This window comes from Phoxinus phoxinus (genome assembly GCF_949152265.1).
Source record: "Phoxinus phoxinus genome assembly, chromosome: 24".
In the NCBI taxonomy this organism is placed as follows: domain Eukaryota; kingdom Metazoa; phylum Chordata; class Actinopteri; order Cypriniformes; family Leuciscidae; genus Phoxinus; species Phoxinus phoxinus.
This window is the reverse complement of record NC_136899.1, coordinates 17826470-17970648: the sequence shown is the minus strand read 5'-3', so window position 1 is coordinate 17970648 and position 144179 is coordinate 17826470. Positions and strand designations below refer to the sequence as shown.

The window sequence follows — 144179 nt, the reverse complement described above, 5'->3', positions numbered from 1 at the left end:
AAAAAGTGGAGCTCTTTACAGCAAATGCTCTCGTTCTCGCTTGGCATGGGCAAGCAGTAGCCGCACAGACACCATCTGTTTCGCCCTACTCTCGCTTCCTCAACTCTCTGATAATCTTGAGAGGGCCTATCGTCTTCCGCGTTATTCTCCTGATTTAAGCCTATGGTGCGCTCGGGTTCAAACTGAAAAGGCTGAACGGCAGACGTGTTCATCTCGCTACCTGTCAAAACGTAGCTAGCTAGCCGGTACGTTGGAAAACAAATAACCGAAGCTGCTAGAGCAGCTAGGCTACAACCAGGCAACAACCGGCAACAACCTATACACGTCATTACCCAGAATGCATTGTGACGTAAATAAATATGGCGGCCTACGGGTGAACGGATTTTCTGCTTTTTTTAATAAAAACAAAAACATTTGGAGTTTTTTTGTATCACCTTTTTACAGCTGACGGCCAATTTAATCTTATAAGGCCAACATGCTGCACTAATCGGGGTACCCTTTAAGAAATCCTGCTCAATTACCAGGACAGAGATGATGGGCCAGCTTTGCAATTTAAAGAAGAAGGAAAAAAACATATCACCCTGCATTGTCAAAAAATAATTAATAGCTGCATTCTGTTTCAATAATCACCATGATGATTAGTGGCCCTTTGGCAAAGAATTTAATTTTTCTTAACTTGTACTATAATAAAGTGTAATTTAGCTGAACTTTATGGCTGTGTCAGGATTATAGTTACCTAGTTGTCTTTTTGGCTACGCTCAGACTGTCCAAATCCAATTTTGTGCATAGGCTATCCGCTATTCACATGAAATAGGCTATTCACATGAAATGTGAAAACAAAAATCGTTTTCGAGCATCCATATGTGGTTTGAAATCCTATTCAAATCCCATTTCTGGAAACCTCGCTAGACGTTACGCACTACGCGGTTGTCCACGTCTGTCACCATGGTTACTATGGCAGAACGAGCGGAAACCAGGGATAACGCGGATATTACGTCAGTGACAGGCGACAAGTGAACAGGGATTCCGGGACGGCCAATTATTTCAAATTGGAATTTCTCTGAAATTAAAAATCTTTGGGAACTTTTGGGAAATTGTAAGTACACAACTGCAGGAAATATATCACACTGTGCAAGTGATATTTGGATATTTTATTACAAAATTCTTACATATTGTACCTTTAATAGAACCTCATGAAAAAAATGTAAAACCCATATTTTTTTCTGAAAAACAAAATTATATTATTAATATTTTAACTATTTTGGGAAAGTTTTATATTCATACGACAAAAATAACTAAAAAGAAACCCTCATATATTCCCTTTTATAACACTGATCTGATCTCACAATATACTTTGAAACTCTTTTAAACATAAGATCACAAAACACAAAGCTTAGGCCTATAAAAACAATAAAAATGGTAAAGCTTTTCAATATTTTTTTATTGTTAGTTTTATTTTAAATTGTTACATAGGCTACATGTTAATTTTATATTTTAGTTGTTGTTGTTGTTGTTATTCTTTGTTTTACACACTCAGTTCACTCTCCATTCAGACGCAGGCCGTGATGATACTGTACCTCTGGTCTCTGACTTCTTGAAAAGCCACACATCATCACTTAACTAGGCTGAATACTCGTTGTGTTAAATGTGTATTTGATAGTACGTTTATGATAAATAATGAGATGAATTTGGTAAGTAGTTAACAATGAATGAATTATGATTGGGCCCTCTCAAAGTCATGACAAAATAATGCATTAACAAGCCATCAGTTGATGTTAATGTGTGGGTAGTTAATAATGAGTTAATAATGATGGACCCTCTCAAGTTAAGTCATTAAAAATGAAGACATTTACAAGTCATTAAATAATATGATTAAACATGCACTAGTAGAATATTTTTATTGCTTTACATAACCAGTACAAACAAACTAAAAATATTTATAAAGGTTTATATATATAGGCTACACATGCGCGTGCACGCAACTAATGAGTGTTCCACCAGAAACAAACCTACATACTGTAGTCCCAGAAAGAAAAGTAGGTATGACTAAACATTTATGAACAATAAAAATCAGAAAACAGTTTAGATCAAATTCAGTTTATTAGTGGTAGCTATTAGTCTATTTTCCACGCTTAATTAGACTATGGGCCTATGTAATTAATGACAAAATAACCATGCACCATTCTAATTATTTGTCAGGAAGCTGCAGATGGCATTATGATATGATGACACTATATTCACGTTTAATTTTAAGTCAGAGTCCTAATTATTTATTCTTATAGAGACTGTTTGATTTAGTTTACCCCAAATGTTAATGAACATTAAATATCAATAAAGTAAAGTCACCTTTATTTTTGTATAGTGCGTTATACAATGCAGCTAGTCTCAAAGCTGATTTACAGCAGAATTAAACTGTTTGGATCATTGAATCATTTTTAGGAAAAGGTTACTCTGAATTAATGTGAATAATAATAATAATAATAAAAAGCCTAAAACTTAACACGTTGGCCTAATAGCCGAGGCATGTGCATGACGTCACCGCTTATACAGATTCGCGTTTTTGTAGTTTACACGGAGATGATAAGGGTGTTGTTTTCCAAAACTTGCACTTTGAAACACGTTTTCAAAAGTTGGCCAAAATCCATAAAAAGTGTAAAAGGCCCCTAAGTTTCTTCTGTTCATTGTTTCGTGTCATCTTTGTGGTTGTGTTACAGTATAGCCTAAGCTCTATTCCTGGTGATCTGTGTGTTTGGTGTTTGGATTTATTATTAAAGACTTTTCTGTTTATGCTCCTTCTGTACGTTGTGTGCTTCATTACAGCCACTCGTGACAGTCTGACACTTGGCCTCATCATAACTTCAGTGTAGACTATATACTATACAATATGTGGCACTGTTTTAATAAATAATAGATTTATTTATACATATTTTTTTATTAAATAATATGATCTTCTGTAAGATATTAAGGGTTAGGTTTGCGATACCATTACAGTAGGCTTAGATTTATTTGACTAGTAGAAAACACACAACTGCACAATTTATTTTTATTACAGTTATTACCTAGTTCTGGCATGAAACTAGATGGCGGAGGCTGATCAGTCTTTTGAATCATTTGGTAGTGATCACATCATTATCTACAAGGCACAGCTGATTGGTTGCTGTTGCATCAGCGTCCAATGAGCTGAGGCTCAACATTCAAACAAATACTGGCGTGTTGCTGATAGCAGTATATGCAGCGCGCTTTCAGAAACCCTCCACCTTCCCCAGCTCCACCCGTATAGATTTGCTACGGGGTTAAATCATGTATGTTACATGTGGAGCAGCAGCAGTATCTTACATGCTCACAGCAATGTCTGTGAATGTATTGGCAGTAAGTCTCTGTACTTGCTCTGCAGCAGCAGCATAGCAGATCTATTCTGCCAAGACCAAATTAACATTGTCATAACCATGCCAATCTTATTATTATTATTATTATATATTATTGTCATCCATGTTATAAAAGCAATAAGTCACATGAGTATGTTAAATTCACTTTTCCAGGGTTAAGGGGGTTTTAAGCATAACAAGAATGAAAAAAAAATGGAAAAAAAAATGAAAAAAAAACACCCCTTACCGGTAGTAAAGCCAGTACTGTACAGGCTCTTAGAGCAATAATCTATGCCAATCATTTTAATAAAAATTAATTCAGGAAATACATTTTCAAAAGTTTTGCATTGCATGTGACATTATCTAATATATTATACTTTTCGAAAATGTGCATTAGTGTACATGAAACAGTTTGATCTTCAAAGATAAGGTAGAGTTCATCTTATACTGTAGCAGGTCAAGGGCACGACAGGACACAATCCTAGGTCACCTCTATTTGCCACTGAACCTGCAACCACTGTGTCCACATTCCTAACCACGGGGCTACCACCACCACATCATACATCCTGTGGAGAAACGGGCTCAAAACACAGCCTTGTGGTGCTACCTCTTTATTTATGAGGGCAGTTACCTGCATAATAACAAAATCATGCAATGGGCAAAATTACACTGTCAATACTGCCTCTTTGTTGGTACACGATATATTTAATCTCAGCAAGTAAACAGGCCAAAGGGTTAATTTTCAAAAGCCTAATATTCAGCCTTGTCCCACATTTTTCTCCTTTCACTAATCGTTTGCTGTAAAATGAAATAAATAATTTAGACCCATTCAAAATATCTTAAAGATGTTCTCAAAATATAATTTATTGTTTATCTATTTATCATCTTGTTTTTTTATTTATTTTTATTAACCATTTTAACACCGTTCCCAGCAGCATAGAGATCATTGCACACTGGAAGAGTATGCGCATGAAGTGATATGCTCAGAAATGTTTACTTATGCATGAGTCGCTGATGCCGAACTGTTCAGGTTAGACTCACTGAAATGTCTTTAATCTTCCCGACAAAGCCGAAAACCATGGCCAGTTCACTCTCATGATCTCTGATCTGCACGTAGACATTACTGACGCTTATGGGCCAAATGCCAATATGCAGCCAAGAAAGCTCCTGTTCATGCAGGTAGCTTTGATAAAGTATCAGCATTTCCACATCATCTAAACAAGAAAGCATGTTTTGTGAATCATTGATGTCTGGAGATTGCAAAGAATGTAATTGTATACAAAGACCAGACACATAAACTAAGAAGGCTTAAAATGTGATGGCAGCCATTTTGCTCATCTTTGTGAAGCTGCTCATAATTTTGCATTGTATGCCTCAACAGATGTTCTAAGCATTGTGCTCTATCTGTTCATCTGGGATTGGGTTACAAAGAGACTGGTGCGATGTTTTGCCACAATTTTCAGGTCGGCTTGCTGTCTGTCTGGAATGCAGCCAGTTTCTTCTGTTGTTCAATGCTGATGACAAAAGTAATACCTAAGACGGTGCAAGTTACCAAGAATGATTAATATGTCGGCACTAAAGCATGTCAGAATTGGCATTGTGCAATCCACCAAAGAGTAAACAAGCCCACTCTGTCAACGTAGCAGGACTTCTTTCTAGTTTACATATTTGAATGAATTGTCTTGTATCATGTCACATGTCTGGTGGATACCATCCCTCGATTTTTATCCCTGCTTTCAATCTCAGAGTTCACCCACAGGTCTCCAAGCATCTGTTAAAAAAATCAAACATTTCCTGTGAACATTTTATCTGATATTTTCAAAGGCAGCAATAAAAATAGATTCAAACAACAGACAATAACAGACCGTCTTATTTAAGTAAATCAGATCGGTAACGCTTTAGATTACAGCCCGGAAAGTACTGCGTAATTACAATGAAATTACAGTGTAACTTTCGGTAATTACAGTGTACCTATAAAGTACTTATGTGTAAGTATAGGGGAACAATATGTAAAGTCTTGGGAATAAAGGGGTAACAACCAGGAAAATACTGCGTAATTAAAACTAAATTACAGTGTAACTTTTTGGTAATTACAGTGTACCTATAAAGTATGTACGTGTAAGTATAGGGGGACATAATGTAAAGTTTTGGAATAAAGGGGTAACAACCAGTTGTTTTTCAAATAAAGTTTTCCAAGTGATATCAGATTGTATGTTTACATGTGTTTTTATTGTACTTACCCTGTAACTACATGAAACAAGAGGGTAAGAAGCACCACTTTAATTTACGGCCCGCAATGTCATACTTACCCTGTAACTACAAGAAACAAGAGGGTAAGAAGCACCACTTTAATTTACGGCCCGCAATGTCATACTTACCCTGTAACTACAAGAAACAAGAGGGTAAGAAGCACCACTTTAATTTACGGCCCGCAATGTCATACTTACCCTGTAACTACATGAAACAAGAGGGTAAGAAGCACCACTTTAATTTACGGCCCGCAATGTCATACTTACCCTGTAACTACAAGAAACAAGAGGGTAAGAAGCACCACTTTAATTTACGGCCCGCAATGTCATACTTACCCTGTAACTACAAGAAACAAGAGTATATTTCCCCAGCATTTAAAAAAAAAAAAAAGTTGTAGTTTTACTTGCCTTGAAACAACTTAATCAGTGCACCTTTGCAATAAAAACAAATTAGCCTACTTTGTAAATGCACTGATATATAGGCTACCCCGTAATTTGAAAAAACCCTTTATGTATTACACTATTATTACAAAAAGGTGTATGTAGCCTACTCGCTAAATTGCTCCCAAAAGTAAGATTGTATTATAGTATAAGTACCCCGTAGTTCTAAAATACTTACAGTATAAATAATTTGCCTAAATACATTTTTTTTTTCCTGGTTGTTACCCCTTTATTCCAAAACTTTACATTGTTCCCCTATATAATTACACGTACGTACTTTATAGGTACACTGTAATTACCGAAAGTTACACTGTAATTTAGTTTTAATTACGCAGTATTTTCCTGGTTGTTACCCCTTTATTCCCAAGACTTTACATATTGTTCCCCTATACTTACACGTACATACTTTATAGGTACACTGTAATTACCGAAAGTTACACTGTAATTTCATTGTAATTACGCAGTACTTTCCGGGCTGTAATCTAAAGCGTTACCATCAGGAAAAACTTTATTTTACACTATCCCTGTTACACATAAATATACTTCCTATTGTACAAGCAACTAACCCTGAACCAAACACTAACCTTTTAGTAAGTAGGATAATATTACTCAGTACTTATTGGTGTAACAAGAACACCTTCAAATTGAAGCTTTAATTCCAAGCAATAAGAGGCATCTGAGTTTTTCTCCTAACCAGCCATTAAGTGTGGATAGACCAATTGCTTGCTGCTGGAATCCTGTCAAATCAGACCTAGTTAGGACAGACTTCTGCAGTATTTTTATCTTCAAGCAGTGATCCTACTAGTTTTAACTAGCTAATACAAGCTAATACTAATACCTCGCAAAGGTAAAAACAAATTGAGTCATTCTGGTTGGTTTTGAACCCCACTGGAAAACTTATCAGAATTATTTTCCCCCCCGTAATAGCTCTTTGATGATTTCAGCCCAAACGTCGCCTAAAAGGTGATGTTTGATTCAGATATGGAGATTAAAAGCAGAATGTTTGTGGTTCAAAGGCAAGGTTGTGCAAACTTTTCTTGGGCAGAGTAAGAATGCATGCATGCATGAAGATTGCTTTTCAGTTATCAGCTACACCTATGCATGGATGACATTAGGAGATACCTTTCTGACGGTTATTATTTTTTGATTATGAATACTGTGGCATTCAATATACCATCGGACCGATTACAGTCTGAAAAAAAAATGAAAGCATGAATTGATTGTCCACTGTATTATGGTGATTATTTTTCTCTCATATTTTAATTATTATTTATAATCAGGTGTTAGGTTGATTATTGACACTAAGTTGATATCTGCCTGTGACTTGTGTTGATGGTGTATTTCTGCAAAATGTGGTGGTTAGTTTGGTGCAGGTATGGGGATATAGCGATGTGGACTTCTGCCCGCTGGAGCAGTGCTCATTAGTATTTGAAGCCATGTTCTCTTGACTGTTCCTTGGGTGTTGCACAGAAAGACAAAGATACATTCTGATCCACATTGCAGCTTATTCTGGCCATTAACCACCCCCATACACATATCCTAACCAGGCGCAATGTGCTGATTAATATTTATTCTGCACTTCAGCAACACACAAACAATAACATATCTCCCTGCATGAGAAGACTCTTTACCATAGAACAAATTTTAAGGCTGGACGATATGTCGATAAAGCGATGATATGAGTGATCCTCCGGATTTAGGTCTAGCTACTGTATATTGTATTTATAGTGTTGTATAGCACATACATCAGTGCCACAGTGACTCAGGTACACGACTGAGCATTCAAAGGATATTAAGTGTTGTCACTATCTCAAAGAGACACTGTTTTTTCCACCCCCTTTCCAAAACTCATTTGTTTGACCTTCCTAAGACCGACGTTTATCTGTGTGCTGCACATTTTAAGCAAGTCTGTGTCGGAGGTGGTGTGACAACTGACCAGGGGGGAGCCAGTGGGACGAGGGAACCCGGTGAAGCTGTAAGGCAGAGGGTGTCTGGTGGAGCCGAAGATGGGAGGAGCCCAGGTGGAACCAACAGGTCGACGGGTCGAGTTAGAGTGAGACGATCTGAGGCCAGAGGTGGAGCCAATGGCTTTATCCGCTCAGGTGCTGATGGTGGTTGTAGGACCTGAGGCTCGACTTGAGTTCTTGGCATTACATGGGATGGTGAAGGGCTGCAAACCTCCAACAGAGGTAGGGCTTGAGGACTGGCTGAGCAGGGTCGGTGACAGAGGCAGATGAAGGCTAGACAGGGTTAAAAGTAATAATATATTGTTTCTTGCAGGTGTCCGGGCTTCATCGAAAACGACACATTCGACCTAGACTGGGAAGAGAGGTGGCAATCTTACATAGTGTGGTTATAGCAGATAAAGGACCGCAAAGCAGACACACAAAGTGCCTTTCACCCTGTTACGACTTGATGAACAAGTTGGTCATCGTTGAAAAGTTTAAAGTTATTAGCAGTTATAACAATTGAGAAATATAGGTTATGGCTTTCATTTCAATTAGTAACGTCTATAATTTCAGGCTATAATTTCAATTACTATAACGTGATGCCATTTTATGATTATAACGTATAATGTGTTAAACATTTTGGCTGAAAATGACTATACTGTGGTTAAGACTTTGTCATATCGGCCATCTCTAGTTTAAATAGGCAGTTGCTAAAAAAGTAGTGTTAATTTCATCAAAGAAATCTATGACAAATTTTTTTCGATAACTAATGCCCCGTATACATTGTACGACTTTGGGCTGTCCCAATTGTGGCGATTTCTGTGGTAGCGGACTCTTTGCAAAGTTTGTATCTAGTTATGATTGTTTCATATGTTGTTTAAAAACAAACATCTAATTCTGTATAAGCAACACTGGACAATTTGATTGATTCATATTATTTCTCACCTATTCGTGAATATGACTGATATTATTAAATATTTTCTTTTACCTGTATCTTTTCTTGGGTATCTCTCTGGTGAAACACTGTCTCTGGGATAGTGATGGGTCGCTCATGAACGGTTTGTTTATTGTGCTGGTCATAATGTATCTTTGGCTGCAATATAATGGCTTCCTACTAAGAAATATGATCAAAGATTGCATATGTGGATGTGTTAAGAGAAAATATCCATCCATCCATCCATCTTCTTCCGCTTATACGGGGCCGGGTCGTGGGGGCAGCAGTCTAAGCAGAGATGCCCAGACTTCCCTCTCCCTAGCCACTTCCTCTAGCTCTTCCGGGGGGACACCGAGGCGTTCCCAGGCCAGCCGGGAGACATAGTCTCTCCAGCGTGTCCTAGGTCTTCCCCGGGGTCTTCCCGGGAAGGCGTCCAGGAGGCATCCGGAACAAATGCCAGAGCTACCTCAGCTGACCCCTCTCGATTTGGAGGAGCAGCGGCTCTACTCTTAGCTCCTCCCGAGTGACCGAGCTTCTCACCCTATCTCTTAGGGATCGCCCAGCCACCCTGCGGAGAAAGCTCATTTCGGCCGCCTGTATCCAGGATCTTGTCCTTTCGGTCATGACCCAAAGCTCATGACCATAGGTGAGAGTAGGAACGTAGATTGACCGGTAAATCGAAAGCTTCGCCTTGCGGCTCAGTTCTTTCTTCACCACGACAGACCGGTACATCGACCACATTACTGCAGAAGCTGCACCGATCCGTCTGTCAATCTCCCGTTCCATCCTTCCCTCACTCGTAAACAAAACCCCAAGATACTTAAACTCCTCCACTTGAGACAGGAACTCTCCACCAACCTGAAGTAGACAAGCCACCTTTTTCTGACTGAGGACCATGGCCTCGGATTTGGAGGTGCTGATTCTCATCCCAGCCGCTTCACACTCGGCTGCAAACTGTTCTAGTGCATGCTGAACTTCCTGGTCTGAAGGAGCCAACACGACAACATCATCTGCAAAGAGCAGAGATGAAATCGTGTTGTTCCCAAGAGAAAAAAAGTTAATGAACATTTTTATTTTAACACCTCTCAAATTAACGAAATTCAAAGTCAGTAAAATTATCTGATCTATCATTCTGCTGCATATGGGTAAAGTTACATACAACACAACTTGTATAAAGAGAGCTAATTCATAATCAAGTGTGTAGCAACAATTCGTTTTATTTTTTACAACTCTTTGAGCGAACGGAGACAGAGTGACAAATCATTTATGAACGGCCATCACTACTACTCTCGCACTGCAGCCTCTTCATGCGGTGTTGCTTCTCTGGATTGGTCATCAAGTAGTTTCTTCTTCGCAGAGATTAAAAGGTTATGGCGCAATAAATTACTCTTTTCATCACTACCACCACATCAAAAACTGCACATTGCACTCAGTTTCAGAAAAAGTTTGGTGCAATATAATTCCTAAATTAACCGGACCAGAGTGGGGGAGCTTGGGGGAGTGCAAATGGAACTTGAGGCAGGGTGTTGGGTGTGGTGGGGGGTGTTGGGAGGCAGGGGGGCCAGAGCTCACGTGTAAACATGTAAACACAGCCAGTAGCTAACACTAATGCTAACTGGCACTCAAGGTCGAGCAGAAATCGGCACTCAGCTCAGAGCGCAGCCAAGCACAGGACCCTGATAGTGGGTGACTCCATCAACAGAAACATTAGCAGCAGGGATACAACTACTTGCTGCCTTCCACAAGCAAACAACTTCTGATGTCAACAGGGAACTTCGGAACATTCTGATGAAACATAAGACTGCAAATCAACTCATCATTAATGTGGGGAATGATATTCATTATCCATTATCCACAAACAGGTGTACATGGTTGCTTGGCCTTAATACATGGCTGCAAAAAACCTGCAATATAAAAGGAGTGAACTCCATTGACAACTTCAATCTTTTCTGGAGTCAGAGGCAACTGTTTCAACAGGATGGCCACCAAACTTGATTCAAGAATGCTAAAGGACAATATATACTTCTTCCCTCAATCATCCTTCTGCAGTGTGTGCCAATCCACTCAACCTGAATGGCACACACACACCTGGGCACAGTACGAATTACCAGAGGACTTCACTTTAGCACCTAAATGGGCATGCGGTTGACAAATCACACAAGGACAATGATAACACCACTCAGCCACAACAACCTCTGCTCACGGACACAATCTCAGCTGAGCCCTGCCAATAGAGCTCACCACACACTAGATGTTGCATTAAAGACATTTGTTCAAATGAACTACCGTAGCCAAGGCGGCATCTAGTGTATACATCTATGCACCAGTCTGCGCACACGTCACACAGAAGGAAGCGCCCGCGCCCTCAGATCACTTGGTCGTGGCTGTGTTACAAGAGGTAAAAATGATATAAATACCGTTAGTTTTCTCACACAAACCGCTCGTTTCGTGTCTTAGGCCATCAATGTGTACTTACGATGGGGAATTGTTTAATTTGGACGATGGGGAATTGCTTTAATTTGGACTCTGTGCATGCTCTTTGAGACCGTGACCATAGACCTGCATGATATGACTGTCAGACAAAAACGGTTTGACCTAAAAATATCAAAATTGAAACTACTGCGGGAAAAAAGACACCTACATCTTGGATGCCCTTGAGGTAAGCTAAAACATACCAAAATTTCAAAGTGAACTATCCCTTTAACACAGAGTTCTCAAACCGGTTCCACGGAGGGCCTAGTGTATGGAGGTTTTTGGTCTTTCCCTTCAATTAGTGCCCAATTAAGACCTAGACTACCAGGTGAGGGGAGATCTTAACCAATTAGTGACCTACTCAATCAGTTTGGTTCAAGGTAAAAGAGAAAACCTGCATACACTAGGCCCTCCGTGGAACCGGTTTGAGACAACTGCTTTAACACCAATCATATCTGCCGACTCTGTTGATTTTCTCCTTGATTCTTTTAACTCAAAAGTTAAAAGTCTAATGGATGATATTGCTCCTGTGAAAGTTAGGAGGAAGAGTGGCAGACAAAAAGCACCTTGGAGAAACTCAACAGCAGTGCAAAATATGAAAAGACAATGCAGAAAAGCAAAGCGCATGTGGCGAAAGACGAAAATTTACCCCTCAAATAAAACAGTGTAAACATAAAAAAATAAAATAAAGTAAATAAAAAAGATAAACATAAAGCCTTCAGAGAGAAGAATTGGGCTAACCTGAAACTGGCAACCCGCAATATCAATAATGAAATATTCAGAGCAAAACTGAAATACAAGGACAAACTGGAAAATGAGTTTTCCAATATGAACACAAAACAGGCGTTTCAGACAGTCCGGACAATAACAGGATGTGAACCCAAAAACATCTCATGTGCAAACACTGTAGTCGACCAAGCACTATTTGTAAGAGAACTTAAAGCTTTCTATGCTCGATTTGACAAACAGGATTTTTCAACTGAATGTGAAATTCTATTGAGATCCTTAACTCCTCCAGACCCTGATGAATTGCCACCATTCAGTGTGGAGGAAGTGAGAAGTCAGCTCAGCAGATGTAAGCTGGGCAAGGCCCCAGGTCCCGACAACATCTCGGCGCAGGTGCTGAAGAACTGCGCTCAGGAGCTCTCATCTATTTTCCACTCACTTTTCAGTGAGGCTTATCTCACTGCTACCATACATTTCATATGGAAAAAGTCCATTATAATTCCGGTCCCCAAGAGGCCACGGCCCAGTGAGCTCAACCAATACCGACCTGTTGCCCTCACATCTATAATTATGAAATGCCTGGAAAAGTTGCTGCTGAAAACCATCTTGCCAGCTGTTAACCCACAACTGGAACCCCTTCAGTTTGCCTATAAGGCTAAAAGGGGCACCGAGGATGCTGTAGCCTGTCTGCTGCATCTCCTCCTTCAGCACCTGGACTCTCCAGGCAATTTTGACCGGATACTTTTTGTAGACTTCAGCTCTGACTTTAATTCCATCCAAAGACATAAATTCAGAAATTAAATATTCAGATGACACATTCATGAATGCATACCTTCACTCTAGGGGCCAAACAACTAAAAATCAAGTCAGGAATCTTGATGTGTCTCTAGAGTCTGACCTTAGTTTCAGTAGTCATGTCAAAGAAATAACTAAATCAGCATACTATCATCTGAAAAATATTGCAATAATTAGATGCTTTGTTTCCAGTCAAGACTTAGAGAAACTTGTGCATGCTTTCATCACCAGCAGGGTGGATTATTGTAATGGACTCCTCACTGGCCTTCTCAAAAAGAACATAAGACAGTTGCAGCTCGTACAGAACGCTGCTGCCAGCAGAACCAGAAAAAATGAACATATCACACCAGTCCTCAGGTCTTTACACTGGCTCCCAGTTACATTTATGATTGATTTTAACCCTTTAGAACCGAATGTGTTGTCGCCGACACAGATCAGCAAGCTGTATTCATTGTACCGTAACTCTTCAACCCTTTGCACTATCAAAACCATTCAAATTGCCCCTGACAGTAAACAACATGCACTTTTCGGCAATATACAGCTTATTACGGTAATTTCATGCTTTCCGTCAGCAAATGACAGGGGGCTTTCTGGCAGAGCGGGAAGGAAGGATTTGAACCGAGAGATATACAAAGCGCGGCAGGTTAGAGTGTTTTGGATTGCATAAATTGCCTTGCCTATGGCAATCACCATTAATAATAGACATGAACAAATACATGGTGAAAGAAGTGGTAGACAGCAAAAGAGGGGATTGGGATGATTTTTAATGAGACTTGGGAGGTGGATGGCCATTACTTTTTTACCTGCCTCGCTGTGACTGCTGCTGCTGTGAGTTTGTTTGCTGCGTCTAAGCCTCGTATTAGCTTCGTGTTTCTTTCTGTTTTGAACCATCATTTATTATAAATTCTAGCTGTTTATACTACTAAATACAGCTTACTCAACATCTCAGATTAACCTGACATTGCTAGCTTCCGTTATTGTCAGCACAACACGCTAACTCGCTAGCCTTTTAACGCACCACCCGTGCCCTCAGTTATTTATTTTTAAATAACGCGCCTTTGAGTTCATAAAAGCCCAGGTGAGTAAGAATCAGTCAACAAACACGGTGAGTAATGTCTTCTCCTGTTATTGTCACCTGCACTTCATGTCACATGTTTACTGTCACAGGTCGAGGTGGGCCAAGCCAGACTGCACCCACCCCTAGACCAGGATCACCCTGAGGAGCGTGTCAAAGGAGGAGGCAGGAGGCAGGAATAAAAAGAATGACAGGCTTTATTAAATATAAAAACAATTTGAAAATCCTAATCTAAAATTCCTCTTCCTTCCTCTTCCCAGGAATCCAAGGCAAGTGGGGGGTCAGGCTCACTTCCTTCTGGCGCTGGTGCCAACTCGCAGTGGTAGGTACTGAACAGGTGGGTATCGCAGGTGAGTAATTGAGTCAAGCTTACTTCCTTCTGGCGCTGGTGCCAACTCACAGTGGTAGATACTGAACAGGTGGGTATCACAGGTGAGTGGGGGGTCAGGCTTACTTCCTTCTGGCACTGGTGCCAACTCCCAGTGGTAGGTACTAAACAGGTGGGTATCGCAGGTAAGTAAATGAGTCAGGCTTACTTCATTCTGGCTCTGGTGCCAACTCACTGAACAGGTGAGTATCACAGGTGAGTATCGCAGGGGAGTAGGTGGATCAGGGCTCACAGGAGTTGTAAAGGGTGGGCACTTCGCACCATACAGGTGGGTTTCAGGGCTACAGCAGACTCAAGTCGCAAGCGGAGCGGGGCTTTGGCTGGCACAGACAGAATCAACACTTCAAATAGAGGTGAATAGCTCTCACATGGGTGGCAGGAGACAGAGTCAATAGCTGAACAGGGCTTTCACTGGGACAGACAGCATTCAAACTTCAAGCAAAGGTAAACAGTTCTCACGTGTGTTGCAGGGGACAAAGTCACAAGCTGAGCGGGCGTTCACTGGAACAGACGGAGTCAACGCTTCAAATAGAGGTGAACAGCTCTCACGTTGGTGGTAGGAGACAGAGTCATAAGCTGAGCAGGGCTTTCACTGGGGCAGACAGCACACAAACTTCAAGCAGAGGTAAACAGTCCTCACGTGTGTTGCAGGGGACAAAGTCACAAGCTGAGCGACGTTCGCTGGAACAGACGGAATCAACACTTCAAATAGAGGTGAACAGCTCTCACATTGGTGGTAGGAGACAGAGTCATAAGCTGAGCAGGGCTTTCACTGGAGCAGACAGCACACAAACTTCAAGCAGAGGTAAACAGTTCTCACGTGTGTTGCAGGGGACAAAGTCACAAGCTGAGCGACGTTCACTGGAACAGACGGAATCAACACTTCGAATAGAGGTGAACAGCTCTCACAGGGGTGGCAGGAGACAAAGTCATAAGCTGAGCAGGGCTCTCACTGGGACAGACAGCATAAACTTCAAGCAGAGGTAAACAGTTCTCACGTGTGTTGCAGGGGACAGAGTCACAAGCTGAGCGACGTTCACTGGAACAGACGGAATCAACACTTCGAATAGAGGTGAACAGCTCTCACAGGGGTGGCAGGAGACAAAGTCATAAGCTGAGCAGGGCTCTCACTGGGACAGACAGCATAAACTTCAAGCAGAGGTAAACAGTTCTCACGTGTGTTGCAGGGGACAGAGTCACAAGCTGAGCCGGGCTTTCACTGGGACAGACAGCATACAAACTTCAAGCAGAGGTAACCAGTTCTCACGTGTAGTGTGCACACGGGGGCTTTTCCTTCTGACATCCAACAGGTGACTGCAATCGATCTTGCTAGACTCTTATGATGGACGGTAGACCAGCATAACACATGGGGAGTGCACGGCGATAAAAGGTAAATCTTCCACACACACACGACAGTCCAATTCCAAACATGCAACGTGATGGGAAACGTCAATTTCAGCACTACAAATCCACTCTTCACTCAGTGCAATGTATACAACGTGATCCAAGCACTTCAAACCAGTATCCAATTTAGTGTAGAAAACATGCGTTTATGAGATTCAATTTGTCAATCACTCATCTCACTCTTTCCCAGTCCAGACGACGAATTCCACTCTTCAAAACTGCCCTCGGATCCCACAAGCAACACTCCGCTTCTTTCACGATGGTCCTTCAGCTGCAACACTCCACAAACATTTCCCAACAGGAGAGAACCACACCAGATCGCCGGGGGAAGACAAAGAAACAACCACACAACGCGGAGGGAGAACACCCAGCCTTCTCTTTCTCTTGTGTTTTATCCTCTCCAAACACTGGCGCCACCTCAATCAGGCACTCAAAGTGAAGTCCCCGCACCTGTTGCCAATCTGCCATTTAGTTGTCATGACGACAGACACACACACAAGCCCGGGGACAGTGTTACACTAAAAGTGTCCCGGCGGGAACACTTCTCTGATGGGATTAGTTCCGGGGATTATTTGTCACCCCGTGACATTTACCATAGCCTTCTCTGTCGGCAATATAGGATTTATATGTGATAAATGCAAGGAGACAGTCAGGCTGACGGAGAAGATTTCAGAACTAGAGACATTTTGGATCCGCCTAGCTTAGTTCATTCTTTACATGAGTCGGTTCCGGCTGAAGTAGAGCCCGTGCAGCAGGGCAGATGGGTGACAGTGAGAGATCGCTCTAGTCGCGGATCAAAAAAACACTTTTCCGTTCCGATAACAAATCGATTTGCCCCGCTCAGTGAAACACCCACTGAGAATTATTCTGATTGTGCCCTAGTTATTGGCGATTCTATTACACGGAACAAGAAAATAGAGACACCAACCACCATAGTCACATGTTTGCCGGGAGCCAGAGCGCCTGATATCAAAGCAAATTTGAAAGTGCTGGCTAATGCTAAACGTAAATTCTCTAAGATTATTATTCACGTCGGCACTAATGATGTTCGACTCCGCCAGTCGGAGATCACCAAAATTAATATTAAAGAGGTGTGTGAACTTGTAAGTACGATGTCAAGCACTGTAATTTGCTCTGGCCCCCTTCCTGTTCCCCGGAGTGATGAGATAGTTAGTAGATTGTGTTCACTCAATGGCTGGCTGTCTGGGTGGTGTCCAAAGGAGGAGGTGTTGCTGTAATTTATAGTAATATTTTCAAAACCACTAAGAGTTGTAAATATAATTCTTTTGAAGTGTTGGTGCTTAATGTAAAAATATATAGTGTAAACGATAAATCACTTTTGAAAATTATGCTGGCTACTGTATACAGGCCACCAGGGTACCATACAGACTTTATCAAAGAATTTGCTGACTTTCTATCTGAATTAATATTAGCTGCAGATAAAGTACTAATTGTTGGTGATTTTAATATACACATAGATAATGAAAAAGATGCATTGGGATTGGCATTTAAAGACATTGTAAACTCAATTGGAGTTAGACAACACGTGTCAGGACCTACTCATTGCCGTAATCATACTCTAGATCTAATTCTATCACATGGAATAGATGTTGATGCCGTTGAAATACTGCAGCAGAGCGATGACATCCCAGATCATTATCTAGTCTCGTGTAAATTACATTTAGCCAAGGCTGCAAAGCCGACTCCGTGTTATAAATATGTTAGACCTATCACTTCTGCCACTAAATATTGCTTTATCAATAATCTTCCTAATCAGTTTCATCATCTCAGCATCCCGGATAGATTAGAAGAACTTGATATTGCAACAGAAACTTTTAACTCTCTCTTTTCCAGCACTTTAGACACAGTTGCTCCGTTGCGCTTAAAGAAGATTAAAGAACATAGTCCAACGCCGTGGCACAACGAGCACACTCAGGCCCTTAAGAGAGCAGCCAGAAAAATGGAGCGCAACTGGAAGAAAACAAAACTAGAGGTGTTTCGGATTTCATGGAAGGAGAGCTCAATTGCTTACAGAGAGGCTTTTAAAGCTGCTAGATCTGCTTATTTTTCAACCCTATTAGAAGAAAATAAACATAATCCTAGGTATTTATTTGAAACAGTGGCTAAACTAACGAAAAAGAAAGCTTCAAGCCCAGAAGTTTCCAAGAAACACAGCAGTAATGACTTTATGAACTTCTTCACTTATAAGATCGATAATATCAGGGACAAAATTATAACTATGCAACCGTCTAATACAGTATCGCATCAGGAAGTGCATTGTAGTCTCTCTGAGGGAAAATTTGATTAATTCGTTGCTATAGGAGAGGAAGAATTTTGCAAACTCGTCAAATCATCTAAATCGACAACGTGTATGTTAGACCCTATACCGACTAAGCTGCTAAAAGAGATGCTTCCAGATGTCATAGATCCTCTTCTTTTTTTTTTTTTTTTTTTTTTTTTTTTTTTTTTTTAACATCCATAAAAATGAATAAAGAAAAATTATACAAATATACAGAACACTCTAAACTCTACCCAACCCAACCCAAAACATCCCACAAAATAAATAAATAAATAAAAAGGGAGAGAAAAAAAAAAAAAAAAAACTCAAATCTCCAATGAAGGTACAGTCTCAACAAAGGAAATAATAGGATTCCACGTTTTATAAAATAAGTTAACAGAGTCCCTGATGGAGTGTTTAATTTTTTCCAGGTGTAGAAAGGACATTAGGTCTTTCAGCCAAGAGAAATTAGAAGGGGGGCATGAGGATTTCCAGTGCAACAGTATTCGTCTTCTGGCTACCAATGAAGCAAAAGCAATAATATCAGCATGACGCTTGTTGTACAAGCCATCAACAGGTGTTATTCCAAAAATTGCAATTATTGGGCAGGGTGTCACAGAGACATTGAGAGCCTTTGACAGCGTAGCAAAAAATGAAGACCAGAATGAATACAATTTAGGACAGGTATAAAATGTATGAGTATGATCTGCTGGGGAGAGCGAACATCTATTGCACCTATCATCTTCTGTTAAAGAGAGTTTCTTCAATTTTGCTTTGGTGAAATGAATTCTGTGAACAACTTTAAACTGAATAAGGTTCAAGCGAGAGCAGATGCAGACAGAGTTAATTTTAGCTAGAGCGTTATTCCACAGCTCCTCTTCAAGCTCCAGTCCTAGCTCTTTTTCCCAGGTTCCCTTGAGTGCAAAAAGAGGAGGGAGCTGGGAAGATCGTAACAGGCCATAAATTGAGGAAATATGGCTATGTGATTTCGGGAGTGACATTATATCTTCAATTAAAGTTTTCATTGGTTGGTGAGGGAAGGTAGCAAAATGTGCTTTAGCAAAGTCACGCAATTGAAAATAGCGGAATAAATTGGATTTAGGAATTTTGAATCTACTCATCAAATCATTGAATGACGCAAATACATGATCATCAAGAAACAAATCATGAAACAGTACTAGGCCCTTCTCTCTGAGCTGTGCATAAGTTAAATCCAAAGTAGAAGGCACAAAAAGATGGTTACCGCAAATAGGCATTAAGGTGGACAGTGTGTTTAATTTAAAATGATGACAAAACTGTTTCCAAATTTTGAGCGATGAAAGCACAATCGGGTTGGTGGTGTATCTAGAGGGGCGTCTCAAATTGGGATCAAAAACTAATGCCGATAACGAGGATGATAGGCAGGAGTTAGCTTCTATCATACACCAATCAATATTCTGAGAATTACACCATGCATATATTTTCTGAATATTAGCTGCCCAATAATAGAAAAGGAGATTTGGAAGAGAGAGACCCCCATCTTGTTTGGTTCTTTGAAGAGTTGACTTGTGTACACGCGGAGGCTTACCAGCCCAAATATATGAGGATATAATGGTGTCGAATGATTTAAAAAAAGATTTAGGAAGAAAAATAGGAATAGTCTGAAATAAAAAAAGTATTCGTGGTAGAATATTCATTTTAATTGATTCAATCCTACCTACTAAAGAAAGTGGAAGATTGCTCCAACGCTGGAGATCTACTTTAATGCGGTCCATTAATTTTGTAAAATTTTCTTTGTGCAATGACTTGAATGAGTTTGAAATATGAACCCCTAGGTAACGGAAACCTGTAGGGGACATGTGGAAAGGGAGCATAGCTGGAGAAATTTGTTTTGCCAATTCATCTATGGGAAAACACTCACTTTTAGCAAAATTCAACTTATATCCTGAGATAAATCCGAACTCATTTAACAGGTGCATTATATTATCTATGCATTTAAGAGGGTCTGAGACATATAACAGGAGATCGTCTGCATACAATGAGACACGATGCTCCCTTCCTCCTCTATAAATACCTGAAAACACTGAAGATGATTTTAATGCTATAGAGAGAGGCTCTATAGCTAAAGCAAAGAGGAGAGGCGAAAGTGGGCAACCCTGACGGGTGCCACGAGAAAGAGAGAAATAAGGTGACGTTTCAGAGTTTGTTTTCACACAAGCCGATGGAGTGGAATATAGAAGACGAATCCATGATATTATTTTAGGTCCAAATCCAAATTTTTGTAAGACCGTGAATAAATAATCCCACTCCACCCGGTCAAAAGCTTTCTCTGCATCTAGCGAGATAACCATTTCTGGCCTTGATGACTTCGATGGAGTAAAGATTACATTTAGGAGTCTACGTATATTGGAAGACAACTGACGACCAAGTATAAAGCCAGTTTGATCATCTGATATAATGGACTGGAGATGAGCCTCTAAGCGTTTGGCCAATACTTTAGCTAGTAATTTAATGTCATTATTAATTAGGCTAATAGGTCTGTAGCTGCCACAAAATTTAGCATCTTTGTCTTTCTTTAATATTAAGGAAATCAAAGCTTGGTTTAAGGATGACGATAGGAAGCCTTGATCTAGGGAGTGATTGTACAGTTCTAATAATAAGGGGGATAACTGAGTGGAAAACTTTTTAAGAAATTCGGCAGGGAAGCCGTCAGGACCAGGAGCTTTGTTATTTTTCATGGTTAGGATACAGGAGGTTATCTCTTCCAAGCTAATAGGCTCATCAAGGCTGCTGGCTATATCAGGACTTATCTTAGGTATTTCTAAAAGAGAAAGGAAAGACTCAATATCAGTAATGTCCACACTAGCTTCTGATTTGTAAAGATTAGAGTAGAAAGAAGAGAACTCGGTGTTTATTTTAACTGGATCGGTAATAAGGTTATTTGAGGAGTCATACACCTGTGAGATTAACTGAGAAGCAGTTTGATGTCTGAGCTGAGATGCTAACAGACGACCAGCTCTATCTCCATGCTCATAGTAGGTTGCTCTTGTGCGTTTTAGCAGAAACTCCGCCTTGTTGGTTGTCAATAAGTCGAATTCAGTTTGTAGTTTTAGCCGTTGTGTCTCCAAAACAGGGTTTGGTGACCTGGCATTTAGCCTATCTACCTCTAGAATTTTGTCAACGAGTTCCTGCTGTTTTAATTTCCTAGCTTTAGTCCAATATGCATTAAAAGAAATAATCCTTCCACGTATAAAAGCTTTAAATGTTTCCCATAGAAGAGATGGCGAAACCAAATCTGATTTGTTGGTTTCCAAAAAAAAATCAATGTTCTTAGAAATATAATCGCAAAATTCTTTATCAGCCAACAACCCAGTATTGAGCTTCCAGCCTCCAGCATGTCTACACAAGTTTTGTGGGAAAGAGAGGTCTAAAATGTGTGGGGCATGGTCTGAGATAATTATCGCTGAATATTCTGTGGATTTAACCTGAGATAGAAGAGCCTTGTCAATAAAAAAATAATCAATACGTGAATAAACACGATGGACATTTGAAAAAAAAGAAAATTCTTTTGAAGTTGGATTAAGAAAGCGCCAAGGGTCTACACACCCCGTCTGATCTGCTAGAGATGAGAAGGATCTGGACATTGACGTAGGAGCTGATGACTTGGGCTGTGAGCGGTCCAAACTTGGGTTGACTGTGCAATTAAGATCCCCACCTAAAATAAGGTGATGGGTATCCAAATTTGGAAGATGGGAAAAGAGCGAGGTCATAAAAGCAGGGTTATCAAAGTTAGGGGCATAAACGCTAACTAATATAACAGGTGTTTGGTACAAAATTCCAGATACTATTACGTAACGTCCATCAGGATCAGATATTACGTCATGTGGGACAAACTTTATACGTTTGTGTATTGCAATTGCAGTGCCTCTAGATTTACTATTAAAGTTTGAATGAAAAACTTGACCAATCCATGGCTTACGTAGTCTTACATGATCACTAACCCTGAGGTGAGTCTCCTGTAAAAAAACAATATCCGTAGACAGGCTCTTTAAGTGCGAGAACACTCTTGATCTTTTAATTTGACCACCTAGACCCCTCACATTCCAAGTAACAAATTTGACAGTATGACCAGCCAACCCCTCTGTGTTCACTTTAGGACTAATAATTTGTTATCGTGAGGATAAAAGTCTGAGACGAATAAATTAAAAGGTGTGGAAAAAGGGGGGAGAGAGAAAGAGAAAAAAAAAAAAAAAAAAAAAAAAAAAAAGGGGGGGGGGGGGAAAGAAACCTATACTTACAACTCTGATGCTCGTCTTTTGAACATGACGAGTAGCCAGAACAACGACTCACACAACCGATTAACCACGTATAACGGTCAACTCCTAAAAGTTAAATATACACCTAAAGCAGCTATCAAGGCTTAGATGTGCCGATAAACTATGAGAAGGAAGAAAAAAAAAACTAGTAACATTAGATAATAAGAAAGCATTAAACAAAACAAAAAAAAATAGTTAAAGTTGGCAAACTATATTAAGCGATCCGCCACAAGACGGCACTGCCAACATGGATCAGGTGGTATGACATTTAAAATTATCAACCGGATAACTTATGTGCAGTCTATAAAATATATAATATGGGGATGCGTGAATAACATCCAAATAAAGCAGACAGATGCACTCGTAGTGTGACAGATTAATTTTCCTCAATGCCAATCATAAGTAACGTGAGAGCTTAATACTGTCCTTACATTATTTACAGCAGCTTGTACCTGTTGAATTTACCATCCCAATTCGGACACGAGTATTAGTCCACGACTTAGGTAGGAAAGTTTTGATGGTAAAACGTCTCCGCTGCCTCAGGGGAATCAAAGATCCGTTCCACGCCGTTACGACTCACTCGGAGGCGAGCAGGGTACAGCATTCCAAAACGCACTCCTTGCTGGTAAAATAGGCTCTTGATCTTATTGAAAGCCGCTCGTTTCCTCGCCACCTCGGTGCTGAAGTCCTCGTACATCTTGATTTTGTGGCCCTTGTAAGACATGTCCTTGTGGGATTTAGCCCAGCTCATGACAGTTTCCTTAGCGATGTATCGGTGAAATCTGATAATAAGCGGACGTGGAGATTCCTCTGCGCGAGGTCTGGGCCTCAGGCTACGGTGGGCGCGATCCAGCTCAGGTGGTTCTGTAAGGGAGTCTCCGAGGAGTTCAGAAAGCAGGTTAGTCATGAACTCCCTTGCGTTTTTTCCCTCAAGGCCCTCAGGAAGGCCTACCACTCGTATGTTATGGCGCTTCGAGCGAGAAATCAGATCTTCTACATTAGCTTTGAGCGCCGTGTTTTCCTTTTCCATTGTCGTCAGTTTTGATTGAACAGCATTTACATCATGCTCGAGCTGAGTTATTCGGTCGCTATGATCTGAGAGACCCGATTCCATCTCGCTTATGGTCACTGCCTGTGTTGTCAGGGTCGCACCAATCGATTCAATTGAAGATCGTATTGGTTCCAGAGAACTATTTAGAAGTGTAACGAACTCACCAGTCATGTCTTTTCTGAATTTTTCGAGCTCTTTAACTAGAGATTCGATTGTGAGCTGTGCAGATACGGACTCGTTTTCCGCCATTTTGCTGCTTTCTTGAACTTGAGACTGTTGTTTCCTCGTAGACTTGCTCATTTTAAGTGAAAGATTCCGAAGGCGGAATGTTTCAAACATACAAAAAGGATTCAATGAATACGATGTGCTGGTAAAATAGGGTGTATACTGAAGAGATTACATGAAATAATGCGGAGCTTCGACACCATGCGTCTCAACACCACATTACCAAACCGGAAGTCCATAGATCCTCTTCTTAATATCATTAATTCATCTTTGTCTCTAGGATACGTACCAAAAACCTTTAAGCTAGCTATGATTAAACCGCTTGTTAAAAAAAACAGCAACTTGATCCTACAAAACTAGTCAATTACAGGCCGATCTCTAATCTGCCTTTTCTGTCAAAGCTATTAGAAAAAGCAGTATCCTCACAACTGTGTTCTTTTCTTGAAAGAAATGATATCTGCGAGGATTTTCAGTCCGGATTTAGACCGTACCATAGTACCGAGACAGCTCTCGTTAGAGTCACAAATGATTTGCTCTTATCATCCAATCGTGGTTGTATCTCTCTATTAGTATTACTTGATCTTAGTGCTGCATTTGACACCATTGACCACAACATCCTTTTAAATAGACTCGAACATTATGTTGGCATTAGTGGAATTGCACTAGCATGGTTTAAATCATACTTATCTGACCGTTATCAGTTTGTAGCAGTAAATGAAGAGATGTCTTATCAATCACAAGTTCAGTATGGCGTACCACAAGGCTCAGTACTAGGACCGCTGCTGTTCACTCTGTACATGCTACCATTAGGAGATATCATTAGGAAACATGGAATTAGCTTTCACTGTTATGCCGACGAAACCTACCAATTCACAAAATTAACGGAATGCATAGCTGATATAAAAAATTGGATGACTAGTAATTTCCTACCACTAAATTCAGAAAAAACAGAGGTTCTAATTATTGGACAAAAAACTTCCACACGTAATAACCTAGAGTACTGTCTAACACTTGATGGCTGCTCTGTTAAGTCTTCGTCGTCGGTTAGGAACCTGGGTGTGCTCTTTGATACCAATCTTTCATTTGAAAGTCATGTGTCTAGTATCTGTAAAACCGCTTTCTTCCATCTTAAAAATATATCTAAATTACGTCATATGCTCTCAATGAATAATGCAGAACAATTAGTTCATGCGTTTATGACCTCAAGGCTAGATTATTGTAATGCTCTACTGGGTGGTTGCCCTGCACGCTTAATAAACAAACTACAGCTAGTTCAAAACGCAGCAGCTCGAGTTCTTACCAGAACCATGAAGTATGACCATATTAGCCCCGTTCTGTCAACACTGCATTGGCTGCCTATTAAACATCGTATAAATTTTAAAATATTGCTGATCACTTACAAAGCACTAAATGGTTTAGCTCCGCAGTACTTGAGCGGGCTCTTAACGCATTATAGTCCTTCACGTCTACTGCGATCTCAAAATTCCGGCCAGTTAATAATACCTAGAATATCAAAATCGACTGCTGGCGGTAGATCCTTTTCCTATTTAGCACCAAAACTTTGGAACAGTCTTCCTAACATTGTTCGGGAAGCAGACACACTCTGTCAGTTCAAATCTAGACTAAAAACACATCTCTTCGGCCTAGCATACACATAACACATTATAGACTTCTACAATTCAATGTTAGGCTGCATAGTTTAGAACAGCCGGGACCGGGAACACTTCCCGTAAATCCTGATGTACTTGGTACATCATAAGAAGGATGGCGTCTACGCTAATATTAGTCTCTCTGTCTATCCCGAGGTTTACCGCTGTCCACCGGAACCAGGCCGTATCCAGATCTGATGAAGGACCAGCGCCAGGACACGACGACGCCGCTGACCTGAAGTGTCAACCGGTCTCTCCTCCTCTCCACTGCGACTTCAACAAACAGGAACTGGACAAATACTCTGATTCATTCTGAACTTCTGACCTGTAATGCTCCTGAATCATAATCATACACTGTTCACTCATTGGCCAGAGGAGAACTGGCCCCCGACTGAGCCTGGGTTCTCCCAAGGTTTTTTTCTCCATTCTGTCAACTGATGGAGTTTTGGTTCCTTGCCGCTGTTGCCTTACCTTCTGGCTTGCTTAGTTGGGGACATTTCATTTTCAACAATATTATAGATCTGCCTTAAAGGTGGACGATGATGAAATTGTTTTTTGTATTATTTTCATGTTATCACTGTGAAGCTGCTTTGATACAATCTGTATTGTAAAAAGCGCTATATAAATAAAGGTGACTTGACTTGACTTGACTACGTATCTTTATATGTGGTGTATGCATGTGTATGTGTGCGTGCCTAATATGAATGGACGCATTTGTATTTGTGCGTGCATGAAAAAAAGTGTCCTAAATGAAAACTGTGCAACCCAATGTCACAAAAAAGACTTGTATAGTTGTATTATACTTAATTTTTCAACTTCAACGTGTTAGTTTCTTTCGTTCGGGATTTTTCATTTTTTTTCTAAATAAAAATTGTAAAATTTATTCTCCATTTAATTTAATTTAAATTCTATTTACAAACTCATCACACACAATAATGTTCAATAACTTTAGTTTGTTGAAAGCTAATCTTTTTTCTGAACATGAAGATCAAAAACAAAAAAGAACAAAAAATCTAAATATGTGAAAAACACCCATTTTAGCTTCAGGTTCTAAAGGGTTAAAGTATTATTACTGGTATATAAATCATTCAATGGGCTAGGACCTCAATACATTGCAGATATGCTTACTGAATATAAACAGATCACTCAGATCATTAGGATCACATCAGCTAGAAATACCAAGGGTTCATTTAGAAGAGTCTGCTTTTAGCTACTATGCCAGCCACAGCTGGAACCAGCTTCCAGAAGAGATCAGCTGTTCTCCTACAGTAGTCACATTCAAATCCAGACTCAAAACACATCTGTTTAGCTCTGCATTTAATGAATGAACACTGTGCCACTGTTCGTCCGTACTGTTTGTACTGTATTATTATTATTATTATAAACTGTTTTTATTATTCTTATTTATTTAGATTATTTTAAGTTATTCTATGTAAAGCACTTTGAATTACCATTGTGTATGAAATGTGCTATACTGTATAAATAAACTTGCCTTGCCTTGCCTTGCCTTGCCTAGTGCTACATATAGCAGCTGGACCACTCACGGGAACCACGGCTGGTTCTGCCAGAGTGGTGCCACGAGTAAGACTGAGTATCCGTCCACCCTGATTCGGGCCTGTCATTGGCCCTGAGGTGGCCCCCTCTGCCTTCACTCCGTTAGCACCGCACTCCCTCAGGTCATCAGCTGAATCAGGGAGGACAGATGCTTAATCTTACTCGTGGTACCGCTCTGGCCCACCGTCTGTGGTTCCCGGAAATGGTCCAGCTGCTATCTGCAGCACTATGGACAATCTCTTAGACGCATTGGCCCTCAGGTGGCCCCAAGAACATTGGTCAATGAGTGATCTCTTTCGATGCGAAGAGATACATTTCCGCTCGTTCCGGGACAGAATATCTGATCCCGTGTTCATGGAGCCCAGCACAAACCTCTTACTGATTGGTGATTATCCTGTGCCCACAGAAGGAGGAAGCGTGCCAGTCTGTTCAGTAGGTGGGATCTGAGACCCCTCTGGTGATTTATATGGGCTACCACTGTCATGTTGTCTGACTGGACCAGGTCATGGTGGCCCCTGAGCTCCTGCTGAAATTATCAGAAGGCAAGGAGCACTGTGTTCCTTTCCAGGCAGTTGATGTGCTTGCTCGACATTGGCTCAATCCAAGAGCCAAAGGCCGGCCTGCCGTCGCACAGTGCAACCCAAACTGTCACAACTACCTTCCTTCTGGAAACTGAGCCCAGTTCAATGCCCATTTGATACAGATTTCGATTTCCAGGGGGCCAGGGCTCTGGTACACCCGTGGTTCACCCTGAGAATAATGTGGCCCTCTTGCCACGCTCAAGGTGGGTCGTGGGCCTTTAACCACTTTAACAGGCCAAAGAGAACTAACTGAGGAGGCAGAGATAACAGCATTTTTTCAAAACATTTCAAGGTTTGCGTTCTCGAGCCACCAGGCACTGTTGTTGAGCGTGTTAAGGGTTTTCTGTCAGAATGTTAGCGGCCCCTAAGTTAATAACTAATGATCTTTGCAACGGTGAATCAAGTGAATCAATCAATAATAACTTTAGCTGGACAATCACTTTATTCTAGAGCCGCTGTAAAGCTAAAACAATCTCTGTTACTTTAATTTCCTATTATAACTGTAAAGCTGCTTTGAGACAACCTACAGTATATTGTTAAAAGCGCTATATAAATGGTGTGGCTTCTCAAGCTACACCAGAGGCCAGGCTTGAGAGACTGGTTCCCTTAGTAGATTTTTTGACGACCTAGCTTTATCCCCTCGCACTTTCACGAAGTGCGCGGATGCAGACTCCAGGCCATCTGCATACTAAGTATATTGACGATTGGTTTATTCTATCTTAATTGAGCATCTGGCCATTCGACATCGAGATGTCATTCTAGAGAATTGGTTCAAAGTTAGAGTTAGAAACGTCTTGAAATAAATAGTCTTTTCCACAAATTTTGTATGCATGCAAATTGTATAATATCCAAGGTAAACATTTCTAGTAATTGTGCAGTTAATTCTCACACTGTATTTTCATAAAGTTTTGGAATATTTATTCTCTCCCCAAATTTGTCACTAATAAAACACAATAATAAATAATTTAATGAGAAGGCTTATATTGACCTATTAAGATTTTGTTTACATCTACCTTTGTTTGTATTTTATTAAATAATTTTCACATGTAAATCAACAACAATTACAATTTTAACAATATTTCAAATGCAATCTTTCCTTGTAAAAAGCATATTGCATAACTTTGCATTTCAAATTTAAGGATTCATTAGTTTGAATTGGAACAAACAATGTAGTTGATAATTCAATATACCTACGTTATTGTTTACAAAACATCCCATACTATATATTTAACAGCCTATGAGCAGAAATTGGCGAACAAAAGCTTATTTTATGTGACAGTGGTCTATTTTACTGAAAAACTTTATAATATATCCAAAACTATTAAGGAAATCTTGTCTAAACATTCATATTTCATCTGTAACATATCGTTTTTATGACATAATTAATATAGGGCGTATACATGTTAATTTGCAGTTTAATAGCCTACGTTGCTTATACAAAATAAATTTTATTTCAACATATTTCAGTCGATTTTTACTCATCTCAATATAGCAATATAGTTTGGGAAAAGCTTAAAGGAACCGTATGTAAGATTATGGCCAAAACTGGTACTGCAATCACTTTCAAATGACTGTAGAGCGGTGTATCCCCTCCTCCTTTTGTTGTCCCCCTTTTGGTTTGTCGACCCCAGAGGGTTAATCAGGGGGTTTTCACATTTTCACAAATTTCACAAATGTACTATACAATACAGTACATGTTAAGAATTATTTTAAATCTTTTTTTATTATTATTCTGTTAATCATATAATAGGATTCCATAGAGTCATTGGAGCAATAGACTGCACACATGTTGCAATCTCCACTTCTCTAGGAGAACATGAGGCAGATTATGTTAATAGGAAGTCCTTTCACAGCCTTAATGTTCAGGTAGGCATACATGTGAGATGATTATTTTCTGTGGGATGAATCTTTAAATTAATAGTAACATTAACAGATAAAACAATGATACTAAACATTTCATCTGCAGATGACTTGTGATCATGAACGTATGATCACAAGTTTGGATGCCAAATGGCCTGGCTCCAGTGCATTTTCTGTGAGTCTGTGATGTGTCAGCACTTTGAGGAAAGCAAGTTCAATTCACAAGTTCAATTCAATTCATTCAAGCTCAAAACACTGTTAATTTGAATTGGAACAGCAAAACCTACACAATAACCCCCTATCATGACCCTCAGACCCGCTTCAATGTTGTAAAACCACTCAGTAAAACCAGAGTGAAGTTAGAGATGACCTTTGGCATCCTAAAGGCACGTTTCAACTGTCTTCTGCGCCTAAGAGTTACCAGAGCGGGGATCACAGATATGTGTCATTCTGCACAATATAGCCACCATTAGAAAGGAGCGAGAACCACCAGAAAGCTTCTCACTGATGAAACTGACCCAATCACATTTGACCACCCAGCTGGTGCAGATGTAGATGCAGTCCCCATACAATATTACACTTAATAAAAGCACATTGAAACTGCAGATAGTTCTCAAACTTTTTATTGTTTTTTTCTGGGATGGGAGGGAGAAAGAGAGCAAGAGAAAGTTGCATTAATAAATATTCATGCTAAAGTGTTACTTGGTTAAATAAGATCAAATACTGAGATCAGTTTAATCCAGCTGTTTGATCTCCAATTTCATTTTAATTTGGAGCCTCCTCAGCTCACATTCCGGCTCCTTTAGTGTGCAGTCTAGCTCTACAGGCTCCTTTTGTAAAGGGCCCTGACTGAGTCTGTTTCCACCTGAAACATAATTCCACTACAAACATGATCATTACAAGTTTTCTGGGGGCTAATCAAATCACAAAAGTTCCTTGACTGCCTACAAACACAGGACTGTAATTTATGTCAGGGTTTTAAATCCTTACCTTGTTCACATTTCTTCTGAAGCCTATTGAGGTAGAGGCTTCAGTTTCTGGGGCAGGTTGCGAAAAATCCTACAATAAAAGAGATGTGTAAGTGCCAGTCCCTTTTTTATGCCACACATTCAAATGTTTGCCATTATAAAAAGCTCAGTGCATTCACCTCAGCCACTGTCTCAGAACACAGACAGAGTGTCTTCATCATTTCCTCCACCCTAATAAATAAAAGTAGGCCAATATAAAGCATAACTGTTGTAAAGTATGTTTCTGGTGATCACACTCCATATTACACACATACATACATAATTTTACATGAATATAGAAGGTATTTGTTTAACTTACGCATTGAGGCAATCAGCAATCTTTCTCCAACAGTCTTCTCTTGCTTTGGCAGCAGAGACTATATTGCTTCGAGCTTGAAATACATGTTTAAATTCATCGTAATTCTGAATGATTATCTCTTGCTTCTCCGCGGAAAAATACATCGCTGGTTGTTCGGTGCCAACGTCACTTTGGTATGTACACGTGCTCATGGAGTAATCATAGCTTAAGGATCAAAGCCTGAGTTGACAGAGAAAGTTGATGAGCTGCATCATGGTACCAATAAAGCCTGATTGCATTGGTTTGGTTTTGTCAACTCAAACCTAATCCTGTAACCCAGAATTTGTTCAGCTACCTTCATGGTACAGGCCCCAGGTTGACTAAATAGTATAAAAACTAAAAAGTAGCCCATATTTGACACAGAACTAAAATTAAGACTAAATAAATAAATATTTATTACCCCAGTTAGCAAGAAGAACTGAGGTGATAGTGAAAGGAAACAAAAACTTAATTTTTTCAAAAACTGGACTTTATGTTGGTGTTTTTAATGTTTCTACGTGGCAGCCATCCAAGAGAGGCAGCCTCTTTACTTTTGTTTTGTTGTTTGTTTATTTTGATATTAGTTTATGTTGAACATTTGCACGATTCCCACCTCACTGAGCCTTAATGTTGCTACATTTGTACCGAAAAAAAAAAAAACCATGAGGAAGGAGGAACGTCCTGTCAAAGATTGTTTCAATCTTCATCAGAATAATGTCCAGACACCGCAGATGTCCACCTGTGAAAGAAGTCTTGATATCTTGAATAATGTTGTCATGGCAACGCGTCAACACAAACTCGACATACACATCATAGTTGTCATCCAGAAGACATGGGTGAAGCATGAGGGGATCTATAGCGCCACCTTTTGACAAAGGTTGGGAGTTAGTTTTACCTACAGTCACCAAACATTTTACATATAGGGCCCTATTTTTACGATCTAAGCGCATGGTCTAAAGCGCACAGCGCAAGTGCAGTTAGGGCGTGTCTGGATCCACTTTTGCTAGTTTAACGACAGGAAAAATGGTCGGAGTGCCAGGCACATGGTCTAAAAGGGTTGTCCCTAATATCTTAATGAGTAATGGGTGTGTTTTGGGCTTTACGTGCAATAAACCAATCAGAGTCTCATCTCCCATTCCCTTTAAATGCCAGTTGCGCTCACAATTTATGACATAATTTTATAGTGGAAAGACAAAATGTGTTGTAACGACTGTGACAAATCAGACACAATTATTTGTTATAGTTAACAAATAATATTTAAAACTCACTCTGGGATCTGTGGTCCCATCCCCCCAACAAGGGCAAGAAGGGTCTTTGGTTACCATAACTACAATCAGATAAGTTGGTTTTATTGCTGTTAAAAATGTGGTCAGGACCTCGGCCATAGGTCCTACAGACATTAAAACAGACTTTCCTGCATTCATTTATCGACGAACTGATCTATAAATTAGCATGCATCCCAGAACATTTTGTGAATGATTTACTGTCTTGTGTAATGTCTTTTAATACTATTATTTTGTTGATGCTGTGTATTTTACAAGAGAATTAATGTTTGGTCTCTATAAATTGGTACTTTGAAGATCGAAATGATGGTGTACATGATATGCCGATAGCTGCGCAACATATTAGTATTACAATAATATTTCTTAGTTTCCTTCATCAGAAACCAATCCAGCTGTACATGCAAATGAGCACACTTGAGAAAGCATCATAAATCCTCCCCACAGAGGAATCTCATGCTTAGAAATCCCCCCTTTCTATCCGCACACTCGCTGTTCAGAAATCCAACATGGCGGCTACGTGCAACTAGCCAATTCTGTCACCTTTAACCATCTAGCCATGTGTGTGTAATTGTTTGTATGTTAGTTATGTGTTCGTGACTTAGTTAATCAAACTTCTATGGCCATGAAAGATACCCTTTTATTAGAATAAATAAATAATCAAAAGAGTTTGTTGGACAAACTGATTAATTGATTGTAATATTAATTTAGCTACATCAAGTTAATCCAATTAACTGACCCAAATATTTATAATTAATCATAACAAGTTATGAGTTATTATTAATATTTCCCCTTTGAGCTGCTAAATGTTACAGCGACTCCAGAGCGCAATCGGATCTGCTCATGCGCAAGGTTAAAGCGCACGAGCAGACCATCTACGGGACAAGCCGGATTCCACCATATATATTTATGTACACAATAATAATCTTTTACATTATCATCCTTTTATTTTTGTGTGTTTAATAAGCAGCGTGTACGTGCGTTGTGGACCCGCCTATAGGCGCACATTACTAACTAAAATATAATATTACTAAATTACAAAAAATATATATATTCCGCCATTGACTTTATACCATGTTTCAGTTGGTCAATGGCACAGTCTATTTCAGTTGCCTCATAATAGCAATGCGCCATCAATGCGCCTGAACACACATCGTTTTCAGACCAGCACGCCCATGAGCGCACAGATGGGCGCAAATGCTTTTGCTATTTAAACAACGTGGCGCAGGACGTGAAAATTATAACTGCGTTGGGCTGAAACTAGCAAAAAGCACTAGCGTCGCGCCTGGCGCTGCATTGACAGGGCCAATATTGTTGTCATTGAGCTGGACAACTTTCTAATTTACAGTCATTAGCTCAGACCAACAGGAAGTCAGCTATTTGAATGTGGATTTTTTTAATCAAGCTCTGAACTACTGCTCCAAAGGCCGTCATACGATTCACACCAAACTTTCTCAACATGATGCCAATATATATATAAAAGATGCTAAATTGCGAACGGATATTGGATATCCTGTGTTGCCATGGCAAGAGATTTGAGTAAGGACAAAAAAGGGAAACAGGAAGTGTCTCATGTCTTATCTTGTAAAATCATTGTTTGATTTAAATTATATTAATATTGTATATTTTGTTATTGAACCTTAATGAATTTAAAATAAGTGTACAATATTTTAAATCAGTGGTTCTCAACCTCTCCTGCAGGGAACCCCTGACAGGCCATATTTCTGTTTTAACCCTGAAATGGCACACCTGATTCAATTAATTAAAGGCTTAATGAGTAGTTGACTAATTTATTAATTTATTAATTCCTACTCTTCTTACTCTATTAACTACTTAAGATTACAGATTAAGAGGAAGCAAACGCTGGACACAGCTGCATCACACACTGCCCCGCCGTCGTGGGTGGTGAGGGGGGAGGAGCCACTAGGACTGCTTCTGGCACTATACGGTGACGTACACGTCCTAGTAAGCTCCCCATGGGAACGAAAGGTACCTGGGCTGCGCACTGAGAACCAGCACGGCCCGCCCCGAGAAACCAATCATCCAATCGGGATGCCCGACGCAAGCCCGACCTTCTCGGCTTCCCGGGAAAGCATAGCCGCCCATTCTGGATCGTACTCCCTGATGGAGCTTCAGTCCTCTGGAGTTGAAGAAAATCTTCAACTCCAGAGGACTGAAGCTCCCCCTCCGATGCTGAGATCTGATCGTCAGGTGGAGCTCCAAAGGACACGGCTGGTCGTCCATGAGAAGGACCACCACGCTCTTTTGAAGGCTCCAAAGGCGGCAGGGTTTGAGAGGCGTGAGGGACCCAAGGCGATTGTCTCGGCGGGGAAGCCCTCACGGTGATCCTCAGATCACCCTTGCCATGCACAGAAGTAAGTCTATTCTGAGGTCCAGAATAGACACAAGATCGGGGCAGAGGTGAGGGGACTGCACCTCTCTTGAGGTAAGCGAGTCTTGGTCTAAGCGCTGCCATAGTCATATTTCTGCAATGGGAACATGAACTATTCACAAAGGCTGCCTCAGCATGCTGAATGCCCAAACACGAGAGGCAACTATTGTGGCCGTCTGCTGGCTCCAGGGAATGACCTCATCCAGAAAGGCGGAATGACATCCTGAAAAGGGACGCGGGGTCACGCTTGTGTTGCTCTTTTGTGAAGAAAAAAAATATATATGATTACGAAAAACTCTCACAGTGCTGAGGCACCCAGGGAATGGCCGCAGTGTACAGCAGCGCTGTAAAGACGATAGGGAAACGCCCACTGAAACCGACAGAAATATGCTTGCTGTGAAAACAGCAGTTGTGTGAGCTTAAACTCGCAGCCACTCGCTGATCACGCCGTCACACCAACACTGTATTTTGTTACGAGTATTTAGAGCACGATTGGATTAAGACAGTGTTGGGCAAGTTACTTTTAAAAAGTAATTAGTTACAGTTACTAGTTACTTCTTCCAAAAAGTAACTAAATTAGTTACTCCGTTACACATTTTAAAAGTAACTAGTTACTTAAGAAAGTAACTATTGCGTTACTTTCAAGTAAAATTAAATTTTAAATGCTCAAATGTGACCCCACCTCTACCTCTCTTTAACGGAACTTAAAATACATGTGCATGTTCAATTATTTATGGTAAATCTGAATATTATAATGAAATTGACACTTAATACAATACATTATTAACAGAAACATGAAACATTGTACACACATCTAAAAAAAAAAATGTTGCTGTGGGACAAAGTGAGACTAGCCTCCATTATTTGGGCTCGTCGCCATACCTGTCTCTTGTTGACTGACTGGCTTGTGTTGTTCCTTGTGTGTCCTGTCCTGTCCTGTTCGACTCGACTATGCGTTATGATGGGTCGTTCGCAATTCATGAGCGTTAGTGATGATGGGTCATTCGCGAATGAGCGTTAGTGATGATGGATCGACTCGCGAATCGCGAACGACCCATCAAAAGCTCATTCGCGATTCGCGAATGAGCCGACTCTAAGAGCCGGCTCTTTTAGGTGAACGTCGGGAGCTGGCTCGCATATCTGAAGAGCCGACTCTATTTTTACAAATTTAGCCTATAGAAATTAAATAATTATGTAATAAAAAATGTAATATTATAGTCAAAGTCATTTAAAGAGCCGTTTGTGAGCCAAAAGAGCCGGCTCTTTTCAGTGAGCTGAGTCAAAAGAGCCGAATGCCCATCACTACTATGCGTGCTTTCGAACACCCGCCCAACTCTACCTCTGATTGGCTTACAATTAAATTTTACTCTACCTCAGCCAATCGTCAGCATTTATGCGCTTGTCTCGTGCTCTGCCCACTAACCAAGGAAGAACAGTAAAAAAAAGTATTTGCCTCTCGCTCAGAGATCTAGTTGGTCTGATCATCTTCATCAGTTATAGTAACGCGCCGCATTTTTTGGCAGTAACGGTAACAGCGTTATTAAGATGAGAAGAGTAATCAATTAGATTACTCGTTACTGGAAAAGTAATGCCGTTATTCCCACTGGATTAAGAGAAGGTAATCAGTTATGTAACGATTGAGTCTTCCAGGCAGAACTTACGCTAAAGCTTTCATTTCTATTTTTGACACTCTTGCTGGTTTAGAGTTTAACCAATTAAGGTTTAGAGTTTAACCCATTAATTGTAACGGTCAGATAAGTACGATTTGAACTTTGGTTACGAGCCTCAATACTCTCGTCCCCCTCTGTTGCCAGACCCCTGTCAGAGCAGACCCCCATGGAACGCTGGTCCTTAGCTTTGCGATCGAGTCCCGAGGTGGGCATTGCAACTAGGCATGCTCCGAGTACCAGTTACTCCGACCTGCCATCAGACTTTCACCCCGTGGACGAACCTCAGCTTTCTACGGGCCGGAGTGCCCTTAGAACGAGTTTCCAGGCATGTTGTTGTCTCAACAGATGCCTCCACCACGGGCTGTGGTGCCATTTGCAATGGACATGCTGGCGCGGGCTCCTGGACTGGATCCCAGCACCTTTGGTATGTCAATTGCCTCGAGTTGCTGGCAGTACATCTCGCTCAAGAACCAGCACGTACTAGTCCAATTAGACAATACCACGACAGTAGCGTACATCTACCGACAAGGTGGTCTACGCTCCCGCCATATGTCGCAACTCACCCGCCACCTCCTCCTATGGAGTCAGAAGCATCTGAGGTAGTTTCGAGCCAATTATATCCCGGGAGACCTGAACTGTGCAGCCGACGAGCTCTCACGGCTTCAGCCTCTTCCTGGAGAATGGAGATTCCACGACTCTGCAGCGGGCCTGTTTACAGTAATAAAATCTCCAGCCGCCTGAGCTGAACAGGGAGCTGTGAGAAGTGTTGTGGGTCTTTTTGTGTTTTTGTGGGTCAGCGGCGCTTGTGTGGCGGCCGTGGAGATCTCGTGCAGGAGGAAAAGTTTGTCCGTGTTTATGTCCGTGTTTGTCTATCGTCCGATGCCATTATGAAAATTACCTACACCCGAGATGAACTACTAAACATCAGCGCATCATCATCCCTTAGTTACCACCCTGCTTTGCAGGGCCTTCATTCGGATATCCTCAGAAACTCCACGGATTGTAGCCCATACAAACACACGAGAGCTCGTCCATGGAGGCTACTCCCCCGCAGCAGAGCGAGGGGTAATCGAGCCGGCTGTCAACGCCGCTTGGAGAAGAAAGGGTTCCGTGCACCTTTACCTGGACTAGTACTGGCTAACGTGAGATCACTCAGCAACAAGCTGGATGAGCTCCAACTCAGGTTGGAGACGGACAAGGACTATTCCCATATTGCTGCGTTCTGTTTTACGGAAACGTGGCTTCACTCCAATATTCCTGACACAGCGGTGAACCTGCCAGCTATCAGCTCTTTAGAGCGGACCGTGATGCGACAGCCACCGGGAAAACAAAAGGCGGAGGTGTCGGCTTTTATGTGAGTAACGAGTGTTGCAGCGATTTAACAGTTGTTGCTGAATTTTGTTCCCCCGATCTGGAACTGCTGGCCATACACTGCAAACCTTTCTACTCGCCTAGGGAAATATCATCCATTATCCTTGCGTGTGTCTACGTTCAGCCACAGGCGCACGCCGACACAGCGCAGCAGCTTTTAGCTGATCATATCACGGAAATTGAGAATAAGTTCCCTAACTCCACTGTATATGTCATGGGTGATTTCAACCACACTGATCTGAGATCTGAACTTCTGAAATACCATCAGTTGGTGCGCTGTGCCAGCAGGGGTGAACGGACACTTGATCATTGCTATTCTTCCATCAAAGAGGCATATTGTGCTTGTGCGCGCGCACCACTAGGCAATGGCGATCATGCTGTGATTAAACTCATCCCCACATACCGGTTTCTACTCAAAAAACAAAAAATGTTCAAGAGGGTTGTACAGAAATGGTCACCCGCTGCAATTGAAACACTACAAGCCTGTTTTGACATTACAGACTGGGAAACTTTTAAATTGGTATGCAATAACTTTGATGAGTATGTAGACACATGCTCGTCCTACATCTACTTCTGTGAGGAACTTTGCATTCCCAGACAAAATATTGTCATTTGTGGGAATAGTAAGCCATGGTTCAATAAGGAAGTAAGGCTACGGAGGAGAGAGAAGGAGGTGGCCCACAGGAGCAGAGACAAGGCTGCCTACACCAGGGCCAAATACGCACTCAGCAAAGCCATCCAGCATGCTAAGAGGCTGTATAAGGCCAGGATTGAACAACAGGTCGGGGATAAGAACATCAGAGCTGTCTGGAAGGGCCTACAATCTGCCACGGGCTATAAAAAGACCCCCCCTCCCCCACCAGCCTCCACCGACCCAAATCTACCAGACAAGTTCAATGTGTTTTGCACTAGGTTCGAAGCACCGCGTGGGCCCCCCCAGTCCACCCCCCCCTGCTCTGGAGACCCTTCTGTCAAAACCATCAAATATGCGGACGACACCACCATAATAGGCCTCATCTCCAACAACAACGAGTCAGCCTACCGCAGAGAGGTCAGTCTCCTAGAGTCCTGGTGTGCAGTCAGTAACTTGGAGCTTAATATCAATAAAACGGTGGAGATGATAGTGGACTTCCGCAAAAAGCCCCCAATTCATCCTCCTCTGATCATTAACAATTCATCCGTGACTGGGGTAGAGCACTTTAAGTTCCTGGGCACAACCATCACCAACACACTCAAATGGGACAAAAACATCTGCAAAGGCCAGGCTACAAATAGTCGTCCGGGCAGCAGAGCAGATCATCGGCTGCCCCCTGCCCCCCATCATGGACCTGTACAGCTCCAGGTCCATTACCAGAGCTGTGAAGATTGCGGCCGACCCCTCTCATCCTGCCAATAGTTTGTTTAATCTTCTCCCCTCTGGAAAGCGGTACAGGGCCTTTCTGCCCAAAACATCACGCCACCGCCACAGTTTTTTCCCCAAAGCAATAGCCCTCTAGCCTGGGAAAACCCAGACCACTCTCAGTTGTAACTGAATAAGGGTCTGGCAAAGCTCCATAGACAATTCATTTCCACAGGGGCGTCACCAACGGACGTCGGAAAGATCTAAAACCAATCAGAGCGATGAATGACATGACGTATGCAGAGCGACGGAGAAACATCTCGAGACTCTCAGCAATTCTCTGTTTGTGTTAACGAAAATGACCATTTTAAATCGCTTGAAACAGACGCGATAGCTGATTCGAACGAGTGATGTTGTGATGTTCCACGGCGGCATCCATGTCTGTAATGTACAAAATCTGCGTCACCGTCTCTGCTCTGTCGTCATCGTGTAAAACGTTTCTGATTAGTGCCGCGATTTCGGCGGATTGGAAATGGGTTTCAATGGGCTCTTTGCCAGACCCACTTGCAGAGCAAATCTAAATTTGCCGGAAGTGGTCTGGGTTTTCCCAGGCTAATAGCCCTCCTGAATGACTCTTAAATCTGGAATTCATTGCACTTTATTTTTATTTAACACAACACTATCTACATTCATATTAACTTATTGCTCATAATTTCTCTGTTTGTCCTGTTTTGTGTTTTTGTCTTTGTTTTCTTTGTTTTTCTGTTTTACTGTGTGTTGCCTGCATGGAGAAGACCAATCCAAATTTCTAGTATCTGTATACATGGCGAAATAAAGTTGAATTGAATTGAATTGAATTGAGGGTGGTCCGGCTAGCGCGAGACACGAGCACCCTCTTTTTACCTTAGCAGGACTTCCGTGGGCCCTGGCACCGGGGCGGCGGGTTGCGCTTCGCTGGTCACGACTGGCGGCGGGTATCAGTCGCAGGGCGGGGCTGAGAGACCTGCTTCGCCGGTTTCGCTGTGTGAGGCAAAGGCGAGACCGACTTGTTTGAAGCGGAGCTGGAATGTTTCAGCAGGAAGTGTCGCATAGCTTGGGACGACTTCTGCGCTTCGGTGTACCTCTCGGAGAAGCCCTTCACCGCCGGGCCGAAGAGGCCGGAGCTGGATACAGGGGCATCGAGGAACTTCGTTCTGTCCGCGTCCTTGATGTCGATGAGGTTTAGCCAAAGGTGGCGCTCGAGCACGACCAAGCTACCCATATTCCTCCCGATAGCCTGCGCTATAGCCTTGGTAGGCCTCGGGGTCCGGGCCAGCCTCATAACTCGACTGGAGGAGTTTGGCCTGGAAAGCCTGCAACACAGACATCTTGTGCAGGGCCGAAGCAGCCTGACCAGAGTAAGCGCGTCTGGCGAGGGCTGAGGTGTTTCGACATGGCTTGGATGGATGAACCACTCTAGTTCGCCAGCTAGCAGCGGGGGTCGGGGAAAGATGAGCGGCCACAGCGGCCCCTTCGAGGGGCGGCAACCACTCATAACCCTCTTCCGCCCCGCCGTCCACGGAGGAGAGCGTTGCAGAAACTGAAGAACCCACACGTGCAGAGTAAGGGGCTCGCCACGCCTTAGTCAGCGTGGCATGCACCTCTGAAAAAAACGGCGCAGGTCTGTGACGAGGGGCCTGTGTGCGACCCGTCAAGAACCAGCCATCCAGTCGACTTCGAGGTGCCTCCTCAGGCGAGGCCCACTCGAGCTCGAGGTCCACGAAGGCCTTGGTCAGGAGCATCTCCGTCTCTGAGTTCATTCTCACCGAGACGCTGGCGGCCCATTGAGAAGCGGTGATGGGGTCATTAGCACCCGGCCATTCGTCCTCAGTTGCAGCGATGGAGAGGCTGTCGTCGTGTCCATCGACGGATCCGCCCGAAGGAGACAAGGCCCGCCACGCGGGTGGGGGGGTGCAGATCTCCCTCGAACAGGACCGGAGAGGGCGTTTGAGCAGAAGAAAGTGAGGCAAGTGGTGACGCGGCCGGTGTGCGCTCGCTAACTTCCCTGCTCTCAGGATGCCGTTGGCTGCGGCGCTTCTTCTTCCTCGGCCGAAGTAAAGCTGGGAAAGACAAAGCGGGGGAAGCAAAGGCAAAGCGGGGGAAGCAGCGTCGCCGTCTCTCAAGAGAGCAGCCCTTCAGAGAGTGCAGTCTCGGCGTGGTCGACTCCCAGGCATGAGATGCAGCTCATTTGTCCGTCGGCCTTGTGCAGGTTGGCACAGGAAGAACGAGGCATTTGAAACAACACTTCGCTCACTTAACAGACAAACACAGTAGAAAAAGGATATGCGTAGCCACAGGTGAACGGCGGCCGGAGAAGACGACTTCTGGAGAGAAGGAGTCGTCCGTTGATGCTGCTCGCTCAGGATGAAAGGGCTTGTTCAACGGCGAAGGCTTCAGAGGGTTTCAGAGATGTGAAAGTTGTTGCTGAAGGGGTAAGATCATCTAAAATGGCATTTTTCGTGGACTAATATAGGCTAAGACCACGCACCCCTTGGCGGGCTTTGACGTGGTTTGGCGCGATGTTAGCTCATTGGATGCGCTATTGGATGTGCAGTTGCCACAGCACAGCCAATGAGTGAGCCAGACACTCACTGTGCTAGCTGTGCAGCTGCAAAATGCGTTTTGCATTTTTAAGCTTCAGTAAATCGAAGAAAAGGAGTTTCCCCACTGCGTATAGCTACGCAATACGAAGTGACCGTTCGAAAGGGAACCTAATTTTCACAAATATAATAAAATACCCATGCACTGATTTAAAAAAAAAATATATATATATATATATATATATATATTCTCTATGCTACTAGGGGCCTCAAACAAAACAATATTTCAAAGATCTGATGCCTTTTGCTTATGCAAATCTAGTTATTTCTCATTGCATCAACTTGATATTTTGATTTTGGTTCCCTGTATGATTAAAAAAACTGCATGTTCTTGCTCCCAGAAGCCACATAAAGCAAGCAGATAAGATTCAGCACTTTTTGTGTAGAGTATGCATTAGACAGTCAGTAAACAACCTTCCTCAGATCCATCCCAACCCTTAGTACGGATGTATAGACCTCTTATTTAATTGTTATTTTATATTTTTTATTTATTTTTAAATACTAAGTGTAAGCTGAATATAAATGTGCTTACTTAACGACAAAGGATTTATCGGATAGTTTAATACATCCTAACAGACCACCAGTATTTTACAAATTCCAGTTAATGGGTTAACATGTGTGGGTCCTGCAAACTGAGGCGATAAGAATGGTGTTTCTGTATTACTCCATGAGCTCATGACTGCTGCTGATATAGGGATTACCTTGTACTGTTGTCATATCCCACTTAATACAAGTCTTTGCCGGCACGGCACCTCCTTCTAAAGGGGCATCAATTGTCCTTCCGCCCAACAAAGTTCATAGACTCATAGTCAAACACACACACTCATATACACATGCTCTTTCTGTCTCTCTGTCTGTGCGGCATACAGTCTCCTCACTCAAAGCCTCTTTCAGCACCTACGCAGCATTAAACTCAACATTACTGGGAAGCATAACAACTTCTCCTGTGCGTACATGTCCCCAAGATCTATGGTTGATTCTGAAGCTCAAATATATTGCATTTCTTCCATGTCCTTCTTACAATAATAAAAAGTACAATGGAATCGAAAAAAAAATTATTTTTCTTTTTAGGGTCAGTTGAAGTTAGTTTCCAATTGCAGAATCAAAGCTAAGAATGTGCGCTACAAGTAACAACTTGGGATGCTCGTATTTATTTGTTATTAATACCACTTACCACTTTCTAGTATGATAATAAAAATGTCATCAAAACTATGAAAAAAAAAGAAGAAAAAAAAAGCGTCAAGCATTTTAGATTAGTTTTTTTTTTTTTTTTTAAGATCATGGTAAGAAATATAAATTCGGTAAAGTTTGTCCAAGCTTTCAAATGGTGTCTTACTAAAATTTGACTGTATTGTTTTGGTAGTATCCTACCTTGTAAATGCATGCATTCTGTTTGTTGCATCTGTGGTGGATAAACGGTTTACTAAACCTTGACGTTTCTGAGCTGTTGCCTCTTGCTGTTGTGTCATATGTGTGAATATGATTTACGGCGCTTTCAAGTAAAGTACAGAAGTGCAGCTGTTTTCTTTGGATTGGTCTGCCCTTAGGAATGGGTGACTGAATATTGTATCAAAATACAATATTCATGTAAATATCAACTACACATGAGGAAGGAGCGTTGCACATCAACCATGCTTCCCGCATCAAAGATCAAGCAAAAGTGAGTAAAGTACGGGTCATTGCTTTACAAAAATCCGTTAACACTATGTTTTAATACAGAGACAAAACATGGCTAATGTACTTTGCTCTCTCTATGAACCAGGAAGCTACTATATATATGGCCTAAGAAATGATAAGAGCAATGGTGAGAAAGGGAGAGAGAACAGAAAAAAAACTCTAAACTTTAAGGGAGAGGCAAGTGTTTGAGAGGTGCCGTGACACACCTGCTTGGCTTCTCATTTTACCAAAGTGATGTCTGTAACCTGCTGACTTGGTAAGGTTCAGTTCTCTCAGGTGTCATGTACGAGTAATCACCATGTATGTGCTGAGAGAGTTGAAGTGCTGAAAAGTTACACAGGCTTCATACACTCATTCCAGCTTCTGCAGGAAGCAATTGTGATCAACTACAGTGGTCATAACAATTAGGTATACTTTCTAATTTAAGGAATACATGCAGGGATTTGTGTATTTCTCATATAAAAATGAATGAAAGTATGACACAATAGTAGCATGTGTTAAAACCAGCAACTAGAGATGTTTATTCACTGCAACAGCCCTGAATGTAACACTGGATCCAATGAAGACGAAGATGCAGATGATATGACATAAGATTTATTAAGAACTAATAACAAGCCAATGTACAAGAGTGTGTCTTAACAAAAACAACAACAACCGACAAATGAACAGCACAAAGGGAGGAACTTAAATACACAGTGATAATGAACTAAAATGACGAACAGCTGTGAAGAATAGTGTCCATGGTGGGAAGAACAAAGGAAGACATGAACTGAAGGAATGCAAACTAAAAGTCCTTGAACTGAACTAAACTGAACATAATGGTGACACTGTATATTGTAAACAAACAATAAAAAAAAACAGAATGCAATAAATTCATTAATCAATGTAAAAGTAAATCTTTGCTCAGAAATTTGTAGAACCAACCAATCAATCCAATCTGTCTGTGAGTTTGCCATCTGAGATGGAGACTAGGGTGACAGTATAAGATCACATGATAGTACAACTGAATGTCAGTTATTTGTGTTTTGTTGTTTAAATGTTCTGCAATTCATGCTGTATACTGCATATACAGTAATGCAGAAGTTCAGTTCCTGCTTAATTAACATATGATTCTTAATGTAATGATAACATTTGATAATTTTTATTTGTTGAATAAACATAAAAAATGCACACATTTCATTATTATTATGCTTTATCATGCTTAAAACTAATAATTCCTATTGACAGTATGATGGAGATTGCTGTATGCATGGGCTGTGTTACCAGAGCACCAAAACACAACTGTTATGAATTGTGAGCTTCACTCTATGCGGGTGATTCACCTGTGTGACATGACTGTAGCTACTGTAAACTATATATAAATATCAAAGGGCACAATTTAAAAAGCTCTCAACAGTAGTTTGACCTGGTTCAAGGACATCTAGGCAGAAATACATTTAGACAGAAGTTCTTATAGTAGCCCATTCTGGGGGTCATTTTACACAAAAATGTAGTTGTATAGCAGTAAAGTTGCATGAACGAAATAATATAAGCAAATAAGCAAATTAAGTGTTTATTCTTTAAAAGATTTTTGTCAAGACAGTGTTAATGTTCAGGGTGTAATCATGTAGCAAACTCTTCTATTGTTCTCCTCATCACATCACAAATAAGGAGAATAATAGAAGCAGTCAAGCCAACAAAAAGGCAACACTATGCAAGTGCTGTGACAAGTCTACACACACACATATATATATATATATATATAGTAAAGTATAGAAGTGCAGAATGTCAATTTCTTGAAAATAGCTGGTCAGGTTGAAAAATGTATTTAAAAAAATCATCACTTCCTTCTGTCTGAACTGTAGCTGATATGTTTTTGACAAAAAATCAAGGAGATTGATGGTAATTTATTTTACTTAGGTATTTATTAGAATTCATAAAATGTCAAATCAAACAAAAAATCTTTACAGGAATTCATTTGTAAAGTCAGAACAAGTACATTTCTCACTTTTTTTTCTTTCTTCTATACGGCAGCTATTGTCAGCAGAGGAAGCATTTCTGGTTCAGTGATAGCCAGTTATGTAGATGTGAACAAAGTTGACTTTTCTAGGAGATGTGTAAGACAGTTTTAGCTGTCAAAACCTGTTCAAAATTAGTCACTTCAGAATGGCTGATGGGGTGAAATATGCTTCAGTGTGTGTGGCTGCTGCTCTGAGTCATATCTCGCTTCCACAGTAATTATAGATCATACTGAAACTAGTGATACCATCTGATGACTGCTCTCTGCTACACACATGTAAAATCGAGGAGGTCATGTGTACTGTACCTGATGCTCAGATATGGAAAGACATTCCATCACGCCCTCATTCAAGAGCATTTTCTATTAAATGTATTTATTCTTTTATTTTAACCTAGGTTTGTTCTCTTATGGGCCATTTTATTGTCTCTATATAAGAAATGAACAATAACACTGGGAGAACATGCAAACTCCACAGAGAATGGCCTCCTGACAGTCGGACTCGACCCTGGGATTTTTTTTTAGCTGTGCCGTCCCAGCTCAAAAATGTATTTCATTTTCACATAGCTCCAAAAGCGACAAAGACATGTTACACATGTAAAGTGTGATGGTATTGTTCTTCTATTGTTATAAAATGCTGCAGACTTCTGCAGATGACATCAGGCATGAATGCTGATATATTTTTGGAATGTCAGCATCAGGTCCATTTGGTAAACACAGAATCTGAAACATTGGTGGGGATTAGGGATTAGTTTAGTCATTTGGAACTGAGGGTATTGTTTACATACCCTGTTACACTTCAGCCAGTATTTAGACTGACTTTGGCTACACTTGCGGGGGCTGAAGACCTGCCCTTCAAAGGTGTTTGAATTCATGCTATTTCTATTCTTTGTTTCTTTTCTTCTATATTATTTAATGAGAATCATTTAATTAGAAAATACCACTGCTGAGTTTTATTTCCCCACCTAAAACAAACAACATAGACAAGAGAAACACAAAAGGTATTAGATTGTTTTTTTTCTTTCTTTATCAACCATTACGGTGGAATAGTTGATTACAGGGGACATGCAAATTTGCTAAAATTACAACAAGATTTATAAAAACTAAAATTGATTTATTTCATGATTTGTTTTGCATTACACACCAAATAGAGTTATAGCTATCAAATAATGAGACTAGGTTTTGTATCTGTTTATTACTCAAGTCATGGGTTCACAAATTTAGAATGCAGTTCAACAAGGTTGTTTACACCGTACTCTCTCTTGTCTCATATATTAACTCGTTTTGGTGCATTAGTCTTTTTAATTACTTCAAAAATTCAACTTTGATTCGCACTCAGAATTCAGTGGGATTTTTTTGTTTTGTTTGTGTGTTTTTACTCCACACAAGCAGGAAACTACAAACATTTCTGTTCTCGGGCCTTTCAGGACTTTTTCACTCACTGAGCTGAAATGTTTGTACTTTTCCACTTGTGTAAAATAAATAAATAAACAACCAACAACAAAACACTGAATTCAGAGTGCGAATCAGCTGAAATTTTTTATTTTAAACAAATAAATAAAAAACATGTCTTCTGTTTATATGTAATGCTAATATGTAATCTATAAGGTATATCCTTAATACTTACATTTTGTCTCCTGAAACACAATTATATTTATATTATTTCTTATAAAATATATAGAATGTCAAATGTAGCACATATAAGAGAGGAGAGGTCAATTGTTGTCTTCCTGAGCTTTTAGTGCAGTGACCAGACTGGGTCAGAACTGTAATCTCTTTGTCATGAGTCACTCATCAGCCCTGTATATCCTGAACTCACAGTACTATTTGTACTTCATATTCTTATTTAAGCAAACCATGAAATCCTCTACACCAGGTATTGTGTGAGGTCCTTCTGTCTCAGATCCATTAAAGCATCATTTGCCGTTACATTGAAGCAGTGACCTCTTGTGTCTTTGTGCAGCGAGTGAAAACACCTCAGAAGTAAGACCTTTAGATTCTGCTGCTGTTAGCTGTGACATGGATGAGTCCCAGTGTGTAGAGGTGCTAATCTTCATGCAGGAGGTGTGTGTGTGTGTGTGTGTGTGTGTGTGTGTGTGTGTGTGTGTGTGTGTGTGTGTGTGTGTGTGTGTGTGTGTGTGTGTGTGTGTGTGTGTGTGTGTGTGTGTGTGTGTGTGTGTGTGTCTGTGTATGTGTGTGTGTGTCTGTGTGGGCGTGTGGGGGCTGGGGGGGGACACACAGTAAAACAGATTTAGTTATTTTTTTGAAAATGTAAAAATGCACAAAGTTTCCTGTGTTTAAAAGGATACTTCACCAATTAGCAGTAAGCTTTGTATCAGTACAAAACCTGTAGTATTTTTTTTAATTACCATGCTTCCCTGCCTCATGTCCCCCGGAGACAAGAGATTTATGTATTTTTTGTCAGGAAAACATCCTCCGATGATGCAAAAATTCATTGGAGCCTTTCGGCCAGATGCTAAAAACTACAGCCAGTAGTAGGAGCTAGTTTTGCATGTTTTCAACCCGCCCATAGTGGGTGGGATCTCACTCACAGAATGTACAAATAGTGTCAGCCATCTTTTTTTTTTAAGCTAAGCTAACAGGCTCTTGCTCTGTGGAGAAAACTGAGTAGTAGGGGTGACCATACGTCCTCTTTTTCCCGGACATGCCCGGTCGGGACTGCCCGGCTCTTCCTCCTGACCGCCAAGCAGGTCTTGCTCCTCTGCTGGAGCAGCTGCTCCGGCCGCCTCTTGTTCCTCCAACATCCGCAACTGTTCCTCGCTTGATTTTGAGATACTTTACTTTATTTTTTTATTACTTTATTTTTAGATCGCCCAAAATGTCCAGGATTCGGCTTTTGCTTTCTACAGTCGCCATTCCAACCACGATGGCGGAAGGTAGTTTTGAAGTTGAAGGGGATTTTGAAGATCTGGTGCAAGAATCCGATGCTCGTGGCTACCTGTACGAGCCGCAATACAGCGAGGAACAGTTGCGGATGTCCTTTTGCTGTCGCAAACTCGTCACGGAGACTCACGTTAAAACAGCTTCTTGTCAGTTTCGAGTCAACTAGTACTTCCGATACTGCCCTCTGTTACCTGGTAGGGGTGGCTTGGGAGTGGCCTCGAAGGGCAGTGAAAATACATTTTCTAGCTGTTATTAGTCTAAGGCACCAACATCTGAAATAATTTCACATTTCTACTACATAAATGACCTAATTTAAATACACATTCATCTTTCCAGCTGTGAAGTATCCCTTTAAGGGTAGGGTTAGTGTGAGGGGATAGAATATGCAGTTTGTACAGTAGTAAAACCATTAGTCAATGGAGAATCCCCACAAAGATAGTAAACCAGACGTGTGTAGGGGGTGGGGGTGGTTTGTGTGTAATGGCATTAAATGGGTTTCAGTGAATTACAGTGATGTGTTAACTTAACAGTATTATGTGTTTGTGATTTCAGTGTTGGGTGTGCAGATTTGAATGCTAAAATATAGGTTTATTATATTAACATTTATATTTATACCTCAATTAAACCCTGTCATTAGGGAGAAGGCATAGTAAGTCCTTCAGTTTTTACACTTTTACACAGTTTGTTTTTGGCACTTTAATGGTGTCTGGTGCGATGACATTGCTAGGTAAAGCTGCTATATGTGATACATGTGATTATTGCCAGTACATTAGTAATCTTTTTAACAGTTTTTAATTAGCATAGCATTCTCACAAATAGCACTGTTTTCTGAGAGTGACCCATTTGTGACGTTTCTTTTCTTCTTTTTTTTACCCTTTTATTAGGATCAAGTTTCATGTAGTTTTCTAATATAATGTGCTAAGAGGTGGAATAATGCTATATAATTTACACAGAGTAAAAGTGTGACTTTGGTGTCTTTGCACAGTGGCCTCAATCATATGGACATGATATTTCTGACCTTTGCGACAGTTACACTTGATTTATGTTGCGTCCCTTGTCTTCCAATCACACACATTCCAGCACCAATCAGTAGCCAATATCTCGTACTATGGAATAAAGACCAACCTGTTGTTATGCAGCCGTTCATAGCAATTAAACAGTTTTTTTTTTTTGGCTGGCATTCCATTTGCTAGCATTCCTTCTACGGTTCATGGCTGAGGACAAAACAACAGTATCCATCAGTGAGACAGCTTCCTCTGAAACTCGTGTGTCAGATCTGATGTGCGGTGTAAGAAATGTCACACGTCCTGTTTGTCCCATGTGATCCTCGAAATGACCGATTCTGGCGCAATGCATCAAGAGTTTTCTCAAGGTTCTGGCATTTGTAAAAGTTGTGAAACAAACACTATTTTTATAATGGGAAAGACATCACAATCCTTGCATTAATTTGTTGCCTGGAATAGTAAAACAAACATTTAAAGACAGGAACAGTTTTTCATTATATAGAGAATGCCAAAACAACACCTTTCAAAATGTTCTAGCATTTATGAGAAATGTTTCGATAACGAATTTTTAAGATCTTCCAAATAAACCCTTCCATGTGCATACTAAGTATTAGACAAAAGCTTTCCCTTTTAAATGTACTCTTAAGTTAGAAACTTGTGAAAAGGTTTTAAAACTCTTCACTTCACTGGGTCAAAGAGGCATGTGTGCACTTTCAAAGGGCTTCAGCACATAGTAGCACTCCAGCCGCTGACCTGATTGAGACAGAGAGGTTGAGACACAAAGAACAAAAAGAGTTGATGCATGCTCTCATGAGTTCGTGAGCACCAGACTGCAGGTGGAGAGTACGAGGAGCATAAGACCTAATGGCTGATATAAAGGAACAATGGAGACAGTAAGAGGTCATTACTCAGACTGTCATAGCACATACCACCTGCGCTCTCTCCTGCTAATGGACAGATAGATGAGAGAGAGAGAGAGAGAGAGAGAGAGAGAGAGAGAGAGAGAGAGAGAGAGAGAGAGAGAGAGAGAGAGAGAGAGAGAGAGAGAGAGAGAGAGAGAGAGAGAGGTTGTGACTGTCAGGCTTCATGTTAAATTGATAAGATATTGATAATTTATCTCAAAGTAATAAACTGTTAATTTTATAATAGGCGTAATGTTTAATTTAAATGTAAACGAGAACTAAGCACCATAAAATTATAAAAGAAAAGTTATTACATCGAACTGTTTTTTTTTTTTTTCATTAAAAAAAAAAAAAAAAAAATATATATATTGCTATATTTGGTGATATTTGACCATGAAACATAGGGCATCTGCCTGTAACAAATGTGATTGAAAATGCATATTTATTTCTACTTAACAATTGTTTTCAGATTTAAACAGAAGAATCTTCAACCATTATTGACAGGTCAGGATAATGAAATCTCTCAAGGGATTGCCACATATATTTTCAAAGAATAATTACATTATTGGTGGAAAACTATATAGTCCACCTAGTCTTTTTTATCTAAAGCAATATTAAAGTTGCACATTTAATGAGTATTTCCTGAGAATCAAACCCATGACTTTAACATGTTCAGCACCATGTTGAGTTGCATTTAAAACTCTTTTAAAGTCAGTGCTCTAAAGGTCCAGCTCCAGTCTGATTTTGGCTCTTAAGTTACAAACATTTACTGCAGTCTTGAATATCCAAAGATATGGGTGTCACATGCAGTGAAGTCCAAAGCCCAGCCTGTCTCTGATCACTCAGGGATGTGGTGCCACTCGTAAACGTATCTTTGAAGTTCTCTATGGTTCCAGAGATTATCATGCAGCTGCTTTGAGTCTGGCCTATCTCTCATGCACTATTTGTAAACATCCCCGCTTGAAGTTAGCAGCAGATCATGATGGCTAGAGCAGAAATATAGGGGTGACAAAGATGTAGTAACACCAACATTCATACATAGAGCGGCTATGGATTTTTCATTAATTTTATTAATGTTTAAACATTTGTTTTGCCTATTTGTGACAAAGAGGGCTAAACATTTTCATCATTTTCAGCATCATATGACAAGCTAATTTAGTGAAATGGCTCCTGTCACACAAACACAGAGACTCTTTTTTTCTTGTCTTTTTTTACAAATCTTTTCTCTCTTCAGATACAGCTGTAAAAGCCATTAGCTGGTTCATTCCTTGAAATGTTGTAAACACCGTTGGACTGTACACTCAAATATATATATTTCAGCCTGTTTTTAAGATTTACGAATTCCAATTGTATTTATAATCAAAATTTCTATCAAAATTAATTGAATAATCCATCCTTATATATTATTCATATTTTGGATTAAGAATTTTAAATGAGTTAAAAAAAACTTAAACTTTAATAAAATATTTTGTATAAGAGTTTAATAACACATTGTGGGTTAACACTTTACAGATTTAAGGTTCATTAGTTAATATTAGTTAACTACATTAGTTAACATTAACTAATAATGAACTGCTCTATACAGCATATTTTTATGTCAATTTCAACATTTACTAATACATTATTAAAATCAAAAGTTGTATTAGTTAACATTAGCACTGTGAACTAACATGAACAAACAATAAACATCTGTATTTTAAACAGCTGTAACATTAACAAAGATTAATAAATACAGTAACAAATGTATTGCTCGGTTAGTTAATGTTAGTAAATATATCAACTAATGTTAAATTAAACTTCCTGTAAAGTGTTACCACATTTTGTATAAACCTCGGGAACAAGGGAACGGACCATTTCAGTTTGAATTTGTATTTTATTTTATTTTTTATGAAAATGTGTTTAAAATTTATTAATACAATTATTCAATTCAATTTGGTGGAATTTGACTAAACAATTGAAATCCATAAAGCTTAGTTTTTGTTTTTTGTGTAGAAACACTTTAGGGTAACACTTTCTAATAAGATCTCATTTTTTAAACTTTAATAATGCATTAACAAACATGAACTAACAATAAACAATGTTTGGTAACACTTTACTTAAAGGGGTGTGCATAAGACTGACATGACACCTTCATAATCATGACACATGTCATGAATATTAAGGAGGTTTTATGCATGGTTATGACAACTGTCATTAAGTGTCATTTGCTCAATTTTGACATTTCTAATGCAAATATGACATTGTTTGAGATGTCTTTGTTATGACAAATTGACATAAACCATACATCATAACCTGTCAGTGTCTTGGTAATGACAACATGACATTACCAAGACAACATAAATTGACATAAATGTGTCATAAACAGTCATCAGATTAATATCAAACTTAAGAAACCACTTAGCTTTTGGGTTAACATTACATTAAACTGTCAAGTGGTTGGTTTTGACATTGGCTGTCATGAGGCCATTGTAACAGTGGTACAAATTGAATTTGTATCACTGTAGTTGAGGTCAAGAAAAGTATACGTGACACTGTTATAAAATAATTTGACAGAGTATTAACACTTAATGACATTTTAATGACAAATTCAATTTGTACCACTGTAGTTGAGGTCATGAAAAATAAGCATGACAGTTATAATGGCCTCATGACAGCCAATGTCAAAACCAACCGCATGATAGTTTAATGTAATGTTAACCCATAAAACTTTCTTAAGTTTGATCATTAATCTGCTATGTAATGTTTCTGACATATTTATGACAGGTTATGTTGTCTTGGTAATGTCAAGTTGTCACGACAAAGACACTGACAGGTTATAACGTATTGGTTTATGTCAAGTTTTCATAACAAAGACACTGACAGGTTATGATGTATTGGTTTATGTCAAGTTTTCATAACAAAGACATCTCAAACAATGTCACATTTGCATTAAAAATGTCATAATTGAGCGAATGACACTTAATGACAGTTGTCATAACCATGCATAAAAAACCTCCTTCATATCCATGACATGTGTCATGTCATGATTATGAAGGTGTCATGTCAATCTTATGCACACCCCTTCAAGTAAAGTGTAATTTAAACTGCATTTAACCTTTCTTAATGTTAGTTAATACAAATTATCATTGTTTATGTTATTTCACAGTGCATTTACTATTGTTGACAGATACAATGTTTGATTTTAAAATATATTAGTGAATGCTAAGATTAGCATTCATTAATATTAATAAATGCTGTAGAATTATTGTTGATTGTTAGTTCAAGATAACAAACGAATCCCAATTGCGTTTGGTGGAGCTCTGGAGAATAAAAAGAAAATATTTCCTATATAATAAGGAATAAAATATAAATAAAATATTTAAAGCAAATTAGTTTTAATTTTTTTATATTTAATCACAATATATTAAGTGAACATGGGGAGAGCTTTTACTATCAAAAGTGTTTTCTAGTATTTTTCAAGGAGTTTTGTAGATGTAATTTTCATAAAATGTATTTATCAGCTTTTAAAGTTGAATTTTCGTATTATTGTGTAAATAATCTGAGCTTGTCATATAGTATAGGCTATATCAAAGTCTGATATATCTTGGTATTGAAATACTTACTAATTGAAAACACAACAATATTATTTAAAAAAGTTACAGATTTCAAAAGTTGCAGCATGACAGGAATGACCCAGGTTACAGTTTATATGTATTTGACTTGAACTGCAAAATAATCATGGTGCAAAGATGCGAAATTAAAGTTTGTATTTTTTCTCAAGAACAATAACGATGTCTGACTAATGCTTCGTTTGTTTCATTTTTCCATTCAAGCTGACACACTAATCAAACACAATTATTCACAAACCAAATCACAACTGATGACTGGTATTACACTAATAAATACAGCATTTGCGCAGGCTAAATAGAACATCTGAAAACAGAGCTTAAGTGTGTGTTAGTTCATTCATGTGTGTTTGTCTATTACAAAGTGGCTGTGAGGAGAGATGCTGTCAGCAGCAGGTATTACAGCCTCTCTCGCCCGCTCGTATTGCCGGTTCACAGTCTCCTTGCCTTTATATATTTCTGTGTTGTCTTGTTGCTGGTCTGTTGTGCTGTCAGATATTTTATCTGTCTTTTTAATTGTATCTCTTTTTCCCTGTCTAATGGAGTATGGAGTGGTTGGAAGTCTGTAGCCTGTCAGTGCACCTCTCTCATTCATTCACTCGATTAATTGTTTATGATTATCCTTGATCCCTTTTTGACAGCGGAATATTCTTCGCTGGATTCTGTCGGCTTATGAAGAGTGTGTTCTCTTTCTCTCAGATGTCTTAAAATCTCTTAGTCACAAATCCCATAATTATATGCTTTTACATCATGTTTTGGAATTGACATGTTATAGAGACAAGCTGAACTTTGAGAAGTGGCCTCTGAGTCAAAGTTAAAAAGCTATTCGAATTTTTCTGTTTTTCTGAATTTTCCCAAATGATATTATGATTTTTTAAGTCTCCTCGTAACAAGATAAAGTGATAAGTGTCTTTCTCCTGTTGTAGATGTCAATTTGTCTGTTCTAGAATAAGTATCACACTGTGATGTCCTCAGTTTTGTTAAAGAGACAGCTTTAATGAACATCAAAAAACAAATTCAAAAATCCCTAAATTCTCATTTGACACATGGTTCTTTATTTCTTTTGAGGACAACAGCTAATAACCGATCATGGCTTTAAAACGCATTACCTGAATATATGGAAATGTACTCAACACTGATGTCAGTGTATTAAATCAATATGGGTCAAAAATGTACACAAAAATCCACCAATTATCTACAATCACTTTACAACTATAAAGACATTTAAACAGCTCAAATACTGAATATAAATAACAACACATTTCCATATACTTGCTCTGATTTTCTGGGGGGGATTTGCACCCTGTCTGTTTTTTGCAGTCCTTCAGTACTCCCCATTGTCATACCTGAAAGGATGTGACATTCGTTCAGGGTAACTGTTTGAGCTGTAGCTACTGTAGCGATAGCCCTCAAAGTTTTCAGACCTCTCAATTTTAGCTGGGAGCGTGTCCTGATAGGACAGAGCAGATTTGATCACTCCCGAATCCTCTGGAATCTTCAGATCTGAGTAAGAGTTGGGAGAGGACTCTTCCAAGACTGAATTACAGTTAGACAGGCCTTTCACGTCATAGATGTTCTCCCCATACTTGACAACAGATGGCTTGGGGCATGGCTGGTAGGACACTTTTGTGGTTGTGGTTATTATGGTCTGCAGTGCTGCTGGGGTAGCAGGGGCAGGTCCTGTGTACCTACATGGGTAGTCACTGTTGTAGTAGTGGTGGTTGGCGTTGGTTGGCAGTTGAGTGTAGTCTCCTCTCTCCCCATAGGCACCTTTACTAAGAATTTGCTTCCAGCCGTGATGCTTTCCGGTAGTTTCTGCGTAGCTTCTCTCGTGGCTGCCTAAAGGACTCGTGCCATGAGACACCCCACTCAGGCTAGGCCCCGACTTATTAGGATCGGTCTCAGTTTGTGGGCTAGAAGGATCCTTATAAAGTGTTGTTGGATAAGGCCCTGAGCCAAGGTATCCTGGGACTGCAAAGTCATACCCACAAGGAGGGCGAGTCATATACAGACGGTGGTTGGCAGGCTTCTGCAGTGAGCTCGGTGCATCCGCCATGGATGCTGTTGTGTCATAAGGGAACTTGTAGGGCTCTGGATTCTGGAACGAAGGATAGTGTTGGGTCTGTATTGGGAAATTGGACTCTGCAATGATGCTGAAGCGCTCCGGACCCTCCATGGTGAGCTGGTGGATATTTGGGTAGGCCATGTCGTGGTAACGTCCAGACTGGTGACATAAAATCAAATGTAAGTTTTCTGCAATTGGCCCTTCATATGGAGATCTTACAGAAAAAGTTTAACATCTCTATGCACCATATCCCCTAAAATTATAATTTACACTATAAAAAATGATGTATTAACAGAACAGTTTGGATCAAATCTCTCAAAAAGAGTTATGACAACTTGGAGTGAAATTATGTTCAACCAACAAACTACATTGAGTTAGAGGAACTTAAAAAATTAAGTCGCGCCAAATACTTGAGTTTAAGCCAATTAATCTTATCTATTTAAGATCAAATCCACAGCTAAAATATCACATGCTAAACATGTATGAGCAAGGCAAACTATCATTCATTGCTTATAGAGTCAATGTAGTGTACCTTGTATGTAATATTAAGAGTTAACTATTTTAAATGTCAAACATAACAGCAATAAACACTAACAGTTCTTTACTTTCACTTAAAAAATTAAATAATAATAAACAAAATAACACTCAATACTTCTATAATACATTATAATACTTACCTTCTTGTGGTTATAACTTAGCTATAATGTATTATAAGTAAGCTAGTTTAAGCTCACCGGTAACCCTCTTACAGTTGAAACAATGCAATATGGTTTTGTTGATATTTCAATAAAAATGTTCAAAGCAAATGTGTTATATAACTCATCCATGATATCATATGGCTGTTTGAAGAAAACTTAACTTATGTTATTTAAAGCAGATAACGTCCACTTATAAATACTATGATCATATTTTAAAGCCTTTTGGATGTTTACAAGATTTTGCATTTGTCACATTACAGTAAAAGAACACTAATAACATATAGTATGATAGATGATGCATATCTTAATGTCAATATATGATACTGCATTATATAGCAAATAATGCATAACTATGGTAACTATAATCCATTGCATCTTGCAATACAACTAATGTGTTTATCTATAAGTAGGCCTATATCTTCAGTCTTAACCTATACCTGGAATTTTGTGTATTTGGTATTAACTTTAAGTGTCACAGATTTTTTGAATATGTGTATTACCTCTGGCTCCACCAGTCTTCTTTTCTGTGAAAAGTGAGGTGAAGACATCCTTCTCTTCACTGCACTTCTTCTTGCCTCTGTTTCCGACTTACTCTCTGGTCTGGGGTGGTCATGTACTCCTTTAGCCTTAAAACAGACATAGAGGGAATTGAACATCTCATAATAATATTCATTAATCATAACTATTTAAATACTTAACTATATTTAAATATATAATACACAATTCTGTTGAACAGTGACATCAATCAATTCAATTAAAGCTGATGATTGTCATTTGAAAGTATAATCATTTGTAAACAGTAAAATTAGTTGTTTACTGTTACCTTATTTCTACCTGATCTGATTCTTCAAAAAACTTTTGTTAGTATACTATAAATGTTCAAGTTTATTCAGTCGTACGCGAATATATATTTTAACTTTTTAATAAGTTAAATTGGATGTCATTTCTACAATTTTATATTTTGTAAATTTAACAATTATTTTGTTAAAACAATTTATTGCTCTCTTTCAAGCATTTAAAGTTATCACTGGCATATTTTTTTCCAAAATACACCAAACCAATATCTAAACTATAATAAGAATAATAACAACAACAATAATAAGAATAATAATAAATGTCTTCACAGTCAAACTCACCTGGAAAAAAATGGCTTTCCCATCTACTCTCCAAAAATTAGTTACTGGATAGCCACTGTGACCTCGGCACGGAATCAACTCGAGAGCTGAGTTACAGTTCAGACAAAGCTTTTCTGCAAAGGTACATTACGAATACATAGTTTTACTGAGACTTTTACAAAAAGACCAACAACCCATTTTAATGAACTATGTTGAATAAATTCTCATGTGTAGCTTTATCTATTGGACATGATTCATAAGTCAGCGTAAACAAGAGGTTATTTGACACAGCCAAAGAGTCAATGTGATGAGTGAGAGGGTCAGGCTCTTAAACTATCAGAACAGGGTAATTCAGCTTGAAATGTGAGTCTAATGAAGTAATTAGACAAGTAAGGTCTATTAACAGAGGTCACTGCCCTAAAGGCTACACTAAATAAATGTTCCTAAAAAAGTTCAAAGCCTAATGCCATAAGAGAATATTTTTTGAGTTACAGTTGTTAGTCTGTAAACCATATACCAAAAAAACATATACCAAAAACAGAAAAAAAGAAAGAAAAAAAGATTATTGATAAGAATTGCTGATATTTCAAAGGTATTTCAAACTACGCGCTACAACAAGCCTGTTTTGAAAAATATGCCTGTTCTTTCTTATCAGATTCGGTCCTGACACGATTAACTCGTTTGGTAGATGCTGCTTGTTTGTGGGGGGAAAAAAAGTTCATGAACATACTCTGCTGTTTCTGCCGTGCTTTGTCACAGATGGCCGGTCTCAGCTGAAGTTTGGCCCCGTCTGGGAGAGAGCAGTTTCGTGAACACACAACCACACCAAGACAGGACTTCTTCAGGATCTGACAGTTATGATTGTTAGTGTTCCTCATGGCCCATCCGCTCAGGTGTCTTTGCGCGTTCTTATCTTCACTGCTGTAGATATAACGCACATATCCATCTGTCCACTCCTGGAACGCATCATACTGCTTCGTGTCCTGGAAAAATAACAATCATTATTAGCAAAGGCCTATTCATATTTTGTTAGCGAGAGGGCATTTAATGCTATTTCCGAGTAGGCCTATTGGACCGACAGAAACTAGGCTTTCAATATTTCCTTTACTTAAACATTAATATAAAAAAAGAAAGAAAATGTAGGCTATTCCAAACGAAATGGTAAAATTCCGCCCTGCCTACAAATGCATAAAATGTTAAAAGTTTACCTGTGGAAGCTTGGGGTCGTTTATATCCCAAGTCAACTTCATCCCGAATGAACACACGCAATCTGAGCTGTCAAACTGATCTGAGGATTTGGACATGATGTGAGTCAACTCCGGATCATATCAACCATAAGGATCAAAAACCAGCTTCAAGACAAAATTCAGCTCGGTGTTTAGATCAGTTTACAAAATGGATCATACATCACGTCCTTTAGACCTTTACTTCCAGAAAGCGTCTTTATTTTCTCCTGTAAAATCCACGTTTGTGAGTCCGTCCAGGTGCACTTCACATAGGTAATGGTCTCAGGTAAATGCTGCTGTGTCTATGTAAAGAAGGAGGCTGGGCTTACACACGGAGAGACACACACTCACTACCTCAAATACTGCGTGCTTTCACTTTACATGATCCGTGCGTTTCACCTCCACTAACGAGTCATTTTGCAACAAGACCAACGAACGCTCAATATTTGACTACAGGGGAGAAATACAGCTTGTGTTAAATAAATTTTCCTTACACATCCCAGATTTTATCTTTGCGTTTACAGTTTAAAGGGGAAAATGACAGCATATTTTAACGTGAACCCGACGGTGTGGTATTTCACGCGTAGTCAGCGAAATTTATGCAAGCGACATTCACTGGGACTGATCCGAGGCTGATGGTCACAGAACAGGACTGGTCCAGTTGGTGAGGTAATGTGATCTACTGCAGGTCATTAGCTGTTGTGTGTAAACGAAAAGCCGCACTGCTGACACAACACGGACCGGTCGTTAACACAACAAACACAACGCAGCTCATAAACACGCACCTTTTCTATGTATCCATTGGCGATCACAGATGTCACTGAAATATAAGTGATTTTCAAGTAATACATAACCCGGGACCCGAACTTTAAATGAATGCAGCTGGGGTTTTTTTTCTGTTAGTAAATAATAATAATAATAATAATAAAAGTAGCCTAGTTAATCAGACTTAATTTCATGATTGTTGTAATTAAGTAGCCTACTGTCACTCCTCTAGGCACATCAATAATCTCTTTTTAAATATTCCAAAAACATATAACTAAACTGTAAAATATTATCACTTTGAACTCGCATCTTGAATAGCAAGCGAGTCTTCTGCTAAAATATATCTGCGGTTAATAATGGCATACAAGAATTTGCTATATTTATTTTAGTTAAACCCAAATGTAGGCTAACCGTCCTTCTTTAATATTTGTGCTTTTTAAATAGCCTAGCATTTATTAACAGTGCAAGTTTTTAGTTGTTTAGTTTAGTCGAGCTTTATTAATCCCCGTGGGGCAATTAGTTTGAGCTTACATAGTGCCTCACATAAAACACTTAGCACATACATAAAAAAAGATAGGTACGTGTAAGTGTACGTTTAAGTGTACGTGAATAAAATAATAACTTTAAAGACGACCGGTAATATGTTATTTTTCAGTTGAAATCTTAATTTTGTAGAGAATAAAGTTATGGGCTATAACAAATTTGTCTTAATTCTTCACCAAAAAGAATGAGCTTTTCTTAGTAACTTTAATAGTCATTAATTCATGCATAATAATAACGAGGCATGCTGTTTTACATTAAATTCAAATTCGCCAAACTAACGGGAAACTCATCACTCACGTGCAAGTAGCCTACCCATTACGCATTCGTGATTGCACGTATAAAAAAACATCTCTTTTAAACTATTGAAGCCTATATGGCTTATTATTTTATTATTGCTTTGTTATTCTGTCTTGCATTACTATTTTGTTATTCTTAGGAAAACAGCGCAACAGTAGGCTGCGCTTATCATAGCATGTTGTTTTATTGATTCTTTTGTCATCAATGGCTGCAAAATAAATACATTTAAAACACCTTATTTCTATCTATCTATCTATCTATCTATCTATCTATCTATCTATCTATCTATCTATCTATCTATCTATCCATCCATCCATCCATCCATCCATCCATCCATCCATCTATCTATCTATCTATCTATCTATCTATCTATCTATCTATCTATCTATCCATCTATCCATCTATCCATCTATCTATCTATCTATCTATCTATCATGATCATCTATTAAATATACAAATGCAGAATGCTTTCCAGCCCTTTGCTGGGAGAGTTGTGTTACGGTTAGTAGGCTAGAACAATTTGTACAGTATAAAGTCAATTATGTATGTGGAAAGTCCCCTATAGGTGTGTGTGTCATACATTTTCATATTGAAGAGAAATAGTATAGTAAATCAACATTGGTAATTCTTCAAAGGGTTAGCCATTTTACCCTTAGGCTTCATAATTTGATCTTAATTTCATGTTATATAACTCGGATGCCATGTCGGCGTTATAGCCTATATAGCCTACGTCTACAAGTCCACAAAGTGCAAATGACGGGAATTCACGGATCCTTTGATGATCACTTGGCTAATGAATATTATAATGTTACCGTGCAGTTGGCTTATGATTTTCTGTAGCCTAAATGTGTGGTCAGATGGACAACTCACTAAGAATCGTTAATATTAGACCTACATAAATCACTATGTAAAAAAAAAAGAAAAAAAGAAGAAGATAAAAACAGTAAAATCAGAACGGTTAATGATTAAATAAATAAATAAATAAATAAATAAATAAATAAATAAATAAATAAATAAATAAATAAATTGTCAGTGTCCTAATGCACGCAGAGAAATGCAGGCAGTGTTAGTGAAGCGCCCCTCGCTGTCTGTTACAAATGATTCACAAATTAAATGTTATACTCGCAATAGTCGTATAATATAGCCTAGGCCTACATCATGCAAACGTTTAGTTCTGCAGGTTGCCACAAAATATTTAAATATCTAACGTTTAAAATTTCGCTGACAGGTAAATTACAAGTAGGACTATATTATTAGTGATTTAGCCTATTTATGCAAAATTGTGTCAAAACTACATGTAGGCTATAGATAGCTACATTTTCACAGATCCAGCAACGTGCTACTTAATATTCATAAGGCAAACCTCTAGACATTTCGAAAAGACTGCCCCCAGCCCCCACGCTCCAATGTTTTAATACAATGTTTTTAATGCACAAACATTGTCTGTAAAGTGTTTCAGTAAATATGAATAGCCTACTGCCATAAATAAATACTAGTTGGTAACTGAGAGTTCACGCCTGCTGAGGTCACCCATAGAGCCTATTAAAAGCCACGTGTGTTTAATTAGACCAGTGTTTCTCAATCCTGTCCTGACCTGAAGGAGCCCCAACACTGCACTTTTTCTTTGTCTCCCTAATCAAACACACCTGATTCAACTCATCAGGTCATTATCACATGGGTTAATGAGCTGATGAGTTAAATCAGGTGTGTTTGATTAGGGAGAAAACGTGCAGCGTTCGGGCTCAGGACAGGGTTGAGAAACACTGAATTAGACAGTCTACGGTCCGAGGAGCTCGCCCACTGCGCATCATGAGTGTAAGTCTATTTAAAAAAAAAAAAAAAAAAAGATAGGCTAAATCCTCTTTAGAGCTCCACATAATAAAATCACGATTGATTATGTAAGCCTATTATTAGTAGCTATAGCCGCCTATGCACTCCTCTACTTTTATTTGAAGCACAACCAATTAACCCTATTGAGTTTGGTATTAGTAGTTATTCCAAACATTCATCCAGTGCTTCTCTTTATTGTACAGTTTACGAATAGATTCCATGATGCCTTTGCCCAAAATAACGTTAGCATGGCTATTATGATACTTATTGAAGAAAAATCTTCCGTATCCTTGACCGATCGACTGGACGAAGTTGTTATCAAGGCAGGTTTTGAATTTGCTTTTTCTGAGTTTTCAAATCTGTTTTGCTATTTTGTAAGATTCTATCTAAGTGTATACACTGCAAAAGTTTACATTTCTTATCGATGTAAATTATTATTAGCCTACTCTTCTTTAGGAGCTGCATAAAAACGAACATAAGAATGTTTCTTTAATATTACAAGCAATTGAACATCTGTTCAGTGAGGATAAGGACAGCATCCAGAAACTTGTTCATCACGGCTTGGTTGTGAAGATAAGCATTTATTTAGTTCAGATTAACATTAAACCTCTAAATTACTGGTCAGTAGCCCATGATAATTGGTCTGTTCGCTTTTTTACATGTTGAATTGGTTTGAGATGGCCTCAGAGTATATTAAAGAACAGCACAAACCACCCAGGGACGCCATGAAACTCATAGAAGTTTTCTACGAGGTTGCAATGGTAATATTTTCTGTCTCTAACTCCGCGTGATTTTATTGAATTTTAATTGTATTTTAATATAATATATGTATTTAAAATATTTTAAATCATCCAGGTTAAACACTAATTTTAAATACTTTTTTTACAGAGTCTGTGTCAGATCACCATTGCAGGTGACCAAATCAAATATTTAATAGCCTATTTTTTTTTTTTTTTTGTGCTAATTGTAATCATAATATTAAATCAATTCGGTGTTGTTGAAAGGCAGCAATAAGATCCTGGATATATTTCTTCTGCGGTTTGGAGCTGTCGTTTTGGATTATGAAGTGCCTTTCTGTCTGCGTCTAGAGGTAATTATCATGAAGCCATTGGAAATAATGACTGGCTAAAACGTTTAGTACTGTAAAATAATTTGACATTATTTGTACTCAGGCCATCAGAACCATCAACTCTATGTTGGACAGCAGTCCCAAAGACACAAGGAAGAAACTCTGCCAGTCAGACGACCATACTGGGCTCTTGTAAGTCGTCGACCAGCACGCATTGCCATTAAATGGAGAGTAGCCTATGGTTGTTGTTACACACTCATCTAAACTTCAAACGAGCCACGCTCCCATCCAATTACAAGCAAATTGAGAGCACTCGCGACAGGTTCTCTAGAATACAAATAGTTCTAGTTATTGTTCTAAGCTCTACAGCATAATTTTAAAATAAAACAATGACGTTGGAGCGCTCATGTATCTCATGTACATGTTGAAAGGCTGCGCTCTAGTGGACAACAATTGCTCTACACTACAACAACACAAAAAATTAGCTAATTTCTTTGCAAACACTTTTCATATCATTGTCATCGCTTACAGAGAAGACTTGGCAAAATCGTTGACAGACATCGGTGGTAAGTCATTAATTTGGTAAAAAACATTATGGAATTTGAGCACTGGTACATCAATGTTCACATTGCATTATCTAATGTTGTCACCAGATTATGAAATGCAGGTGGCCATCTCTGAAGCACTCTGCAGGATGACACCAAGGAAACTAAGAGAAGACTTTGCTGGCAAATGGTTCAGTTTCAGAAGCTTTGCTTCAGCTTTTACTTCAATTCGTGATAAAGATTTTGAAACCGTATGTTTAAGCACTTATTTTTTACTGCTCAAAGTAATATAATCACTAAGCACAGTATGTTGCAGCTATCGAAGTTCTTCCTTTTGTCTTTTATTTAAAGGACTGTAGGACATTTCTGAATGAACTCAATAGTTATTTTGGGAACTCAAGAAGGTATATTTAAAAATGTGTGATTATTTTATATATGTTGGCAGTCACCTGTCTCCATAAAATCTTGACATGTTTTCATGATCCTGTTGCTCTGTCTTAGAGTCTTCTCATTCCCTTGTATTCAGGCATTTCTTGATTCAGCTGAGGTAAGGATGAATTGTTTCCCATTTTCTTTCAGAAGTTACTTATCTCACATTTTCTCCCACCACTCAGTATTTGAATGAGCTTTAGTTTATTTATTTTTAGCTCTTCAAGCCTGAAGATGAGTTTCTGAAAGAGTTTTGGGTGGATTTCAACATTGGAACATCCACTATTAGTTTCTTTGTAAATGACCCACAGGTGTGTCCAAAATATGCTTTAGTGCAAAAAGGTTTTTTAATAAATGAGTGCAACTAAAGTAAGTTTTCATTTGTGGTAGAACACTCTGTGGGAGCTAATTCACTTGCCTAAAGATGTTGCCAACATGTATGAACTTCAAGGTGGGTTTAAAAACAACCACAAGCTTTTCTTCATAAAATTATCATGGCTTTCTTTATTAAAACTAAACGCAAACCTGAAGCAGACTAATGTGGTTGGAATTGCTTTTAATCCAACAAATATTTGGTGCTCAGATCATTAATCATATGTCTTAAAATGACCTTTTCTCTCTTACTGCTTTAGAATGTGATGATCAGAAGATATTGGTAGTTCACATGAGCACCCCAATCTCTCATGGAGAGATCACTGGCAAAATGGTCAAAATCATCTTTAGTTCAGAGCTTAACATCCAAATAGCCCTGACAAGAGTGTTTGGAGAGAAGCCACCGCCTGCCTCAGCCTCAAAGGTATTGGCATATTATACAGTACTGTTTTCAAAGAGTCAGTCAAATGTGTAAATATGATTCACATATACCAGGCAGTTTATATAAATGTATGTTTATTTTTTTAGGACGCTCTGCCATCAGGGGATGCTGTGACCATGATAGAAGGCACAACGCATCTTACACTCTCAACAGATATGCAGTGTTAAAGATCATTTACATTGTTCTAGTTTTATAAATATGAAATGTCACCCTGTACAGGACCCCAGCATGAACAAACAGTGAAGCTGCAAAAAATTTCCAGGCATGTTTTTCTAACTATTTACAGGTGAAACTCGTGCAAAAGTTCATTTATTTCAATAATTCAACTTAAAAGGTGAAACTAATATTATATAGACTCCTTACATGCAAAGTGAGATATTTCAAGCATTTATTTGTTGTAATTTTTATGATTATGGCATACAGCTTATGAAAACCCCAAATTAAAAATTACAATATTGTGAAAAGGTTGTCATAGCTGTAAGCCATAATCATCAAAATTATAACAATAAAGGCTTGAAATATTTCACTTTGCATGTAATGAGTCTATATAATATTAGTTTCACCTTTAAGTTGAATTATTGAAATTAACTTTTGCACGATATTCTAATTTTTCGAGTTTCACCTGTGTAAAGCCCTGTGTTTGCATTGAGAAAGCACAAGGCATCTTGATTTCTGCAATTGATTTTCATTAGATTTCAGAGTAAGTTTGTCTCATTAATATATTTTTCTTCCCTAGTCCACCTGCTGGAGAAACTAAAGGCATCCGTCAGGTAACTATATCATTCAGACAGCTAAAATTAAGGTAGTCGCATATGTGAATGGTTGTTTGGGCACCCAGTTTCTCCAACTGCCAGTTTTCTTTTTTTTTTAGCTTTCCCTTCTTTTGAGTGGACCAAGCAGATATTCAGTTTCAAAGTAAGACTATTTATTCCTGGATAAATGCACCCTCTGATAAAGAGAACAGTGGTTTTATACTTTTCTTTCTTTGGTGAGTGAAGAGTCAAAGGAACCCCAGGCCAAGACGTCTTTCACTTTACGGATCATTCAGATACAGAGGTATGTGTGAGTGTGTATTCTGGTTTGACCTACATTATGAAGACCCAAAGTCTTATTGTGGTGTGTATTTAGGTTTCAGGCCATACCATTTACATTGAGGACATGCCAATGCCCTTGTAGACTTGGAATTAAGCCTTTTCCCCGTTATTATTTGATTCATGGGACCGGACACCAGTAACCTTGCCAAGAAACATCTTTATTCTTATATGTCAGGAGAGAAACTTGAGAATATATTGAATTCATGCCAGGTCTATGCGTTTCCGTGTTTCTCGGCTGTAGTAGATTGAGCTTATATACATCACAGAGAGACTTTCAGCTTCCTTGTAAGGTAGAAAAACATTGTATACCTAATGCTTACACGTGATACAATTATTGTGGGTGATTGAAGGAAGCAAAGGATGCATTTGATGCATCCTTCAAAATCAGCTGAATGAAGGATGTGAAACAAAAGCTGCTTTCCAAAGATTAACATTTAGACAGCCTTTGACAGTGCTTGATGACATGGCAAGCTAGACATGTAGCCTTGGAAAAACAAGTTTAAAAAGCAGTTTAATTAGCTGAAGACCAATAACTGTAATTTTGAACTGAACAGCTTAAAGTACGTTTTGGATGCTAACTGACAATAAAAATGACCGTGTGATGAGGAATGGATGTAGTTTTCTGGCATATGAGTATGTGTATATGGCTGCCCCAGGTGATCCTTGAGGTGTCTCAATGTCTGAGTGACACTTTTGACACCGAACGATCAGGGAAGTCACATAAGAAGCCAAAGACTATAACGTTCATGACTGCTTTATGGAGATACCAGGTCAGTGGAGTGCAGTCACATTTCAGATCCCACTGTCCAGTTATTGACACTTAATATTGCACTGAACAAAATTATAAACGCAACACTTGTTTTTGCCCCCACAGCTGAACTCAAAGATCTAAGACTTTTTCTATGTACGTAAAAGGCCTATTTCTCTCAAATATCGCAAACCAGTCAGTATCTGGTGTGACCACCATTTGCCTCACGCAGTGCAACACATCTCATTCGCATAGAGTTGATCAGGTTGTTGATTGTGGCCTGTGGAATGTTGGTCCACTCTTCAATGGTTGTGCGAAGTTGCTGGATATTGGCAGGACCTGGAACACGCTGTCGTATACGCTGATCTAGAGCATTCCAAACATGCTCAATGGGTGACATGTCCGGTGAGTATGCTGGATGCGTAAATGCTGTAGCCTCACAACCTCGGCCGAAATAAAAAAGAAATGGTCGGACAAGATCAGCCATTGTACGTCATTACGCCTAGTGATGATGGGGCATTTTATTTCCATCCATTTAATTGCATCTGACAAGCTTCAGATGTCGGTTATAATCTACGAGGAAATGGGAAATAGTTCAGTGCAAATGTCATTTTGTGCAGCTTTCTGAATGGTTGAGACATACATCAGTTATTTTATCAAAAATAAAACAAACTAAAGGCATATGCATGAATACCATGATTCCGTAGCTGATGAAGACATTTTTACTATGAAATCAACTTTCGCCAGGGGACAATTCATACATCTATCTATCTATTTATCTATATAGCTCCCTATCTATTTGTCTATCTGATTGCATCTATATCTGCTCCGTCAGACGGACACATTGACGAGAATATCAGTTTTGTACATTATTTCGTTCTGTTTACCATATTTATGAGGATGAATTGCATAACATGCCAATATTATTTATTGCAGAACATATTTCACTTTTATTTTTGCAAATGTGTTAATTTGCATTTGTTGTAATTTTCGTTTGATTTTGTTTTTTACACTGCAGATCGATCGAACAGGTGTTCGTGTAGGCTGTTAATTGTAAGACTTGCTTTGTGAAGTCTTGTTTATGAGAGGCAGTATTGCCATTTCTTTTACACAACGGTCTACAGTTTCACACGCTTTCACATGTTTCTTCCATCTGTCGACGGTGTCGCCATTTCTCATTTCACCCGTTTTTGTGCGTACGCCTGGGTCAGAGCTTGCGTGAAGGACCGCACATTTTCCCGGTAAGTTTGCTTTTTATAAATACCAATTATTGCGTAGAGAGCGGCGTACGCCTTTTGTGCGTACGATAAATGAGGCCCCTGGTCTGGTGTGGTTACACGTGGTCTGCGGTTGTGAGGCCGGTTGGATGTACTGCCAAATTCTCTGAAACACCTTTGGAGACGGCTTAGAGAAATATACATTCAATTCACGGGCAACAGCTCTGGTGGACATTCCTGCAGTCAGCATGCCAATTGCACACTCCCTCAACCTGTGAAATCTGTGGCATTGTGCTGTGTGATAAAACTGCACATTTTAAAGTGGCCTTTTATTGTGGCCAGGCTAAGGCACACCTGTGCAATAATCATGCTGTCTAATCAGCATCTTGATATGCCACACCTGTGAGGTGGATGTATTATCTCCGCAAAGAAGTGCTCACTTACACAGATTTAGACAGATTTGTGAACAATATTTGAGAGAAATGGGCCTTTTGTGTACATAGAAAAAGTCTTAGATCTTTTGAGTTCAGCTCATGAAAAATGGGGGCAAAAACAAAAGTGTTGCGTTAATTTTGTTCGGTGTAATTTCTTGACCAAATCTTGGGCTTCTGGGTCAGTTTGTTCATTTTGTTTATCTTAATCTGGCCAGTGCCTTAATTTCTATAAATTGCCACTCAAATGACTGTTGAAAATGAAAATATTTAATATTTTCTACCCTAATGGATCAATTCTCTAAATTTTAAAATGTAAGAATAGTTGAGATTTTGGCCTTACTGTTTAGGTTGAACGTGCCAAGACTGTATTGTTCTGTCAGACACCATCTTCTAATGGGTAAGTGCATCTTTGTATGGTCTAATGATGCTTGTCTAATATTGAAATCAGCAGATGTTACTGTCAAAATGTACTGTTGAACATTTGCCATATAGTCTCACTAAAACATGCTGCTTTCTTCATCAGGTCTACAAAGTCCCTCCCTGACACTCTGGGTAGAACTCCTGTGAAGGTTAGCCAGAATGTGTAAAAGGCCCCATTATTTGTAATTTGGTAATTGTATACATGTTAGACATTGGTGCATTTAAGAATGTCCTAGTTTGCCTAATCTAGCTTTCTAATAGACCTGGCATTGTAAACTGAATATTGTTGGCTCAGTGACAGATTTATGCCCCTCTGTTGGAAGCAGCTTAGGACAAGTGTCTACAAAATAAATGGTTAAGGAATGTAAGTTAATTTAATAAATGTAAAATGGTTGATTGCAGAAGAAAATAAGGGTGACGCATTCAGATGAAGGGTTTCTCCGCAAGGACACTCCACATGCTGACTACAGCAGGAGAAAGCCCAGGCCTAAGGGGAAACTCAAAGGTATCATTACTCATCCCACAGGAATAGGCTACATCACTTTATAAATCCTTCAGATATGCTGCAACCTAACCCTTTTTTTTACTCTTGCATAGTTCTTCCTCTTTCCTCACCCAGCAGTAATGAGGAATACTCCAAGGTAGAATGTAATTTTTTAGAAGATTTACGGTATTAATAAAATGGCCACAATTATGCAAGGCATAATTCTCTCTTTCTAGTATTCAACACCCAAACAAAGACTTCAAGTGGCAAGTGAAGACTGGGAGTCTCAAGTCATGGGGAGATCACTGAACAAAGAATTGTCATTACTTAAAGAGACCACTGCGGATTCAGGTCAGTATGATTGCATCAGAAGATGGCGTATTCTGATCTAAATGTCCTGACATTGTGGTTTCTTTACAAGGTTTTCAAAACAAGACTGTTTCTGAAACCAGTTTACAAGCAGAGGAACTTGATAATCTTATCGAAGAGGTACAACTTGATTTAAGTATGTTGAGCTTTTAATGCATATTTATCTTTAACAAACTAAATAAATACTGTCTTAGGAGCACTGTTTGGATAAAGATACACCAATTCCCCTAAGAACTGAAGCGCATGAATCATCAGGTGAGTACCTAACCCCCCACACTCAGACACACTTTTTGAAAAAAACTGTCCAAAAATAAAACCCTTAAAAAGACTTGTGTGGAAACATGTGCCACACAGAGCTGTATGTGAAAGAGGTCAACCAGTGTCCCAGACAACCAACATTCCAACCTAGAAGACTTTTCCTGTCTAGCCCACTAGATGATGCTGCAGGTAAATGAGTTCAGTCTTGAACATCTTACAGAGGAACAGATAAGTTTATGCTGAACCCATTATGAATATCTTGACCCTTGAGCTTTCCAACGCATATGAGAGTATTGAGTCTAGTCAAATTCTTTAGTTTTTTATTTATTTATTAAAAACTAGACTTTTACATTTTATGAAAAGTATGGTGGTACATCAGAAAGCTGCACATTATATCATTCATGTCACCCATTTAGTTGTGCATTTGGCAGACATTTATCCAAATCAACTTACTCTGCATTCATGGTATACATTTGATCAGGTCAAGAGCTAAAGGAATGCTGCATGTACAGTGCAGGATGAGATACACATACTGTAAAAGTTGGTAACAATTTATTTCGATAGTTCACTTTTTTTACTGCATGTCAACTAGTCATTAGAGCATTAAAAGACTGTTTGCCTAAAATCTGCTAAGACTTTATTCTGATGTCTGTCCCAACAGACATTGTACTGACTATAAGCAACTTTGCTAATACTGTATTGAATATTGAAAATTCACATGTTAAGTAACCATTACTAGTAGTAACCATTCTACTAACTATATCAAAATAATGCAATCTAAAGCATTCAGGGTTTATTCCAAGCACTAGTGTTGCTTAACTTAATCTGTAAATATGTTGATACTGTGGCTAGTTGTTTTTTTGGCTCATTTACACTCTGGTTTTTCTGTTTGAAAGGATGAAAAGCAGCCATTGTGTGCTGCTGCTCACTGCCAAACAAAGATAGTGAGCTGAATGCCAAATGTCCCAAAAAAAAAAAAAAAAAATTCCTTTAAACCTCCCTTGTTTGGCTTATGCTACTCCGAGCAATGCCTGAACTTTGTATTTTGAGCAATTCTTGCGTTATTTTTGCCTCTTCACGATGACTCGCTTGCTGTAGTCCTCAGTTGTAAGTCGCTTTGGATAAAAGCGTCTGCTAAATGACTAAATGTACACTATTCTCTCTCTCTCTCTGTGTGTGTGTATTAGAGCGAATAACTGAAGTGTTGATGGAAGATGAGTCAGAGGAAGAGTTGGGTGCAGGTGTCAGAGCTGCATTTAATGGCTTTAAGACTCAGTTGAGAGCACACTTTTCTGTAAGTACTAAAAATCGTTCTACTTCCAACTACTTTGCTAAATATCTCCTTTAAAAAAAAGTGTTTTGCTAAATAAATTTGAGCTGTTCATTCAGTAGGAGTGAATTAGTGCTGTCAAACTTCCAAAATCACAAAAAAAAAAAAAACTTGAAGGCGATTTCACAACATTCTTGGATCAACATTACAATCTACCAATCAGATTTGAGGGACAACTTTACAGCTTATGTCAAGTTTAGGTTTACAATCAGGGTGGTGCTTCTATAGTACATCAGTGTAATTCACTGATCATTTCCCTCTGATTTTAGGGATAAGTTTAGGGCTCGGGTTAAGACTAAATTTTCAGACAGAGAATTTGTTCAATCAGGAATATGTCTTATTTGACAAAATCAGTGACCTATGCTATGTGCGATATTCCAAGTCTTCTGAAGCTGATAGCTTCAGTTCACTTCATATTCAACTTTGGTTATGACTTGATCAAGTGTTTTCAATGCACTGTGACCTTTGGCCTGTTCATAAAGGTCATTTTATGGATTAATTTGAACATTTATGCTTTTTTTGTCATATTTGGAGCTTGTCAATGCATTTTGTGTTTAATGAAATAAGCCATACAGGTATCTGCATGTAACAGGTACAGCATGAGACATTTGGGGTGAACTACCCCCTGACTTTAGTCGGCAGGAAATAATTTTCTTTGTGATCCAGAGCAGGTATAAGAAGATTGAAGCCAGATCACTGCAATCTTTAACGGACTGTCAGAGAAATGTGACCTCTCTCTTGGGAACTGTACACAATCAAAGGTACAGAGCACAAAACACAGCATTAGAATTCAGTAGGTTTTTTGTCCTTTTCTGTCCATAAACCATGTAAATGTATAAATTTAAAATAGTCTAAAAATATCATCACCAGTTAAGCTGACTAAAACAACACTGCTCACTTTTAATCTAAATGGTTATTATAGCTGAGGTACAGAAAATGAACCATGCTGCTCTTCTTGTAGGTTGGTGCATCTGGAGCAGTTCCAGAACTCTGTGGTGCAGCAGTTGGAATGTTTGGAGAGGGACTGTCTGTCTCTCAAAACCATCGAGAAGGAGACTGTGGTCTGTCTCAGTTTCTCAATACAATGGGCACATTTTCATATTAAGTAGTTTGTCTTCAAAGGTGAACTGAAATGTTTATAAATTCAGCAAAAAAAGAAATATCCTGCCAGTTTCAACTTCATTTTTCCCCTAGCAAATTTCTTAACCTGTAAATATTTGTATGAACATAAGATTAAGCAACCGAGACACAAACTAAACGAGTTTCACAGACACTTGACAAGCTGAAATGGAATGATGAGTTACACCACTCCTCGACTTGCAAGTTCTCGAACATGTCTGGGGGGTCATATTACGTCTGGTTTGGCACCACAAGGAGGATCCGCTGTAGCCTGGCTCCGCCCTCCTACATACTTCCGCTCAATTTTCATTTTCCTTCAGTACTACGTCTGGGATTGTGGTATATTCTTGGGTTTTCTCCGGTCAATTTTTTACCGGTCCAATCAGCGAACAGAGGGAGTGGCTGAGAACGATGACGTTAAGGTCGTGCACTAGTTTGAGGAGTCATACGTCTCGACCAAACATTAGCGATTGGTTATGGCAGATCCAGAGTGGCTCTGGGCAGATCCAATAGTTTTAAACTTCAACAGAGTACCTGCCTTCAAGGAAGTTAACGCTTGTCAATGGAGAGAGGCCAGACTCTCTGTACAAATGAAATGTACGAGAGTCTGGTAGAACCAGGCTAGATCAGCTGTCCTTCCAGTCTCCCTTTAGCACTGACTTGGCGTCTTACATTACGGACATTGCAGTTTATTACTCTGGCCACATCTGCCATCCTCATGCCTCCCTGCAGCAGGACTGTGGCATTTTCACGCAGGTGAACGGGGACCCTTTGCATTTTTCTTCAACTTCTAATTGTCCAGTGCCTGTACACAGTTAGTGTCTTGAGGAATGTTACACAGGTGCATATGCAGTAAATGGTTGTTTCATTGAACAAGCATGAAAACGATTGTTCAAACCCTTTCCAATAAAGATCTGTAAAGTTTATTTGGATTTTACAAAATTCTTTAAAATACAGTATCCTGAAAAAGGGACGTTTCTTTTTTGCTCCGTTTATAGTCTCTTGAACAAAGCATATTTAATAGCAGAAGTCTGTTGATGAAGTGCTGTTTTGTCATATGCTCTTTTTCATGTTTTAGAATTTCTGGCAGTCAGAGTCTGACACAGTTCGGGCATTCTGTGATGAACAGCAGAAGAGGTAGTAAAGTATACGCCTGGTTGTGTGTGCTTGGCATGACGAACATGGTGTTTTTGTCTGTAACCCCCTCCCGACCTTTTGATCCCCCGTGGCAGGTTGGATTCTCTCCTAATCCCTCATGTGGGTGCTGAAACATCATTTAGTCAATCAGCGAGAAGAGAGGCCAAAATTACTGTGGTAAGTGGTTTGTTCATTATAGCTTTTGTTTGCCTGCAATATGTATAGACTTTTTACAGGGCAATAATATCAAACTTTTATACTGTATGTATAATCTTAGCATGTACAATTAATAAATTAGCATGCAATTTACTACTCAGACACCAAGTCATTTGAATGTTCCTCTTCTTCAGCCAGCCTCTCCGCGAGGACAATCATCCATGGTTGCCCTATTAGAGACCACCACTGCAGATCCCTCGTAGGACTGTACATTAATGCTTTTTATTTCATATGCCTTTTTTGTCTGTCTAAATTGTCTACTCCTAATTAAAACAAACAATTGAATTGTCACTGCAAGTGTAATATATAATATTAAACACCACACAGCATTTGATACTTTGTGTTTTATTTAGTGTGTTAGTATGAAGACAATCATTAAGTTTTCATATGGGCTCTATTTAAAAAAAAAAGAAAAACAGGGGGGGATACAGGTTTGCACCAAAGACAAAGTTTGTGTCTTTGGGTCCTCTATTATACATGCTAATTGACTTTTGAAATTTGACAATTAACATTTAGCAGATATACACAGTTAAAATGTACCAGATGTCCTAATGTTAAATTGTAAAAAAAAAAAATTATCTTCTGGTAAAATAGACTAAAAATACTGATGACTCAACCTGCACTCATGAATGAGTGTCTGTTGCTTTGTAGCACCTGCCAAGATCAGCAAGATGTAGCAGAACATGGTTCATGGCTGTGGCATTAATATAGAGGTTATTCACGGTTTAAACAAGGGGACATACCCTTTGATATCCTCAACATCATGTTGCAATAGGAAATACAAATCTGCATTTGTCAAACAATTTCATGGGCTTTTTAACAGTCCAAAAAAAAATTTATATAGCATTTGTCATGAAACGTATATAGCATTTGTCATGAAACTTGATATCTGTACACAACAATGTCTGGCTGATAATGAAGATTTGGAAAGGTGTCTTAGTATTACTGTATGATATATAAGATCATTCATTTCAATATATTAAATTACACAACTGTTATATTATCAGCGTATCAGATAAAGGATTGTAGCCTATGGCATATTTTGTTTAAATAATCTGTTACGGTAATTTCTATTATCACTGTATTCCTTGCAGTTATAGATAAACTAGCAAAATGTGTGATAAAGTAGACACTGTTCTCCATAACAAAGACATTTATTTTGAATTGGACAAATATTTTTCCCTCAATTATTGTACAGCATTTACATCGCTCAGTTATGAGACTTGAGGAACATTTGTAAAACAAAGATACAAAATGGTTAAAATCTATTCTAATTAAAAAAAATCACAGTTTGATTATCAGATGATTAGCGGCTATTAAGCTAAAATTCAGCATAACGGGACTGAGACAATCCAATCTATTGGTCATGTCAAGGCATCACTGCAGCTTCGATTTGGAGTAGACTCCGTTGAGAGAGGATGAAAGGCCATTCAAATGATTGTTTTTAAGTTCTCCAACCTTAGCCATTCTGCCACCCTCCAGCCTTCTCTTTTTGTATGTCTGCAGAGAACAGATATTTATTGCTTAACATTTGATAAGACTGGAAGCAATCAGTCTATATCAGTCTATGGACAAAGATGTTACATTATACAGGTTGAACTGAACCATCATGGCATTGGTAGCATATATATGGTAGCACGTGTGGGTGTGTGTGTTTGGAATACTGTCAAATATATATTCAATACTGTTATAAGTATGTCCCTGTGTAGTGAAGGGAATTTAAACCATATCAATCTAACGTAGAAACGAGAGCAGAAATCATCTAACGACATGTTTCACTTGTGATTTATGAAACATATGCTGCCAATGTACAAATTATCGAACGTTGATAAATGTGGTGGTTGAATACAATCGTTATTTGAATATCACGCCGCTGAAAATTCACAGTTTAGCCTTGACCCTAGAGTTATGACATGAGAAATGTAATCTGGTCAAGAAGAGGAAGTACTTTTATGAAAGAGAAATGAATCTTACTCCAAAAAACACCTGTTAACCTCGTAATTGCAAATAATTACATTCATTTAAATGTATCTAAAATACCGGTTAATAAAACGAAACATTTACAAACATTATAAACACTAGCATAGGGGGTTTTTTTTCCCCTCACTCCACAACAAATCCTTTAAATTTAACTGTATTCAGAACAAGAATTGAAAAATAAGTAGCTATAAATTATACATTAAACTATGAAACAAAACACAAATTAGGCTGTGGCATTCATTATAAACAACATGCAAACATCAAGCCAAAATGAATTTATTGTAGGCTACGGCACTGGGCTCACCTCTCTTATTCGGCAAGACTCTAAATATGTTTCCATAATTGCCACGTAACGTTTGATTGCTAAACTGTTATTCATTATGTAGCTTAAAAAAGGCTTTGTATTTCACTCGTGTTCCAATATCCACGAAAAACTACATCCTTCACATGTGCAAATATGTGTTTGGTTTGGCACAGCAGACCATTTAAATTGAACAGTGTGACTTATGTTTGGTTGACTGCATTTTAGTTTGAAGAATGTCTGATCGTAGCTACGGGTTTCGAATTTCGTAGCAGCCCGGGTGGTTGTGGAGGCAAAAACTCGGGCCTGGGAGGATTTCGGTGAGGCCATGGAAAAGGACTATCGGCTGGCCTCGAAGAGATTCTGGCAAACCGTCCGGCGACTCAGGAGAGGGAAGCAGTGCCCTACCAACGCTGTTTACAGTGGAGGTGGGCAGCTGTTGACCTCAACTGGGGATGTTGTCGGACGGTGGAAGGAATACTTCGAGGATCTCCTCAATCCCACCGTCACGTCTTCAATGGAGGAAGCAGAGGCTGAGGTCTCAGAGGTGGACTCGTCCATCACCCAAGCTGAAGTCACCGGGGTAGTCAAAAAACTCCTCGGTGGCAAGGCCCCGGGGGTGGATGAGATCCGCCCTGAGTACCTCAAGTCTCTGGATGTTGCGGGGCTGTCTTGGCTGACACGCCTCTGCAGCATCGCGTGGCAGTCGGGGACAGTGCCTCTGGGATGGCAGACCGGGGTGGTGGTCCCTCTTTTTAAGAAGGGGGACCGGAGGGTGTGTTCCAACTACAGGGGGATCACACTTCTTAGCCTCCCTGGGAAAGTCTATGCCAGGGTACTGGAGAGGAGAATACGGCCGATAGTAGAACCTCGGATTCAGGAGGAACAGTGCGGTTTTCGTCCGGGCCGTGGAACACTGGACCAGCTCTATACCCTCTACAGGGTGCTGGAGGGTTCATGGGAGTTTGCCCAACCAATCCACATGTGCTTTGTGGATTTGGAGAAGGCATTCGACTGTGTCCCTCGTGGCGGCCTGTGGAGGGTGCTCCGGGAGTATGGGGTCCGCGGTCCTTTGCTAAGGGCTGTCCGGTCCCTGTACGACCGAAGCAGGAGCTTGGTTCGCATTGCCGGCAGTAAGTCAGACTTCTTCCCGGTGCATGTTGGACTCCGGCAGGGCTGCCCTTTGTCGCCGGTTCTGTTCATAATTTTTATGGACAGAATTTCTAGGCGCAGCCAGGGGCCGGAGGGTGTCTGGTTTGGGAACAACACGATTTCGTCTCTGCTCTTTGCGGATGATGTTGTCATGTTGGCCCCATCAGACCAGGACCTTCAGCATGCACTGGGACGGTTTGCAGCTGAGTGTGAAGCGGCTGGGATGAGAATCAGCACCTCCAAATCCGAGGCCATGGTCCTCAGTCGGAAAAAGGTGGCTTGCCTACTTCAGGTTGGTGGAGAGTTCCTGCCTCAAGTGGAGGAGTTCAAGTATCTTGGGGTCTTGTTCACGAGTGAGGGAAGGATGGAACGGGAGATTGACAGACGGATCGGTGCAGCTTCCACAGTAATGCGGACGATGTACCGGTCTGTCGTGGTGAAGAAAGAGCTGAGCCGCAAGGCGAAGCTCTCGATTTACCGGTCAATCTACGTTCCTACTCTCACCTATGGTCATGAGCTTTGGGTCATGACCGAAAGGACAAGATCCCGGATACAGGCGGTCGAAATGAGCTTTCTCCGCAGGGTGGCTGGGCGATCCCTTAGAGATAGGGTGAGGAGCTCGGTCACTCGGGAGGAGCTCAGAGTAGAGCCGCTGCTCCTCCACATCGAGAGGGGTCAGCTGAGGTGGCTCGGGCATCTGTTCCGAATGCCTCCTGGACGCCTTCCCGGAAAGGTGTTCCGGGCACGTCCCACCGGGAGGAGACCCCGGGGAAGACCTAAGACACGCTGGAGAGACTATGTCTCTCGGCTGGCCTGGGAACGCCTCGGTGTCCCCCCGGAAGAGCTAGAGGAAGTGGCTAGGGAAAGGGAAGTCTGGGCATCTCTGCTTAGACTGCTGCCCCCGCGACCCGGCCCTGGATAAGTGGAAGAAGATGGATGGATGGATGGATGATCGTAGCTACCGCTCATGGCCATATTGATAAATGGCAAGTTTTGCGTGGAAACGGCCGTACGTTTAGTTTTCTGTTGTATGTTCGTTTAATAAATGAAGTCCAGGCAGTGTGTAAAAGTTTTGTCAAGTCAACCTCGCCATCAAATTTGTCAGAGGCTGGGTAGGGTCAAATTAATTTTGCCAGGCTTGGTCTGAAGATAATTTTTTTTTACCTTTTTTGCCAATATCATCATTGGTACTGTCACCAAACTCTCAGGCCACAGTAATGATGAACACCATATTTTGTTTTAATATGCCAAAGCAGGGGTGGGCAACTGCACTCAGAAAAAAATGGTACAAAAGCTGTCACTGGACCGGTACCCTTTAAAAAGGTTCTAATATGTACACTTTTGGTACCAATATGTACCTTTGAGGTACTAATATGCACTCCTTATAACACCTAAACTCCTAACAAAAAATGCTTTTTTTTACAGACACCCTCTCTATTTTGGCAAGTGGGGCATGCATGACATATCGAATTGTCTTGTGCCAAGGAATCAGAGGAAGAAAGAATTTTGTTTCTTTTTTTGTTTCTATTATGGTTCAAAAGTTATTAGGAAAAAATAAGTCAAACTTTGGAAAGGTGGTGGCGCTAGAGGGATTGAGTTAGACTATGAATGTTTGGACTGACAAATTTCACAACATTATACCATACGGTTCTATGGGATGCAATAGACTCAAGAAGAAGAAACAATAACGGAATAATAAGAATACCAATGGATACAATAGGTACCTTGGTCCCTATGATAAGAACACCAACGTATACAATAAGTGCCTACAGACCTTTGGTGCTTTGCCCCTAATAATAATAATAAGAACGCCAATGGATACAATAGGTGCCTATGCACCTTCAGGGCTTGGCCCCTAATAAAGATGCATGTGGCACATAGAAATACCCTGGGCCCAAAGCCACAAGTCTTAAGAAGTTATGTTTCAAGTTTGAGGATGATATAACAAAAAAAATTATCTTGGAGCTCCAAAGTGCCCCTTAGTAATAAAATTATCTGAGGGCTAGAGAGTGCTGTTACAGTTACTTTTGCATGTGCCAAATATACCATCCTTGAAGGTAATGAAACGCTTTTAAGTTAAAAGGATTAGTTTTTCAAGTAAATGAAGAGGAAAACAGTCTGGGATGTGGAAGAATTACAGTGACGTGACAGGTGCACCTGTCAGACGAGATCTGGCTACTGAATAGTCCAGAAAGCTGTACATAATCACAATAACGCCTCTATGTGCACATGCGGAAGATAAACAACACGTTGTTGGAACAGTTTTGTCCATCAAGATGTATTACAATGACAATGGCCGGAGAATATGCCTCTCAAGACGTCACAAAATCCAATGGCAAATCTTAGATATAAGTAAAACTACCACCCTGTTTTGAAAATTAAACTTTGGAGCCAGGCTCATTTGTTTGTGCAGTCTAATGTATACGATCATATACAGTTTTACAACATAAACAGTGCATAGATTGCATAATTTCTTGAAGAACGATGATGGAGAGCAGATTGTTCAGGCAAAATCTGATGTAAACAATTGTCAATATTTCACAGATTTCACACTTTTGTGGACAAAAAAAATATGTTGGATGTTTTTCAATCGATGCTTGTTATGGACATTTTACCCAAGTGCAACGGTTTTGGATTCATCTCACGATCGCTATTTCATAACAAATGTATAAAAACCTGTTTTAATTTTGCATGTTGTCATTTGTACTCCTGACACAAATTACAATATTACTGCTGCTGGAGCATCTATATCATAAAACAGACACCGTAGATTGACACTACACCCGTAGAACTTTCAAAAGATGTATAATTTTTTAATTTTAGACCATTGTCTATATAGTAAATGTATACTATGCTAAACAAAGTGACATCAAGCTCGAGGTGTGGTCAGTTGCTCAAGCTCAAGGGCACTGCTCCAGTGCATTTTTTGTTAGTTTTTAGTTTTAAAAAAAAATCTGAGAATGTGACCCTGCACTGTCCTGCAGAGTTTAGCTCTAGCCCTATTCAAACACACCTGTCTGTAACTTTCAAGTAATTGTGAATGTAGTGGGACGTATATAGCCACGTTAATTAAATGAATGTGCGTGGGGTAGTGCGGTTCCAATCACAAACTTGGTGGTACCGTATAAAAGAGAGAACCTGTAGCCACTCTTGTGTGTGTGTTTGCCGGTTTGGTGTCGCGTCATTGCCTGGGGGAACGCCCCTCTTTCTCCTAGCGTTTCCGCTTTCAGGATCGTTCGCTGCCGTTGGCGGCTCCTGTTACATGCCTCTATTGCAGTCCCGTGTCTCATGATACTTTGAGCTGCGGGGATTGTTCGCTGTGTGAGCCTTAAGCGGCGGCTGCTCTTCTTCGCCTGCCTCGCTGGCATTTCCGTGCTTCGGATGATGTGTCCCGTGTCCTCTATACGCCGAGTTTGTGAATGAAAGGACGAGTAGATGTTCTGTGATGCCTGGTGGGCAACGCTGACTTGACGCTGCTGCTTATCATAGAAGTTAGCCCACGATCTAAATAGTCAACTCTCCCTCCACACACGTGTGTGTGGATTTTCATATTTTCATTTTTTTTGTAGTATTTTCTTGTTGTTGATCTAAATGTTTATTATTGGCGCATGTTGAGTGAGAGTGTTGTATATTGAAACCATAATAAATTGTTACACTCTTGTTACAGGAGCTGAGGCTTTGGCGGCAGACCACTAGTAGGCCCGTACGTGGTGGTAGAGAGAGCTCGTCACAGAGTGCTGTGTGATTATTTTGTGACTTTATTGCAGTGTGTGTGCTGTGACTTGTACACGGGGTGTTGCGAGTGATATTGAAGCCTTGGTCGTGTGTCTGCCATCAAGCCTCGGCCTCCTTTGGATTGTGGTATCTCCTGCATGTCTATTGATGATTCTCAGCTTTTATACATTTTAACCGACGATTGTATTTAAATAAAAACTTTTGTATTATTGGTATCCACGTCTCTAGCCCTTCTTGCTAATTACGTTCCTGTGTATCCTTTATCCATTCTTGGTAGTAACATCTATATTTCCCTATTAAATAGGGTGGCGTAGTCATGTGATGCTAGAGGCAGTGTTTCTATATTTGCCCAAGGTGTGAAGGGCCAAGGTCCCGCTACATGAAGAATTTGGTTAGATTTTTAAGGTGGTGTTGGATTAGAGTTGAAAATCTGAAGGATAGTGGACCTTGTGTGCCAGAGTGGCACTGGTTTTCTATTTGGTGGCATTTTCCTCCAGGTTATATCTCCTGAAGAAGAGGCCAAAAAATAAAAATCCATCTGGTATTTTTTTTTTTCTTTTAGTAAGGGGTAAAGATCATTTGACCCATGTTTTGAAACTTGACTACATTTGTAGAAGTTCTCACCTGCATGTAGAAGTTGACAAACAGGACGACAAGTGTGCACATGTAGAAGGTCTGAAATTTCAGACAGCCCAGAGGGTAGCCACAAGGAACGACCCATGCGCTTACTGTGTGTGTTATAGTCAATGCAAACTGAACCTGAGAGAAAGAATAGAACATTACTGAGAGACAATCATCTTCTAACACATGAAATACAACAACAACAAAAGAGCAGAGCAGAAATTTTTTTTGTTCAAATGTGCTAGTATACTACTAAACTAATTTTTAAACTAATTAATTTTCTAAAGATAAGAAAGTATACTTTCAGTCTACTTTTTATGGACTTAAAAGTACTTATGAAGTATGAAATAACAGCTATTAGTAGAACATAACAAAAATATACAAACAATTAAAACAGACTCATGGTAATTATAGATGATAACCTACCCCCCAACCCTAAACCTTACCCTAAAACTACCCCTTCCATTAAATTAAAATTAACTGTAGAGTTTTATAATTAAAAAAACTGAGGAAATCAAACCGGATGACTTACGTCGTCTGATGATCTATGTAATAAAATCAGTATGCCTTATTAGGCTACTAGGTGGCAATAGTTTAAAAAGCGAGGAAAGTGAAGTAGAAGAGCAGTTCTAGCGGCGACATCAGTGTAATGTATAAGCATTTCATTTATTCTGTGATGGCAGAGGGAAGGTCTCATAAGGACTAGCATGAAAATGTAAAGGGATATGGGAATGTAAAAGCAGAGGGTAGTTGGATAGAGAGTTTGCACACTGACCAGCTGACCCTGGGTGAGGTAGCGTTTCCACCACAGATAGTTGTGCATGGATGGGATGGTTGACAGGCCATAGTAAGAATACATGAGGATATGGATGAAACTGTTTAGCATCGGTCCAAAGAAACCTGGACAAAGATGTTACATTATACAGGTTGAACTGAACCATCATGGCATTGGTAGCATATATATGGTAGCATATACAGTGTGTGTGTGTGTGTGTGTTTGGAATACTGTCAAATATATATTCAATACTGTTATAAGTATGTCCCTGTGTAGTGAAGGGAATTTATATATATATATACATATATATCTGTGACATGATCTTTCAGAAAAAAAAAATCTTATTATTATCAATGTTGAAAACAGTTTTAGCTGCTGCTTTTCTTTTCTTTTTGGAAATCATGATACACCTCCATTTAAACATTTGGAGTAAGTAAGATTTTTTTTTTTTTTTTAAAGGGAAAAAAATAGTACTTTTATTTAGCAAAGGCACATTATATTGATCAAAAGAAAAAGACAGTAAAGACGTGAAATTAAATATTACAAAAAAGTTATATTTATAAAAAATTATGTTCTATTCATCAAAGTCAAGTCACCTTCATTTATATAGCAATGTAAATTGTTTCAAAGCAGCTTTACGGTGATAATAGGAAATTATAGTAACAGAGATTGTTTTGGCTTTACATCAGCTCTAGTAAGTTATTGTCAAGCTAAAGTTAGTTTTGATTGATTGATTCACTTCCGTTGCAAAGTTCATTAGTTATTAACTGAGGGGCCGCTAACACAACACAGTTCTAACAGAAAACACTTAACGTGCAAGGTGCAAACCTTAAAATAAAAAAAAAGGTTATCTCTGCGCAATCCTCTAAAAAAACGCAAACCTGTGACAATGGTGACAGCGTGCACATGTGCATCACGTGTTTAGTCTATAGGTATGCAAGTTTTAATAAATATATATATATATATATATATATATTTATTTGTGTGTGCGCAGGAGTGTAGTCCTTCTTTACAAACCAACTCTCAACAAACTTCTTGTCTGGCCTTAAAGTATAATAAGAATCCTGGGTTAAAAAAAGCACAGTTTCCAGAAGAAATATTAAGCAGCACAACTGTGTTTAGCATTAACAATAAGAAGAAACGTTATTTAGCACCAAATCAGAATATTAGAAGGATTTCTGAAAGATCATCTGACACTGAAGACTAATAATGACTGCTGAAAAATCAGCTTTGCCATCACAAGAATAAATTACATTTTAAAATATATTACAACAGAAACCAGTTTACCATTTACATTCGAATAATTGTACATTGTAATAATATTTCACAGTATGACTGCTTTTACTGTATTTTTTTATTAAAAAAAAAAAAAAATGAATGCAACCTTCACACTTTTGACCAGCAGTGTGTGTATACTGTGTATAGCATGAAGTATTCTAAATCTACACTAATAATAAAATCAACATTATTATACACTGGCTATTGTTAAAATATAAAGCGAAGCCTAAGCTCATTTTTCCTCACACCAGTACGGTCTCATAAACCTGTGACATTTCATTAATGTAACTTTGTCCTTTAGGCTCACTTACTCTGTCCACAGGGTATCCAGTTGAGGACACACCACCAGATGTTAAACATAGAAGCATGATGATACACATGCAGGAAACTGATCTGGCTGTTTTTCTTCCTTAACACAATGAAGATGGTGTCCAGGAACTCAATCAGCTTGGAGAAATAGTACCACCACAGTACTTTTGCTACCTATCCAAATAAAACGGGTAAAGATTTTGAGCAAGTTAAATGTAAGATGTAAATAAGATGTCATCTAATGTGCATAAATATTGTGATGGGCTATATAATATTTACGTACATCAGGTGATCAAAGCTAATGCAGTAGTGTTAATGCACTTATGTGCCAGAGAGTGATCATAAACTTAAAGGGGACCTATAATGCAAAATTCACTTTTATATGGTTGTACACCACCCACGTTATCACTATACTCTCATGGTGTACCGAACACACCCCGTCCAGGCCTAGCCCTAGCCCATTGTTGAGGTTGAGAACAAAACAAAATTTTCTTCCTTGACATCTGATTAAATAGTAATTAGGGGTGTGTGTGTAACGGTTCACATATTCGTCCCGCAAATTTTCGTGTCTTATGTGTAGATGAATACAGCGTTGTATAAGCTCCGCGTTTTGTTACTTTCAATAAGAAACAGTGTAATTTTTTAAATTATCAAATTTGATCATGAAATTTAAACAATAAATGCTGTTTTGACAGTCTTTCATGTGGCGTGACAGATCACTAACTAATTAGGCGCCTCAGTTTAAGCAGCAGCGTGCCAGTGAAATACATGTTTGCATACAATTTGTTATTTGAGTGTTGATTTTTTGAGGACCGAATCCAACTCCATAACAAGAAAAGAGATCCTCTGCACGGGGGCGAGTTTGCTCTTTTCCCAGTTGACCTGAAGGCCCAGCTGGCTGAGGTGCCTGAGCACGAGGTCCCTGTGTTTGCATAACTGATCTCGAGAGTGTGCTAGTATGAGCCAGTCGTCGAGATAGTTGAGGATGCGAACGCCCTGTTCTCTCATGGGAACAAGGGCCCCCTTAATGACTTTCGTGAAGACACGGGGAGACAGATACATGCCTGAAGGGCAGGACTTTGTACTGATATGCTCGACACTCGAACGCAAAGCGCAGAAACGGCCTGTGTCGAGAAAGAATCGAGCCATGAAAGTATGTGTCCTTCAGGTCGATCGCTGAAAACCAATCTCGGGGGCGGATGTATTTGAAAATGCGTCTCTGCGTGAGCATTTTGAACGTTAGCTTGTGGAGGCTCCGATTCAAATCTCGCAGATCCAAGATCGGTTATAACCCACCACCTTTATTGGGTATAATGAAGTAGGGACTGTAGTGCCCTGACCTCATATTGGCTGGAGGGACCGGCTCTATCGTGTCCTTCGCCAGTAGGACTGCGATCGCCGCGCGCATGACATGGACATTGGGTGCTCCCTCTGTCGTGGAGTGGATGGCCCGAAACTTGGGTGGGACGCCGGGCGAATTGAATCACATAGCCGAGCCTGATGGTCTGAATGAGCAAGCGAGATGGCCTGGGGAGCGCTAACCAGGCTCACAGAGAGAGCGTACTAGTGGAACCAAAGGGGCCATAGGCGTACCCGGAGTGGGGCAGCGGGGTGGAACACAGAGAGTCGGCTCGGGAGGCTCTCTCTGGGAGGCGGCCCATAGCGGAGTCTGAGTGTGCTGTGCAACACTTACCTGGTTCCACGGGGCAGGAGGTGGCTTGGTTGCGTTCTCGAACCACACACTGCTGCCCGCTGGCGATGGAAGAGGCGGATGAGAGTGGTGAGGATTCTCTCACCCCACTGCTCTTTGGGCGGTCTTTGGACCCAGGAGATGAAAGAAACGGATCTTTTATTGAAAATTTGAAAAACACGTGTATCCCTTAGCTGCCCTGCCATCAAGGGTGGTGAGGGAGGAGGAGCCACCGTTTCTGGTTTCTGGCAGTAAAAGGTGCCGACCATGTCCCCGTGAGCTCCTCATGCACCTCAGGGAAGAAAGGCACTGGGGTGGGTTGCTGAGAACCAGCGCGCGCCACCCCGAGATACCAATCATCCAGCGATCAACATCTGATCGTCGTGGGGTGCACCAAAGGAAACGACTGGTACACATCTCGAGGATGGTCCAGCACATTTAGTCGGTAGCTCAGCTGGCTGCGGAGCGTGAGAGGGATGAGGGTTCCTAGGGGGTAGGTTCCCCGAACGTAGTGCGCTAACCGTGATCCTCAGGTCTCCCGCGCCGTCTGAGGAGGATTGGATCGAGGCAGGAGCACGGGGACTCCGCCCCTTTGCAGGAACGAGAGTCTCGACCGCAGCTTCACGATGGTCATCTTCCCACAATGGCTACAAGACTCATCCACAAAATCTGTTCAATGCCCAGACACACGAGGCAGCAATTGTGACCATCCTGTGACCCTAGGTAACGACCACATCCACAGATAGGAAGTCATCTTTATAAAGATGCGTTTCTATCTGTGTAAGCTCTTTTAGGGACTGCTCTCGCTGGTTCTGAAGCACGCAGGGGAGCGATCTCTCTCGCTGGTACCAGCTGTAAAAACAGCCTTTGAGTACCGGCGCACCTTACCAGCTGTGACAACAGTTTTTTTGTTTTGCTCAGTTTTTCAAAAAATAGAGAAAGAGAGAGGGGGAAAAAAGACAGCTCACGCTGCTGTGCTGTCACGCAGGCCCGCACTGAGGTGGAGAGGTCCTGAAGAGAATTGCTTTTTACGTTTCACAAAGCTATGTAGACAGGTTTAAAGAAGGCATCGAAGTGCTTGGTTCTGAAGCAAAAAGCTGAAGTGCAATCACCACCAGCTGCTCGCTATATGCCCGCGCTGCGAGGCTGAACAGCTGATGTGTATTGGCTTGTTTTAAGTTTCACTCGATGTAGATTGGCCTCTCTAGCGAGATTCCTATTCGTGCTCTCGGTAACTAGGTGCAACTCCAGGTAACTAGGTGTATATACCTCCTCTCGAGCTGATTAGATAGGCTGTTTGAATGTGCTCCACCCGAATTTGTCGCTTGAATCCTGCAATCTCTTGAGATGCAGACATGAAAGTGACTGACAATTAGCTGAACATATACTCATTTAATTGGTGACACTTAGCCTACATTCTCAAACCCCCTGTATTTACATTTTATTTAAAAAACTTTATTTGAATTTTACTATATTTCTATGATTAAATCACTGACAGAGACCCCTCCCCTTTCAGCCAATCACTGTGTGCATAGTTAGTAAGGCCCCAGAAGTTTAGACTGATATGGCATTAAAACGCATGAAGATAATAAACTTTCATAATGACGAAGAACTGCAATGTCACGTGAGCGTTGACCATGATAGAGATGACCAAACAGATGTGTTTTTATTCTTTAGCAAAGTATATACTTTTTTATGCAAAAAAGCATGTTTTTCCTTCCACTCAAAAATGAGCATTTACAACATGGTATAATAAATGATCTCTGGAGTATTTTGAGCTGAAACTTCAGACACATTCTAGGTACACCTGAAACTTATATTACATAAGGGGCTTAATAGGTCAATTTTAATGCTGTTTGTGGTATGCCTTAAATGGTATTCACTGTACATATATATATATATATTAGTGCTGTTTTTATTACTCACCCTGATATCTGCTTCACCAGCATCATACAATCCCTGACACTGAAGACGGTAACCTGCAGACCAGACTGATGATATCAGCTACCAAACACATGAAACACAGTGAACAGTAAGAACAACTTAAAGGACACCGGACACCAGCAGATGGGCAACTGTATTGCTGCTGTACATGTAAAGATACTGTACACTCACTTACCTCAACCAGCATGTAGAATGACAACACAGTAATGGAGAAGTTGTACAGCCGTAAAACATTTTTCAGTGAGTATGCTGGTCTGTTTTTCATGTATTTTGTTCCCAGGTAGATTGTTAGGAGGTAGGTAATGGTGAGTAAGAATGTTGGTGTGTAGGAATCCAGCAGGAGCCATCCTCTCACGCGAGTATCTGACATCAAACACACACGTCACATACTGTATACTGCAACTGGATGACTGGGTAAGGTAAATGTCAAACATCTTTTTAATATATAAAAAAGAACATACTTCAAATTCGTGTAACAAGTTTGGCTTAACCTTGTTTTACATTTTTACCATTTACCATTTTTAAATCAAAAGTAAGCTTGAGGTGAAAAAAAAAGTGGAATTGAAGGTCCGTGATGTAATTTGGGGTGGACCAAATACAAAATAAAACTATAAAATCTAGGTCATTTTGAGATTTTTTCAAAATATATATAATTACTAGCATCTGGAGACATACATTTCATTCAAATAATCTGTACAATTATAATTTTTAAAACATACCTTCACTTTTACTTTTTGAAAATACTTTTTAGACGATCACATTCCAGTAGCATACTTTTGTCATACTGGCATTTATTTTGAGTGACTCTTTATATGTCCATTGTACTATGGCAGTGTATAAATTAACAATAATCACTGCCTTATCTAATGTCACAAAATCAAAAACTATATATTAGGGGTGTAATGATACACGTATTTGTATTTTCGTACGGTTTTCGTACGGTATTTTCGTACGGTTCAATACGAATACGTGTATCGTTACACCCCTAATATATATATTAGTAACGGCCGTTTATCAGTTTGGACCAATGCAGCGCGAGCCGATTTTGAACAAGCAGCACTATTACTACACAGCGAGATCCAGTAAAGAAAGCATTTGAATTTGCCACTGAAGTAATAACACAGCTTATAGATCTAGTGAGAAACATTCACATTTATCTGTTATTAACGGATCAAACAGCGCTGACGTGGAAATCAGGAAGAAACATTGTGCCATGAATTAACTATTCAGTGTCCACAGATCAGCAACATTCACCATGGATTTACTGTAGTAACACTACTAACTGTAACCATGGAAGTTTGGCAGGAATAGTCTGTAATGCTTTCAAGTAACATTACGTCTAGGTTTTTTGTTACATTATGAATACAATTGCTGCCCTCAAATGTCAATCTGAACTAAAATAAACCTTTGTTTATAACTACTACAATATTACATTTCATTTTGTCCAAGGAGCTGTTTTGTTTTATATGCTCCTAAGAAAAGTAAAATATAGCTCCATTGCTAAAAAGTAAAAAAAATATAAAATAAAAGTTTGTGTTTACATAGTATATGTGTGTGTATTGTGTATAATTATTTTGTATATATAAATACACACACATGCATGTATATATTTGAGAATTATTTGCATTTATATACTGCATATATATTTTTATATGATTTATATTATATATAAATATAACTATTTTATATATAAATAACACATTTTTATAAAATATATACATGCATGTGTGTGTATTTATATATACAAAATAATTATACACAATACACACACATATATTATGTAAACACAAACTTTTATTTCGGATTTCGATTAATCACGATTAATCGTTACAGCCCTAGTACCGAACCATACCGAACAGTGACACAAGTGTATCGTATCGAACCGAACCGTAATTTTTGTGAACCGTTACACCCTCTAATATTAGATATATATATTATTATTATATATATATATATATATATATATATATATATATATATATATATATATATATATATATTCCTCTTAATTTGGTGTGCCATTTACTTAAAAATAATTACATTTAGAGCAGTGGTTCTTAACCTTTTTGACAGATTCAAATCGCTCCACAAATGCAAATTTGTACAGACCACAAAAAAAGTATACCCTTTTGAAGGATACAAACAGTGGTTGAGGGGATACATTAAAATAAGACATATCTGGATTTAGTTATTTTAGATCATTTAAAGCTGATTATAGCTTATTTTAAAGCTGGTTTTGTCTTTTTTTAATAAATTTAAAAAAACATTTAAAATCATTTTAAGTAATCTCTAAAAAATAATCATACAGTTATAATAATAATAATAATAATACATTTTATTTGGGGGACACCTTTCTATATACACAAGGACATCTTACATGTTTCGGAGGACATAAAAGATGGAAATAAGTTAAAATACATTTAACTTAATAGTAATACATTTTACAAAATAGCCAAATCTGAAAAGTGCTAAAAACGTCAGAAAAGCAGTAAAAAGTGACGGGAGGGTTACTATGGTGATGTAGTACTATGAAGATTTAAAGATTAAAAGCTTCTTAAAAAGGTAGGTTTTAAAAAAAAAAAAAAATTAATTGACTGTCTTCCTGTCAAATGTGGGAGAGGAGGGCATTCCAAAGTGAAGGCCCTTGCCCCCATGGTGGAGAGGCGGAATGTGGGGGTGACAAGGAGTCAAGTCGAGGAGCGTGCAGAAACATAACCTAGTAGGAGGTCAGAAATGTAACTGGGCGCAAGATTATGGAGTGCTTTGTAGGTGATGAGGAGGGTCTTAAATTCAATACGGTAGTGCACAGGGAGCCAGTGTAGAATGATAAGGATATGTGTGGTTCAGATGTTCTGATACCAGTGAGGATTCGAGCAGCAGAGTTCTGAACAAGTTGGAGTCTATTTGTCAGCTTAGAAAGGATGTGAGAAGGAAGTTGCAGTAATCCAGACATGACGTGACAAGGGCATGAATTGGGGTTTCAGTGCTGGATTGTGACAATGAGGGTCTAAGCCTGGAGATATTGCGGAGGTGAAAGAACGATGTTCTGGTAATTGCTTTAATCTGGGATTCGAATGATAGGGAACTGTCCAGAATGACACCAAGGCTTTTGACTTGAGTTGACAGAGGGACCAAGATCTTGCCTATGGTAATATTGAAGTTATGCTGTTTTGAAAGAGAGGATTTGGAGCCGATGAGCAGGACTTATGTCTTATTGCCATTAAGTTTCAAAAAGTTTGTGTTCATTCAGTTTTTAATGTCTTGAAGACAGTTGCTCAATGCTGAGTGAGGTGGGAAGAAGGGGATATGAAGGTTTAGTTATGATATAAAGCTGGGTGTCATCAGCATAGCAGTGGAAATGTATTTTGTGATGTCTCATGATCTTGCCCAGGGGAAGGAGATATATAATGAAGAGGAGTGAACCCAGCACTGACCCCTGGGGGACACCCTGTGGCACAGAAGCACAGGCCGATGTATAGTGTTTGAGTTGTACAAACTGTTGACGATCTGTGAAGTAGGAACAGAACCAGGAGAGTGCACCCCCTATGATACCAATGTTGGCCAGACATTCAATGAGGAGGGGATGTGAGATGGTGTCAAAGGTAGCACTAAAGTCAAGTAAGATAAGGATGGACAGTAGACCGGAGTCAGCAGCACAGAGTAGGTCGTTGGTGATTTTTACCAATGCTATTTCCATGGTGTGTTTAGCACAGAAACCTGACTGGAAATGTTCATGCAGATCATTGTAGTTGAGATGTTGATGTAGGTGATTTGCCACAACCTACTCCAGTATCTTGGAGGCAAATGGAAGGTTGGAGTTGGTAGTTCAAATCATCAGGATCAGCATTGGGCTTTTTGAGGACGGGAGTGGCAGCAGTCTTAAGAGTGGGTGGCACAATGCCCATGGAGAGGGAGGAATTAACTAATGTAGTGAGTAAGGGAGAGATGGAAGGCAGGCATGCTTTAAGAAGACTGGTCGCAGGGGGTCTAATTGGGAAGTGGATGTTTTGATTTACTGACAAGTTCTTCAATCAGGTTCTCCGAGGCCAAGGTGAAGTTTGAGAGGGAGGTAGTAAAGGCAGAGCCCTGTAAGGTAGTTATGTAGGACATGTTATAAACTGGAGTGCTAGGAATATTAAGTAGAGATGGTGATGAATGTCTTGAATTTTACCATGAAAGAAGTTTAGAAACTTGTTGCAGAGTTCCAGTGAGGGGTCAAAGAAGGTGTTGTCAGGTGGCTTAAGGAGCCGGTTTACTGTGGAAAATAGGAGCTTATAATTGTTTTTCCCAGAGTTTATAATGTTCGAATAGTAAGATGATCTAGTAGCAGAAGGGTGTTATTATATTGCAAAAGGTGATATGTGCAGGCCTGCGCATGATATACTAGGCCTGTTAATTTATAAAGGTGCTCAAGGCGTGTACCACGGAGCTGAGTGGTTGAAGGAGACAGAACGAGTTTTAGTGGGAGCAAGGGCATATCCAGGGAGGAGGATAGGCAGTCATTGTAATGAGTGATGAGGCTGAGGGGACAGAGGGAGTCAGTGGTCGAGTATGTATTTATGAAGCTCATAAGGTCAGATGGTTTAATGGGCCCTATTTTAACTATCTGAAACGCAAGTTTAAAATGCGAAATGCAATCTTTGTGGGCGGATCCCGGGTGCTGTTGCTATGACTCTTGCGCCCGACGCAAATCTAAAATGGGTTGGTCTGATGTAGCTTCATTATTCATAGGTGTTGTTTGGGCGTAACGTGAAATAAACCAATCAGAGTGTCTTCTCACATTCCCTTTAAGAGCAGGCACGATTGTTCCTTGGCGGATTGCTATTATAACGGCGGATTGCTATTATAACGGTGGATTGCTATTATAACGGTGGATTTGCCAGGCGCACACCAGGAGCGGTTCACAGCCGAGGAGACCAACGTTCTCGTCAGGGCCGTAAAAGACTATAGGGCTAAAGCATGATACAATTATTCTCTGGCAAAGAAAAAGATAAACAAAATGTCAAAGAATGATTATTATTGTTGGCAAAACAACGATACTGGTCACTCCATCTTGTTTTGGTAATTTTCTAGAGATAGATTGGAGAAAAATATGACTCCAAAAGTCCAAAAATATGAAATCACAAACACAATGAAAAATGGGATAATGAGATGGAAATGTTATTGGCCATGGATCCAATATTATGCAGAGATCTCCAAGCTCATGAGAAAACAAAACAAAAGCATGTGAAAAAATTAGACCAACAAATGGCAAAATGCATTTGAGAAATTACAATTGGCTGTCTCACTCTCAACTGCACCATGCTTAGGCCTATAAGACTAAAATATTTAATCTATTAGAGTTTGTAAAAAGGTAGGTACCACTTACGCCACGGGCTTCAGAAATGTTCTGCCTTTGTCACACCCAACAACTTTCTTCAATATACTACTGTCCTTGCGTTCGGGATGCGAAATGCTCCTGTGACGTTTCAAAGGCTTATGCAGAAGGTTTTATCTGAGGTACCGAAGTGAGATGCATATATAGATGATGTGGTGCTGTATTCAGACAGTTGGACAGAACATATGACTAATCTTGAGTTTTTGTTTACTCGATTGCCAGACGCTTCACTGACTGAGTGTGAATTCAGAGATCAGAGGTGACATACTTGGGAAAGAAGGTGGGTCAAGGAAGTGTGAGACCTGTAGAAGCGAAAGTTTCTGCGATAATAGCCTATACATCTCCATCTAATAAATGTGAGCCGAGACGTTTTCTTGGAATGTGAAATTTCTGTCAAAATTCATCCAGTGTTGTGACTTACTGATGTACTCAGTGATAAAAGGAAGTTTGTATGTCTGTGGCAAGAGCAGTATTATTACAAAAGGACCATATGGATATTGATCGTCCTGTGTGCTATTTTTCCAAAAAGTTTTCAAGGTGCCAAAGTAACTACAGCCAAGGGCGCCGTAAAGGGGTGGAAGGTTAGGACGATTCTAAGGGCCCAGGCTGATTTAGGGCCCAGAAGAGCAGACCCCATTTTTCTTTTCTTATTTTTTTTCTCTTTTTTATACATACATTAAATGTGCTAGGGCCCCTCATGCAATTAATGTGTATTCAGTCCGTTTTGACCATATATTTAATATTTAAAAAAAACAAATAATGTATTTACTGTTTCAGTCACACCCCTCCCTCTCACAATGGTTCATTCCCGCTGTCCAAGCTACGCTCGCTAGTTAGCGTCTCTTGCTTATTGCACTTATGATGCAGCGCAGACAGTGACACAGGCATCAGGCATGATGTCACATCAAAAGTCAGGGCATCAAAAACGAAAAGAAAAGAAGGAAAGAGAAGAAAGAGAACACCGAAGTCGACAGTATGTCACAAAGTTTTTCAAAAAGAAAGGTAGCTTGCCCTATTCCTGTATTCCAAAACTTTTAGAGTTACTTATTTTTGTTGCTAACGTTACATGACCTGCTTTTATCTAGCTAGCTTAGTAAAATAATAAATGAATTATGATTTACATCCAATCTCTGCTGTCTCCGTCTTATCATGTCTCGTCGACGTCGTCGTCGTAGACACAGATTCAGCGGCTGCTGCACACCCACGTCCTCCTCCCCCCCCGTCCCCCGTCTCCGTCTCAGCCGAACAAGGTGAGCCTGAGCGCGAAACTTCATGAAGATTGAAGCCTCTAAACACGTCTTATCTACTGTGTTCGCCACATGATGATAACTTTACAAAACAAAAAGTAATGTACACGCTTCAAAAATTACAAAATCAGTTTGCCGTGTCGTGTGTGTGTCGTGTGTTCGGTGAAGTGACAGACAGTGCTGCTGCTACGATCGATGCTGTCAAACTTGACGTTCTTAATATGAATAAAATGCCCCATAAAAAAGAATATAAAATTGAATAAAACATGTAACCATTGGCTATAAGGAGTTTACTAAATAGATATTTTAATATTCTATATTAAGAAAACTAAATAGGCCAATAAAAAATAATATGGTTATTACGTGTGTGTGTGTTTGACTTATACAGATGCAGAGTCATTGTCTGCACCTCGTCCTCCTACTAATGACCCAGTCCTCTCAGTGTCAGGTAAGGTGAACATGGTCAGCTACCAAGGTAGTAAAAAAATTAAGTTTTGGATTGTCTAATTTTTTTCTTGTGTTGTATAGTTTCATATAATATTATCCAACAATGCAGTTAAGAAAATATTAATTCTAAGCTGTAACTTGTTGACTGGGGGACAAAAATGAGTTTGCCATCCTAACCCCACAGAAACAAGAGAGAGACAGAGAGTTTTGCCAGGAAAGAGTGTGGAAGTTGAGGAAGCGGTGAGAATAGTGGAATATGAGAGCACAGAGGGAGCCCTAAGTGTAAAGGAAGATAAAAGAGAGGAAGATGAGAGAACAGGGGAAGCCATGAGAGCAGACTCCGAGGAAGATGAGAGAACAGGGGAAGCCATGAGAGCAGACTCCGAGGAAGATGAGAGAACAGGGGAAGCCATGAGAGCAGACTCCGAGGAAGATGAGAGAACAGGGGAAGCCATGAGAGCAGACTCCGAGGAAGATGAGAGAACAGGGGAAGCCATGAGAGCAGACTCCGAGGAAGATGAGAGAACAGGGGAAGCCATGAGAGCAGACTCCGAGGAAGAAGAGACTGTTGTGTCAAATGATCCTGGTTTGTGGCCAGCAAAAATGAGCAATGCAGACAGAGAAAAAATTGTGGAAAAAATAGCTTCTTCTAAAGATAAAGAACAAGAAATGCCACATGATTCAAAAGGTAAAGCCTTCCCCGAATACCTCAAGTACACAAAGTCAGGAAATTGCAGGGAAAAAATTAAGAGAGACTGGGTCATTTACAGCCAAAGCACAAATGCACTATTTTGTATTCCTTGTGTATTATTTGGTCATGAGCTAAAGAAACCTTGTATGAGCGCACTAAGCAGTCAACATGGTTATAAAATCAAAGACATAACATGGCGTCGAATGTATGATAAATTCCCTAACCACGAAAGCAGCAAAGCACACAGGGAGTGCTACTTAAAATGGAAAACCTTACAACAGTCTGTAATGGCAGCTGTCCCTGGGGGAATAGACAGCAAGCTGAAGAAGCTCATACAAACAGAAATAGACAAAAATAGAGATATTCTGAAGAGGATACTAGATGTAACCTTGTTCTTGGCCTCTCGAAATTTACCCTTTAGAGGTAAAACAAAAGACTTGGGGGACATTCATAATGGCAACTTCTTGGGCACCCTTGAGCTCCTGTCCCATTATGACCCACTACTCAACGAACATCTACAAAAAGTCAGAGACAAAAAAACAGGAACAAGATTGACACACTATTTAAGCTCAGATATTCAGAACGAATTTATTGAGTTATGTGGAAAACGAGTGTTAAGTAGTATTCTTAAGGAAAGGGAGGAATCAGTCTATTATTCAGTCATTTGCGATGCTACTCCTGATATTTCACATACAGAGCAAAATGTATTACTCTTACGATATGTAGGATTTGATCAAGAAAACAAGAAATGGGAGGTTGTTGAAAGGTTTTTGGAGTTTAAAAATTTTCACAAGAAAACAGGGAGTGAGATTGCAGACATGATTGTAAATGAGCTTAATAGTCATGGCATAGATCTGAATGACTGCAGGGGCCAAGGCTATGATAATGGGGCAAACATGTCTGGAAAAATAAAGGGGGTTCAAGCCCAATTATTAAAAAAGAATAAGCTGGCTACTTTTTCCCCTTGTGCGTCTCATACTCTGAACCTTGTTGGTGTGCATGCAGCTCAATCAAGTCCAGAGGTTACCAACTTTTTTGGCTTTGTCAATCACCTTTATGCACATGTTAGTGCCAGCCCAGAGCGATGGGCCATCTATAAGGCAAAAACGGGTTGCACTTTACATCGTCTGTCAGACACTCGGTGGAGTGCAAGGGTTAAGGCTGTTCAACCTATAGCCAAGCACCTGCCCAGTGTCCTAGAAGCTCTTGATGCCATCCTCTCAACCTGCAGTCTGACACCAGAGGCTCGGTCTGAAGCCACCGGCCTAAAAAAGTATTTTGAAACTTTTGATACTGTTTTTCTGTTGACTGTTTGGGTCAAAGTTTTGCAAGCCATTGACAAAAGGAATATTATTCTCCAGTCAGGGAAATTAACTCTTGAGACAGAGGCAGAAAATATCAGAGCTTTGCAGGAGGAGATGCAACATCTGAGGGGTGAATGGGAGAGTTTCTTTTCTGAAGCATCACTTGTTGCCCAACAGATGAGCATTAACCCTCAGTTCAGGTCAGGATTCAGCCGCCAGAGGAAGAGAAAACGGTTTCACGATGAGACAGAGGTAGAGGGAGCAAGGGAGCACAGTGCAGACACCATATTCAGAAACACTGTGTTTCTTCCCATGATGGACCACATAATCAATGACTTGAGTACCAGGTTTGCCACAACAGCTGAGATCTTGGATCAGTTTTCTGTAGTTGTAAAAATGGGTCAGTTACGTGATGATCAAATCCATTCTGTATGCCAGCCATTGATTTCAAAATACAACACTGATCTGACTTGTGAATTTGAAGATGAAGTCAGACACCTCAACTCTGTATATAGGGCCACTTTCCCAGGGTGTCTGTCACCAATTGATCTGCTCAACAGCATTTACAAGATGCAGCTGCAGAGTATTTTTGGGCAGGTCTGCATAGTTTTGCGAATATTTTGCACACTGCCTGTGACCGTTGCTGGTGGCGAGAGAGCATTCAGTAAGCTGAAACTGATCAAAAATTATCTGAGGTCTGCTATGTTGCAGGATAGACTTTGTCACCTTGCCATACTATCCATTGAAAGCAAGCTGGCAAGAAAGCTGAACTTTGATGATTTAATACATGATTTTGCCAGCAGAAAGGCACGCCGCTGGGCCATTATAAAGTGATGTTGAACATACTTTGTTAGACCTGGATAAAAAACAGTTGGTTCAGGATAAAAAAACACTTAATTTTGAGCCCTTTTGGCCTAGCTAGTTTTATTTCTGATTTAATCATGGGTTAGTTCTACTGATGTTTCCTGATTGAGCAGTTTGACCCAGCTAAAGCTTGTTCATGTAAAGTATGTCAATATGTGTACATTATGTTCCGTTGTGCTTGCAATTGAGATAATAAATGTTCTCCCTTTTATGTAAACAAGTACATATTTCTATATTTTTTTCTTGTGTTTGTAGGCTTTGTACTCATCTTTAGACATTTTAACTACGCAATGTGCTAAGTATCTTTTTAAAAGTATACAGGGCATGTTTATTGGGTTACATTTTATCTGTAAAAAATGTAGGGGGCCCAGAAATTTTGGTTTCCATAGGGCCCAGAATTTCTGGCGGCACCCCTGACTACAGCACAATTGAGAAGGAAGCTCTTGCTTTAGTGCTGGCGCTCCAGCACTTTGAAGTTTATTTGGGAGGTATCAGTGTGCCCATTATTGTATTCACCGACCATAACCCTCAGACGTTTCTTTCCCGTATGTGTAATGCCAACCAGCTTTTGATGTGATGGGCATTAACAGGAATACAACCTGGATATTAATAATAATAATAATTTTTTACATTTATATAGCGCTTTTTCTGGGACCTCAAAGCGCTTCACATATGGAAGGGGGAATCTCCTCAACCACCACCAATGTACAGCATCCACCTGGATCATGCGACGGCAGCCATATTGCACCAAAACGCCCACCACACACCAGCTTATTGGTGGAGAGGAGACAGTGATGAAGCCAATCAGTATATATTAGACATCTGAAAGGCACTGAAAATGTTGTAGCGGATGCGCTGTCCAGGGTAGTGTGTGTTGAACCATAAGAAGGTTGTTTGTTTTGTTTTTCCTAAAATTGGGTGGAATATAGGAAGAATCTATTGGTGGGGCGGGTTATGTCCAAGGATGTATTCATTTTGTGTCTGTTATATACAAAGAGTGTTATGTGCGGATGTATTTCTCTCTCTCTCTCTCTCTCTCTCTCTCTCTCTCTCTCTCTCTCTCTCTCTCTCTCTCTCTCTCTCTCTCTCTCTCTCTCTCTCTCTCTCTCTCTCTCTCTCTCTCTCTCTCTCTCTCTCTCTCTCCCTCTCTCTCTCATCCTCTCTCTCTCTCTCTCTCTCTCTCTCTCTCTCTCTCTCTCTCTCTCTCTCACGCTCTCGCTCTCTCTCTGCATGCTGGGAGTTTGTGGACGGAGCGAGAGTGTGTGTTGGAGTGAGCTCTACGGTGTGAGTGAGTTTTTTATCTTTCTCCATCTCTTGTGGTTTTGTTGTTAGGTAAACAGAGGAAAGTTTGTAGGTGTTTGTGAGGAGCGTCGTTGGTCAGTGTGCACTGATCGCTATGGTGGCATCTCAGCACGCAAGTTGGAAAGTTTAACGCGGCGGCAACAGCATTAAGGTAGTATCCGCGGAGCGTTGTTCAGTTGAGGACTGCGTCCTCGCTGTTGCAGCTGTTGTTGATGCAGAAAGAATCCAATCATGACCAAGAATGAATAGCGCAATAGTGATGTTTTTGAACAATGTTGACAAAAGTGAATGAAGTTGTAGAAACCGGGATTATTGTGAATGATTCTCTTACTCCAGTCATGTCCTTAGTACAACCAGCAAGAAGAGTAATATTGTCAAATGTCCCGCCGTTTATTAAAAACGAAGTGATTGAAAGGGAATTGTCCAGACACGGAAAGTTTGTTGTCAAAAATTAAAAAAATCCTACTAGGTTGCAAATCACCACAGTTGAAACACGTTGTATCATTTAGGAGGCAGGTGCACATGATCTTAAATAACCAGAATGAAGAGCTTAATTTAGCCATGAAGTTTAAGATTGAGGATTTTCATTGTTATTTTTGCTACCTCAGATTTGTTTTGGTTGTGGACAAGAGGGTCACGTGATACGCGTGTGCCTTGAGAAGACTGCAGATCAGAATCACAATACAGGCGAAACACTTAGTAATACATATCATGCACAAACGTATGATACAGTATCTTGTGTTGACAAAAATGGAATTGACGAACGTGAAAGTAATAAAAATGAGTGTGGCCACAAACGAAAATGTGCATGAAGGTGGTGTTTTTGAGGTCACTATGACTTGCCTAAGGCGAAAGCCTCTTCAGTCTAACCAACACTCAGTATGTGCACAAATCACAACATAAAGGTGTCCGGTCCCCCTGTGTTAGGCGGCACGTCCCTAAACATGTATCAAACCCTAGCCACAAAGGCCCTGGCCTGGCAAGCCATTCCCAGTGTGTCGAGTTGGGTTATAAACACATTAAACTCGCTCCAGTTCGCTCGCAGACCCCCAAAGTTTCAGGCGGTTCTTGAGACTTCGGTGAGAAGCAGCGTGTGTCACGTGCTTCGCTCCGAACTACAAAATCTTTTAGCAAAAGGGGCAATAGAGTTGGTTCCCCCCCGCGCTAAAACACTCGGGGTTTTACAGCTGTTATTTTCTAGTCCCAGAGAAAGACGACGGCATCCGACCCATACTAGATTTGAGACATCAGCAGACATTCACTGTGTTTTTTGTTTTTCACTGTGGATCTGAAAGACGCATACTTTCATATCCAGATAGCCCCTTATCACAGGCCATTCTTGAGATTCGCCTTCGAGGGCCGGGCTTATCAATACACAGTCCTGCCATTCGGCCTGTCCTTAGCACCCCGTACATTTACGAAGTGCATGGAGGCTGCGCTATCTCCCCTGAGGCATCTGGGCGTGCGTGTACTGAATTATCTCGACGACTGGCTGATTTTGGCGCAGTTGCGGGCCGAACTGCTGATGCACTGGAATTTGGTTCTCGGCCATTTGCAATGCCTGGGACTCAAAATCAATTTGGCCAAGAGCAAACTAACACCCAGCTAGAATGTGGTCTTTCTGGGCACAGTTATAGACTATGAGAGCGGGTCTCACAGCAGAGCTCTCTATACAACGACTAACAGCCTACTTCAAAAGGAGCGCGCTCACTCCCCTCAGAGAGTTTCAGAAACTTCTCGGCCTTATGGCAGCCTCATCGCCAGTACTCTATATGGGACTACTGCATATGCGTGGCAGTCGGGCATCATGCGCATTACAGTGAATCACAGCTGTTTGCGTACTCTGATTCCCTGTCGAGATCAAAGCTGGTACCGAGAGGATGTGACCATGGGAGTAGCCTCCAGATGGAAAGTGATCTTCACAGATGCCTCCAACCAAGGTTGGGGTGCGTTGCATGAGGGCAAGCCCGCCTCCGGCTTCTGGTCGAGCACGGAGTGGAGCTTACACATCAACTGCCTGGAAATGGCAGCAGTTTGTTTGGCCCGGAAAGCATTTCTGTCGGACTTCAAGGGACACCACGTCTTAGTCCGCACGGACAACACGTCAGTGGTGTCATACATCATACATCACGAAGAGAACACATCTCTTCGGCCTAGCATACACATAACACATTATAGACTTCTATAATTCAATGTTAGGCTGCATAGTTTAGAACAGCCGGGACCGGGAACACTTCCTGTAAATCCTGATGTACTTGGTACATAATAAAAAGGATGGCATCTACGCTAATATTAGTCTCTCTGTCTATGCCGAGGTTTACCGCTGTACACCGGAACCAGACCGGATCCAGATCTGATGAAGGACCAGCGCCAGGACACGACGACGTCGCTGACCTGAAGTGTCAACCAGTCCCTCCTCCTCTCCACTCCGACTTCAACCAACCGGAACTGGACAAATACTCTGATTCATTCTGAACTTCTGACCTGTAATGCTCCTGAATCATAATCATACACTGTTCACTCATTGGCCAGAGGAGAACTGGCCCCCGACTGAGCCTGGGTTCTCCCAAGGTTTTTTTCTCCATTCTGTCACCTGATGGAGTTTTGGTTCCTTGCCGCTGTTGCCTTACCTTCTGGCTTGCTTAGTTGGGGACATTTAATTTTCAACAATATTATAGATCTGCCTTAAAGGTGGATGATGATGAAATTGTTTTTTGTATTATTTTCATGTTATCACTGTGAAGCTGCTTTGATACAATCTGTATTGTAAAAAGCGCTATATAAATAAAGGTGACTTGACTTGACATCAATCGCCAGGGTGGTCTCAGGTCTGGTCACCTGTACTCCATGGCGAGAGATCTGCTTATGTGGCACAACCCAACTTGAGCTCTCTGAGAGCAGCGCATATCCTGGCCATTCAGAAAATGGGTGCGGATATGCTCTCTCGAGACAACACTCCCCTAGGCGAGTGGTCTCTAAACCCTCAGACGGTTCGTCTGATTTGGAGTGTGTTCGGCAAGGCCAAAGTCGATCTTTTTGCCTCAAGAAACAACTCTCACTGCGCAGTGTTCTTTTCGAAGGACAGGGATGCGCTGGCCCATGCGTGGCCCAGCTGCCCTCTGTATGTGTTTCCCCCCGTTTCTGTAGGAGGGCAGTCATTACCCTGTTACCCAAAAAAGGTGATTTAAAAGAAATAAAGAACTGGCGCCCTGTTTCACTTTTGTGCTCTGATTAAAGCTCTTCTCTAAAGCTTTGGCCATTACGTTGAGGGAGGTAGTTGAGCAGGTTATTCACCGTGATCAAACTTACTGTGTGCCTAACAGGTCTATTTTTGATCATGTTTATCTAATTTGGAATATTTTGGACGTCTCTAGGCTATTGGACATAGACACTGGTCTCATTTATCTGGATCAGGAAAAGGCATTTGACCGGGTTGAGCACAGCTATCTCTGGCGCATGCTAGAGGAGTTCGAGTTCAGCTCTGGTTTTATTGCCATGATTAGGGTTTTGTACCAGGATGTTGAGAGTGTACTGAAAATGAATGGTGGTCTTAGTGCTCCTTTTAAAATTAACAGGGGTATTAGACAAGGTTGTGCACTTCCAGGAATGTTGTATGCTCTTGCCATTGAAACTTTATTGGTTAAGATCAGAGGACGCATTGAAGGTTGGACCATACCTTGCTCTGGAGCCAATTTTAAGGTGTCTGCATATGCAGATTATATTGTTGTTTTGGTTAAAGGGTAAAATGATGTTGATCTTCCTAAAGACATTTTTAACAAATTTGGTATAATTTCCTCTGCCAAAGATAATTGGTCCAAACGTGAAGTGGTAAATGGTCCCATGGTCTTCCTAAACCTCGAGTAAGCTGCAGTGCAACAGACTGACTACTTTTTATAAGGGACTTTTTAAAGTTTGGGACTTATTTGAAAAACGTAGGTTGGAGGCGACTTCCTCGTTGTACTGGCTTTTGGAGGAACCTGTTGTACATGGAGCTCAGTTTGATGTTACTTGTTAAGTTACACCTGGACTGCTTCATTGTTTAATTACCACTAAGACATTAAAGCTGCATCATTTGTTGGACGTTGCTGGTTCTGGCTTGAATAATGCTCAGTCCATGGCCTCATATCTAGGGTGTGTGGTCGGTACGGCGTGTAGAAAAAATTCTGGACATTTTTAAACAGAAACTCACAGAGGAAGAAAATAGTTGAGTCCCAATCTCAAAGAACCGTTTGGGCCTTTTCTGAACCTGAGGGGGCTAGAAGGGTTAAGTTTGCAGGATGTTCAGAGTAAAGTTTTGTATAAATGTCTTGTAAAAGTTTTTAAAAAGCAAATTTAAACGAACGCAGTAATACAGTGTGGAGAGAGAAATTGGGAATAGATGATGAAAGTAAACCTGTTTGGAGAGTTCTATACAAACCACCAATTTAAAAACGCACAGGTGATATTAATAATAATAATAATAATTCGTTACATTTATATAGCGCTTTATCTGAGACCTCAAAGCGCTTTACATAGAAGGGGGGAATCTCCTCAACCACCACCAATGTGCAGCATCCACTTGGATGATGCGACGGCAGCCATATTGCGCCAGAACGCCCACCACACACCAGCTTACTGGTGGAGAGGAGACAGTGATGAAGCCAATTACTATATGAGGATGATTAGGAGGCCATGATGGACAGCGGCCAAGGGGCAAATTTGGCCAGGATGCCGGGGTTACACCCCTACTCTTTTTTCGAAGGACATCCTGGGATTTTTAATGACCACAGAGAGTCAGGACCTCGGTTTAACGTCTCATCCGAAGGACGGCGCTCTTTTGGCAGTATAGTGTCCCCGTCACTACACTGGGGTGTTAGGACCCGCACAGACCACAGGGTGAGCGCCCCCTGCTGGCCTCACTAACACCTCTACCAGCAGCAACCTGGTTTTTCCCAGGAGGTCTCCCATCCAGGTACTAACCAGGCTCAGCCCCGCTTAGCTTCAGTGGGCAACCAGTCTTGGGCTACAGGGTGATATGGCTGCTGGTCAATATTCAATGGAGAGTTTTACATGGCGCAGTTGCTGTAAATGCATTTGTGAGTTTAATTAATCCCAATGTATCAAGTGATTGTCCTTTTTGTAAAATGAAGGAGACCATTTTTCATTGTTTTTTTTAGAATGTTCAAGACGGCATGATATGTTTTGTTTTCTTGAGATTCTTTTCATTAATTTTGGGGAGGTTCTTTTCATTAATTTTGGGGAGGTTTTTCTTCTAAGATTTGGATTCTTGGACCCAAATAAAATTTCACAAAAAATTGTACTTATCTTAGTTCTGTCAACAAAACTCTAAGTGTTTGGAATAGTAATGGATATGACAATGTTGATATGTTTGGTGTTGATGGAATAGATCTGCTACGCTGCTGCTGTTGGTTATTGCTGTTGCTGCAAAACAAGTACAGAACTTGCTACTGCTTATACATACGAAAACATGCTGCAGTGAGCAACTAATGCTGGGTACACACCAAAAGATAATCTGGCTGATTTTGGGCTGATTTCCCCCCTTCTGACAATCCTAGCTATGTCCCGATTATTTTGATGGTTCTACAGATTATCCTATCAGATTTTCCCTTGGTGTGAAGTGTGTTAAGAGTGTCCGAACCTGCTCGGAAGAACATTGAATATTTACGATCTGAAATCCTGATGTGTGGGGGGAACCCTGAGGACAAGCACGTGCACGCTTTGGAGATTATCACGTGAAACAATATCCAATCAGAAAGCGAGATGATGGAAGACACACACGCGCACACACACACACACACACCCCTCTGCAGGAAGCTGAGTGTTAAAGGTTCTAAAGAGGGTTTAAAGAACTCTTTCTAAAGAGACAATAAAGAATAAATAAAGATTGAATATCGTTCTGTATTCTATATAATGCCGGGTACAATGTTTTCTTTCCAATTAATTTGTGAAAATCATTCCAAACACTATCATCGCAATTTCTTCCTGCATTGTCCGCCTTGCTTATTCTGAAGTCTCGCGAGATTTTGTGATATTTCCTGTGTTCACAGTCGAGACTCTGGTTGAAAATCTGTTTGTGTATGGTGTGCTGTCTTTGTCATATCATGGCACACCACACACTATAGGAGCGAAAAGGTTAAATCTAGGATTTTTTTGTCCTCATGTTTGTGGTCTATCACATTTTGAAAATCTTATAAGATGTAAAAAATATTTTGGTGTGTACCCAGCATAAGACATGCTGCTGTACAAAATAGCAATTACCCGCAACTTCAAGAAGTTCTGTTAAAATCAATGAAGCTGTCTACACTGCACAATTAAATAAATAAACGTGGCTAAAAATGCTACTATGAAAAGCTTAAAAAACAGTTTTCAGTTCAGTAACCGATGCGGTATCAGTATGAACAAGTCTGTGGAAAATCACCAAGTACAAGATACCACCCCCACAATCCGTGGAGAATCAACAACTGGCTGAGAATCTGAATGGGTTTTATTGCAGATTTGACAAGCCCAGTCTCAAACCCCACACCCGCTCTGATCTACACTTAACACATTCACCTACTCTTGCAATCCCCCTCCCTCTGGCTTTGAGCAGCGAGTGGAATCTTGCTTAAACACTGCTGATTGGTCATTGCGTTTAAGAAATCAACAGATATGTCTGTGATTGGCTAAATTGCACAACACGTTGTAAAAATAAACCTTTGATGCTCTCCAGTGCATCAAAGATATTCAGATATTCACTGGATCGTTGGCCAAATCACCAATATGCTATTATTACGGAAAATAATATCCTAGACCAGCAGTTATAAGCAGCTTTTACCTATAAAAGCAATCAGAAGCAGAATGCAGTGGTTTGAGTGAGAAAATTCCACACTAGTCTCAAGCCAGTTGCCAGGGTACTAAGCCTTGCCCAGCCTTACACACATTCCTTTTATGATTATTTACCTTTGTTTATTTTTCTTATTCTGTTCATTGGTTATTTTATTTATAAATGCATTTAGCTGGTTTCATGAAACTGTTGGCTGACAATAAATCACATTTAACAAATCTTATTTGTCAAATTATTTGTATTGTATGAATTGTAAAATGATGTGATTTGAGAGTAGGCATTAAGGTCCACCATCTTTTACCAAGGTCTACTCACTTTCAAATTTCTGGCCTCACCATTGCACTGTTCATGGCATAAATTACACCTCTCGTGTTGGTGATCGTTCCCGATCCGCAAATTGGTCTGAATTAATCAAACCAGTGTAAATAAAGCAAGTTATCAACTCAGCCACTAGATATCATCACCGTACCTCCAGGAGAGATTCCAGGATGGAAACGTCAGTGAGAGTTGGTCCCTGGCTGATGGCTCTGCAGCTGACCTAGGCACTGGTTGAGGGGTTGCTGGCTGTATGCATTAGCAGGTTAAAGGGGCTATATGTAAAACATTTCATGCATTTATCGCTTTTTGTATTGCCAATGTGTGAACAGCTTGTAACCAAACTTAAAAAATTAAACCTTCCCTGACTTAGGTTGTCTATGAAAGGAAGTGGGGGAAGGTCTTCTTTTTATGTGAAGGATTCAGGCCTGTTTCTCTGGGAAAATCAAAAAGGACGTGACGGTTATGCACGCTCCCGAGTCATGAAATAAATGCTTATACAATATTCAGGATAATGCAAAAAGAGCTATTCTGTACTGTAATGTCAATGTCATTCATAGAAAAGGGATTCATTCAAATTGTCTCACAACCAGACCTAGTCTGTAGTCTCATGCCAGTGAATCGCAGAGCTGGTGCAAACATATCTAAATCGCTATGATCAGATATGTTCTTATCTACCGCTTTCTCCATGCTGTCATTTTTGTTGTTCATTTTGTTATTAAGAAGAAAGCGTGCAGCACATATTTACTCTCAGCAGGTTGGATGGCATCAGGATGTTTGCTGCAAAGGTATTACCTACTTTACTGTAAGCAAAGAATAAAAAAGAACTTAAAAATCAACAGGCTAAAGAAAACCTACACAAGGAACTTTTACCTATATGGTTTTAATAAAAATACCACAGCAAAAATAACTAGCCTAACTAACTAATATAAATGTAATAAATAAAAATCTTGCTCTCGAATGGTTTAAAATCACATTAAAATACACACAAAGGGATCGAAAATCTAATTTTATAACAAGTATACTATTTCAGAATTGGAATTGATTTTCGATTCCCAACCCTACTGATAATAGAGGACAACACAACGGTACCACCATCAAATGTCAGATTACAATACAGCATCATTTGTTTAGAGGCTTTCGACCTATTATTCATTCGACATGATTTATAGACAACTATTTCACAGGTAGGTGTTAAAGAGGCTATATGTCGAATTTAGAAAACGTATTACACATGCTCACACACGTAACATACAAGAGACTGAAGGTTACTTCTTTTAAACAACAGACTGGAGTCACAGAACAAAATAGTAAAAATATGATAAATAACAGTGACATGTATGGAATGTATTAGCCACGCCTTAGTAGATCATATGTATATGTATACAAGCGAGTACAAACCCAGATGCTACAGTTGCTTTAAAAACCAACTCTTTATATCATTGATAATATCTGAGATATTATATCTCTGATAATAAAGTATATCTTCTGGCATCAAAACCCCCAAGACTTTGAGAGTGATTTTTCACAGAGGCGGCAGAAGCCACAACATTACCAACCCCTTACAAGTGGTGCAGCACACAGTAAAACGCAGAAAAACTGTGAAACCGTCACATGTTTTATAAGCTGTTTTCCTCATGGGGACCAAAAAATTGGATATTGCCAGCTCCTAATCTTTATTGGACATAGTATTGCCTGAACCAAATATGACATGCTGGTACATTGCTGTACAAAGTACTCTAGTTATCTGAGTGATATTAGTAATAGAAGTAGTATTGTGACTAGGGGTGTAACGGTACGTGTATTCGTACCGAACCGTTTCGGTACAGGGCTTTCGGTTCGGTGCACGTGTGTACCGAATGACTGAATGCAATATTTTGTGTGCGGAACATAGGTACATTTTCGTGTTTCCACACGAACATATTAAGTGGCGGAAGTCTCCGCGTTCGGCGCAAATCCCGCCCTGCAGCTGATTCTAAAGTTTTACCAGTGTTTTACCCGTCGTCACTGTAACCTAAACCAATGAAATAGACTGCAGGGCGAAAAAAAGCTTTTCCGCTCTGCGTGCGCCGCCGCACTCTCCGTTCCGTGTGTGTGTGTGTGTGTGTGTGTGTGTGTGTCGGCCCGCTGCGCTCTCTGCTCAATGTTCGAGTCCGTGTTTGCGCTGCGCGTTCTGCTCTGTCGTTAACGGCCCAAACACTCCAATCATGTACCGATCACGCACTGGAAAAGCAAAGTCCGCTCAAATAAGGTGAAATTTCTCAGTAGTACACTTCTATTTGCTGAGCTGGTATAGTTATATATATTTGAGGAATTGCAATTTATAACAGCAAATTGTGCAATTAATTACTTCATTTTTTTATCGATTCCCAGCCTTATTTTTTAAATATGAGCAGGCCTACAAGCTGGGTTTGGTAATGCTGCACTGTAATCATAGTTATTTATTTATATTTTTCATTATATTTTATTATGTGATATTGGTTTGAGACTGAGAGTATTTTATTTAGTGGAGAACTTTGCAGCAGTATTTTATTTCTTATTCTTTTTTTATTTTATATATATGTTATTATATTTTATTAAAAAGTGTTTAAAAAAGTGTAAACAAACTGTTAAAAAAAGTTTATAGTAATAAACAACCTGCAGTTTAATGTTTGCATTTCTTTCCCTTACTGTACCGAAAATAAACCGAACCGTGACTTTAAAACCGAGGTACGTACCGAACCGTGATTTTTGTGTACCGTTACACCCCTAATTGTGACACAACAGAGATTCAAACCAAACTGATTATGGGCTAGTTCACAAGATCTGAATCCAAGTAACCTTTTTGCTTAAGAACACAAAGTTAATGTGTAAATTTGAGTGAAAAAAATCACTGCTACCTCATCAAACTGTTTTGTGCCAGGTTCATATATTATATCATCTATATTTTAATAATATTATAAATACTTTATATTAAATATGTATTATATTATATTATATACAGTTTTTTTTCCTTCCCTCGCACTTTGTGAAATCCTTCCCTTGTGGGTCAAAATTACCTGAAGCCCTAAAAGTATACTTTATTTTTGTCCAGAAAGCTTATTTAATTTAATTTTGATAATATTTTTTCTATTTTAATGCAACTTTTTTGGAGTTTTTGTTGTTGTTGTTGTTCTTATTAACCTTCAAATTACTAGATTTTATAAAAATAACGAATTTCATGGATACGCCTTTTAATTCAGCTCAAAATATCTCACATGGGGTGTCTCTATGTTTCTGCCGACCTCTTGTGGAAAATAATAATATAACATGATATTTCATGACTCTTGCCACTAGATGGCCTTATACCCCTATAGAGCAAATTAACTGTTCTCCTGGGTGTAAAAGATCGGTTCATTTACGTTATCCATCAGTATGCATTCAGATATCTATTTAGACATTATAAAATATTTGTAGCATAAATTTCAGGTTTAGCATTTTTAGTTGTAATTTTGATATTTTTTTGGCTTTTCTATATATACTGAACTGAAGTGTCAGATATTGTAATAATTCAAGTAGACAGTTGGGGGGGACAAGTAAAACCTTGAAGAATATTTATTTAAAAATGCTTATTTTAATTTATTATATAAAAAAAATGTTGTTATAATTTCAAAAATCATGGTGGGGTTGGTTATTCTGCAAAAAATATTAATATTTAACATGTTACAAAGTAAAATTCTAGCTTCCGACCATACAACCATACTCTACTACCATAACAACATTGGAAGTAGTGTAGTGCGTCATGGCGTAGCATAAATATCAGCAGTACGTCGCATTACTCACATAAGTTGTGCTTTACACTCCGTATGTTCATTTGGTCGGAAGCTAGTTATTTTACTTTATAAAGTTTTAAATATAAATATTTTTCATACACAAATATCGCTTTGCTTCAGAAGGCCTTCGTTTATGGATTTAGTTTTTGACGGATGGATGCACTTTTTTGAGCTTCATACTGATGGTTGCAATCCACTGCCATTATCAAGCTCGGAAGTGTCAACTCCCGCGTTGTATTCGTCTGAAACAAGAAAGTCATATACACCTAGGGCTTAATGGTGAGTAAATAGGTGACAAAAAAGTAATTTTTTTTAGAGAGATGCTAACGGTCTAATCAGATTCAATGATCTATGCTAAGCTATGCTAAAAGTGCTACCGCCAGACCTGGAGATCGGCTGAATGGATTCGAAAACGGTAAAACTCAACTGTTTAACTCTAGGGGAGTTGGAAAATGAGCCTATTTCCAAAAAAAGTGGAGTGTTCCTTTAAGCGTCCTGAAGGGAGTAGAGGGCTGCATTGGGTTTGGGATCCCATGGTAGAGGGCGGTTTAATCTTTGCTAGAGTGGGCGGTTAGCCTGGGAAAACCCAGACCACTCTCAGTTGTAACTGAGTTAGGGTCTGGCAAAGCTCCATAGACAATTCATTTGCGTCTCCAACGGACGTCGGATAGATCTAAAACCAATCAGAGCGATGAATGACATGACGTATGCAGAGCGACGGAGAAACATCTCGAGACTCTCAGCAAGTCTCTGTTTGTGTTAACGAAAATGACAATTTTAAATCGCTTGAAACAGACGCGATAGCTGATTCGAACGAGTGATGTTGTGATGTTCCACGGCGGCATCCATCTTTGTAATGTACAAAATCTGCGTCACCGTCTCTGCTCTGTCGTCATCGTGTAAAGCCCGCCCCAACGTTTCTGATTGGTGCCGCGATTTCGACGGATTGGAAATGGGTTTCAATGGGCTCTTTGCCAGACCCACTTGCAGAGCAAATCTAAATTTGCCGGAAGTGGTCTGGGTTTTCCCAGGCTAGTGGGCGGTCCCACCGTCCTGCTATTTGATATTTTCACTGTATTCGATCAGTAACATTCTCTTCCTCCATAGCAGGCCAGGACAAGTGATTAATTATTTAATTCTGTCATTAAGTACTAACTTAAGTACTACTTAAGTACTTAGTATTATTTATTTTCTTTTTGCTATATGTTAATTAGCTAAATACATGTGATATCTGTGAGGTCTTTATTTTTATTTTATTTGCTTTATATTAAAAAATTTTAATGTTTATTTATTTTTAATTAATTCAATTAAATATTGTGCCTTGTTAGGTTACCAGAGTTTAACTGTTATGGTTAGGTGTATGTGTGTTGTTACGCATAGGTTTAAATATGTTTTAGTTTTGTTTTAACAGTTGACAGAGTTTTATAAGGGTAATAATAAGCTATTTGACATTTGTGGGGCTAGCATTACGTTATCTTATGGTCAGTTTAATTATACGCAAAGTTTTATTTATGTTATTCTGAACATTTAGCATAGCCCAAATGTTTATGAAATGTTTACACAATTTCTACAACATTTCTAAAAGCTGAAATTGGATACAAACATTGCGGGTACGGGTAGGAGTGAAACACACACGTTCCTGGAGCAGGCCAGGAAATCCGCCGTTATAATAGCAATATGCCATGGAACAAGTGCGCCTGTTCTTAAAGGGAATGTGAGATGACGCTCTGATTGGTTTATTGCACGACGTTATGCCCAAACCACACCAAGTTACTTCAGAACAACCCATTTTAGATTTGCATCGGGATCCGCCCACAAAGTTACTTGCGTTTTGCGTTTGATACTTGTGTTTCAGATCGTTAAAATAGGGCCCTGTGCCCTGTGACATCCATGCTGCCAGTGTAGTTCTAATGCATCATTATAAAACCAATACCCTTTTGAGTGCATATAATATATATATATATATTATATATATTTTCTGCCATTCGCCATTTTCTGCCATTCCCGGAAAAGCGACGATACATTCAAAACATCCGGTAGTGTGGGTTTTCCAGGAAATGAAGTGTCCTCGCTGGACCTCTGCTTCTCGTAAACACTGTGCACGTTATTTTTTGACAGACAACGATGTTGTGATATTCAAATGATGATTTGAAAACTGATGGATCAAACGGCAATAATAATTTATTTCTTAATCGGAGTGCGTTGTGTTGATGTTTTTAGTTCTAAATTCATTTCGTTCTGCTGAAAATGCAGCTCCTCGCGTACTTCCATATTGCAAATCAGGCGAATACATTTCATTTGCATATTAATATGATAATATGATTTACATTGCATGATTGACTTACTAGCCAAATGCGTGACTCAGCGTCCTTAGTTCACCGCAACATCTGCTAAGCGTCCAGCCGGGGGTTAAGAAGATCATAGTTGATCCGTAATCCGTACAGACCAGGCCCTACAGTTCGGCACGTATGTGATTTTGTCTTGCCAATTTACACATTCAAGCAATTTAAAACCATTCCAGCGCAAGACGAGACAACAGAGAACTCAATTCGGTACTCGCGTGCTGTTATCTGTGTGCACATCCGCACACCCGAAGCCCGCGCACACAGAAAGGCGAGTTTCAGACAGCGAGCGAATCCCTCCTTGATTCCTCCTTTGAATCTCCCTGCGCCTGAACAGACACATAAACACAAAATTATGTCAGATTACCCGTCTCAGCAAGTATTCTCGTAAACACAGTCGGCTGCGATTATGAACGTAAACAGTTCAGAAAGAAATCGGATGTGTATCATATTGGGGCCGTGCATTAGGTCTTAAAATAACTTAAGCCTATAAATACCTGCTACTGTCTATGTCATTAATGTTAATCAAAGAAACAAAACACAGCATTAACAAAGATTAATCTATATTTAATTTATACAGTGAACACTACACTTCGGCCTAATTACATTTCTGTACATAAATACTACAGTTAGACCTTCCTTTATTTGTAACTTTGTTATATTGCATTTATCTATGCTTGTAATTAGAGTTTCTGTCAGGACCACTATCGTAAAATATTGACAATTAGCAAACACTTCGGACTGGCAGTATGGTTCTGTTCTGGCCAAGAACTCCCTGTGCATCCATGCAGCCAAACATGGATAAGAGCAGGGAGAGCAACAATTAGGGTATACAATTCCCTTAGGGTGAACAGAACAGAACCAACATAAATGTATAAAAGATATCATTAATTCGAGATTTTAAAGTACAACATAATTTGAGAATTTATTCTGATTCAAGGGGAATCAGAATGCCAAATCCTGACTGACGAGAGGAGGAGCTGGGGATGGAGGAGTGTAATTAGCTCCTGAGAAACGCGATAGCTGCTAATATTACTGAAGGAGCTTATATATGTATAAGCAAAACCTGAAATCAAATGGAAAGAGTGCTGCAAACAGTGTCCAACAATTTAAATGTTGAGCAGCAAGCTCATAGGCTACAGTTGCAACCTGAACCAATCAGCTTGTGCCGTGTAGTTTACAGCCCAATCTCATGAAAGTGCGTATCTATACGACGAATGGTATTTCTCGTGGCATTTATACGCCAAAAATAGTTTTTGCGTGTATATGATACGCAGTTTTTGCGTGTATATGATACGCTAGCATATGCTAGTTTTAACATTTTTAGCGTTTAAATGGTACGAGAAATAACATTCGGGGTATAGATACGAACTTTCATGAGATCGTGTTGGTAGGTTAATGATGTGATTGTCTGCAGGCTGCATTAAGGACCCATCAGCCCACGCCATCTAGGGTTTAATGATAGACCTTGCTATGTAAAAAATAGATGAGCAACATTTAATGACCTATCACACAGAGGTCATAGACATTTAATTTGGAGCGAGAGATAATGGGTAGTGGTTTTGTTGTGTCAGACATAACATAAGCAACTTTGCTTACAGCTAAATAGTTATCAGTAATGAGTCCATAAAGTGAAGCAAAGCTCTTTCTATTTCCAACTTAATACTGTACATCGGACTTTGGACCAGAGTTGGAAGTAAAGTAAAGACATTGCAATATACTGTACAATAAATCGCATTATACTGTACAATATGTCTTATTCAGCAGACACAAGGTAGACCCTTACAAAAAATATTTTATTAAGTATACTTAAGTACTGTAAAGTTCAAGGGTGCTTCTCAATATCCCTCCTCGTCTCCTTGCTCCTCCGTCCTCCATCCTATGACACGGAAACCGATTGAGCTCAGCCATCTTGAAGGACATCTCAATTCTATAATTGCACCTCAAGGATCGAGGAGTGAGGAGGCTTCCAGAGGAGTTATGAGCGAGGATGCACAGGTGTATCCTTTGCAGAAGTGTTTTATTGACTAAAAATGACGCACATATAAATTCTCCTCCCCCTTTCATTTGATTCCTCCGTCCTCATTTTCTTTCTTTGCAGCCTTCCCTCATATCCTACAGGGGGTGGAGCTGAGACGCGAGAAAGGAAGCGAGGAAAGGAAATGAAGATGCAAAAATAAGAATTGAGAAGCACCCAAAATGTATTTTAAGTATACTTTGAGTGGTAAATATATCAATGTACTAGAAGTATAACTTGTAAGTGCACTGTTTCCTTACTTCTTGGGACTAAATTATCACACTTTTCAGTGTATAAAAGTATACTTTTTAGTGTATAAAAGTAAACTTTTTAGTATATGAGTACACAACTAGTTTACAACTAAGTTTTTTTTTATTGAACTGCAACAACAAGTAAACTTGTATACGGATAGTTTACTAGTCAAATACTTGTTGCACATTTTTTTGTTTATGAGTACACTATGAAGTATACTCTCAGTAAACATTTGAAAGTCACATGTCTAGTATCTGTAAAACCGTATTTTTACAACTTAAAAATATATCTAAATTATGTCATATGCTCTCAATGACAAATGCGGAACAATTAGTTCATGCGTTCATGACATAAAGGCTAGATTATTGTAATGCTCTACTGGGTGGTTGCCCTGCACGCTTAATAAACAAACTACAGCTAGTTCAAAACGCAGCAACTCGAGTTCTTACCAGAACCAGGAAGTATGACCATATTAGCCCGGTTCTGTTAACACTGCATTGGCTCCCTATTAAACATCATATACATTTTAAAATATTGCTGATTACTTACAAAGCACTAAATGGTTTAGCTCCCCAGTACTTGAGTGACCTCTTAACGCATTATAGTCTGTCACGTCTATTGCGATCTCAAAATGCTGGCCAGTTGATAATGACTAGAATATCAAAATCGACTGCTGGTGGTAGATAATTCTCGTTGAGACTTGGGTCTGGGAACCACATGTGCGTTTTCTCGTATTTGAGGCGTGGTTTACGAATGCCCAGCGCCGTTTATTGGGTGCTAAGAATGTCTATCAAATGCGCCTGTACGTAGCTCATAGCCAATCGTTTCCATTATACCAGATGACGTATGTAGAGCGAAAGAAATTAGACAAGGAAGAAAACGATGGGTAAGATATTTTTGTGTAAACAATGACGTTCAGCGACTATTGCCGTTTGTGCAAGATAAACATGAGGGTCGAAGGTATATATGGATATAAACAAACTGCTTAGTTGTGTCACATAGATGTCGTCATCGTCTTGCTGCTCCCTCCCCGTTCTGTGATTGGTTCCCTAGATGAGGCGAAAATCTGGTCCATGGTATCCAGACTGCCTTTCAGCGTGAATAAAATCGCGCTGCGCAAAGGCAGTATGGGGAAACCCAGGCTAGGTGGTAGATCCTTTTCCTATTTAGCACCAAAACTCTGGAACAGTCTTCCAAACATTGTCCGGGAAGCAGACACAAAGGCAAAGGAGGAGGTGTTGCTGTAATTTATAGTAATATTTTAAGAATTACTAAGAAGTCTAGTTTCAAATATAATTATTTTTAAGTGTTGGTGCTTAAAGGGATAGTTCACTTTCAAACGAAAATTCTGTCATCATATAGCCTACTCACCCTCAAGTTGTTTCAAACCTGTATGAATGTCTTTCTTCTGCTGAACACAAAGAAAGAGATTTTGAAAAATGTCAGTAACCAAACAGTTACCAGGTCCCATAGACTTCCATAGTAGGAAAAAAATACTATGGAAGTCAATGGGACCTGGTAACTGTTTTGTTACTGACATTTTTCAAAATATCTTCCTTTGTGTTCAGCAGAAGAAAGAAATGCATACAGGTTTGAAACAACTTGAGGGTGAGTATATGATGACAGAATTTTCATTTTAAAGTGAACTTTCCCTTTAATATAACAATATCTAGTAGGGCTGAACGATACATCGAATTTTCATCGTCATCGCGATATGAACTCCCGCGATGAACACATCGCAACAGACAGCCTGACACGATGAATAATGCCTGGTTCAGATTAGCACTAACTTACAAGTTTTTGACTCCTAAAATCTTGTCGTGGACAAGAAACATGTCAGACTACACGTTGCTCTCCGACCAGTCATCGCGTGCCGTCACACACACACATTCACTCGCAAACACGCACAGACACACAAACACACACACTCACTGTCCCTCGCTCGCTCACTCGCTCGCTCACTCACTCACGCACGCACGCACACACATACGCTCACACGCTCACTGGCGCACACACACACTCACTGTTGCACTCACTCACGTCTCGCCTCGCTCACATATTCAACCCGTCGTGGAGGACCGTTAAAGAATTAAACATGCTATAGTCTTTCTGTCGTGAAGCATCGCAGACGCGACGTAGGTTGTCGCCCACTATGACACACTATACGAGATGAAACGATCGAATCTTGCGTCCCGACGCCCGTTGTCGTTATTACGAATCTCCACGACACCCATACAACGGATCGTGCCAAAATCGCGCTAAAATCGTGTATTCTGAACCAGGCAGGTAATAAACGTTTGACCTATCACGCAAAGAACCTATTAAAGCACTAAGATATGGGAACAGTATAGTTAACAATCACATTTATCGCAAGTCATATCGTCATCGCAATATTAAACAATGTTATCGCACATCGCAGCTTTTCCTCATATCGTGCAGCCCTAATATCTAGTGTAAATGATAAATCACGTTTGAGATTTGTGCTGGCTACTGTATACAGGCCACCAGGGCACCATACAGACTTCATCAAAGAATTTGCTGACTTTCTATCAGAGTTAGTACTGGCTGCAGATAAAGCCCTAATTGTTGGTGATTTTAATATACATGTAGATAACGAAAAAGATGCATTGGGATTGGGATTTAAAGACATTCTTAACTCTATTGGAGTTAGACAACAGGTGTCAGGACCTACTCATTGTCGTAATCATACTCTAGATTTAATATTATCACATGGAATAAATGTTGATGCCGTTGAAATTCTGCAGCAGAGCGATGAATACAATGCTGAATAAAGTCTTGTTTTGTGTTATTTTTGGACCAAAAAGTATTTTCGATGCTTCAAAAACTTCTAACTAACCCACTTATTGTCACATGAACTACTTTGATGATGTGTTTATTACCTTTATGGACATGGACAGTATACTGTATATACATTTTCAATGGAGGGACAGAAAGCTCTCGGACTAAATCTAAAATATCTTAAACTGTGTTCCGAAGATGAACGGAGGTCTCACGGGCTTAGAACGACATGAGGGTGAGTCATTAATGACATTATTTTCATTTTTGGGTGAACTAACCCTTTAAGGGTTTTCTGTTAGAACGGTGTCGTGTTAGCGGCCTCTAAGTTAATAACTAATGATCATTGTGCCAGAAGTGAATCAATCAAAACTAACTTTAGCTGGACAATAACTTTATTCTAGCAAAATAATCTCTGTTACTTTAATTTCCTATTATCTCAGTAAAGCTGCTTTGAAACAATCTATATTGTTAAAAGCACTATATAATTAAGGGTGACTTGACTTGACTAAACTACTAGTTTAGTAGTTTTATACTGCAGGTATACCTGTGAGTTCTTTAAGTAAACATATCATCATGTTTATAGTATAGTATAGTATAGTATTTAGTATAGTATAGTATAGTATAGTATAGTATAGTATAGTATAGTATAAAACAGGGCAAATTACTGTGAGAACGCAATTCATTTAAATCATTCATTTAAATACTCTCCTGTCTTGTGAATAATGTTCTGTATTTTGGTGTTATATCGCTAGTAAACGTTCAGGATTGCATTGTTTGTGGAATGTGCTTAACAGCAGAAAAGAGCGTGAATATCCCTGTCAACCCTGATTCGTTTGATGACCTGGGGGAGCAGCGTGACCGGGGGACAGGCATAAAGGGGGAGGGCTGGGCCATTCGTGAGCCAGCACATCCATGTTCTTTGTAAATAATATTGGGTAGTGAGAGTTGCCTTCGGAGGTGAAGAGGTCGACCTCTGCCTTGCCGAAGATGCTCCATGCTTACTCCAATCTGATAATGATTGGGGTCCTTCCAAGGGGCCAGGGCTCTGATGCAGCCATGGTCCACCTTGAAGCGGAGGCGACCTGATCACCATGCGTGAGCTGGGACCTGGGGTTTCAGCCAGTACTGAAGTGCATGTGCAACAGGCCCAGCGGAAGTACTGGCGATACAGAGGCCATGAGTCCTAACATCCTCTGAAAGGTTCTGAGGGGGGAAAGGGCCCCTGCTCTGAATGAAAAAGCGAGCCACTGAACTGTCTGAGCATTTGGCCTCATTTGGGCTGAGTCTAGAACTGCTCCGTTTTCTGTGCATGGCAGTCTCTTCCCTAGTAGGTGGAGCCCACCACAGTAGGTAAGTCCATAGGATTTATTTACATGTTTATCTCCCCCTTGGGTAGGATGTGGTCTCCAAAGTTTTCCTTTCTCACTAAAGAGAAAGCTTCCCAGTGTTAACAACCAATTATGCTCAGCTCTTGGGACCTCTTCCCATTGTAATGGTAAATTTCTTGGCTAACTCAATGGTCATCTGAGAAATCTAATTCCATCTGAATGTAAATGTCTGTGATTGCTGATATTGTATTATCCTAACGCTTCTCTTTATTTGTTTTTTGGCCTATGACCTATCCTGCCGCACTAACCGTGCGTTCACACCGCAGCCGGCGAGAGCCAACGACGCTGTGGAAAGATTCGTGGACGCTCTGATGCAGATTGAATGCTTGGTCTTTTTTAAAACTTTATTTAAAGGGGCCGCAAAGCAAACAATATGTCGATCGTTATTTTTTGCTGAAAATTGATCTATGGAAAGAACTAGGGATGGGCAATATGGCCTAAAATCCATATTGCGATATACATTGCAGCCTCTTGCAATAACGATATATATCACGATATATAAATTATAATAAAACCATTTCAGAACAGGTTACACAGACCCTAAGGAAAGCCAAACAACTGCTAAATATATTTTTTTTTAAAGAAAGAAAGAAACGGTGTATGTCGTTTTGAGAACATTTATTGTGCAAACTGTAATTATACAACATAATGTAGCAGATAAATAAAATTCAAGAACACTAGCTGCAGAAACTTTAAGTAGCCCTAATGTTTATATTATGGCTAGCAGCTTATAAAAACCCCAAATTCTAAATTAGAATATTGTGAAAAGGTTTTCATAAAGCTGTAAGCCATAATCATCAAAATTATAACAAATAAAGCCTTGTAATATCTCACTTTGCATGTAATGAGTCTATATACTATATTAGTTTATATAATATATTAGTTTCACCTTTTACCTTTGCATGATATTCTAATTTTTCGAGTTTCACCTGTAGGCTATACGTCAACTAAAGAAAATGCTTCAAGTATAAAAGTTTATTTACAGTAGTGCCATGCCATAGACAGTAAAAAGTCCAAAACAGTGCAGAAGGCACTCCAAATCAAATGTAGTTTTAGTTTGGCTATTTTTTTAAAGGACACAAAAGATGCAAAGAGCAGAAAACTGATGTCTTCTCAGTTAAACACAACGAATCTTAAAATCGGGCACACACAGAGATGTTGTGTTTACACCACTGTTTTGTGAATACGCGCTGGTATTCAGTGACATGTTTCGTTTTGAGGTGGTAGAACAGATTAGTCGTGTGTGTTACCGAACTGTTGCCCCACGCACTCTGTATAGTCTGTATAGTTTGCTGCTGCTCGTCGGACGGCTTAAATCCGAACCAAGTCCAAATAATGGATGTTGCACCGATCTTTTTCAACAGCTCCTCCGTTTCGCTTTCAGCCATGTTTACTCAAGATGACGACGAATATGATGCGTTTCAGCCGGTTGCAGCTCGTGGCTCTAAATTTCGCGGGTAGATTGCGTCATCAACATGCATTATCGCGATAGATTTAAAATCTCTATCGTAGGCCAATTTTGTATCGTTTATATCGCATATCGTTTATATCGCCCATTACTAGAAAGAACTTAACAATTATAGTGACATGTTTGCTAACTAAATAAACCAATTACATTTACATTTATGCATTTGGCAGACGCTTTTATCCAAAGCGACTTACATTGCATTATCCTATACATTTATACATAGGTATGTGCAAGCCCCTGGGATCGAACCCACAAGCTTGAGTTGTTAACGCAATGCTCTTACCACTGAGCTACAGGAAAGCAATTAAAAGCCATTTGTGTGGTGTGGCTTTTGTGTTCATGGTTAAGTGCTATTCTGAAAAACAAACGTTCTAGCACGAAAATATTGCCTATAAATAGTGTTGCACGCCTTCTTATCAAATTCAAATGATCAACCTCTCCTCTATTTTGCTTGGGAACTAATGTGGTCTGAACCAAAGTTTACGGACTGCGTTCTCTGGAATCCTCTCAAACGGAGCACTTCTACATTCCGATTGGATGCTGCTGGTTGCCGCCGAACCGCGTCATAGCTCAGTCATTACCATAAAGTTGACCTGACTTCAACTTTTCTTCGCCGCTCTCATCGTCCAAGACGCGCCGCCGGAGCTCGCCGGTGTGAACGCACGGTAAGGCAAAAGGTTGTAACTTCGATTTTGGGCAAAAATTAGTTATTGTAATTTTTAGGACAATAAACATAAGTTTTATCATATAGACAAACATAAAGTTTCAATTCGGTTGTTTTTTGGGAGGAATTCGATTTTTTTTTTTGGCGTAACTTCAAAAATCCAAGGGGAAACTGTGGTAGAAGCCCGTAACATAAGTTAACATAAGTTGTAGCAATTAAATCACCTAAGACACACACATGTTTCACAGTGATTGCTTTTGATTATTGAAGAATGGCATACTCTCAATGGAAAATGGTGGAGATGGCTTTGAAACGTAAACACCAAGATCAGGGTAAGAATGACACACGGGTCAGGTGCATAACAGATATATTTCTCATGTTTGTGAGGCATACGCTGAGTTTCAGTTAATTTATGATGAGATGCGCTCCAGTTCACAAGCAATGCAAGTGACGCGCCCGCGCCTCCATGTCATGATTAGATTGTCTGCTATATATTTGCTTCTTATTTATTAAATCCAGGCAATTGGTTGATGAAAAATTGATTAAAATTAAGATACAATTTATACAAAACAAAATTCACTTTAAAGAAAGGCTTTCTACAAAACAAAACTTAATGAAGTGATCAAAATCATGTCTGACCCTCTCCATGTCTCCCGATATATTGCACATTTTATCTTACTCATGCTGTTCACTTTTCATAATCAACATAGATGAAAAAAAATAACATTATAATATTTTAACAAATATGAAACTAAATGCTCTTATTTAATGGCTACAACACGTAGGCCTACAGACTCTCTATTTGTACAAATTGCTGCACGTTCATTTAATTCTGAATTTTGCACACATAACTTGGAAGGCATTTGTTTGGAAATAGTAAAACATATCTGCAACATTTATCAAGTTCACGGATAATTGTGCGTGCATTTATTAATCATTATGATACTAGAATCATAATAAAGTATAGGCTATAGCCTACTATGTACAAAAAAAATCAGATGAGCTCAGAATATGAACACAACGCGTTTAATTACACGTTAAGCATTTTCCTCCTATAGAAAACCATTATAAGGCTTAATGCAGATTAGAATGTCCCCTTATTATGTTGAAATAACGAGATATTATGTAGAAATAAAGAGATAACAACTTAATATCTCACTCACACACACACACACACACACACACAATTCAGTTTTAGAATCAGCTTTTCAAAAAACATTTAAATATTCCACATATTTCATACTTTAGTGGTGTTAATTGACTTTGTTTTTATGAAATTCATGCTAATTAAAACCATTCATACTTTTCCAACTATTCTCACTATTTCAACTTCTTGTTGATACATGTGAAGTCATTTTTATCATAGTGAGTCCAATAGGGTTAATATTGCTTACATTTTAAGTGTCATCATAACATTGTGCTATAAAATAGAAGTTAAGGTATTTTGCCTTGGTATGACCGATTGTCATTTTGTGGGCAATGCTAAGGCAGAATACAGTAACTTCCGAAAAAGGGTCAAAGGTTAAATTTGAGTTCAACATTTTTTGTTAGATAGGTTAATACAGGTATACACTACAAAATATGACAATTATACCTAACTCAATTGTCAGGACATTAAGATACCTTTAAAGTAATTTTTCTCAGTTTCACACTCAGTTTCTGCATACTTTCATTTCATGTTAATATGGATGGTATCTGATAAAAAATGTAATTAATAAATAGCGCCAAATCACGGAAACTGTTAAAGGGGTGGTGAAGTATGATTTCACTTTTCTAACTTTAGTTAGTGTGAAATGTTGCTGTTTGAGCATAAACAACATCTGCAAAGTTACAATGCTCAAAGTTCAAAGCAAAGGACTTTTCAAAGCATAGAAAATATTCTAAAAGATATTTGCTTTTAAAGAAAAGCAACAAATGGCTGGTAGGGACTACATGGCATTCCTCCGTGTTTAGTGACATCAGCAAGTCTAAAATGTACATAAACCCCGCCCCCGGGAAGCAGTCCATATTGAGAAGAAGAAAATATGTTGTATAAGAGTACATTTGTGAGTCAGCTCAAACTTTAGCATCCATCTTTTCACATGCAATCGAAAGTCACTCTGTGTGCATCTCACAACAGTTCCGAGCGATTTATAGATTACCATGACAGAATATACTAATTGAAGATAGTTAACTCAACATCAGCAACATAAATTCATCAACTAACCTTTCAGAGACGTGTTGTCACTTCTTCTTGAGTCTCTCCATCTTTGTCTGACTCCGTTTTAACATTAAAGGCAGAACAGTTTATTGTTTCTTAGTGTGTCTGCATGAGGTAATAGCAGCTGCTAGCTCTTGAAACCCCGCCCTCTGTGCAGCTCATTTGCATTTAAAGGGCGAGGCACAAAACGGTGCGTTTTTGAAAATACTCAAAAAGTGACAACTTTAACATGCTTTATAATAAATATCTGTGGGGTATTTTGTGCTAAAACTTCACACACACACTCTGGGGACATCAGAGATTTATTTTACATCTTGTAAAAATGGCATTGGCCTTTAGACTGCCCATTTTAATATCAGTGTCAGGTAAGATACTTGTGTAGATTTTTCTGCATACTTATGTGGGTTTATTCTAAACAACCGCTTATAAAAAAATTATATGGAGTTTATTTAAATTGAAATATTATTTAAATATCAATAAATTACTCATTAAAATAAATATACATCATGTGATGCACGCAAACACAGCATATAACCTTCTGTAATACCCACATTTAGAAAACACATTCCCACCTCTCTAATAAACCAGCCCGATCTCATGAAAGTGCGTATCTTTAGCACGAATAGTATTAATCGTGTAATTTATACGCATAAATTAGTTTTTACGTGCATATGATACGTAGTTTTCGCATGCATATCGAGAACGTGTTGAATAAACACAGAGATGTACCCGTCTGAATAAATACATGAAATAACAGACGTCAGGTCTCATCAAGAATTGTGACTCAAACGTTGTTTAGAAGACTAGTCCCATCCAAATAGGGCTGATTATATGGCTATTCTTTGAACTGGTTAAGATTGACTCTGTACTGCATTAAACTTTTAAAATACATGATTCATAAGTTTCTGTTGCACTTGAACATAAATATATACCATAATAATATAATAACTATTTACTCTGCTTCACACCATTTGTCTCCAGATGCAGGTTGTATATTATTTCACTAAATGAAAGCAAACTTGAGATAACTGCATGGCACTAAACTACATGGTTCAAAATGGCACAATTGATCAAATCAACATAGAAAAGGGTTAAAAGTACAAACCTCTTTCTCCAAATAGGCTGTCCACTATATAATTCAACAGCCTGTCAAACTTTTCAAAGTGGTTCTGAAACACAAGAAAAGAGCATAAAAACAAAAATGAGATTTTCTCTTGAAGATGTATTGATAATGCAGGCTTGTGTCTGCTCAGGTCTCAGTGACCGGTCTCAGGTCTCCCATTCCCCACTGACCTATGTGCCCGACATAGCAATACATACACAATCAGATTATATAGAATGCTTGCTTTGGGGAAAATTAGACAGATCAAATAAACATTATAAAACCATAAGTAGGATAAGTAGTGCTCAGGGGATAATATGATGTACAATAGCAATATAGATTTTACACTCATACTGTACATGAGTTATGAATGTAGCCTAAAGATTTCGAAAGTCTGAAACCTTGTTTTGATTTTGACCCCATTATTCAAACCAAAAGCCTAAACATTTTTTTTTCCTCTAATAAAAATAAATATGGTTTTAAATGCCTCCTCTGAAATGGCTTGTATTTCTCTTTAATCAGCAGAAAGAGCTGAAAAGCGGACACAGCTGAGATGAAATGCAAACTCTCGACAAAAGCGCCCTCTCTCATTTTACAGGTCATTGCTTCTCTCTCTGCCTACTGTCTCTCTCTGTTTGGATCTGGTAAAGTGGTCACTCAAATAGTAACTCACATTTGTTTAGAGAGACCATTTAACAACACCTTGATGATTTTCCGTCTCACTTACAAAACACTGTTATATTTATTGACTGAGCACAACAAGAGACGTAAAAACAAAATCATGTGAGCTAGAATTTTTCCAAATAATAACAATATCAGATTCATTTAGTTATTACTTGTGGATAAATAGACATACTGATATATTTAGAACCTGCAGCTCAGATATAATCCCAAACTCACAAAGCAGTGTCAGAGTTTTAATATAGGCCTACAGTATAATAGGAAAAAATAAAAAAGTTGTATGCCTACATGACTGTTACATGTATGCCCTGTTTCTTTGTGTTTCCTCGTGACCTAGTTTTCCCCAGTCTGTTTAATTGTTTGTGTCATTCACATGTGCCCTGATAATTATCTTATCAAGTTCCTTTGTTTGCTCCATGTATTTAGTCCCTTTGTTCTCCCTCAGTCTCCGTCCGTTCTCGTCAATGTAATGTTGTGTTTCGTTTGGTATCCTGTACTAGCCTTGTTCGACTTCATGCAGCACTGTGCAGACCGAGCTCCAGCCGACTTGAAGTGCATGCCAGTGGCGATGCCACATGAAAGTAAAGGCGGGCGTACATGGTGCGAGTTCGGACACTCGGGAGGTCATGAGATATTGCAAACGTTAAGAGTCAGTTAAACCGATAATCGCGTTAAAGCAGCTGGTACACGGGACGACTGCACGAATTTTAAACACAGAGACCTGAAGAAGTCACACTGCCAGCTATTTCTACACTGTGATACAGAAACTAATATATTGTTGTCTCTGTTGAACTTGCAGGTAAGAAAAGTGATGTGACGTCATACCTGGTGTATAAGTAAATTCAATATTTTAGTTTGATGCTTTTGTTTTATGGAATCGATAAGAATGACCGCGTCGACACACACGCTGCTGGAGTGTGGCCCATAAATATACATAATAAAGGCTAGATGTCTTACAGCGGAGTTGTGACCCGGTGGCCATCTTGTCACAGGCAAGCTTTCTGGCGGGCTCTGTGGTACCTGATGTAAGGTGAGTGAGCGAGCTGACTGTGACAAGATGGCCGCCAGGTGCGGACGTCGACCTCCATTGGCCAGCAGCGCGGACGAGACATCTAGCCTTTATTATGTATACCTATGGTGCGGCCTGCTTGCCCGCGCTGGCGGATGTGTTTGCCCCCGCTGCTTAGGCGGATGTCCGCGCTGTCGGATGTTGTGCGGGAGATGACAGAAATGTGTGTGCAAATGATTTGTTGAAAAGCAGATAACAGTAGCATTCCGTTCAACATAAAAACTTATGAGAGAGAGAGAGAGAGAGAGAGAAACAATATACAATGCGCACACTGTGTGGTTGCTGCCACTGAGGTATAGCCCCATCGATCTAGCCTGTGACGTGGTTGTGTATGATTTGGCAATAGGGACAGCCTATACGCTGGGGAAAATCGGGCCGACTCCCCACATTTTTTAAACATGTTTAAAAATTATTGGGAGGTCGGGAGGTGCTCGTAACGTACTTGGCTCGGCTCGTAATTCCTCTCACATGCTGCGAGCATCACCGATTTCCATTCGATTTCTCCCGAGTGAAAAAATCATCTGCGAGCTCGTAAAAACAGCAAAAATCGCACCGTGTACGCCCGCCTTAATGTATGGCATCAAAGTACCGCAACAGCGACTCAAAAGCAGCTGGCTAATTCATTCTGCGCAACTTTTCCAGAGTGGCATCAGAATCCTCTGATGACGACGCAGCTGTTCCACGGATGGCCGAATTATGGAGGCACTCGGATGTAAACAACAGCATGCACTGTTTATGTACTACTGAACACATTGTTACACTAATAAACCACGAACAAAACACACGGAAGCTGAGAAATCATATAGAGAAGGACTTAGTAAGCAGGAAAGAGCACCAAATTTTGACAAACTAAAGTTAATATGTGGTAAAGATCCGAACAAGCTAGCTTCTCTAGCCCTTACTGCAATTCTTCCTTCTATTTCTTATCCCGACATAGGCTACGTTCAGATTGTCAGTCCAAAAAAGCACATGAAATCCGTTTCAAGCTACATCCATATGTGGTCCGTACCCCGAGAAACAGCCAGAAAACAACTAGTCTAACTACCAGCAGCTGAAACAACCCATCATAAAGGAATTCTCAGAGTCTGAAAACGGACTGATCGCTGACCTAGACACCAAACGGTCTGCATGAAACTCCCTACGTTTACTACCACAGACTCAGACGAGCTTACTTCGGAGCTCGCAACGAACCTGGGATGGAGTAGGACACCAGCTTCAAGAGCCTTTTCCTCTGAAACCTTCATCCTATGGTGAGTCACCATTTAGGCATTATGGCCTGCACCCACACAATGCCTATCCAACAACTGCGTGACCTGACACAGAAGGCCTTTAACAAACACAAGGACTCCTTAAAACAACAAAAAGGACCTAGCCAGCAGAGGGCAGAACAGTCACCGTGGCCATAGATCTAGACACAAGACCAACCGCTGCGAGGAGCCATGAAAAACAACATCCTCACCCAGCAAACACCACAGGACGTCCCACAGCAGTCTACAACAACATCCTCCGGTACACCTTTCACACAGGTGCCAAACAGAGGCTGCACAAAGACAGCTGGAAACGCCTGCTTCTGAGTTACAAGAGCTGCTAGCACTTGCAAAAAGAGCTCCTTGAACAGAACTCACCTGAGGAGTACTGGGAAAAACAAACCTCAGACTCTTGCCCAACACAACTCAGGCAAGCTCAAGTCAGCACTGCCACCAGAGCAGAGTAACACTGCAGACTTCAGACGCCTGGTGACTGAGTGCAGAACCAAGGGCGAACGACCACCTGCTGCCCTTTTGCTACCAGTACTAGGTCAGTATGAAACTATCTCCACACTACGCAACACCCATAACCACATCCTGCAGCCACAAACAAGCACCTGCCTCAAACGAACTGACTTCATGATGACAGGTGACACAGCAAGACACCTGCTGCAGAGACCTGGACTTAGCTACTGTCTATATCACCCACCATGGAACAACCACCACTCCAGTAGACACAAACCAGAAGGGTGTCTGATCGTTCTGCACCTTTAAAGTCGTTCATTGTTGTCTATAGCACGGACAACAACGTTCGAAAGGGGGGATTTGTAGCGTCTGGACCAATCAGACACACACTAACAATTCATTGCATTTAATGAATAATCCAGCAAACTCACTCTCCCAACAAAGACTATATATGAAACTCCCCCAAAAACTAACATCACAAATGAAGCTTACCCATTGGCAGAACCTGGTGTCCTGTTACAGGACACATTAAAGGTCCCGTTTCTCCTGTGTTTTTGAAGCTTTGATTGTGTTTACAGTGTGCAAATATAACATGTGTTCATGTTTCGCGTGTAAAAAAACACAATATTTTTCACAAAATGTACTTATCTGTATACCGCTGTTTTCACTGTCCTAAAAACGAGCTGATGACTTCCTTGTTCTATGAAGTCCCTCCTTCAGAAATACGTAGTGAGTTCTGATTGTGCCAGCGGTTCCTGTGTTGTGATTCGACAGCAGCTTTGCGCACGTTATCCCGGAAAGCTCACACCTCTTACCATAACGTGGAGATGCATGGCTCAGTGTTATTGTTAACATGGCCAAACAAAGGTGATTTGACTCCGGGATGAAAATAACAGCGTCTCGACGACATGACGACGAACACTCTACAAACGCAACTCTTCCTCTTCTCTGTAGGAGCGCAACAAGACTACGCCCCCTTTTTTTGTGTATTCCTGTGTGCGGAGGTTAGTCAAAAAACTGTTCTAGTGACGTCATTAAAGCAGGATGTAGAGGGATGTAGTCCAAACCGGCCGTTCGCTGTAGGCTTTGAAAGGGGACTTCTGTTAAATAAAATATCTCGCTTGGCATTGAACTTTAAGCTTTATAATTTTACAGGTATTATTTATGCTCTAACAGCAACATTACACACTAGCTAAAGTTTTAAAAAAATGGGATCACAAAGAACAGGACCTTTAAGACTAATAACAAGTTTTACGACCCCAAAAGGAATTTCCAGAGAGTTGTGACTCTCGCTTCATTCTTACTGAGAAGGAGAAAGAAACCATGTTAATCATATATATATATATATATATATATATATATATATATATATATATATATATATATAACCACTTGAGAAATGTATAAACATGCATCTAATTTTCCCATCTCATGATTTTCCTTTTATGTGGTTTGGCCTTGCTTTCTTGTAAACTCTAATGGGTTAATGTTTCAAACTTTGCAAACTAGTGTTAACCAAAATCATGTGTGGCATGTTTGATCTCTATAAACTCCAAATTTCGTCCCCCATTTGTTAATATACATAAAATTTTGCTAACTTTGTGACTCATTAGTATTATAAGAATCTTGAAGATTTTTCTCTGAAACACCCAATGAAATTACATATTCAAATGCCTCCTACAACACAATGGGTCGTAAACATTTCCCTCCAAAGGAAACACTTCTTATTGGCTTACAGAACCCCAGAGGGTGTGACATCTTCACCCTTTAAAAATCACTAATCACAAGATCAGCCTCTCTCTTAGCTCTTAGCCGCTCTCTTGCTTCTTGCTCTCTTACTCTCTTGGTCCTTCCTGAGAAGTCCTAATGTGAAGATGATGCTGAACTAGAAGTCCCACAAGGACCCCCAAGCTTGTGCCAGGCTGCGGCCTTGTCTTTCCATTCTCCAAAGATCCTCCAACTGGTTCTTTCTCATGAAGACAACATCAACAAAGATCAACTGGAGCCTCAACAAATTGCATCAGGACAGTTTAATTCAAATGGGCGAGACATGGGGCCCTATCTTGCACCCAGCACAATTGACTTTGTACACCGTCGCATGTATCATTCCTATTTTGCATTCCCATTCCACAGCGGACTTTTCCCTCCACAGATGCACGTCGGTAAATTAGGGAATGAACTTGCACTCTCGGGGGGTGGTTCGGCGAAAAGAGGAGGCGTGTTCTGGCGCAAAAGTTCCCTGGTGCTATTTTCCAGTTTAAGAAAGCAATTCCACCACTGACCAGGAAAAACCTAGTCTAAAGACAGTGGCGCGTTGCGCGATAGTCATATGGTATTTTAAGGGTGCGTGCTTGGCCATTAGGTAGCGCGTGAACAACGCATACTTTGATTCTCTAATATAAACAGACGCAGCACTTTTGATTTTTGCAAATCATACATTATTACAAGGAAAAATATGAACACACGAGGGAAATCATTGTTGTGTCCGTGAAGATGTGAAAAAAATCTATCTAGATTTAAAAAAAAAAAATCTAGATTACACATTTACCCAAATTATAGCCTACGCCTGTTTAACCGAAGCTAATTTGGGTGGGTTTCTCCCATCATCCCCAATGTCACTTTTCTGTCTGGGAATCGCTCCTGGCGTGCACCTGGCAAATCCGCCGTTATAATAGCAATCCGCGTTGGAACAAACGCGCCTGCTCTTAAAGGGAATGTGAGAAGATGCTCTGATTGGTTTATTTCACGTTACGCCCAAACCACACCTATGAATAATGAAGCTACTTCAGACCAACCCATTTTAGATTTGCGTCGGGCGCAAGAGTAATTTTTCCCGCCGGTATAATAGCAACAGCGCCGGGATCCGCCCACAAAGTTACTTGCGTTTTGCGTTTGATACTTGCGTTTCAGATCGTTAAAATAGGGCCCATGCAAGTATCAAACTTAGTCTCATTATTTGATACAATAAGTATCCTTACCCCTTTTAAAGAAGGGCGTGTTAGAACTAAACTGATGGTTTGCTCAAGGCTGATGATCTGCTGAATTGCAAACAATGCTATAACTTCTTGCTTTCCTGTATTCTGCTTCAGTCTCTTTCCCTTGGTAAACTGTATGTATGTGTTTGTTAGAGTAGTTTAAATGTTTAGTCTAGTTAATAAAGTCTTGTTCATATCACACGTAAAGTTGTTCGTGTCTCAAGCTCATATCCGGAGTCACTAATCATATCGATTTTGGCTACAGGCTCTGAATAGTATTGTACAGTAATAAAGACATTTCCCATGCCCCGGAAATGTACATTTCTGTTAATCAATTAATAACCAATATTGAGGGTTCACAGGATGAACTGAGTATTTGGTTGTAATGTTAATGTAGCTACATCAAGTTAATCCGATTAACTGATCCAAATATTCATAATCAATTATAACAAGTTATGATTGGTTATTAATATTTCATAGAGCTAATTTGCTACATATATGTCATGAGTAAGGAAATGAGTATGCGAACACATAGAGTAAACATTAAACAAATCCAACGTATCTGCATCAGATGTTTTTTTTATAATAAACCGATACATTTGTCTCTCTGAACTTGTGCATGATATTGTATGATACTGAAGCATCTAATGTTTGAAGTAGGGCTGGGCGGGATGACTGTATGTATCGTGAACATGGTATAAAGTGTCTACCGTTAGAGATATTACTATATGTTTATTTAAAGAGTGGGATATGCTTGATGTTGAGTGCAATGAGCAGTGAAAAAGAACTCAATGCGGTTGGTGTTCGCGCTGACTGAGATAAACCCGAAGCATGCGCACAGAAAGCTGCCTCTCTCAGACAGCATGCGATCGTGAATCTAATCAAGTAAACATAGTCAGTTATGTCTTAAATTAACGTAAACAGTTGGGTAATAAAGGTGTCAGTAAATTGGATCTGTGCATTCGGTCTTAAAGGGACAGCAGCTTAATACACTTCTGTCTGTCTCATTAGTGTTAATCAAACAACAAAAGACAAATGGAAAATCACTTACACCTCTTGACTGAATCACTTTTGTATCTTTAATAAGAATCAGTTCATATTTGATTCATACAGTGAATACTAAGCAGTGTTTTAGTTATACACTTGATTATTCAATTTCTGTAGTATTTCTTAATACGTTAAATTAACCTCTAGCTGAAAAAAAAAGTTTATTTAATTTTTATCTTTGCTCTATTTTATTTTTATTTTTAATAACAAAACAAAACAAAAAAATCAATATATATATTGTTATTGTGAAATAAAATTTCTCTTACCGTGAAATATAAGACCAACTTTGAAGGTCTAAATGCAGTGAATTTTGACTTCTATAACTGAAGTTGAATGTATTTTTCCATTTAACGCATCAGTCATGGTCCCACAGGTGCTAAACACCCTCTGGCTCCACCTGCTACAGTAGCCATGTCCCAAATTCTCGCTATAGGTTGAGCTGGAAAGCAAAAGTATTTTGATCGCCCCCCTGGTGGCTGGCTAGACTATAGGCCTTAAGCACCGCCCTCTCTCAACTTAGATAAACTAAAATATCCATATAGTTAGTTTCTGTCATTTTAAGTAGTTCTTATCATGCATACGTATGTTCAATTGTTAGTTTTTCCAATAAGTTTGGTTTTAGTCAGCTATTTGATGCTATAAAACGGGGCTATAACGTCATGTTTGACAGCTATCCTATATCCTGAGTTTCCTGCACATGACTCCTCGCTTCACTATTTACCATTCCGTGACAAAAGCATGAGCAAAATTCTCTACATAAAAGACCCTGGCAGATCAATGTACTTCTTTTTTCTCCAATATGGTAGAAAGAACGGTTGAGTAAATTATATTAAATTAAATATAGAGCGAGCACAACCTAACACTTTTTGAATTTCTTAGTGTGTGTAAATACACTTGGGGTTCAGACAAATTTTTTCTATATTAATTTCACACGTCTAGTACAATTATGTGGTCTTGTTTCATTGTTACAGAGTATATCATTTTTTCTTTCTTTTTCTCCAAAGAATAGAAGAGAAATGTGACAACATGCCACGTAGTAACATGCATGTTGTAACATATATGACAGCTTAAAATGTTAACTGATCTAATCGAAAGAATATACAAGACAAACTAAAAAAAGTATTACCTTCTGAAACGAAACGATGCGTTTGTGTAAGAAAAATATTCATATTTAAAACTTTATCGACTAAGGGTGTATTCACAACATACAATGTCTTTAAACAAAATTTGTAAACAAAACCACATGTGTGTTGAAGTCATCCATTCATTGGACGGGCATTCTCAAGCAGGGAAAAGCAGGAAGTGCAAAAACAGGCAATTTAGGGAGATCTTTCATAGTTTTTATTCGTTTACTTATTTGGTGTTATCAGCTACTAATGCAATATGAAGAAACTTATGAGCATCATAGATACAATGCCATCTATTCGATGTTGTAATCAGGCAGCTGGTCCGTACAGATCACAGATTCTGTGATCCATTGCACCACTAATTATATAGGCATTTCATCACCCCAAATTACATAGTAAAAATCTGACCCTGTCAAAAAAGGTGCAGTGCTTTCTGCAATTCGCCTTTGGCTAAGCCACGCCCTAGAATGTAGATTGACCAATCACAGCGCAGCCAAGAACGAGCTCCCACAGAGGTCCGACACTTTTTCACAGCGCTCCATTGACTTTAACACAGGCGTCTCATATTTTTGGTCTCGGCAGGCTATTACCGTCGTAGTTTTATCAAAAATATGGTTAAACGTTGTGCCTCTGCAATTTATAATGCAACATTGGATCGATTGCTCCTGTCTGCCTCGCTGTGACTGCTGCTGCTGTGAGTTTGTTTGCTGCGTCTAAGCCTCGTATTAGCTTCGTATTTCTTTCTGTTTTGAACCATCATTTATTATAAATTCTAGTTGTTTATACTACTAAATACAGCTTACTCGACATCTCAGATTAACCTGACATTGCTAGCTTCCGTTATTGTCAGCACAACACGCTAACTCGCTAGCCTTTTGACGCACCACCCGTGCGCTCAGTTATTTATTTTTCTCTCGCGCGCCCGCGCCTTTGAGTTCATAAAAGCCCAGGTGAGTAAGAATCAGTCAACAAACACGGTGAGTAATGTCTTCTCCTGTTATTGTCACCTGCACTTCATGTCACATGTTTACCATAGCCTTCTCTGTCGGCAATATAGGATTTATATGTGATAAATGCAAGGAGACAGTCAGGCTGACAGAGAAGATTTCAGAACTAGAGACACGCATCCAAACTTTAATCGAGAATAGTAAGAAGAGTGCTAGAGCTTTAGATACTATTTTGGATGCGCCTAGCCTAGTGAACTCTTTACATGAGTCGGTTCCGGCTGAAGTAGAGCCCGTGCAGCAGGGCAGATGGGTGACAGTGAGAGATCGCTCTAGTCGCGGATCAAAACACCACTTTTCCGTTCCGATAACAAATCGTTTTGCCCCGCTCAGTGAAACACCCACTGAGAATTATTCTGATTGTGCCCTAGTTATTGGCGATTCTATTACACGGAACGTGAAAATAGAGACACCAGCCACCATAGTCACATGTTTGCCGGGAGCCAGAGCGCCTGACATCAAAGCAAATTTGAAAGTGCTGGCTAATGCTAAACGTAAATTCTCTAAGATTATTATTCACGTCGGCACTAATGATGTTCGACTCCGCCAGTCGGAGATCACCAAAATTAATATTAAAGAGGTGTGTGAACTTGCAAGTACGATGTCAAGCACTGTAATTTGCTCTGGCCCCCTTCCTGTTCGCCGGAGTGATGAGATAGTTAGTAGATTGTGTTCACTCAATGGCTGGCTGTCTGGGTGGTGTCCACGAAATAATATAGAATTCATAGACAATTGGAAAAGTTTTTGGGGCAAACCTGACCTGTTGAAAAGAGATGGTATTCATCCCTCCTGGGATGGTGCTGCTCTTCTCTCTAGTAATTTGGCTCATAGTCTTAGAGCTAAAACATGACAATCTGGGCCTCAGGTCAGGAAGCAGACAGACTGGCTTAACCGACCGTCTGCTAGCGGCCTCACGTCACCAAGGTCAGGTAAATCCCATCACATAGAGACTCTTTCACCTAGATATCATCATATAGAGACTGTGTCTGTTCCCCGAACTTGGAAATCCAAAATACGTTCAAACCCATCTAAGGTTAAAAATTTAATTGATCTTCAACAAATAAAAAACAGATATAATACAAATGAGCAAATGATAAAGCTTGGGTTGCTGAATATTCGATCTCTTACTTCAAAAGCGCTAATAGTTAATGATATGATTACAGATTATAACCTAGATGTGCTGTGTTTAACAGAAACCTGGCTAAAACCAAACGATTACATTGCTTTAAATGAGTCAACCCCACAAGATTACGGTTATAAACATGAACCTCGTCTGAAACGCAAAGGAGGAGGTGTTGCTGTAATTTATAGTAATATTTTCAAAACCACTAAGAAATCTAGTTGTAAATATAATTCTTTTGAAGTGTTGGTGCTTAATGTAAAAATATATAGTGTAACCGATAAATCACGTTTGAAAATTCTGCTGGCTACTGTATACAGGCCACCAGGGCACCATACAGACTTTATTAAAGAATTTGCGGACTTTCTATCAGAATTAGTATTGGCTGCAGATAAAGTACTAATTGTTGGTGACTTTAATATACACATAGATAATGAAAAAGATGCATTGGGATTGGCATTTAAAGACATTATAAACTCAATTGGAGTTAGACAACACGTGTCAGGACCGACTCATTGTCGTAATCATACTCTAGATCTAATACTATCACATGGAATAGATGTTGATGCCGTTGAAATACTGCAGCAGAGCGATGACATCTCAGATCACTATCTAGTCTCGTGTAAATTACATTTAGCCAAGGCTGCAAAGCCGACTCCGTGTTATAAATATGTTAGACCGATCACTTCTGCCACTAAAGATTGCTTTATCAATAATCTTCCTAATCAGTTTCATCATCTTAGCATCCCGGATAGCTTAGAAGAACTTGATATTGCAACAGAAACTTTTAACTCTCTCTTTTCCAGCACTTTAGACACAGTTGCTCCGCTGCGCTTAAAGAAGATTAAAGAACATAGTCCAACACCGTGGCACAACGAGCACACTCAGGCCCTTAAGAGAGCAGCCAGAAAAATGGAGCGCAACTGGAAGAAAACAAAACTAGAGGTATTTCGGATTTCATGGAAGGAGAGCTCGATTGCTTACAGAGAGGCCTTAAAAGCTGCTAGATCTGCTTATTTTTCAACCCTATTAGAAGAAAATAAACATAATCCTAGGTATTTATTTGAAACAGTGGCTAAACTAACGAAAAAGAAAGCTTCAAGCCCAGAAGTTTCCAAGCAACACAGCAGTAATGACTTTATGAACTTCTTCACTTATAAGATCGATAATATCAGGGACAAAATTATAACTATGCAACCGTCTAATACAGTATCGCATCAGGAAGTGCATTGTAGTCTCCCTGAGGGAAAATTTGATTCATTCATTGCTATAGGAGAGGAAGAATTTTGCAAACTCGTCAAATCATCTAAATCGACAACGTGCATGTTAGACCCTATACCGACTAAGCTGCTGAAAGAGATGCTTCCAGATGTCATAGATCCTCTTCTTAATATCATTAATTAATCTTTGTCTCTAGGATACGTACCAAAAACCTTTAAGCTAGCTATGATTAAACCGCTTGTTAAAAAACAGCAACTTGATCCTACAAAACTAGTCAATTACAGGCCGATCTCTAATCTGCCATTTCTGTCAAAGATATTAGAAAAAGCAGTATCCTCACAACTGTGTTCTTTTCTTGAAAGAAATGATATCTGCAAGGATTTTCAGTCCGGATTTAGACCGTACCATAGTACCGAGACAGCTCTCGTTAGAGTCACAAATGATTTGCTCTTATCATCCGATCGTGGTTGTATCTCTCTATTAGTATTACTGGATCTTAGTGCTGCATTTGACACCATTGACCACAACATCCTTTTAAATAGACTCGAACATTATGTTGGCATAAGTGGAATTGCACTAGCATGGTTTAAATCATACTTATCTGACCGTTATCAGTTTGTAGCAGTAAATGAAGAGATGTCTTATCAATCACAAGTTCAGTATGGCGTACCACAAGGCTCAGTACTAGGACCGCTGCTGTTCACTCTGTATATGCTACCATTAGGAGATATCATTAGGAAACATGGAATTAGCTTTCACTGTTATGCCGACGATACTCAGCTGTATATTTCTTCAAAACCTAACGAAACCTACCAATTCACAAAATTAACGGAATGCATAGCTGATATAAAAAATTGGATGACTAGTAATTTCCTACTACTAAATTCAGAAAAAACAGAGATTCTAATTATTGGACAAAAAACTTCCACACGTAATAACCTAGAGTACTGTCTAACACTTGATGGCTGCTCTGTTAAGTCTTCGTCGTCGGTTAGGAACCTGGGTGTGCTCTTTGATACCAATCTTTCATTTAAAAGTCATGTGTCTAGTATCTGTAAAACCGCTTTCTTCCATCTTAAAAATATATCTAAATTACGTCATATGCTCTCAATGAATAATGCAGAACAATTAGTTCATGCGTTTATGACCTCAAGGCTAGATTATTGTAATGCTCTACTGGGTGGTTGCCCTGCACGCTTAACAAACAAACTACAGCTAGTTCAAAACGCAGCAGCTCGAGTTCTTACTAGAACCAGGAAGTATGACCATATTAGCCCCGTTCTGTCAACACTGCATTGGCTGCCTATTAAACATCGTATAAATTTTAAAATATTGCTAATCACTTACAAAGCACTAAATGGTTTAGCTCCGCAGTACTTGAGCGAGCTCTTAACGCATTATAGTCCTTCACGTCTACTGCGATCTCAAAATTCCGGCCAGTTAATAATACCTAGAATATCAAAATCGACTGCTGGCGGTAGATCATTTTCCTACTTAGCACCAAAACTTTGGAACAGTCTTCCTAACATTGTCCGGGAAGCAGACACACTCTGTCAGTTCAAATCTAGACTAAAGACACATCTCTTCGGCCTAGCATACACATAACACATTATAGACTTATAATTAGGCTGCATAGTTTAGAACAGCCGGGACCGGGAACACTTCCCTTAATCCTGATGTACTTGGTACATCATAAGAAGGATGGCGTCTACGCTAATATTAGTCTCTCTGTCTATCCCGAGGTTTACTGCTGTCCACCGGAACCAGGCCGTATCCAGATCTGATGAAGGACCAGCGCCAGGACACGACGACGCCGCTGACCTGAAGTGTCAACCAGTCTCTCCTCCTCTCCACTCCGACTTCAACCAACCGGAACTGGACAAATACTCTGATTCATTCTGAACTTCATACACTGTTCACTCATTGGCCAGAGGAGAACTGGCCCCCGACTGAGCCTGGGTTCTCCCAAGGTTTTTTTCTCCATTCTGTCACCTGATGGAGTTTTGGTTCCTTGCCGCTGTTGCCTTACCTTCTGGCTTGCTTAGTTGGGGACATTTAATATTCAATTATTTTCAATTATTTTTTTGTATTTTCATGTTATAACTGTGAAGCTGCTTTGATACAATCTGTATTGTAAAAAGCGCTATATAAATAAAGATGACTTGACTTGACTTGGGGCATTTGTAACACAGATACGCGTTTCCCAGAGAGGTTGGAGGGGGGTGTCCGTTTTTTTCCCTTCCCAAAACCGAAGTCAAACCCTGACAAGTGTCGTCTTTGGATTTAAACTGTGTGGACGTCCTCACAGTCAGCGAAACCCCTTAAGGATCAACAAGCTCACTTTTGTGTGCTCTAAGATAAATTTTGCTTTTAAGCTTACTGTGAAGTTATACTAGTTAGACAGTTTTAGGTTATGATTTCGGTTCTCTACCCTAATTATTGATACGCTAGCACACGCTGCTAATAAATACAACTTTATACTCGCGTAGTCCGTTTGCTTTGTAATGACGATTATTTAAGTGTATAGAGACCTACCCAGCTTTGCATGAACAGTGTTGCTCCTTGATATTGTTAGTCCCAGCCTCCGTCTCGATTAGGATATGCGGTGGTTCATTTTTGATTTTGCCTCTATTTGGATGCCTTGTTGTTGCTTGCGTTTCACCTGTATGTCTTGAATATAGCCTTCGAACGAATACTGCAGCCCCGTTTGCCTACTTCTATCGGACACTTTATTTGCTGCTTTATAAAAGTTTGATAAAACTTCAGCAGGAAGAGCCGTCACAGCATAAGCCATGTTGAGAGCCCAGATGAAGTTGACGTATGTAGCAACAGTAACTAAGGGGGGGCGGGGCTTAGCCAAAGGTGAATTGACTGTTCGCAAAGACCCGCCCCGTTTAGTTACTGTTGCTATGTCCGACAAGCTATGCCGCATGCCACACCATGTTCTCACGCAGTGAAAAGTATATCGCAGCGCAGAGAGGACACTGACAACGTGCTAACAGACCAGGTTACTTTTGGGTTACTTATAACAAAAAGTCTCACCTTTCAAATTTGGTCATTTTTTTAAAAGAAATTTAAACAATAAATACCGTTTTGTGGCTCTTTAATGTGTCTGACAGATCGCTGTAGAGCATCAGTTAAAGCTGCCCGTGAACTGATCATTCTCTTCCTTCTAGTTAATGTATAGCATCAAATAAACATGAATGAACATAAGAAGGAATGTTGTTTCTCCCATGTTAATCTACTAACTCTCCTGACTGCTTTATCGGACAAAATGGCGGATGGCGGAGTATGATTGGGCAGATCGCCTGTCAATCAAGCTCCCTGAGAAGGGGGTTGGGTCATGTTCAAACTTTAAAACCGAACCGTACCCGAGTTCGTTTGCAACCAGACCGAGACCACCTTTTCAGCTGGGTCCCGACTTGTTATTTTATTCGAGCTTTCTATCTATTTGCTAAAAAATAAAGTGAAAAAGGCATTTCTTTGAGGATGAAATAATAGCCCATCTGCGCATCTCTAGGGCGCGGGCTCCCTCTAGGGTTGCCGTTACATTACGGGGGCGCAAAACTCAATCTCGCCTAGGGCAACCAAAGGGCAAGAGCCGGCCCTGATCGTCGCCGTACTTGGGTCTACCAGACCCTCTGGAGAGGTAGGCTACCCAGTTTGGCGAGAATCACCATTTGCTCCAGGAGCTGCGCCTGGATGGCGGCTGCTTTCAGCGGTAGCCTATTTCCGCCTGTCCCGCGCCCAGTTTGATGACCTGTTGTCCCGCATTGGAGCGAGGATCACACTCACCTATAATTTATTTTTGTTTGGATGATAAATGGAGCCAGCCTCCAAAAGTTATTAACCTGTCCTGTGATTTTTTTTTTCTCACACAACACTGTCCAGACACGAACTATGTTCTTATACACAAAAGTATGTTGGTTGTCTTCATTAGAATAATAATGTTTCATATAATCTAGATTTAGATATGGAATAAATAGCATTCAATACAAAATTAATATGTCTCATATTGAAATCAAGTTTTTATGTAATACAAGATTTGCTTTGTTGTACATTAGAACCACACCAGGCATTTAGTCATACAAAATAATTTATTGAGGCCAAACATATAAAATAAGTTATTGAGGCCAAACATATCAAAATAACATTATAAACTGAGAAGCGGGCCTGCCCACGTTTCATTATTACGTAATTAGTACGTGGTTATACACAGTACTATATTCATGAAGTGACACTCTATTATGTAAGTATTTTGAATATATTACATTTATGGCCTTATATGAATGGTCAAGAAGCACTTCACATACAGCTAATTAGAGTTATCAGCTGCTGTCACAGTAATATGGATAGCATGTGGAGTTTTTCAGGTCATTGGTCCCAGGTTACCCTGACATCAAACCTTTGTAGCATGGCTTACTCAGCAGAGAGTGAGTGGTTACAGTGTATAGAATTAAACTGAAATGCCACAGCATGAGCAATGATAAGAGTACCAAGGGGTTATTTCTCATATAGAAAGTGCATTAAAAATAACACTGCACTGAAAAAATGTGCAGTTGTTTCCTTGAGACATTTCTTGTATTTGTGTTTTTTTCTTAAACTTGAATAAAACCAATCAATTTAGATGTTAATGGTAGAATAAATTAACATAAAGCACATTTGTTAGTTAACCTGAAAACTTTTTACAGCGTGATTTTACAGTTTAACTTTATTAACCATTTGAATAAAGTTTAGTCCTAAATAGATAGTTTCCATTTGGTTGTAAAAGTAAAACGTGCATAATAAACGTAGAGAGATAAAAGTAGAATGATTTTAGGTTCCGGTGTGATTTTACTAAAGTAGCTAAGTAGAAAATATAGTAATTATTCAGCATCCACCGGGATTCTAATGTTCTCATCAATGAGAAAACCCCACGCAAAAACATGTACTACAAGTGAACATGGTGGTCCTTACCATATCTACTAGTTCCGTTAAACAACCCGGGACAGCTGGAATGTGTGGACCGATCGGGGTCGCCTGCTCCTCTGCTGTGGAATGAATGAATGGATTAAAAACGAACAAATACGCGTCCGATACCGAAAGCGCTGGACAGTGACGCGAAGTGGCGCGGTGATGCCAAAAGAGTAACGGAAGTGAGGATGACCAATAGGGGCTCACGTTTTGGCTGTTACGATAGCATGGACTATCAGACGACGGGTTCACAGTCTGAACCAAGGCAACCCTGCGAGGGCCCACATGGGGTTCAGAAAAGAACCCAGTCACCTGCCAAAAAAATTCCAAGCTTTAGTTAACTCTGTAATGGGATACATTTAATGAATTAGGCTAAATCAATTTCAACTATTCCTATGAAACCCAACTGTGTGATAGTGGGATACATACTTAATGCAAAAGTTGCCTCAAGGGTATTTATATGTAAAACCAAGTAAATTCTCGCAGATATGGTTCAGATCTACACAGTCAAATACCCTTGCAGTGCCCCAAGTACTGAGAATAGGGCAATACATGTTTGTATAGTCTGACACACAAATAGAAAGTCACCCTTCCAAAGGCCAGTGTTTGACAGTGACGTACATACCTCTGGAAATTTTGCGTAATTCAATGAATTTGATTTTAAAACTATTTCTGCAGCACATCATAATGGAGTGGTGCAGGCAGCACACAAAAGCAAAGGTTGTTCATCTTACCAGCCATTGCTATTTGTAGTAAGTCATGATTAGTGTATTTGTTGGTGTGTTTTATGAAGAAAAAAGCTTTTATTGTAATAAATCTTTAACAAATAAATATAGACCTACAAACTTTATTAATAAATGTTAGGCCTAGCTATATACCAGTTTATGTTAACATAAAAAAATGGTTTAACCCCTTGATTATTTCTTCCCTTTCTAGTGAAGGATAGTCCACCCCAAAATTGAAATTCTGTCCTCATAATACTCTGCCTCATTTTGTTCCCTTTTTTTGTGTCCCTGCCTTTAATACTCATATGTGTGAACTGCTGCCATCTAGTGTACATAGGAGGTTACAATGATACGGATAGGTGATTTCAGGAGTTTTGGATGTCAGTGGGTGCTTTTCATTTCTTAATTGTGCATCCTCATTTTCCTTTATCAGCACCACCCCCCTTAGGATGCGAGGGAAGAATGCTTGTCGAAAAACCTGATGTACGTATACATTCTCACAATCATTTAAATTTATGTTTTACCTTTGCAGTATAAATAAACCATATATCTCACATATTTCAATGGTACAATTAGAGAATTGAGATGTCCTTCAAGATGGCTAACTTCAGTTTCTGGGTCACAGGCTGAAGGACAGAGGAATGAGGAAACAGGGAAGCATCAATTAGTGTTGAGAAGCCTGCTCATATATATATATATATATATATATATATATATATATATATATATATATATATATATATATATATATATATATATATATATATATTATCTATAAGGCATATAAAACCTACAGTATTACATAGCATAAGTATAAGATAATGGAACCCTATTGCATTTGTTATTTTCTTCATATTATTCTTTTTTTTTTCCATAAAAGTATATGGGCCTAAAGAAAACTCTAGCAGATACCCTAAAACTTGACAGGTTGCTCCCAAATGTGCACCACTACGGCGCACATATACAGACAGAGAGGATAAATGGGGATTGATCTGATTCAGTAGTAAAATAATTTCATTCTAGCCCATATGGCTGTGATGTGATGAAAAAGGTAAATGATTTATGATCTAACACTAGCTGACGCTAATAAAATTATTTACGTTTTTAATTACAGTCATATGGGCTAGAATCAAAATTCCTTTACTTCTGAATCTTAGATCAAGCCCTGTTTAATATTTTTCCATCATACTGAGTTAAGTCTTTTTTCTCCAAAAGGCTGGAGAAGAAATACTTCTCATTTATACTTCTCTGCATGGGACCTACGCCTTAGCCTCTACGCTGTAGGCTACATGACGGTTTTCATTTATACTTCTGCATCGTTGTTTTGCAGAGGGAGCATGTGTAACCCGAGGGATTGACGTGTTGTTAAATTTTTGGAGAGGTGTACGTCAGGGTACGCCGTAGGCTACGTGTGCTACACACAGCCTATGACATAGCTACGCCGTAAATTCGAATCAGAAGTATAAATTGGGCTTAAAGGATTAGTTCACTTTCAAAAAAATTTTTGCTGATAATTTCCTCACCCGGATGTCATCCAAGATATCCATGTCTTTCTTTCTTCAGTCAAAAAGAAATTAAGGTTTTTGAGGAAAACATTTCAGGCTTTTTCTACACAGAATGGACTTCAATGGCAACCATCTATCCCAATGTTCAAAAGAAGGTTCAAAGATGACGTGAACGTAACCTTTCCAACGTGATTACGTAATCCGTGGTGCGTCGCAGACCAACACAAGATGAACAATTGTAAAAAGTATATACATTTAAAAAAAATTGTAGAAAATGACTGATCGTTTCGCTAGATAAGACCCTTATTTCTCGACTGGGATCGTGTAGAGTCTTTGAAGCTGCATTGAAACGGACATTTGAACCTTCTTTTGGACATTGGGATAGATGGTTGCCATTGAAGTCCATTCTGTGTAGAAAAAGCCTGGAATGTTTTCCTCAAAAACCTTAATTTCTTTTCTACTGAAGAAAGAAAGACATGGATATCTTGGATGACATCGGGGTGAGTAAATTATCAGCAAAACATTTTTTTAAAGTGAACTAATCCTTTAAGTCAGCGTCACGAGGGGGCAAGGGGCATTGCCCCCTCAGATGTGATTTGTACCCCCTTGGTTTCAATTTGTAACCTGCCCTCTCCACCCTGATGTGATTAGAATGTTCGGTGTGTCAATAAGTGTATGTGTTGGTGACGGTCACTTGAACAACTACTAAATTCTGGTGCTGAGCCAGAGACGGACACGCTTAGAGCTTTTCATATCACAACTATTCAGTGTTTTCAGACATTTAAATACACATAAGTGTCAAGACTTCAGTCTCATCTGCCGTGTTTTGTTGTCCTTGTCTCCATGCTTTATTTTCTTTGAGCACATGGTCTTTGTTTTGACAGCTCGCCATGTGCTCTGCTGTCTTTGTGGTGTTTGCCCTCCCACTTGTTATCCCTTATTCCCAATTGTTTTCACAGTCACACCTGTTGCTAGTTAGTTCATCATTATCTCCCCTATTCTAGATCCTCTCATGTTCAGTCTTTTGTCAGACCATTAATATATGTATGTGCAGCGCTATCGCTTGTGACCTACTTTCATTATTGCATGTTGCGTGGTTGTGTCACTGGAGACGCTTGGACTTGTCCCGGCTTGTGTTGTGCTCTTCTGACCCAGTGGATGTTGATTTGGACACTCTCTCTCTCTCTTCATTTTGTGTTCCTGCCATTTTCTTCTGTGCTCATTAG

The 144179-nt window shown here is 39.6% G+C and overlaps 3 protein-coding genes across 36 annotated transcripts; 1 reads left to right on the top strand and 2 right to left on the bottom strand.

The window, feature by feature from the left end:
* Window positions 1–53894: 53894 nt before the first annotated feature.
* gcm2 (glial cells missing transcription factor 2) lies at window positions 53895–59172 on the bottom strand. Of its 2 annotated transcripts, XM_079602678.1 has the most exons (6): window positions 58699–59172; window positions 58501–58580; window positions 58023–58275; window positions 57314–57426; window positions 56678–56803; window positions 53895–55638 (listed from the first exon to the last, which is right to left on the bottom strand). In XM_079602678.1, exons 2-6 carry the CDS (start codon window positions 58540–58542, stop codon window positions 54739–54741), a joined length of 1434 nt encoding a protein of 477 aa, XP_079458804.1. In that variant the 5' UTR covers window positions 58543–58580; window positions 58699–59172; the 3' UTR covers window positions 53895–54738. The 2 variants fall into 2 exon arrangements, with proteins under 2 accessions (XP_079458804.1, XP_079458803.1); XM_079602677.1 differs by having other exon boundaries at window positions 58501–59169.
* sycp2l (synaptonemal complex protein 2-like) lies at window positions 59056–74036 on the top strand. 33 transcript variants are annotated; one of them, XM_079602652.1, is made up of 34 exons: window positions 61821–61938; window positions 62157–62276; window positions 62410–62526; window positions 62613–62714; window positions 62842–62866; window positions 62958–63043; window positions 63126–63214; window positions 63554–63588; window positions 63676–63818; window positions 63919–63971; window positions 64069–64114; window positions 64215–64307; window positions 64387–64447; window positions 64629–64792; window positions 64897–64936; window positions 65030–65072; window positions 65547–65580; window positions 65682–65725; window positions 65809–65866; window positions 66561–66674; window positions 68651–68700; window positions 68827–68872; window positions 69126–69228; window positions 69321–69364; window positions 69444–69558; window positions 69629–69696; window positions 69771–69831; window positions 69931–70023; window positions 71022–71128; window positions 71831–71925; window positions 72126–72225; window positions 73362–73420; window positions 73516–73597; window positions 73771–73970. In XM_079602652.1, exons 1-34 carry the CDS (start codon window positions 61933–61935, stop codon window positions 73837–73839), a joined length of 2565 nt encoding a protein of 854 aa, XP_079458778.1. In that variant the 5' UTR covers window positions 61821–61932; the 3' UTR covers window positions 73840–73970. The 33 variants fall into 33 exon arrangements, with proteins under 33 accessions (XP_079458793.1, XP_079458778.1, XP_079458767.1 ...); XM_079602641.1 differs by having other exon boundaries at window positions 69904–70023; window positions 73771–73969; XM_079602653.1 differs by having other exon boundaries at window positions 61826–61938; window positions 62157–62237; window positions 62395–62526.
* Window positions 73969–140888, bottom strand: elovl2 (ELOVL fatty acid elongase 2). Its single transcript, XM_079602679.1, has 8 exons — window positions 140727–140888; window positions 123818–123881; window positions 87597–87784; window positions 87404–87481; window positions 83790–83961; window positions 82201–82325; window positions 81429–81563; window positions 73969–75136 (listed from the first exon to the last, which is right to left on the bottom strand). Exons 1-8 carry the CDS (start codon window positions 140727–140729, stop codon window positions 75014–75016), a joined length of 888 nt encoding a protein of 295 aa, XP_079458805.1. The 5' UTR covers window positions 140730–140888; the 3' UTR covers window positions 73969–75013.
* Between the last annotated feature and the right edge of the window lie 3291 nt (window positions 140889–144179).

Excerpts from the sequence above, each read along its gene's own strand:
- gcm2 (XM_079602677.1), bottom strand. The coding sequence starts at position 58,596 with ATGTCCAAATCCTCAGATCAGTTTGACAGCTCAGATTGCGTGTGTTCA. Across the intron at positions 56,804-57,313 it reads GGAAAGCCATTTTTTTCCAG|GCTAAAGGAGTACATGACCA; the intron begins GTGAGTTTGACT and ends GTCTGTTTTAAG. Across the intron at positions 55,639-56,677 it reads GAAGACTGGTGGAGCCAGAG|TCTGGACGTTACCACGACAT; the intron begins GTAATACACATA and ends TTATGTCACCAG.
- sycp2l (XM_079602641.1), top strand. Across the intron at positions 69,832-69,903 it reads TGAAGCGCATGAATCATCAG|ACTTGTGTGGAAACATGTGC; the intron begins GTGAGTACCTAA and ends ACCCTTAAAAAG. Across the intron at positions 71,129-71,830 it reads AGTTGAGAGCACACTTTTCT|AGCAGGTATAAGAAGATTGA; the intron begins GTAAGTACTAAA and ends TTTGTGATCCAG.
- elovl2 (XM_079602679.1), bottom strand. Across the intron at positions 87,785-123,817 it reads CAGCCTATTTGGAGAAAGAG|ATACTCGCGTGAGAGGATGG; the intron begins GTTTGTACTTTT and ends GTTTGATGTCAG. Across the intron at positions 83,962-87,403 it reads CTGGTGAAGCAGATATCAGG|GTAGCAAAAGTACTGTGGTG; the intron begins GTGAGTAATAAA and ends TTATTTGGATAG.